This window comes from Argopecten irradians, chromosome 5 (assembly GCF_041381155.1).
Source record: "Argopecten irradians isolate NY chromosome 5, Ai_NY, whole genome shotgun sequence".
NCBI lineage: Eukaryota > Metazoa > Mollusca > Bivalvia > Pectinida > Pectinidae > Argopecten > Argopecten irradians.
The window spans coordinates 8,389,950-8,526,839 of NC_091138.1; the positions used below are offsets into that span (position 1 = coordinate 8,389,950).

The 136,890-nt window shown below is 35.7% G+C and overlaps 5 protein-coding genes across 7 annotated transcripts in view; 2 read left to right on the plus strand and 3 right to left on the minus strand.

The window, feature by feature from the left end:
- The first annotated feature begins 9,583 nt into the window (after window positions 1–9,583).
- On the plus strand, window positions 9,584–17,095 carry LOC138324249 (uncharacterized). The gene is made up of 2 exons (XM_069269327.1): window positions 9,584–9,661; window positions 12,662–17,095. The coding sequence occupies exons 1-2, from the start codon at window positions 9,584–9,586 to the stop codon at window positions 14,603–14,605; spliced, it is 2,022 nt and encodes a 673-aa protein (XP_069125428.1). The 3' UTR covers window positions 14,606–17,095.
- Window positions 17,096–36,779: 19,684 nt separating this feature from the next.
- On the plus strand, window positions 36,780–49,321 carry LOC138322784 (transmembrane 9 superfamily member 3-like). The gene is made up of 15 exons (XM_069266879.1): window positions 36,780–36,985; window positions 39,396–39,591; window positions 40,087–40,209; window positions 40,524–40,684; window positions 43,092–43,169; window positions 43,463–43,594; window positions 43,889–44,055; window positions 44,638–44,732; window positions 44,907–45,037; window positions 45,351–45,490; window positions 45,819–45,887; window positions 46,260–46,406; window positions 46,703–46,786; window positions 47,110–47,186; window positions 47,441–49,321. Exons 1-15 carry the CDS (start codon window positions 36,896–36,898, stop codon window positions 47,506–47,508), a joined length of 1,758 nt encoding a protein of 585 aa, XP_069122980.1. The 5' UTR covers window positions 36,780–36,895; the 3' UTR covers window positions 47,509–49,321.
- A 1,289-nt stretch (window positions 49,322–50,610) lies between these two features.
- Window positions 50,611–92,130, minus strand: LOC138322783 (tolloid-like protein 1). The gene is made up of 18 exons (XM_069266878.1): window positions 91,669–92,130; window positions 76,855–77,152; window positions 73,551–73,762; window positions 71,585–71,705; window positions 68,670–68,848; window positions 68,048–68,275; window positions 63,530–63,739; window positions 58,711–58,824; window positions 58,358–58,503; window positions 57,191–57,386; window positions 56,511–56,633; window positions 56,056–56,216; window positions 55,227–55,410; window positions 54,917–55,042; window positions 54,121–54,462; window positions 53,647–53,824; window positions 52,821–52,893; window positions 50,611–52,529 (listed from the first exon to the last, which is right to left on the minus strand). Exons 1-18 carry the CDS (start codon window positions 91,835–91,837, stop codon window positions 52,374–52,376), a joined length of 3,216 nt encoding a protein of 1,071 aa, XP_069122979.1. The 5' UTR covers window positions 91,838–92,130; the 3' UTR covers window positions 50,611–52,373.
- Window positions 92,131–99,987: 7,857 nt separating this feature from the next.
- LOC138322785 (advillin-like) lies at window positions 99,988–121,470 on the minus strand. 2 transcript variants are annotated; one of them, XM_069266880.1, is made up of 27 exons: window positions 121,233–121,458; window positions 118,279–118,353; window positions 117,552–117,623; window positions 117,264–117,341; window positions 116,372–116,424; window positions 115,888–115,993; window positions 115,623–115,733; window positions 115,251–115,317; window positions 114,732–114,861; window positions 114,180–114,258; window positions 113,995–114,093; window positions 113,605–113,761; window positions 111,388–111,500; window positions 110,958–111,095; window positions 110,529–110,618; window positions 109,825–109,896; window positions 109,414–109,488; window positions 108,936–109,019; window positions 108,456–108,517; window positions 107,185–107,275; window positions 106,978–107,067; window positions 106,416–106,460; window positions 106,045–106,110; window positions 105,751–105,876; window positions 104,732–104,797; window positions 104,373–104,459; window positions 99,988–100,440 (listed from the first exon to the last, which is right to left on the minus strand). In XM_069266880.1, exons 1-27 carry the CDS (start codon window positions 121,305–121,307, stop codon window positions 100,327–100,329), a joined length of 2,421 nt encoding a protein of 806 aa, XP_069122981.1. In that variant the 5' UTR covers window positions 121,308–121,458; the 3' UTR covers window positions 99,988–100,326. The 2 variants fall into 2 exon arrangements, with proteins under 2 accessions (XP_069122981.1, XP_069122982.1); XM_069266881.1 differs by lacking the exon at window positions 104,373–104,459 and having other exon boundaries at window positions 121,233–121,470.
- Window positions 121,471–126,401: 4,931 nt separating this feature from the next.
- Window positions 126,402–136,890, minus strand: part of LOC138322786 (troponin C) — a 12,758-nt gene continuing 2,269 nt past the window's right edge. The window contains exons 3-5 of one of the 2 annotated variants that reach the window (XM_069266884.1): window positions 130,839–130,982; window positions 129,811–130,053; window positions 126,402–126,928 (exon numbers count right to left, since the gene is read on the minus strand). In XM_069266884.1, the coding sequence (XP_069122985.1) occupies window positions 126,900–126,928; window positions 129,811–130,053; window positions 130,839–130,982 (416 nt within the window). In that variant the 3' untranslated portion in view covers window positions 126,402–126,899. Of the gene's footprint in view, window positions 126,929–127,201; window positions 127,373–129,810; window positions 130,054–130,838; window positions 130,983–136,890 lie in introns of those variants that run through there. The other variant, XM_069266882.1, reaches the window with a different exon arrangement.

Sequence of the window (136,890 nt, forward strand, 5' to 3'; positions counted from 1 at the left end):
ACTTAAAATCTTCTCCAAAACTAAGCAGGTGATAACTAGCACTCATAAAGCAATGGTAGCATCATTATAGGATGGGGATTCAAAGTTGTACAAATGATGGTGCTAACCCCCCGGGGGCCTGTGAGTGTGGGCCAAAAGGGGTCAAATTAGCAATTTTCATATAAACGACTTCTCTGAAACTAGGCATTTGATAGCACTCACAATGCAATGGTAGCATCCTTATAGGGTAGGGATTCAAAACTGTACAAATGAGGGGGCCAACCCCTGGTGGCCAAAGGGGCAGGACCAAAAGGGGTTAAATTGTCTATTTTCATATAAACGACTTCTTCTCTAAAACTATGCATTGCATAGCACCCACAATGCAATGGTAGCATCATTATAGGATGGGAATTCAAAATTGTACAAATGATGGTGCTGAACCCCCCGGGGGCCTGAGGGTTGGGTCAAAGGGGGTCAAATTGGCAATTTTCTAATAAACGACTTCTCTGAAACTAAGCATTGGACAGCACTCATAATGCAAATTCAATGGTAGCATTCTTATAGGGCAGTAGGAATTCAAAATTGTACAAATGATGGGGCTGACCCTCGTGCCCTGTTTGGCGGGCCCAAAAGGGGTCAAATTGGCTATTTCATAAAAACGACTTCTTCTCTGAAACTAAGCATTGCCGGACAGCACTCATAATGCAAATTCAATGGTAGCATCCTTATAGGGTAGGGATTCAAAATTATACAAATGATGAGGCTGACCCCCAGGGGCCTGTTGGAGTGGGCCAAAAGGGGTCAAATTGGCAATTTTGATATATAAACAACTTAAAATCTTCTCCAAAACTAAGCAGGTGATAACTAGCACTCATAAAGCAATGGTAGCATCATTATAGGATGGGGATTCAAAGTTGTACAAATGATGGTGCTAACCCCCCAGGGGCCTGTGAGTGTGGGCCAAAAGGGGTCAAATTGGCAATTTTCATATAAACGACTTCTCTGAAACTAGGCATTTGATAGCACTCACAATGCAATGGTAGCATCCTTATAGGGTAGGGATTCAAAACTGTACAAATGAGGGGGCCAACCCCTGGTGGCCAAAGGGGCAGGACCAAAAGGGGTTAAATTGTCTATTTTCATATAAACGACTTCTTCTCTAAAACTATGCATTGCATAGCACCCACAATGCAATGGTAGCATCATTATAGGATGGGAATTCAAAATTGTACAAATGATGGTGCTGAACCCCCCGGGGGCCTGAGGGTTGGGTCAAAGGGGGTCAAATTGGCAATTTTCTAATAAACGACTTCTCTGAAACTAAGCGTTGGACAGCACTCATAATGCAAATTCAATGGTAGCATTCTTATAGGGCAGTAGGAATTCAAAATTGTACAAATGATGGGGCTGACCCTCGTGCCCTGTTTGGCGGGCCCAAAAGGGGTCAAATTGGCTATTTCATAAAAACGACTTCTTCTCTGAAAATGCAAATTCAATGGTAGCATCCTTATAGGGTAGGGATTCAAAACTGTACAAATGATGTGGCTGACCCCCCAGGGGCCTGTGGGGTGGGGCCATTAGGGGTCAAATTGGCTATTTCCTTTAAACGGCTTCTTCTCTGAAACTAAGCATTGGATAGCCCTCACAACGTTGTCATCTATATATGATATGGGACAGCGTGCGCGACCAATCAAACGGCGCGTTTGACCTTGCCCTAAAAGAGGCTATTTTCAGCAACAAGATGGCTGCAGAGTCTGAAGCGATGACCGGCGAATGGTATTTATTTAACACTCTTATTATATTTCCGTTGTCCATACTTTGTTTTAGTCTAAATATATACATATTAAGAACATGCAAACCAGTGTAGAAAACTAGATGCTCTTTAAAGTGATAATTTTTGTAATTAAAATTAAGTTTTGTATGATGGTCATAAATGCATGTATAGCTCATATATATCCTACATGCTATTGTAGGACAGGGGTTATCTCCCCTTGCATAGCTCTCCTCTGTTAGGAGTTAATTAATTGCAGTGATAGGCAAGTTGCAATGCCGGCATGGGTGATTCTTTGCAAAGACCACAACGATGGAAGATCGGCCTAAAAGGTTACAAAAACTAGCTAGAACACTTGGTCCTCCCAAATCTGTTCTTGAGCCAGACATATTAATGGCAGATAACCAGAATAATCTTTCGGATGAAGAGTCCGAGGCGGACTTCTCAGGTGAACCCGAAGCGCACGTGGCCCCACCACAAGGGCAGCGCGATGAACTTGAAATTGAAGAATCAACGAGGTCTACTCCGAATCAAAATAGACTTTTACCACGACCTGTGGGTAAAAAAGCAATTAATTCAAGATCAATAACATCCCACGTGGACCCCTCTCAACATGACCTTGAAATGGCCACGATGGCCTCTGAACTCCGGGCGCTAAAAATGGAGGAAGAAAAACTCAAAATGCGGAAAGAAATAGCAGAAAGAATTGCGGGTTATCAATCACACCAACTTTCCCTAAATGAGACTGGTGATGATCATGGACATAGGCCCGATGGATTCCACGTGGTACAACCTCGAGCTCATTCAGTGAAAGCTAGCCACCAGGTAGAGGGAGACACAATACACAAAAACCAAGGTGAGAATGATTTCGTGAACATTATGCGACAATTATTATTCAGAGACACACAACCTAGTAAAAAGTCATCGCCGTATAAATCACCGACTTCATTTGGGAAGACCCCACTATGAAATCTGAGAATAGTGATACCATAACAATTAGCACCGAAGGCAATGTGAAGGTCAGCAAAAAAGTAAAACCAGACATACAAAATATCTCGGTTGAGCAATGGGGATATGGTTGTATTGCAATATTATTGCACATGCTTGACTCCAAGGAGATAGATAATGCAGGCATGCTTGATTACCTAAAGTACACTCAAAACACCCTGCGTTACTTTCATAGATACCAACGAGTAAGTGTATTAGCATACGACAAAGAATATCGCGAGGCTCAGAAGAAAGAAGGTTTTAAGTGGTCATCGTCTCGAAGGGACATACAAGATTTCCAATTGGTATTGAAAACAACCAAAGGCAGTTCAGAAGTTTTATCTACGCCCACTAATAGTAAACGCAGAAAAGGCCCGTTCCTTCCGAATTGAAAGGAGATTTGTCGTCGTTTCAACGTGGAATCGTGCGACAGATCGCTAACAAATTGTAGAATGGCGCATAATTGTAGTTTGTGTTTTTTGAGGGACCATCCTGCAACAATACACCCTACAGGTACTCATTCCATGGATTCAAAAAAGTAGATTTGGGCCCGGGCCCAGTTACGGACAATACCCCTGGGGATATTAGAGGGCCCCTACGTATTGAAGAGTGGTCTAGGCTTTTAGATGAGGATGATTTCGACCGTGACTACATTTTGGAAGGTGTGAAACATGGATTTAAATTACTAGAATCAAATCTAGAGTCAATTTCCACAGTAGAGGCAGACAATTATTCATCCTGCACAAAATACTTCGATTTAGTTGAAAAGCAGATTAAACATGAACTCTTACATGGCAACTATAAAGTGACTGCGTCAAAACCGACTATTATTAGTGCTTTAGGGGCCATCCCAAAGTCATCTTCTAAAGTACGCCTAATTCATGATGCCAGTAGACCATCTAAATTATCACTAAATGACCACATTTTATCGGATTGTTCATGCGAGTATATGGATTTACGGGAGGCCACGAAGCATATCACCCCGGGGTGTTATATGGCTAAAGTAGACCTTAGTAACGCGTATAGATCTGTTCCAATTCATCCATCCAACTACACAGCTACAGGGTTAAAATGGACTTTCTCTGGTGAAACCCAACCCACTTATATGTATGACTGTAGACTTCCCTTTGGCGTTTCGAAAAGTCCACAGATATTCCAGCGCCTTAGTAGCGCAGTATGCCGTATATTAAAAAGTAAATATGGCTTCAGGGTAATATCTTACCTTGATGACTTTCTGATCATGGAACATTCATTTGACAGATGCCTTCAGGCCTTAAACACCCTCATCAGAGTATTACGTAAACTCGGTTTTTCTATAAACTGGTCAAAAGTAGAAGGACCAACCACGCGGATTCTTTTTCTGGGAATAGTCATCGACAGTGAAACCATGACATTTTCATTACCGCATGATAAGCTAAATCATTTTGCTTGTCTGTTACAATCGTATGTATCGAAAAAGCGTGCTAGTAAAAAACAATTAGAAACTCTATGTGGAAAATTAAGCTGGGCAGCTCAGGTAATATGTGGTGGCCGAACTTTTCTCCGTCGTATTATTAGTATGAAAAACGCAATGGCTGATACTCATCATAAAGCCCTTCTGTCTCCAGGATTTTTTAAGGATTTGGAGTGGTGGTTGTCTTTTCTACACTTTTTCAATGGGACACAGCAAATCCTGAATTCAAAGCCAGTTACCTCCCTTCAATCAGACGCATGTGATAAAGGTGCAGGCGCATACTACAATGGAGACTATTACTATGTTAACTGGGAGCTAGACATGCCCCCTATCTACAGAGAACACATAAATATCAAAGAACTAGTTGCCATATATCTTGCTATCTGTCGCTGGTGTCATTTGCTTAAAAATCAGCATGTTGTTATATATACTGACAATAAAACGGCGGCGTCATGGATTAACAAAGGATCCTCTCGAAATGAACTCTGTATGTTTATATTGCGAATTTTATTTTGGTTTTGCGCATGTTATAACTTTACATTGAAATGTGTGTATTTTCCTGGAGTCCAAAATGTCATTGCAGACACGTGTTCTAGACTTCACGAAAATGGAAAACTTAGCTTACTATACCAGTTGTTACCATCTTTACAACTTGATCAATTTAATGTTCATGAACTGACAACTTACATGTCACAAAACTTTTTCATCAATAGGTGGTATGTCAGAGACTGTGCTCATGGAAACAGCAGAGCTACTAAAAAGCAAGGCGTGGGCTGATTCCACCAGTAGAACTTATTCCACACACTGGAGATGCTACACAGCTTTTTGTGACAGGTACAAGTATAATCCAGTGCCAGCATCATCAGATGTGCTTCAGGTGGCTTACCTAATAACAGTGAAACAGTTGAAATATCATACCATTCGCCAATATATGAACATCATATCGCACATTCATCGTGTTTCAGGATTTTCGAATCCGATTCCAGGAGATTACCATTTGCACCAGGTGTTAATGGGTGCAAAAAGGGTTTTGGGATTAAGTCAGACCTCAGTGGATGCTATTACACCTCAACTTTTGTTTAGAATAAGATCCTCACTCAACTGGAAGGATCTTGGAGACATTTCATTTTGGTGCGCATGTTTGCCAGCTTTTTTTGGGCTTCTGAGACCAGGAAATATTGTGGTACATTCTCGTTTTAATCCGCACCGTGATCTACGTAGACTAGATTTACTAGCATGTTCTTGGGGTTATATGGATTTACGGGAGGCCACGATGCAACTTAGATGGTCCAAAACGATACAATACAGGGAAAGAGTAGCAGAGGTTTTCTTACCAAAACTTTCAGCAGACAGTGATTTGTGTCCAGCCAAAGCTCTTCAAATGCTTCTGGCCAAGTCCATATCTGCAGACCCTTTGGGCCCATTGTTTCAGCAATTGGATGGATCTGCTTTGACTTATAAAAACTTTCGTGATAAGTTGCATACCTGCCTCACCTTAGCAGGAATAGACCCGTCCAATATCAAGGGTCATTCCTTTCGTAGGGGTGGGGCTTCCTGGCTTGCTAAAATGGGGATCCCCCTTGACATGATTAAAAACATTGGTATGTGGTCGAGCGACGCAGTGCATCGGTATATAGAACCTGATTTTAGTGCAAAACTCAAAACAGTACAGCAATTTGTTTTGTTCTGCTGCTTCATGTGCATGATAGGTTATTATAATACCAGTGTTATACAATCTTGTATTTAGTAAGCTTAATATTATTGTTAAATTGGTACTGATTGCAATTACATATTTTTCCCTAGCTATGGCAAGCCGTTTTGATATTTAATACATAATAGCTTAAGTTAAAAAGTTATTTAGCTTAAGTTAAAAAGATTTTAGCTTAAGCTAAAAAGATTTCAGCTTAAGTTAAAAAAAACTTACATAATCAAAGTTTTTTTTTACTTAAGTTGAAATCTTTTTAACTTAAGTGGAAATCTTTTCAGCTTAAGCTGAAATCTTTTCAGCTTAAGCTAAAATCTTTTTAACTTAAGTTAAATAACGTGATAATGCAAAATACTCTTTTCTAACTTAAGTTGAAAAGATAGTTGCACTATGATAATGCAAAAAGAATTTGTCTTAAGTTAGATTTCTCATTTTAGCATAACACTTATTTTAACTTAAGTGTAAAAATATATCGATCGCACTTCCATCGAAATTGTGATCATGCAAAAAATGTGAAGTCAACCGTGAAATCGCCTTTGGACTAGTCCAATATACTCATTCAATGAAAACACTCCATACATAACAGCCAATCACAGTCGCCGTTTCGAAACTGCTTTGCATGCGATGACAACTGCCTAACAAGATGGCGGCTCCCAATATTTATATGCCGAATACCAATTGCACGTTGCATTTTTCTGTTAATTGATAAGTTAAATGTTCATTTAGCACATTCTCCTGTTGCTCATCTAAAAAATTGCATTTGTTAAAAAGTCATATTAGACCAGCTACAATTAATCACTGAAAAGTTTTTTTTTTAACTTAAGTAGAAAAGTTTTTTTTTAACTTAAGCTGAGAAGGTTTTTTTTAACTTAAGTAGAAAAGTTTTTTAACTTAAGTAGAAAAGTTTTTTAACTTAAGCTGAAAAGTTTATTTAACTTAAGCTGAAAAGTTTTTTTTACTTAAGCTGAAAAGATTATTTAATATACACCAGGTTTTTTTAACGAAAAATTATTTATAAGACATTATTCAAATCCAGCACCTTTATTTTCTTACTAGCAAGATGGATATCTTGAAAAATAATGGAAGGCGCCATATTTACAATGTCTTCTAGGCAGAAAACATTTCTTGTTGTGGTTACCTTGAAGTAGTTGATTTGATACCGTTCAAATATTAATCTGAATTGCAGATGGTACGTCGTCGGCCATTTTGTTTTATGCAATATGGCTGTTCAAGCTTGTCGGGAACGTACAAATGGACTAGCCTAACCCATTATATATAGAAGGGGATGGCAGGTGGAATATTGGAAATACGATATACTTATCTACAACCGGATTTGTTTTAGCTGAAGTTGAATAAGGTTTATTTGCATTATCACTTTTTTCAGCTTAAGTCAAAAAGATTTCAACTTAAGTCAAAAAGATTTTTTGACTTAAGTGAAAAAAAAGTGATAATGCAAAAAAAAAAATTTAACTTAAGTTGAAATCTTTTTAGCTTAAGCTAAAATCTTTTTAACTTAAGCTAAATAACTTTTTAACTTAAGCTATTATGTATTAAATATCAAAACGGCTTGCCATAGATATAGACCTAGTGAGTAGTGACCATAATGACAGACCTGTACGTGTGCCTTGAGTTTACAGTATACACAAGTCATTTATGTAGGTACAGTACTAGTGTATATACCGAACATGTACGTATACTACCTGTATCCCCATGTACAGTATATATATATATATATAAATAAAAAAGAACAATGTCCATGTGATGGTTTCCATATACATAAAAAAACACAACTAACTGTTTTATAGTTGTGTTTTTTATATATATATATATATATATGTGGCAGACATTTGTACCAATTACATTGGGTATATCCGACATATCAACTATACTATACATCTATGTACATGTAATAATGATATAATTATAGATCAATATAATAATTGATATGTACACATATGTACTATGTAGTTATAAATCCTTGATATGCACGTGTATATGATAAAAGTATTGTATTTTATACATGTGTATGTGTAAACACCTTACAGATCTATTATAAACATGTCTCTTGACAACATCAATTATACAATGTATATGACACTCTGCATTATTTTAATGTACATCACTTTAAATTTTTAGTTAATGTTCTTCAAATAAATGTAAACAACTTTTGCTTTATTTCAATATAGATTTCACATGTTTATATATAGAGATTGCCCAAACTGACAATGCAGTGAATAAATCAAAATTTAATAAATCGGTCAAAATATATTTCAAATATTATGATGTAATTTCACATGTGTAGAAACATGATTATGTTTCAACAGAAATTAAGGATTTGATTTAAATATCACAAAAATGACAGTACATTCAAATTAGACTCATCAACATGGTCGATTTGACCAATCGTCCCAATGGCACAGGGGGGAACATACTGGGGGGGACATGCAACTACTAAAGTCTATATACACTTTTATTAAACTGTCTAGGGTTCAGCGTTGCTTTATTCATGTTTTTACATTTGAACTGTCATTTAAAGAAACAATTCCAATACATGTAACTGCAAATCCACAGTCAACAACTTTTTGTCCTATAACAGGAGTGACATCGATATCAGAGTCAGATAGAATACAGGTGTAACACTCCGGGAGTGACAATGTGAGCAATCATTTACTAAGTAATTTTTAATGAACTTTATGCTTCAAGGTTAAATAAACAATAAGGCAATATGTTGTGTAATGATAATAGGAATTGTAAGTATGTTTGTTTTTGCGATAAGAGAGATAAATTATCTTGTAACAGAGTGACTTTGACTCAGATATAGATGTAACCGACAGGAGTGACAAATACAAACAATGTTTCAACATAATTTTTGCTGTAGAAATGTTCATGAAATTCAAATGTATGCTTTAAGGTAATGTGTGATGCAATAATAATAGAAATCCTCAATTACTTGTAGTAAGTCTATTTAATTTGCAATAAGAGAGGAATCTATAGTAACAGTAAGTGACTTAGACTTTCTGTTGGTAATTAGTTATATAGCAAAATACAAATGTAAGATTAAAAAATGCATAAGTAAGATATCACAAGTCTGCTGAATTTTAACGCATATGTTTAAAGTTGTATGGTCTATCACTTTCGCTTTTTTTGTCCTAGTGAAAACTGTTTAAGTGTTATACATATTTTTCTCCGTCTGTTTGAGTTTTAAACTTTCTAATTTTACCACTTTTTATAAAGTTGCAGCACTAGAGGTATTCTTTATTATAAAAGTAAAAAATCTTTTTAACGTGTACACGTGAAAAATAGGCTCGAAAGATCCCGAATTATTCCGAACTCTTTCGAACATCCTCACGACAATCTCGAAGTAACACGAGAGTTGTGAAACCAAGAGAAAATTTGTTTATAAACAAAACATGTGGTCTACCTCAGCAGACTGGATCTACAAAGAAAATAATGCTCCGCATTACAATATTTGATACACACAATATTTTACGGCAATGTGTCATGTTGATGTTTCAAATACCCATTCTATGGACATATACCAGCATGATTTGCTCATCTTAGCCAGAAGGAAAACGTAAACAAACACATGTGCGCTTACGCTAGTTACCTGGCTCACCACGTGCAGGTCGTGTCGAACTTCAGTCACGTGATACGCTTCGGAATCCGACAAAATCCGAAGTCACTGAACATGGCGGTGACAATCGGATCACCTCGTCATTTTCTCCGAATGTTCGAAGAAGTGGGCGAGGTGTTCCGATTGATGGCGGTGATTGAAGGCGCTTTATTCAAAACCAGGAATATTTGATCCATTTATGCTTTTGGGGAGCTAAATCATCAAGTTAAATGTCAATGTTCAAATATCAAATGTTTAAGTGACATATCGTTGCAGTGAAATTAGTAGCAATACAACTTTAAGTGAAATTGGTGATTTTTGATAACACAGTGACTAAAACCTGTTAATTATTTAAAATGACACTTTCCATCTGTTATAAAAATGTCCATCTTCTTACAATTTTATATATTGTCACTCCTGTACGTTATACACATCTCTAAAAATACAATTTCAAGAAAAACTAGCTTATAAAATGGAGAAAATTTAATTGATTCATACAGTAATTTAAAGTCTTCTATCTTTGTTATTACGTGAAATTTAATGTAAATGGTATGGACCCGCAATGGTATTCCTCCATAAAAATTTCTTATAACACTCTGTTTTAAGTTATGTAAATGTATCAAATTATTCAAAGGTAGTTTATGACCTTTAAGTACATATAATATGACTTGATCATCTGCAATGTTATTTCATTTTTGGCATAAACCTTGTCAGGGTCACACATTTCCATTTGTATTTATGTCTGACTGTCTGTATAGTGGCCAATCAGTCTGTCCAGATGTCTGTAGCTGTCAGTCTGTCTGTATAGTGTATATGTATGTCCAGATGTTGGTTTCTTGGCAATACCTTTAGAATGGTTTAGAATGGATTGATCAATTTTGTTGAAACTTTGTACAATGGTGGCTTACGTATGTTGTAACACAGCTTTGATGCTGAGGATAAAAAGTCAACTACAAAGGTCATTGTTACTAAAAAATAGTTTGTTTTGGCAAATGTTGGGTTTCCAGACGATACCTGTAAGGTCACTGTTACTAAAACTAGGCTAACAAAGGTCAATATACGGGTCATTCTCATAAATGTTCTAAATCCAACATAAAGAAAACTGAAAAACTTACCTCCATAAATATAGATAACTTTGGTTCAGAAACTTAAAGAATGATCATTGTAGATATCAATAATAATATTGGTAATTACTGATAAGCTCCCAATTAGTTACTATGACAACCAAAAGATCACATGTCAAGGTCAAATGTCATGTCAAATGTCCATGGTGTTACCATACTTAAATACTATGATACCCTTTTTTAAAATATATTAAAGGGGCAATTCAGTCTAACAGTAGTTTGCACATATTTCGGAAGCAAACCAGTTCTTACTGTAGTATGCCAGAAAAGTCCAATGTAGTGAAATGTATGTGAAATGTTCAAACTCGCGTACTATCCGCCATTACACATAGTGGTTGGATGTCTTGTATGCCGAACCCTGGCCCTTACTTGCTAGTGAAGTAAAGAAATTTTTGTCTAGAACTACTCAAATCATTCTTTCAGTAGTATGTTTACCTTATCAGATGCATGTTCTTGTCTAAAAATAATTTTCATCAACTCCTCAGTGGTTATGTATTGCATTTGTTTAACGTGTGTGACTTTAGCTCGGATATGGGTACACCATACATGTTGTAGCTGCCTAAAAATATTGATCAACAATTTGGAATTTCAACAGTATCAATTTAAATACTTAACAATGTCGTGAAATTTGTCAATATTTCTTGTTATATGTTTCATAAGGAATGTAGAACGAATTGATATGCATATTGTTCTGTATTAGGCCAACACATTATATGTTTAATGTATATACACCCGACCAACCCTTAAAACAATTTTATGACACAGACCAAAAACAAAAAGTTGCTCTCATGATCCACCTATAAATTTCACAATCGAGTGAGCCTTAACTTGAAAACTTAAGTGTTGGTGTGCTATAGTTTGGAAAAAACAATAAAAGAATAATAGAAAAAAAATAAATTGGTTCTAATTGAATAATCCGACTTGTTTTGGGATTTTTAGGTCACCTGAAACGAAGTCTCAAGTGACCTATTCTAATCGCCTTTTGTCCCTCATCGTCCGTCGTATGGCGATAAACAATTTACTTTTTCAACTAGTACTTCTTCTCCAAAACTACTGAACTAAATTTGTTGAAATTTTGCAGAAACTTTCCATAGCCAAAGGTAAAATAAAATTGTGAATTATATGGTCCCAGCCCCCCCCCCCCCAGGGGCCTGAGGGGTGGGGCCAAAAGGGGTCAAATAGGCTAAAACTTCAAAAATCTTCTTCTGAAATTCCAGAAATGGTAGAATCAAATACTCATTTTAGATTGAAATATCTTATGGTCCTTTACAAAAATTGTGAATTATATGACCCTGGGGTCTCATGTTCCCCCCTGGGGAGGGGGTCAAGTTTACTATAGTTTATATAAGGAAAACAAATTTATGAACATTATTTACTTTGTTTCCATAGGAAATTAGTCAAACTGGGTTAGAATTATTAGCCTGAGATAGCATTTTAACGTCTTATCAATATTGGTCCTAGCTGACCTTTAGGGGCCAGAGGGCGGGGTGAAAAGGGGTCAAAATGGCTAAAATTTCAAAAATCTTCTGAATTCACAGATTTGATGGAACCAAATAATTTTCATAGATTAAAAAGTCAAATTTATAAAATCTCTGACTGACTTCAAGGGCCTGATGGGCCAATATATAGTGTTTATATATCTTTGTTTCATTCTGTATCCGAACTCAGGTGACCGTTAAGGCCCATGGGCCTCTTGTTATAGTTTGATTTATGCATCATAACTCTGGTGACAATTAAGGCCTATTTTATTACTGTAAACATCCTTATTTTAGCGGTAGTTTTATTTTAGCAGTTTTTGCGCTGTCTTTGAAACGCTAATTCATGTACAGCCCGAAATTGTGTAAAATAATATTTCTGGTATTGAACCATCGAATTGCGTTGTTCATATCTGCGCTAAAAAGTACAGTTTTCCACATTTGGGATAAAATTTGACTGCACTAAAATAATCATGTTTACCGTATTTGTTTTATAATGTAACAAAATGTTATAATTGTGCAATTTATAATTTTTCCTAATTGATATTTTACAGATTGACACAAATGCAGTGAAGTTCATGAGTGAAGAAACATTGACGCAATTTATTCTTGCAGCAGGAGACAGGGCCTACTTAAGAAGTATTTGCCAACAAGGGGAGAAATCAGGAAAGAGAGAGGAATTGCTTAATCGTCTAAAACGCAAAATGTCATTACGGAAAGACGAGGAAACAAATAAGTCTGGTGATGAAGAAAGTGCAAAAAGAAAACTGTCCAAACACTTGTGTGGAAACAAGCATGCCCAGAAAAAACCCAGAAAAATTGAATTAGGATGGATACACAATGGAAAACAAGTAAGAACAGTAAATGGAGGTGGAAAAAGAACAATAGAAATTGACAGGAATGCAAAAAAGGAAGACATCTTGTCTCATGCCAAGTCACTATTTTTTCCGAATGGAAATTCCAAGAAAGGAAGCGTGAGCAATTTTACTTGTGACTTGCTGGATTTTGTACAGGATACGTTACCACATGATATCACTGTTGCGGTTTTGTACGACAAAATGAAAATGGGAATATTAAGGTTTTATCTGTCAACATCCGTTGAATGCACACCTGGAAACATCACAGCAACAACTACCACATGTACACCAACAGTAACAACATCTTCTCTTGAGGCTCAGTCAGATAAAACAGTCTCCAATGATGAAAGCAATCTAGATCTGTTTGATTATTTGGATTCAGTGTGTGCATCGGATTCACTTCACACATTTGATTCTTCAACAATGTCAACAACTTCCAGTGCCACAGATGGAGGGACTCGTACAGAAACCATTGCCTCATCATCTGCACCAGTTCTGGATGATGTCATATTCCCAATTTTTTCAAATCAACCGAGGCAATATGATGTCACCACACACATACCCACCACAAATGTAGTTCCAAATGATGAAATCATGCAATTCAATGATGTCCCAGACACTGAATTGTTGCCAAAGAAAACAATATTGAAAATACATAGAGTGAAAATACTTGAAGACATGTTGGCAGCATTTAAAGACCCTGACATTCTATCAATACCACTGCAGATGACATTTGTAAATGAAGCAGGTGTTGATAATAATGGTGTTTCGAGGGATGCATACACTGCATTTTGGACTGAATTTTTATCAAGATTCGCCGAAGGTGAGGAAGCAAGAGTTCCATCACTGAATCCACAATGGCAGGAAGAAGAATGGAAATCTGTTGGACGCATTCTTACAAAAGGTTACATTGAACATGGAGTGCTACCCCTTATGCTGGCCCCTGTCTTTATGCATGCCATGTTATTTGGTGAGGAAAGCGTTACATCAGAATCCTTGATGGACTCTTTTGCACTTTACCTGAGCAACACTGATAGAGATATTGTACATTCCGCAATGGCGGATCTGGATTCTCTGGATGATGATGATCGAGATGACCTTATTGATTTGCTGGACAGAATGGGAAGCAAGCGTGTTCCTGCGTCTGATGAAATACGTCATGCATTTGTTCAAATGGCGCACAAAGAACTAATTCAAAAGCCAAAATATGCTTTGGATAAGATGTCAGAAGTGGCTCGTCAAGCTCTCACTATTAGAAGTAAAGACACAGATTCATTGACAAAGATATATGACAACAGGAAACCAACAGTGAAGAAACTTCTGAAGATCATTAGTGCACAACCAAATTCTGCAGAGGAAACACAGGCACTAGGATACTTCAAACAATATGTAAAAGCGCAGAATGATAATCATTCTCTCAGTAGACTCTTGCGCTACCTCATAGGAAGTGATATTATGTGTGTTGAAAAATTAGAAATAATTTTCACGCCATTAGAGGGACTTGCAAGACGTCCGATTGCGCACACATGTGGACCTTCTCTAGAGCTACCATTCACATATCAAACCTATCCAGAACTTCGTTCAGAATTTGATAACATTCTTTCAGGTGGAAAGGAATCAATGGAAATGTCCATTGCTTGAACATTTCTAAAATCACTCAGTATGAGCTGGTGGTACTAGTCATCCAAGACCATATTGCCAAAGATTTAAAATGTTGTGTTTCATTTCGTGCAAGGGTTGCATTGTAATTGTTTGTGTTTTAGTTAGGTCTTTAAATAGTTGAGAATAAGGGATTTTCTAATATTAGTAGCTCAACTCCTAATTCTCACTCAAGACTTTACACAAGTGTTCTTTAGAAGTAAACAAAGCTGAATTTTCTCTTAATTATTTATTGGGTGTATATAGGATTGGATATCAAGCTGTAAAAATATATACGTGTATTGTACATTGAGATGAAAACTCCAAGGTCCAAGACTTTTACTGTCTACTAGTGTTAGAAATATTATACTTCTGATCTTGGACAAAGAGATGGTACTGCATGATTTCAATATGATAAAAGGACAGTTAATCTTTAAAATGACTTATTTTTAATTCATGAATGCAAAATAAATGCAGAAATATCCCTTAATGATAACAACTATTAATTTCTTAATTACCACACACTTAAACTGCAAGTCCTTATCCTTTGAAAGGGAAACACATGTAGCTATAGACATCAATGAAATGATGGATAACGGATTTTCTATAGAAATTAATTGTCAAAGAAAATATTAACTTCATTCTTGAACTTACATCCTAATAAGTCTTGGACATACATTTCCTATTTTTGGATGGAGACATGTAATAACTAGGGATGCCAATTTCAACATTTTTACTATTCAAATATGAAGTCAGTTTAATTTTCGAATATTTGCATATTTGTTTTATAGATACAGAAAACTTTATTACAACTTTAAACCCAAGAATTACACTTAAGTAATATTATGTTTTTATTTTCAAATATTGAGGAAATATAACAATGATTAAAGATGGATTTTAGAGTCCAAGAAAAGATGGACCCTTTGTTTTACTGCCAGTGTGCTAGTACATGTACATGCTACTTATAATTTACTTCTATTGGTGATTATATATATTATGTATGTCTGTATCCTTCAAATTAAGGAAAAGGTCATTTCTTTAATGGATATTTCCCCATTATTTTCTTACATTGCTTTCATGCTAAATTTTCCATGTACTTAATTTAGAATTTATTATATTATCATTGTGTTATTAGCTTTTCAATAATGTTACTGATAATTTTATCTTGCCTGTGCAAAGGACTAATGAGCTCAATTTTGTTTGCATCTTAATGATTCAATGACATAAATCTGTCCTCAAAATAAACATTGCATGCATTCAAAATATAAGTGAAAGATAATGCCTTTTCTGTTAACATCATTCTTATTTTCAATGATGAATTATTTGTTGGATGTTCATAGTGAGAGGTTGTGTAATAAACATTTATTGTCCTGGTGAGATGGGAGCCATGAAGATTTGTTTCCCAGAGATACATGAAACATGATCTATCATGGGGAAACTAATCTTCAAGTCTTCCCTCTCACCAGGGCAATAAATTTTATATTAATCCAAATCTCTTAACGGTTTATGTTTTAGTGACATATATATATAGACATATATACATGTAGTTACAACTGTAACCCAAAATATATATGTTGATTGACATACACATAAAAGTACATGGTATATTTTGATACATTATAGACTATTATAAATTGTTTTGTTTTGTTTAACCATGTTTAACTGCCTGTAGACTGGCATCAATTCGTTGTTTTTAGTTCAACATTTTTTAGTCATCCTGAACCTTCATGCTTCGTCCGCTGTTTGCCGTCCACCATTGGAAACTATTCTTATTTTAAACTTCTCCCTCAAATTTTACCATTGGGATTGAGCTGAAACTTACCTGAAATTACCAAGTGTTGTTGTTTTTCGAGTGGATCTGAAAACCAAGATCGTTGCTATGGCTGCCATCTTGAAAACACATTTTGAACTTCTTAAATTGTATGTTCTACCAGTGTGATTTAGCTGTAACTTACCTGAATTTCCAATACAACTGTTGCCAATGTTGACAGATGACCGTCAAGGCTCTTGTGCTTCTTGTTACATGAATATGTACAAATGATATGTATGTACTAATTGCTTTAAAGTTCCAGCATTTTGATAGAAAATGATATAGAAAAATGTGTTTGACGATGTAGGTCCGGTAATCACTGTGATTAGCGGCTCTCCCCTTTTCTGGAGAAGGAGATGAAGTTGTATGAGTGCCCACATGCCATGGATTTAACAATGTTTTACAACATGTGATGCCTCTGACATCAGCATTTTATCCTATATTGCACGAACTTATGAGTCATTTAGATGTAAATCACAACATAATAATGCGTCTCAAATAGATTTATGTGTTATTAGTACAGAAAGAGCTAAAATATGGCTGACATTTTTCGTCCACAACTTACATTTTGGTTCGCTAATAAGTGTATCTTTGTTGCAATTTTTAAGCGCCCTGAGCGCTAATTACGGCGAATACAGTTATTGCAATCTACAACATGTAAAATTATTTTCTTGCAATAAATAATGCACTTTAATTATATGTTTAGTTTTCATATTTTCTTTTACTGTCATGGTACGTAACAGTTGGCATTCATCAATCTATGAACTGCCATTTGCTGATTATGACGTCATTATCATTGTGACATCACAATTGTCATGCCAGCAATCACGGAAGATGGCTGTTCAAATGGTTGTTCCGACTTTTATGATTATTATAGATAATGAATTCTTGGGATTTCATTATAAAATTGTTGTCAAATGTAAATATAGGCATTGAACGTCTTTCAGTTGGCATTCATAGCTAATATGAATGCCAACTGAACAGAGGCAAATTCAACATGACTGCTTTATGGAATTTGCCTCCTCTCAGGTGGCATTCATATTGATTATGAATGTCAACTGAAATGCTATCTGAAAGAAGTTCAATACTTGAATTCATTCTTTGAAAGTAACTTTGTTGTGCAAAATGTAAAAATGACATAATTGAAATTATGTTTTGGTCCAGAAAAAAGGAAACAAATGGATCAAAAGAGTCTTTAAAACGTTAAACATTAAACATTTTGTACCCAAGAAAGTATATATTGATGGCCTAAAATTATATTACAACAAAAATCAAATACAAGAGTTCCTGCGTAATATATGTTAGCAGTGAAGATTATTTTTCACTTTTGCCGTCTGGAAACATAAGATAACCATATTATGAAAATCAAAATTTGATTGATTTTTATTTAAATTGTTCAGAAAGTGATGGTAAATGGGGACAGAGGGGCGGGGCTCAGAAGGGGGAACTTTAGGTGAGGACAATCATATTTTATAAATTACCGAGGTAAGACCCATGGGGATAGAATGGCGGGGTCCAAAATGGGAGCTTTGCTGAAATTTGGCTTTAAAAATCTGACTCCTCCTTAATCCTTGAATGGGTTACAACCATATATGGATGAAGGGCTACCAAGTTTGTTCAACAAATGACCTTTACCTATTACAGAAACTTACATATTCAACTAAGGAGTTCCTTGTATTGTTTATATTAATTGTTAACCACTACTTTATACTGTGACTTTGTTTTTTTTTGTGCCATGAGTCAGATGACCGTTAAGGCCCATGGGCCTCTTGTTTAACGTTAGGTCGGTGTTTTGCTATGGATACTCCGTCTTTCATTCATTGCCTAAACCTCAAATATACTTAAAATACCCTGGCTCTTATTAGGTCGTAAAACAGAAATAAACCAAACTTAACCAACAATATACAACTTCACATTGCTTTTAAAGTGGAAGAAGAGTTAAAACCAGCCGTCTTACAGACATCTTGATCTAATAAAGTTCATTTGATGGTAAGCACCAAGATACAGCTGCGATCTCTGGTCATATTTAAGACTTTGGTTTTCAGGACACCTGACCATAGGTCATGGTGATCTATTGCAATACTTGTTTGTCTGTCATCGTGCGTAAACTTTTCCTTGTGAACACGATAACACAGTGAATGTTATATTGATCCTCTCATCCTCTATACTCCAGAAGTTACTATCACTCGCATTATATTCGCCCCTGGACTATGTCGCAGTAAATATGAAGGCAACAGAAGATGCAGGTTATTTGATCCTTTTGATGTACATCAAAAATAACAGTCCACTGTGGTTGACTGTGTGGCTTTAAGTTGGGCATATGGCTCTCGTAATTTACATTTACGACTTCTTCTCCAGAATCACTAAACCGAATTCGTTGAATTTTTGCAGAAACCTTCATTGGCCTAAGGTAATCAAAATTGTGAATTATATGGTCCCACCCCTAGGGGAGGGAGTCAAGTTTACTATAGTTTATATAGGGAAGACATATTTTTGAGAAATCTTCACTGTTGTCAGAATAATCAGTATGAGATGGCAGTTTAACCCTCATTGATAAAATTTTCCAGACTGACACCCAGGGGTCTGAGGGGAGAGACCAAAAGGGGCCAAATAGGTTCTACATTAACCATTTAAACCTTAAACTTCAAAAATCTTCTAAAATTCCAGAAACGGTATAAACAATTACTCTTCACAGATAAAAAGATCCTTTACAAAAATGTCTATTATATATGACCCCAGGGTTTGTGTTGCCCCCTGGGGAGGGGATCAAGCTTATGGTTATAGTTTATGTATGGGTATTAATGATAATAGTTCCTGATATAAGGGAAAGCTAATTTTGGTTTTGTTTAATGTTTGAAAAGCAAATTGGAATTTTAAGCATTAGGTTATAGGTAACGTCTTTTTTTCTTCTAATTTTTACCATTACATAATAGAGTAACTATCAAAAAGAAAAAGAAAAAATAAGGCCACTTGTTCTCTTCATTATATGAACTGCCTTCAGTTTTTGAATATTGAGTATGTATATCTGTAAGACCTCAGACGAGTTCGAAAACAGGAATTATTAAACAGTAACGTACAGTTATTGTCATCTGTACTAAATATTACAATTGGACCCATATGAACAGGTAACCTGAGTAACGGAATGTTGGGAATCTTTTCGCATTATATCAATAATATGTCGGATAATTTCCAAAACAGGAATAATATTTTCAAGGTTGTTTTTTTTAGCTCACCTGGCCCAAAGGGCCGGTGAGCTTATGTCATGGCACGGCGTCCGGCGTCCGGCGTCCGGCGTCCGTCCGTCCACATTTCCTTTAAATCGCTACTAGTCATAGATTTCTACATGGATATTAACCAAATTTGGCCACAAACATCGTTGGGGGGAAGGGAACAGAACTTGTATAAATTTTGGCTCTGACTCCCTGGGGGCAGGAGGGGCGGGGCCCAATAGGGGAAATAGAGGTAAATCCTATAAAGCGCTACTTGTCCTAGAGTTCTGCATGGATTGTAACCAAATTTGGCCACCAACATCCTTTGGGGAAGGGGAACAGAACTTGCATAAATTTTGGCTCTGACCCCCCGGGGGCAGGAGGGGCGGGGCCCAATAGGGGAAATAGAGGTAAATCGCTACTTGTCCTAAAGTTCTGCATGGGTTGTGACCAAATTTGGCCACAAACATCCTTGGGGGAAGGGGAACAGAACTTGTATAAATTTTGGCTCTGACTCCCTGGGGGCAGGAGGGGCGGGGCCCAATAGGGGAAATAGAGGTAAATCCTATAAAGCGCTACTTGTCCTAGAGTTCTGCATGTATTGTAACCAAATTTGGCCACAAACATCCTTGGGAGAAGGGGAACAGAACTTGTGTCAATTTTGGCTCTGACCACTCCCACCCCCCTCCGGGGGGCGGGAGCGGCGGGGCCAAATAGGGAATTAGAGGTAAATATTCAAATTCCTTCAGAAAAGAAACAATGAACCTGTATTCAGAACATTACTTGGCATTACAAACCAGGTGAGCGATACAGGCCCTCAGCGCCTCTTGTTTTTTTTTTTTTTTTTTTTTTTTTTTGCTAAGAAGGAGAAACTTATGAACAATGCTTCATGCTAAAGGAATTTGTATCACTGATCAGTAATAAAACAAGATGTTTTGATATATGAAAAGAAAAATGTGGCATATATGTATATATGTATAATTACACCATAATAAAACAAAAACGAAAAATCAAACATAAGAAATTTAATCATTTAATGAATAATATTTATTTCAGGAAAAAACACTCACATGAAATACAGACTTATCATAGATGCATTGAAGATGCAACAATGAAATTAGTAATATTCATACAGGCATATCATGAAGTGCATTTTGTCTCATATCTGTCTTTATTACAAACAAATACCTGTCAGTGATTATGCATGTAGAAAATATGTATTGCAATTGCAGCAGGAACGTTCGATCAACTTTACCAACACTCAGAATGGATTTAAAGGTGTGTTGCTTGGGCAATGATCAAAAGAGTCTCATCGTGCTTTACCTCTAACATTGTTGGAGTACATGCTTCAGTGATATACCTGTAGCACTATATAAAGGACAAGAACACATATATATCGGATATATCGCAGTCTCCCAAAACACACACCCGCACTTCATACACGCAACACGCCGCATACATGGGAGGCCGTCCTTACTTGACCCTGGCTGTTAATTTGACGTTAGTTTAATCATACAAACAAACAAGGATTTAAAGGATTTCATGTAGAATTCTGTGACGAAGAAACTGGTACAGCTGCTTAGCTTCGTTTGCGTTTGTAGGTGGAAACTTGTTGTTCTCATCCATGAGCTCACAACACAAGTTGAAAACTGTTTTGTCGCAAGTATACCTCTTTTTCAGAGTACACACTTCCTTGCATAACTGTATCTCTGCAGGCATGACAGGACATATGTGATGATGTGCTCCATGCAGATGTGGTAGGTGATACATTGTGTTAGGTCTACCAGATGGTGATACTTGGTTCCTACTGGGACGAATTCTATGAGTGTTCCATAATTCAACCACTTCATCCAGGCCATCCTGTTATAAATAAGAATATAGTTTGATTTATTTTCCTCATTCACAATGTAATATGCATTACATGTTTTAAGATAAAGTCACGTGCCTTTGGTTTGTTTACTTAATTTCGATAAGAACCTGGAAGTGGAAAATGATAATACTAAATTCAATGACACAATACAGAGATCTAAAAGGTTTATCAACTTATGTTAGAATTTTTTTATCTTGTAAAATTTAATAACTTTACTTGAAACAATTGAATTATAACATTTTCACCGCTGGATGTTATACAACACGGTCAACGAGACGGAATCACGTAAACGTAGCTCTGACGACGACCATCTCTGTACGTACGTTATCATCGCATATCGAAGGTTTTTGTGTTGTATAATATTATTTCTGTGTAAACCTTGGGTGGAATATTTTACCCTTTTGCCCCTTTTACGGGCACGGGAATCTGAGAATTAGGTAGAGTTTATATCAATATCGGCCCACCAGAGTGCCTATTGACCATTTTTAGACGATTTAGGGTTCTAGATAAAAAAAGAAATAGGTAAAAATCGTATTCTACATAGTGCTACAATGTATATACACATAAAGGGTGGAAAAGAATAAGATTTGTAAACAAACATGGCCAGCATTTCAAAGGAATATGTATATCACTTACCTGTATTAGTTTCAGGAAACAGAATTGTACCAAGTTTCGATCGAGAAATCCTCCATCAAAGTCATCTTGGTCCTTCATCCTGTGGAATATGTCCATCCAGTATTGAGCATGATGTCTGCGCAGAAAGCCCCACCAAGATTCTATCCTCTGGTTATGATTGCTAGATCCATATATGAAGGAACGTTTTGCAAACTCGTCCTCATGATTGTACCTTAGATACTTTTGTAGATTTTCTACGTGACCATTTTCTGTTCCACGATCCGCACGGATTCGTTTTGGGCACCCGCGTCTCGACTCTACAGCATTCATGAAATAGCTCCCAATTACTGCCGGGTCACTACTAGTCACATATGCCTCTAACCAAACTATACGACGAGAAAATCCATCAATTGCACCATTTACACAGATACCATAAGGCTTTAATTTGTCGTAGGAGTCTACATGCCACAGAAAATCTGGGCCAGGATTGTTGTAAAGTCTTCTTCGCAAACGCCCTGAGCGCCTAGTCTCTATACCTTCTGGGTCCAGTATATGCAACAAAAGTCTTACAGTTTCCTGTGATACTACCAAACCTTCTTGGATACATCTTAAATGCAAAAATTTATAACCGTGTAACTTGTTGTAATCCGAAATGACGTTTTCTATAAAAATGGCAACATTGATTATGTCTGTAAAATGCTTTCTACGAAAAAGTCCAAGAAGACGAAGTTTTCTTTTCAATGTTCGTAAACTTAACACAACTCCACAAACTGTCGCAAGGTATTCTAATATATCCAATTGGCTCAAACCAAGTGTATGGAATGTACGAATAGCTTCATGGGTGTCCATTTTGACTATAAACCAGGCCACACTGCCTTTAAAGAGTGTTCAATATTACAAGATACTAACTTGTACGTACAAGATACTAACTTGTACGTACAAGATACTATCTTGTACGTACAAGATACTATCTTGTACGTACAAGATACTAAGTTGTACGTACAAGATAGTAACTTGTACGTACAAGATACTAACTTGTACGTACAAGATACTATCTTGTACGTACAAGATACTAAGTTGTACGTACAAGATAGTAACTTGTACGTACAAGATACTAAGTTGTACGTACAAGATACTAAGTTGTACGTACAAGATACTAAGTTGTACGTACAAGATAGTAACTTGTACGTACAAGATACTAAGTTGTACGTACAAGATACTAAGTTGTACGTACAAGATACTAACTTGTACGTACAAGATACTAAGTTGTACGTACAAGATATTAACTTGTACGTACAAGATACTAAGTTGTACGTACAAGATACTAACTTGTACGTACAAGATATCAACTTGTACGTACAAGATACTAATTTGTACGTACAAGATACTAACTTGTACGTACAAGATACTAAGTTGTACGTACAAGATACTAAGTTGTACGTACAAGATACTAAGTTGTACGTACAAGATACTATCTTGTACGTACAAGATACTATCTTGTACGTACAAGATACTAAGTTGTACGTACAAGATACTAACTTGTACGTACAAGATACTAACTTGTACGTACAAGATACTATCTTGTACGTACAAGATACTAACTTGTACGTACAAGACAAATTAAATTATATAGTGGCCCTAATACGCCGCCGTACGATTCCAACAACAATGATAATTTATTAGATCTATTATCAGCAACAGAACAACTAAACTTCAGTCATATACTTATCACTGGTGATTTTAACTATAAAGAAATAGTCTGGAGCACTTTATCAACTACAGTCTCTGCACACCATCCAGCTACATATTTTGTAGAGAAAACGAAAGACTTGTTTTTGCATCAACATGTACTTTCCCCAACAAGATACAGAGACAGACAAACTGCTAATTGCTTGGATTTAGTTTTTACCAATGAGGAAGGTATGATAGACAATATTGCACATATGCCCGGCCTAGGCCGAAGTGACCACTTGTTATTGGTTTTTAATCTGAACTTGTACAGTGATTGTAATTCGCGTATTATTGAAAAAAGAGACTTCTTCAAAGGAAACTACAATAACATACGTGAAGGCCTACATAATACTGATTGGCAAGCGTTGCTATACGGAAAAGGTACCGAGGAATCATGGGAGATTTTCGCTGAAACCATATCAACATTAGTAGTAAATAACATACCAGTGAGCAAAATCACCATGGATCGTCCAAAGAACCGCATTCCTCTAGACGAACAAGCACGCAAAAACATAAAAAAAACCCAAAGGAAATGGTATAAATATCAACATTGCCATACAACAGAAAACTGGGAAAATTATAAAAGAGCAAGAAATCATGCAACAACTTCGATTAGAGCATCTAAATACCATTTCGAACAAAATATCGCCAATCAAATAAAGGAGAACCCGAAACAGTTCTGGAAATATGTGAGGACGAATACCAAAATAAAACAAACTGTAGGAAATTTGGAGATCTCAAACGGCTTAATATGTAGTGACAGCAGAGAAAAGGCTGAACTGCTCAACGAATACTTCTGCAGTGTATTTACTGTTGAATCTGATACAGATCATCTACCCCATTTTAATGATAGAAATGTAGACACTCCACTGCTAGATATTAACATCACAAAAGAAAAAATCAAGTCGGCGATTTCTAAGTTAAAACCAAATTCTTCTGCTGGCCCTGATGTATTCCATCCCAAACTGTTAATTGAGACATCCTATGAAATTCTGGAACCTCTCGAAAACATTTTTAATAAATCCATCATTGAAGAGAAATTACCAAACGGCTGGAAAAATGCTTTGGTAACACCAATTCATAAAAGCGGTTCAAAAACAAAAAAAGAAATCTATCGCCCGATAAGTCTTACTTCCGTTCCTTGCAAGATATTACAGCGAATTATTAAAGACGAAATAAGAACGCATATGGAACGGAATGGCTTTTTTTCAACCTGCCAACATGGATTCACAAAAGGGAAGTCGTGTGTGACTCAACTTATTGAAGTTATTGACTATGTCACGTCAGAAATGGAAAAAGGAAACAACGTTGACGTCATTTACCTCGACTTAAGCAAAGCCTTTGACAAAGTACCACATAGTCGATTACTACTTAAGATGGAAAAATATGGTATAAAAGGAAATATTCTAGGATGGATAAAAGATTTTTTGGAGGGTATGAAGCAAAGAGTTTGTATGAACGGCGAACTGTCTGCTCTGCGTGACGTCACAAGCGGCGTCCCCCAGGGGAGCGTCCTCGGGCCGATTTTGTTCTTGATATTTATCAATGATATGCCTGAAGTTTTAAACTCGGTCGTGAAAATGTTTGCCGACGACGCTAAGCTGATGAAGGGTATTGGATGTGTCAGAGACAGACTAGACCTACAGAACGACGTCGACAATGTTATTAAATGGTCTGAGACATGGAACATGGAATTTAACACCAAAAAGTGCAAACAGATGTCTATTGGAAATTTACATCAAAATGACAACTTCTGCTACAAAATGGGCACAAATGAAGAAATAAGCAAATGTAGTTCGGAAAAAGATCTTGGTGTTACATTCGATTCTCACCTCAAATTTAGTCAGCATGTAAATTACAGGATTGATATTCAAAACATTTAGCTATATCAACAAAGACGTGTTTTTGAACCTTTACAAAACTCTTGTCAGGCCTCATCTGGAATACGGATCATGCGTTTGGAACCAAATTTCCATTAAGGACCAAATTTTGATTGAAAATGTCCAAAGACGAGCTACAAAAAGAGTGAAAGGTTTACACAACCTGACGTATGAACAACGTCTCAGATCACTAGGAATACCAAGTCTTCAATATCGACGGAAACGAGCAGATATTGTCCAGGTCTACAAAATAATCAATGACATCGATATTATGGACAAGGACAAGCTCTTGACGATGTCTCCTGTTACTGTCACCAGAGGGCACTCAAAAAAGATTCTGAAGCGCGGGGCAAGATTGAATGTCACAAAGAACAAATTCAACAGTAGAACTGTGGATACATGGAACAGTCTACCTGAAAATGTGGTATCTGCAATGACTCTGAACTCATTTAAGTCACGCCTGAACAAGCACTGGCACAATGAGCCCTCTAAATTCACTCCTACATGTTTTTAATGTTACTTGATTGGACAACTATTGTATACAAGGATACGCCTCCAGAAGCCATTGAGCTTACAACGGTGTTAATTTACATAATTACATAATTACATAATTACGATATTGATCCTTGGTTGCCGTACGACAGATCAAGAGTGGGATACGTAGCCATATGCATTCGTTAGGGACCTGTTTTCGGTATGTTTTCAATTGTGCTTATGTCTCATGGAGTCCTACTTAAGACCTGAATGGACCTGAACGGGACCTGAAGGAGGACGTGATCGGGGTTTTACAGTATCAAATGCATATACATATATGCAATATCTCTGATGTCACATCTTGATGTCTTCTTTTGTGAATTTTTTTTTAAGACTTAATTATAAAGCTCGACAAAATGGTCGCTTACAGTACCGATAATATGGCGGACCTGAACGGGACCTGAAGGAGGACCTGAACAGGGTTTTAGAGTATTAATTCGTGTATGGAAGCAATATATCTTTGTTTTATGCAATATTATTCACTAATACACTAAGTTGATGCTATTTATGTATAAAAAATATGAACACTTAATTTCAAAGCTTGTAGAAAAGGGTTAGCTTACTGTATAGTTAATGCCGATATGGTGGACCTGAAGACAACCTGAACTGAATGGACATGAGTGCAGCTTTCAGTAATTTCTCATTTTTTATTAGTAAGGATATCAAACTGAATTAATATATATATATACATGCATGTATACAGATATATATCAATGTCAAGGTGATTGACTCTTGTTAGCTAACAGCCTTTAGAAGTAATGCTAACCTATTATTGATTTATAGTCAAAAAATAAAATATGACAGGACACAGAGTGAATTAAATCATTTATTTATTAGAATATATAAACATTATTTACATACACATCAGTCCACATAATACATACATAAATACATATAAAATATATCATTTCTTTATTATTTATCAATACACAATTATTTTACATGGCACATTTCACGTTCACATAGAATCTAATTAGATCAAAACATTTTGCACGCTATATACAGATAATGTTCAAAAAGTATATTACAGAAGTAAAATGTCAATATGTACACATACATCACAAAAACATTGGCCTACGCACTGAAAGGAACTGTGTCTGGAGTCCGGTGTCGTTAAGATGAACAAGGTCGTGGAGGTAGTGGTCAAGGAACTTAACATCTGTGTCAATCGGTTGATCTTGTTCCGTTGTTTGTTGAAAGATGTCTGTGTCAGGTCCGGGGACTTGGTGAGGTTTCCGCGTCGGAGAATCATCTCTGCTAAGTAAATCTTCTGTATGCGGCTCGAAGTAGGTCTGTCTGAAGTGTCTGGAGTCGCTGAAAGATCTCGTTGGGGGATGAAGTAGCAGAAATGTCGTTACCTCCAAGCCGAACTACAACAACGTCGGGTCTGTACTCTATGAGATCTTGTAGAAGTTTGACGGATCGCCAGCTGTCAATCAAACCGCACATGACTTTGTATTTTGTATTGTGTGTGCTACAATGTTTGCTCCGACATTGAATAGAAACACGTGCGTTTGTGAGCGCGAGGCGTGGCTATACAAAATGTATTACACCTGGCGATCGGTAAACAGTACCAGGGACCTACATAAAGAATTTTAAACATTTTAAACAAATATTGAAAAAAAAAACATGTGAAATATTGATAACTGTGGTGTAAGGTTACACTTTCAAGTTAGGATCTGGTGTAAAGTAACACCACTATGGTGTAAGGTAAACTTCAAACGGAGATCAGGTGTAAAGTAACACCGCTGTGGTGTAGGGTTACCCTTTCAAGTAAAAGTTGGTGTAAAGTAACACCACCGGGGTATAACGTTACACTTTCAATTCAAAATTTGGTGTAAAGTTAACCATTTTGGTGTAACGTTGCACACTTACACCAACTTTGGATTGAAGTTACACCTAATTATCTCATGAACTATCGCGTGATTTCATAAAGAGTATCGTCTGCCAAAGCAGATTTGATTAAGGAAGATTTGTCTTGCTTAAAAAGATTGTGTGCAATAACCAAGTGATTTTATAAAAACCATGTAGCAATATACCCCAAAATGAAGGTATTTTCTTAAGCTCATTTTAAATGAAACTTTAAAATCCTACCGTCAGCGTTTGACTGTCTATGATAGGAAGCAGCGAGTTGTAATTAATGGAAATATTTCGGCTTGGAGACCCGTCACATCTGGAGTTCCACAAGGGTCTGTATTCTGTTATATGTCCGATATTGTTTGATGTATACATAAATGACCTCCCGGATACTCTGCACTCTGAGACATACCTGTTCGCGGATGACACGAAAATATTCAGAGTTATCATTGAAGAAAATGATCAAACCATTCTACAAGAAGATCTCCATAATATGGTAGCATGGTGTGATACATGGCTCTTGAAATTGCATCATGGGAAATGTGTACACTTGCATTTAGGAAGGACAAGTGTTAACGATTGCACGTACTACCTTGCTGATACAACTCTAAAGAAATCACAAGTAGAAAAAGACTTAAAAGTAATGATCGATAGCAGCCTCGAATTCGAAAACCATATATTTGAAAAAATCAAAAGAGCAAATATGATGATGGCAATAATAAGAAGAGCATTTATAAATTTGGACAAAGAAACCTTTCTATTATTATATAAATCATTAGTGAGAACTCATCTTGATTTCGCATGTGCTATCTGGTTTCCGTACAAAGCGAAATACATCGAAAAAATCGAAGGAGTACAAAGAAGGGCAACATGTTACTCTGATGCCAATTATGAACTGTTTAATAACCTACTTGACTCTACAGACTGGACAGATTTTTTTTCACGGTCGCGCTCTCCTGACGACATGTGTGACCATTTTACAAAACATTTTTTAGAACTTGCTGACCAATGTATCCCGACAAAAACAATTACTATAAGACCGACTGACAAGCCATGGTTTAATACAGACTTACGACGTGAAATAAGGAAAAGAGACCGCTTTCTTAAGACATTTAAGACTAACCGCACCGACAATAATTATAATAGATTTAGACGCCAACGCAATCACGTAAATAACTTAAAGAAACGGACTAAAGACCTATATTATGCGAATATTAACGGTCTATTAGACACCTTCACTGACTCCAACCCAAAAAAATTCTGGAAAACTGTTCGTAACCTTATAAAGACATCTGACAAGACAAACTCATTACCACCACTTACGAATCCTATGACAAGTGACACAGAAACGTCTGACGATAGGAAATCTAACATATTAAACGATTATTTTGTATCTATTTCAACAACTGACGACACTAACGTAGACGTACCAACTGCTGACCGAAGGACGGACTCCTCGTTAACAGACATTCATTTCACAACTGACGACATAACTGACATTTTAAAATCTCTTAAAGGCCCATTACCCTTCCGGAGCAAAATATAAAGGTTTCTTAAAAAACTTTAATAACATCAGAAAATGCATACCGATGATCTAAAATAAGGTTACGACACCAACATATGCAAGATTTCCTGCGTAATATATGAAAACATTTGAGAGTCAATTCGTTGTTTTGCCGTCTGGCGCAATGATAATAAACTACAGCGCGGTACTTAGGACGACGGCGGGAAACATAATACGACCCGCTTTATGAAACTAAACATTTTATTTATTCTAATCAAATCGTTCAGAAGGTGATGATAAATGTAGTATTAACGGTAAGCTAATAACTTTTGCAACTCTACAAAATTATCGATCTTGTTTTACATTCCCATTTTAAAAATTAAAAGCCGTTTCGGAAAGGTAGTGGGCCTTTAATATTAATAAAGCAATAGGGCCTGATACTATTAGTAACAACATGTTAAAAAACACTGCTCAGTAGGTCTCTATCCCGTATCTCTCATTTTTCGGTCATCGTTAGACAATGGAATTTTCCCACGAGCTTGGAAACATGCCCTTGTAATGCCCTATTATAAAAATGGTGATAAATCTAAACCTTCTAATTACCGCCCTATATCTCTACTCAGCACAGTTGGTAAAGTTTTTGAGAAGTTAATAACCAAATATTTGAATAACTATTTAATTGAAAATTCTCTTATCTATAGATATTAATCAGGTTTTCAGCCAGGCCACTCCACTGTACATCAACTCATAGAAATTTTAACCATATTTGTGAAAATCTAGAAAAAAAACATCCAACATGTCTGATTTTTTGTGATATATCAAAGGCCTTCGATAGAGTATGGCATAAGGGGCTGGAAGTGAAACTAATAAGTTATGGTATTACTGGTATGTTATTAGACTGGTTAGTTGACTATATTACTGACAGACGACAACAGGTTTTCGTAGGAAACAGCAGATCTTCTGTAAAGAAAACTAATGCAGGAGTGCCACAAGGCTCAGTCCTCGGTCCCTTACTATTCATCTTGTATATTAATGATATAACCGATAATCTTGATTGTATTTCAAAACTATTTGCTGATGATACTTCACTACTTTGTTCAGATGAATCTCCTTTAGTCATCGAAAATAAAATTAATAACGATCTTTCTTCTATCCAAACTTGGGCGAATAAATGGTTAGTTAAATTTAATCCATCTAAAACAGACGCTCTGCTGATTTCTAATGTTGAATTAGACCATGTTATTGACATCAACTTAAATAACGTAAGTGTAGACTTTGTTGACCAACATAAACACCTCGGTGTATTTATTGATTCAAACTGTAAATGGAGCTACCACATAAATCATATATCTAAACAAGCTTCAAAACTAGTTGGTATCTTAAGAAAATTAAAGTATATTTTAAACCGTAATACACTGAACAAGATCTATAGAACATATATACTACCAACTTTAGAGTATTGCTTTGAATTATGGGATGGGTGTAGTGTTGCTGATGCTGACAAATTAGAGAAAATTCAACTAGAAGCTGCCAGGATAGTGACAGGACTACCTTCATATACGAGTAAGCAATCTCTTTATTCCGAAACGGGCTGGGAAACCTTATCTGACCGCAGATCTAGACGTAAAATTAACTTATTTTTCAAAGTACATAATAGACTAACACCCTCTTATCTTTCTACTCTACTCCCTCCTTTAAATTCAGAAAACACTAGATTCCGAAAATTACACCTTACCCAATAACCGTCTGGAAACAACTAATTTGTCTTTCTTTCCATCAACTTTAAGGCTCTGGAACAGTTTAGATACTAATATTAGACATACAAACAGATTTAGCACTTTTAGAGATACCCTCCGTAAAAAAACATAATTCATGTCCATCCTATCTATTTCTCCTTGGTGACCGGAAAACTAATATCTTGCATTGCAGACTAAGAAATAAATCAAGTATACTAAAATATGACCTGTTCAAAGTAAATCTTTCTGACGACTAAAGCTGTGCATGTGGATTTGAACGTGAAGACGCATATCATTATTTTTTTAATTGCAACTTATATGCTCGGCAACGTATAGAGCTTTACAGAAATTTAAACAATTATATACCACTCAGCCTACAAACCTTGTTCTTCGGTGATTCTAACTTAACATATAACGAAAATGAATTTATTATTAATGAAACTCAAAAATACATTCTTGATACAAAAAGATTTTAATCTCTCTTTCTCTCTCTCTCTCTCTCTCTCTCTCTCTCTCTCTCTCTTTATCTCTCTCTGTCATTCCCCTCTCTCTCTCTCTCTCTCTCTCTCTCTCTCTCTCTCTCTCTATCCGTCACGGAGTTTGTAAGAAAAAATGGAAATGTACTTTGTATGTTTAAAACTACTACGTTAATTCTATGTTTATATTGATTTTGAGTATGATGAAATTTCGTTTCTGAAAAATGTTTTAAGTCTGCCATCTTCAAATGTTGATTATGTATATATGTAATACTGTTGGAGAGGGCTTGATATAAGTTGAAATAACTTGTGCCCAATCCTTTTGTTCCAATAAAATATGTTTAAACTAAAGGGCAACAAAAATTGAAAACCTTTCATACATAGACAGACTAAAATATCTACAGTTACCAACATTAGCATTCAGTAAACAGCGAGGAGATATGATAGAAATTTACAAAATAACCAACGGAATGTACGATCGTGAAGCCACGGGAGTTTTGAAGATGTGGAAAGAAGTTTCGTCGCTGTCCGGAAATAGACTAGGAAATTCTTTAAAAGTATACCCTCAACAATGTAACACTGTAAAGAGAAAAAAAACAGTTTTTCATTACGTACTACAGCGGTGTGGAACATCTTACCAGAGAGTGTTGCTTGTGCTAAGAACTTAAATTGTTTAAAAATGAACTGGATAGACATTGGAAAAATTTCGATCTATAATATGATTTCAAGGCTAGTTGACAACCTGAGATGATATTACAATCAATAGCTGTATTCATAAAGTATGTACAGAATTTGAGTCTGGTGTAGAGGATATATTATCCTGTACCAGAAATCTGTCATTAAATGTCATTAAATGTGCACTGATAATCACGTGTCTGATCATGTGATTTATAGCCCAGATTTTAGGTTATTACAAATTATTTTGGCGATTCAACTTACCCGAAATTTTTGGTGCGATACTGTTGAAAACATAACGTTATTCTATGTAAACAGAGGTGTTCGCCACTTTCCATGACCAAGAGGTTTAAAGAGCGATGTAACAAAAAGAAATTTCAGCTTAAACACGATCTCACAAGCGCTTGCTGCTCAACATTTATTTGGAATTAACGTCAATTTTCATACTAAGCCAAACAGCCCCCCTGACGAAAATAGGTCCCTATTGTGTTGGCCATCACCGAGCGATCGGCGGGTAGAAATCTTCCGTATCGCGATAGATAAATAACAAATTGATAGACAACTTGTTGTACAAGTAAGACAAAATATTATATATTTGTGTTGATAAAATTGGTACATTTTATTTCTTGCTGGTTTGTTGATATACGGAAGATTTGATTACCCAGACGAATATTAGTCCTTCAAGGGTACACAATTAACGATGGCTTTAGGTTTCGTATTTTGAAAAAAAGAAATACGTTTATTTAATATACTTAACGTAATAATATAGAAATACCTATAAAACATTACAAACGAAGTGTTAATTATAATACACGTATATTACACAGTGGCGTAGGATGATGAAACGTCATGGGGGGGGGGGGGCAAAGGTCCTCAATATTTTGTAACCCCCCCCCGCGCCACACCTACAGGAGGAGATTAATTCAACTCCCAACCATATAATATATGCTTTATGTACATTTTTTATATATCACTAAATTTAATCCTTGTACACATTTATAGACAGTGGGGTCGCTAAAAGGAAATTAACGAATACGCAAATTGGCCGAATTAGCGTGTGAGCGTCGAAGGCGCGAGATTTTGGTGTTTTATTAGGGGTCTGAGGGTGATTGTTTGTTTGTTTGTTTGATTAATTAATGTCCTATTAACAGCTATGGTCATGTAAGGACGGCCTCCCATGTATGCGGTGTGTTGCGTGTATGTTGTGCGAGGTGCGTGTTTTGGGAGACTGCGGTATATTCAAGTTGTGTCTTCTTGTATAGTGGAACTTTTGCCCTTTTTATAGTGCTATATCACTGAAGCATGTCGCCGAAGACACCAAGCAACACACCCCACCCGGTCACATTATACTGACAACGGGCGAACCAGTAGTCCTACTCCCTTTTTGTTGAGCGCTAAGCTGGAGCAGAAACTGTCCCTCGGGATGAGTTTTATGTATTTTGATGGTTTTGCGATCGCCCGACAGCGCGAGATTTTGGTGTTTGGGGGGTTCGGGGGTCTCCCCCGCGAAAAAAATTACGATTTAGAATGGCTTAGATGAGTTTTACGATGCATTTTGATGAATTTGCGAGCGCCCACAGGCGTGAGAATTTGGTGTTAGGGGGGTCCGGGGGTCTCCCCCGGGAAAAAATACGATTTAGAATGGCTGAGACGAGTTTTACGATAAAGTGTAATGATTATAAAGCGTTCTTAACATGGTAATTTTTTCGATTTAAAGCTACCTGCATTTAGAAATGATAATTGTGTCGTCATAACATTATGCAACCCTACTCGATCTGAATATACCGGCTTCACACCATCGGCACATTGTTGTGTAACATAAAAAATGAATTAATTGTCTCGCTAAGACATATAAACAAATTGATCTTTTAAGAGACATTTTTTAAATAGCACATAGAATCCCTTGATGGACATTTTTAGTCTAGTTTGTGTGTATTGAATTTTGACTATTTAAGGTTTGACATTATGTGCTTGAACGTTTTAGGAAATGCGCCGCGCAGCGGAAAATTTTCTAGAATGAAGTACGAAAAATGTGTAGGAGGACCCTTTTTTCTTTCAAATAAGCATTTTTAGAAAATTTCAGTCGGCGAAAATGGGGGGGGGGGGGGGGGGGGGGGGGGGGCAAAAAGACATGTTTACCCTCCCCCCGTCCTGGGGAACGGGAGGGCAGTTGCCCCCCCCCCCCCCCCCCGCTTCCTACGCCCCTGTTACATAAAAGTCAAATCAGCGATTACAAGGTCAAGAGGAGTAACTCGTACGTGACAATTTAATTGACTAAAAACACGGAATTCGGCAGTCCGGAAAACTCGTAATCCGGACGGTTTAGGCTGGGAACGAATGTGTCCGGATTATCGAGGGTCCACTACTTATACATTGAGCCTAAAATCTAGGTATATGTATATGATGAAAGTTACACAAGACATACAAAAGGTATATATCACATACTCTTTATTTCGATGCATATATAATACAATTGTAAACGATTTCAGTCAAGTTTATTAATTTAGATTTAAATGAATTAATTTAGCTTACCGGTAACTGTTTATTAATTTGTCTTTTAAAAAAATCAAATGTATTAATTTCAAAAACAAAAACAGATTTAGATAATTACATTTGGGACAGGCTCAAAATGTAACAATACGGACCTTGTTGGATTATATTAGTATACATCCAGGCATGTTTTACTTAAATCTCACATGTAAAGAACATGAGAACAAGTGAAAAGCTCATAGAAGATGAGATGACCATAAACAAAGTACAATGAGTCAGAAAACTTGATCACATCAAGGGTGAATATGGCTAATTTATTATATATTTGTACTGACTTACATTACTTATATTTGTTCACATGTAAATCATGATTATGTAACAATATTAATTTTTATAAGAAATTTATACCCATTTTAATTGGTTTTTAATTGCTGTCCGAAATTCGAACACCTATGTCCGAATTATGAATACCCCTGTCTCAAATTCGAACAGCTATATATATACATTGCTGATTACTTTGGCCTGGTATAACACAAATTTAGTATCTGTGTTGAGTTTCTAGTGATAATTGCAAGAAAAGTAAATACTCTTTCTGCTCATACCTCATATGTGGGGGTATGTGGATAGGTTTACACTTTCCAGCATACAAAGGTTTTACCATTAAGGTGTCTGAAATTTGACTACTTTCCCCTAATTTATGACATTATAGTCATTTAAAGATGCTCCACCGCTGACAAATGATATTTTTTCGCTATCAAAAACAGGAGCAGACGATTTAGTATTTTTCTTCAGTTACAAAAGTTACTTACTTTACACAATTACCAACTTCGAAAAGTTTGAACTTCTCATTTTACTTCAATACAAAAATATTGAAAATAATTAATCGCATCCCGAAAAAAAAATGTGGCACTATATTCTATATGGAACGAAGTATTGATTGCGCACTCACTAAAAGCAAAATGAATTATTTTTGCACCATTTTTTTGTGTTAATTAGAGATATTTATACACGATTAAACGTCAATTATTGTTAAATTGATGAATATCATTTATACTCTGTCGGCGGTGGAGCATCTTTAAAGATGGACTAGAGTTATTTAGATGTACTTTACAGAAGTTGTATTTTATATAGACATGCGGGTAGTAGTCGTACCGAGAAATTTCATCATGATTGAAATACATTGCAAATTTTATCGTACATTTTAAAGTTAGTTTTGATACTTTACTATAAAATCGTCTTGGTTTACAACTTGTGTCTAGCCCCATTTGTATATAAGGTGCAAATAAAATATATTTAAATAAAATAAAATTTATCAAAATCGTGACTTAGATCAAGGACGTCACTTATAAATCCTTGCTTAATTTCATTTACTTTACATTGGTGTTTCGTTTGACTCGATACAAATTTGTTGAGAAAACGGTTTTATTCCTTGCTTAAAAAGACAGACACATAAATTCTTAGATTCTATATTTATATATCATATAGTCTACTTTAAGCAGTCGGCCAGAAACATACATGTATGTATAACTATATGTTTCTGACTCGGCCAACGTGGGTCTTAATCAGCCGCAGTGCCTTCAGATCGGCATGAACTACATTTGTGTAATTGGTCGTTGTTAATTAATTTAAATAAAACGCTACACTAGCTTTTTTCAAGTAATTTTTCCCATTGAATTCTGCTTACTATTTTCTAGCCTTGTTGTCTTTTCATGTAAAAAAAATCATGCTAGTTTTATATTTTTAGAAAAAAGGAAGAGTAATCTCCCCTTCATTCTTGTTTTCTCCGTCGATCGGTGTTCGTGACGTGGCCAATGGAGTCTGCCATATTGGCAGTAGAGAGTTGGAAATATACGTCTAGTATCGACCTCGAATCCAGCTATAATTGAAGACATCAAAGACAAAAAAGATGGGCAGTCGATGCCTCAGCCTTTTATTAACAACATGCATTGTCATTTGTGTCTTCAACTCGGCATTTGGAGATGAACATAACCATCAGGTAAAGCCGCCCTCCATAAATTTTCAGTTTGACGTCGCTGAACCGGCAAACAAATCAACATTTCCGTATGACACATCACTGACATAAAGTGATTTCATTTTGAGATAACAAACACATAATCATGAACTTTTTGCCAAAGTACATGTAAGTGTTGGTTTTTTTATTGTTTTGTTTCTAGGACAAACGCATTTTTTAAAATTTGTTCTTGACAACCGAAACTCATTGAAGGATATTTTAATAAACAAATTAAATTTTTTGCATAATAGCATATAAACGTCTCAGATTTTAAACGAAAGCTAGCCCCTTACTGCGATTATATGATTGATTGTCTGCCATCGACAGTGGAACATTGTCTTCTTTGTAATGTCATGAATATTATATTACCCCCCCCCCCCCCCAATCCCCCACAACACACACATCATCGGATCTCTCATACTGGACCAGGCAAACAGACAATTGTTTATGTCGACCGCGCCCCACATGCCTTCGTTATCTTTCATTTCTCAAGTTCAACACCAGACTTTTTTCCTATCTAAATTGACAGAACTTTCACCTTATCTTGTACAGTATGTAGGTCCCAGTAGACAACTTCATTTGACATGTGATTAGATCAGAACCAGCTGATGTTACAGACCTGGGAACATCTACAGATTGTCCATATTAATACGTATTTCACCTAAAAAGTACGGACTACGGACTTGCAAAACATTGCTACTGAGAGCAGAGATGAAATATTATACTTCACTTTGTTGTGTTTCTGTTATTGTAGATATAAAATCTACATGAAAAATATATTAACTGAAAATTTGGTGCGTCTCTTCACTCAAATAATTTTGGCATAAAATTTTGCGATTTCATGTCAATCCTCGTTCTGTAAGAGAGTCCATCATTCAAAGTGAAGTCCCATATTTTACGCTTTTGCAAATCGTGAAACATTTTTGAGAACTTGTTGAAATGCCAGCCAAGCGTAGTCAAGATGCACTTCTTGGAATTTGTGAATGCAAAAATATTCGGCCGCATTAAAACTTCCTGACAGTGTGGCAAAGCTACTGACAACTAGATTAAAAAATACTGATATAGACTGAAAAGACAGGTTTCCCAGGTCTGATGTTTATTATTGTTAGTTTGGTAGTGTAGGGAAGATCACAAAACCTGAATCATTCTTTTTTTAATTTAAATTGATAATCGTCAAGTTATTAGTATGATATTGTAGCAGGGCAAGAGTAGTACATGTGCCGTCAGCTAAACTGAAACCCGCTACCACAGACTTACTGGTCCCCCCCCATCCTCGATACTCCAGGGCTTCCGATCACTATCACTTACGATCTCTACACCCCTAGACTATCTCTTAGTGAAATTGAAGGCAGCTCAGCGGAAAACATTTGACCAATCAAAGTATACCAAAGATTTCCTTTGAACTTTGAAGACTACAGAGACTCCGAGAGCGACGCCTAACATCCACAGTCAACCACAGTGTACCGTTATATACGGCTCTTTTGATGTACATCAAATGACTAAATTACCTGTTCTATTCTGTTGCCTACAAAAAAAAATTAAAAGGCTAGATTTCAATCTCTGACTCCCTTTCAGGCCATTACTAATTAAACACCTTCGTCAGTAATAAAAGAGTCAAGTGTGAAAGACACTAATGTTTAATCATTTGATTGATAAATAGGAGCCATATATCTGTTTATAACACAGTTCGCTATTGCATCTGAACTTGACAAAAAAAATCTCTACCTGTATAGCTACCGACAATATTTTGTTCCCAATGTAACCCTAAACAGACCTATTTTTTTTGCTTGATATATATGTGCAATTAAAACCTGCTACACTACTCTCCCCTTTCAAATGTGTTCACCCCTGCACACAAACCAATCTAAGCCTTTCAATCATCTATAACTTGCACTTGGAGTGGTCTATAGACTATAGGGTCGTTTATCAGTGACCATGTATAGCTCATGATCAATCAGTAGAGCATCCTGCTAGTGTGTGGAGGTCCTGGGTCTGAGCCCAGTCTGGACGCAACATTTTCTCCTCATGTTACAGTTGAAATGTAAATCTCCAGAAAAGTGAAGTGTTTTTACAAAGCTGATGGTTTGTTTTTCAAAGATTTATACTTTAAGAAATAGTATGTTAAAAAAAAACAAAAAACAACAACCTTAGCATTGAACTGCATGGTGATGTTATCTTGCACTGATTATATAAAATGCATCCAATTTTACTTGATGAATTTGATTTATATCTCTAGACAATACAATAGCTTTCTGAAAATCCTTTATTTCAAGTCAAAATTGGCTGTTAAGCAAGAGTTTTCTTGCATTCCCAAGAATTAACTTTTAGGAACATAATTATACTAAACTGTCAACTTATTATGTATAATATTTTTATTCATAACTTGATGTTTTAGTATGAAGATGGAGAGGAAATTGTACTATGGATGAATACTGTGGGTCCATACCACAACCGACAGGAGACCTACTCTTTCTTTTCTCTGCCTTTCTGTCCAGGGCCAAAAGAAAATATTGGCCATTACCATGAAACCTTAGGGGAGGCTTTACAGGGCACAGAACTGGAGTTTAGTGGTCTGGATATCGATTTTAAAGGTATTCTAATCTTGATAGGTATATTCAATAATCTACCTTGGATGTTGCTGTGCATTTTGTTAATGGGACTCGTTCACGTACCACGTGAACCCGATAAAGTTTGTGCGGGACTATTGTTTCTATTGGTGATGGAATGACGTAATCGCCGGATAACGTCATTTCAGCGGGAAGATTTCAAAGAGTTTCGTTCCATCACCACTGGAGATACTAGTCCCGCACAAACGTTATCAGGTTTACGTGGTACGTGAATTAGTCCCATTTGTTTGATGTCGATATGGAATGATGCAGTTTGTAAAATAAGTGTTGTATATTTTTTTTTTTTTTTTTTTTTTAGGAGATTCTGGGAACAAAAATAATCATGCATTATTGTGTGGACAAAAGTTAAGATTGTCAAATCGTTTTATCATGACGAAATATTGTTAATTCTGTATTAATTGACATTGTTTTGTGTTGTATGTGTCATATTAACCTCAGGGGTGCATGTCTGTATTCCAGGTGATATGAAGAAGACGGAGTACTGCTCTGTTACACTGACTGAAGAGAAATACCAGGCTTTTGTGTATGCTGTTAAAAACCACTATTGGTATCAGATGTACATCGATGATCTGCCTATATGGGGTAAAGCATTTCTACTTGTGCCTAGCATCTATTATAAGTGGCAGTTTAATTATCATGTTTACGCAATATTGCAGAACACCATGTTGCTCTTATATAATTATGATTCCAATTTTCAGGTTGGTGTATCATAGCATATATTAAATATGTTAATTTATTCACCACACTAAATATTGCAATGTAAATGTACTTTTTTTTGTAATATGGCTTGGTTCTTCATTTTGCAATAAATTATTCTGTCTGCACTGTGTAATTAAACACAGCTGAAATTAATTAATAACTTCTCTTAATGTCAATATTTTGATTTTCTTTTATAGGTATTGTAGGAGAAATTGATGAAGGAGGCGATGGCTATTACATTTGGACTCATAAAAAGTTTGACCTTGGTCAAAACAGTCATCAAATTGTTGATGTTAATTTAACAAGTGAAGCCAAGAAAAAACTTGTTCTAAACGAGAAGATTTCATTTAGCTATGAGGTAAATATCTTGTGGATTTTACTAGAATGATAGAATCACCATCAAGTGATATTTAATAGTAACAATATATCGGACTATCAGTATATTGCGTTTGAATGTCTCTCAATTCGGTCAATCGATAGCAATTACAAAAGGTTGATAACAATCGCCAATAGTACGCCAAACTATCAATAGTTTGAATTGTCAGATATTTTTCTGTAATTTGGTCAAAAAATCATGTACTCACATGTACAGAGGATTGATATACAATCCAACAGTCACAATAATATGTTACTTTTTCCATGCTATTGTAACAATGTTACTCAAATTCAATGCATTTGAGTTGGTACTAAGCTAGCAGGTAAAGGGAAGTAACTCTAAACCAATACTGCACTAGATGTACATCATGGCGTCAAATTCATCGACTGGATTTTAATATGATTCAGAATGCAATACTATCGCAATACTATTGCAATTGTAGTCTGCAATAGTTTAACTATTGCAATAGTGTTTTCCCCGATAGCAATTGTATTGCAATAGTTGAAATTGAAGGTGATAGTCACCCTAAATATTTAAATAATTCATCAATGCAAATGAGTAAAATGACAATTGCTGTGATGATATTTTTGAACCCTGATTTCTGAGAAATAATGAATTTCCAACCTTAATACTGAGCATCTTGTCATTTACTATATTTGTGATGAAGTATGTAGAGTTCATGATAGATTTCACAACAATGTCCAGTCATTGTACAAAAGATATATCCAAGGTTATAAATTATCTATGGGGTGTTTTAGACAAGGGAGCTATAAAATAATGATAAAGTGTTGAAAACATTTTAATGTTCTCCACAGAAGTCTTTCTGATAGTTTGATTAGATGAATGCTGCAAAGTCGATTTATAAATTAGTAGCTGTACAAAAGCAGCATATTTCAAAAATTTTTCAGTACTTAAGTATTTTCTCTTATGCTCAGCAGCTATTCATTGGTACTTTAAAGTTGTATTTCTTGTAATTTTCACAATCGCAAACTGTCATAAAACATACAATGTGTGAATAGGGATGCTTATATGTGATGATTCAGATCCATGAAAGCACCAATATACTATTCATTGACATAGCGGTAAATGTCGCATGAAACATCACACGTTTTGAAAGAATCGCCACAGTCAACGCCATGTTTCAAACTTTCGGGTAATATCGAAAAACTGAGTTGCATTACGTGATTGACATTGGCGATACCCGTATAGATTGAAACATCCCGAGCCGTATTGTGTGGTCAATATCGCCATTACCCGTACAGATCTGAATAGATTGGACCATTTCGGATACTTCCGAGCTATTTTAAGCGTGTACACGCTAAAAATCAATTTTTCATTTTAACTGTTTAATAACTTTGCAAATATAAACTTTACAAAAGTCGATATATATTGAAAGTTTAAAACAGTTAAAAAAGTTTCACAGACCATACAACTTTATATTTGAATTCATGTTTCGTGCAAAATTTGTTAGTGATACAGTCATTTAAAGAGATACTAGTTACAATACTGTTGAGCTTTTATAGAAATATGAAATGGCTTTGACAATGATGATACTTTTGAACCCTGATTTCTGAATGTTTTAATGAATTCAGATTTTTGACTGAGTTCGGCCATTTCAAAGGGGAGGGGGGAAATACCTACAAAATTAGAGATAAAATATGAAGATACGTAAACTACAGATCTGTAAAAAAAAAAAAAAAGTGGGGGGGGCATGGCTATCCTATACAGCTTATATTACCTGTAGTGAAATTAAATGTCCCTCATTGATAATCGGTTCTCGGATCGAAAGACAGTCATGGGAAAAAAAATTACAACAACGTTGATTGTGAGCATGTTAAGATATGATATGAGAAGATACAATATATATAATACTTGTTATGATACTTTTGAGCTTTGATAAAAATATAAAATGGCTTTAACAATGATGATACTTTTGAACCCTGATTTCTGAATGTTTTAATGAATTCAGATTCTTGACTGAGTTAAGCCATTTCAAAAGGGAACTTTAGAAAAGATGTAATCACAGGTTTTGTAGCAAATCAGAAATGAAAATTTAATTATCTTGTAATTAATAACTGTTTGAACAACCGGGCCCAGACCTGTAGAAATGAGTACAAGAGAAATAAAATGCTAATTTATTAATCTGTAAATGTTATCGTTATGATAAACCTAATGATTTAATCAGGGTTTGCATTGGGGTTCCTTCTCGGATCTCTAATGTAAATGGAATGGAGTTCAGGTAAAAAAAAGTAGGGTCCTTTTGATTTTCTATGCTTAAAAGTATATATGGGGACGGCTTAAATGCAAACCCTGTTTAACAGTATGATTTCAGTCATGAAAAGTTAATCTGTTTACCGGTACTTATATATTCTCAACTCTTTGATTATAGGTGAAATGGCATGATTCTGCAATCAAATTTGCTGACAGATTTGACAAATACTTGGATCCAAACTTTTTCCAACATAGGGTAAGTCCTTTTAAATTTAAAATGCAACGTTGGTTTAATTACAAAATAAAAAGAATCAAGCTCAATTATAAAGGAAAAAAACTAAAAACTAAATCAAAAACATAAAAAAAAAAACCCCATCCCTCCTATCTAGGATGTACTTGCAGATTAATATACAAATTTATTATCATGCAAACTATTTAGCTTCATATTAACATTGTTGTTTTGCAAGTCCAACCCATAACACTATTATCAAAAATCTAAATTGTTGTCAATCTCTACAAAACCAAATAATTTGTTTCCATTGTTTACAGATCCACTGGTTCAGTATCTTCAATTCCTTCATGATGGTCATCTTTTTGGTGGGGTTGGTCAGTATGATTTTGATGAGGACCTTGAGAAAGGATTATGCCCGATACAGCAAGGAGGAAGACTTGGATGATATGGTATGTTACGATCAATGAAGTTCTTAAAATTCTAATACATGAATATAAGTGACTAGATATTATTTGTTAATAAATACTATCTATGACATTCTTAGATTATATTTGGCTGGTGTTAATTGCTGTTTATAATATATCATAAATTGTTCATAGCAATTTTACCGTTGAAAAGTTACAGTGAAAAGTATTTGTTAAAGAAAAAGACAGTGAGTTGTTTTATTGTTTGTGCACATGCACAAATTACCTTATGTTTTAAAAATTTTAATTGTATAATAAAAAGATTGAACTTGATTTCAGGAGAAGGATTTAGGGGATGAGTATGGATGGAAACAGGTGCATGGAGACGTGTTTAGGCCAGCCTCCCACTCAATGTTGTTCTCGGCTCTGATTGGATCTGGCTATCACATTTCTTGTGTAGCACTCTGTGTCATCATCTTTGCTATCCTGGGGGACCTTTACACAGAGTAAGACACATTACCACACCAACATTTATTTATATTTAGTTAACCTTGCTTTTGAGTGTTACCGTTGTTATTCCATATTAGATAATGAATTTGGTGTGAATCTAGAAAGATTATTGCTCAGCTAATGGGATATGGTATCAAATTGAAAAACCTTTTGGCTGTAACCTTAAAATCATTATTTGACACATGGTTCGAATTTGATATATATTGGATGCTCTGAGAAGATGTAAGCCTCTCTTCTGTAATAAATTAGATCTTGATACAAGGCTTCCTCCTCTTGCACTGGGCAAATTCACAGCTTTCTATTCAAAAACATGTTTCCATGATATTACTAAATGCCTACTTAATGTCACCATGAAAAACATTGTGGAGATCTTCAATGAAGTTTTTAAAATTATTGATATTCCTGTTCCTTTTATCTTTACAATAAAACTGGTATGGCATTCACGGAGAGGTTACAAATCTCCACTGTATGTACATAATCAACAATATAGTACAATGATAGGGAGGAGGTTCCATCAATGTAGGTACATGTATATCATTATTAAAGTTTACATCACCTTTAACCAAATTGTTCTTCAGACGTGGTTCTTTGCTGAGTACTGCCATATTTGTGTATGCTGCAACGTCTCCAGTTAATGGATACTTTGGTGGAAGCCTGTATGCTAGGATGGGAGGTAATTACAAGTTATCTCCCCTTAAGTTCAAATATTGGTCAATATTTGTCTAACTCTTCTAAAAGAATGAAACACTAAATTAAATAATATGTTTCAAGATTTGATGGAATATTTAGAGACTATTTTAATTACTTCTACTAAAATAGATCCTTAATACTTGCTTTTTTATTTCAGGCAAAATATGGATCAAACAGATGCTGGCAAGTGCATTCATGATGCCAACACTTGTTTGTGGAACAGCTTTCTTTATTAACTTTATTGCAATTTACTACCATGCTTCAAGAGCCATTCCATTTGGTACCATGGTAAGGAAAAATTAAAAATCTAGTTAGTACTAGGCAGTATGGTGAGATAGTGTTAAAGTTGTTTTGCCAAAGATTAAGATTATGAAAAAATATAATTGCATTCTTAAAGATGAGAATCAATTTCAGCTTCAAAACAATAGTTGTGGATTGATGTCATCAATGTTCATGAACAGTTTTGGTGTTAATGATTGAAAATAAAAATGAAAAACTTATTTTTTCACCATTTTGGAGAGCAAACAGACAATTTAATGTTAATACTTAAATGAAATACGAGTTTCACTATCACTTTAAAATTTTCTCGTTTATTTATCAGGTGGCTGTGACTTGCATCTGCATATTTGTGATACTGCCTCTGACCTTGGTAGGCACAGTGTTAGGGAGGAATCTGGCTGGCCAGCCCAACTATCCTTGTCGTATCAATGCTGTCCCTCGCCCTATACCAGAGAAAAAGTGGTATGTACATCATTGGCATCAAGTTACCATTGTCTGAATACACCCAAGTTCCCAATGCAAATTTTAATGAAGAAATGTTAAGTGATAAGAAAATTTATACTTTTTGACAGAATTTTAAATATTCCACATTTTGGTACAATAATATTAATTGATTTTTGTTCTGCATATTACTAGAGAGATAAAGTGAGGAATTTATTTTATTTCAGGAATATATTTTAGGAAGATAATGGAAAGTGTTAAATAGGTTTTGAAGATTTTCTTTTGACAATTCTAACACATGACTAGTAGTCTGTTTCCTATTTTGCTTGATATTGTAATGTTGTTTCAGGTTTATGGAGCCTGCTGTGATAACTGTACTGGGAGGGATCCTGCCCTTTGGTTCTATATTTATTGAGATGTGAGTGTTATTCTACTATCAACACCGAATCTATTGTAATCTATCTTAAACAATAACTTCATTACCATTTGATGAATAGAGTATCTTTTGTAGGGTAAATGACATTTGCTGTGATGATAATTTTGAACCCTGATTTCTGAAAAATAATGAATTCAGATTCTTTGCTGAGCATTTTGTCATTTACCTTATATTTTCATGAAATTTTTAAATCAAGGCTTTTGAAAATCGGTTGTGTAGTCGTGTTTTTGAATGAGTACATGTAAAATAAGAAAATATGTAAAGATATTTTGTTAAGAAAAGAAAAAAAATCAAAGTCATTGTTTCTTTGGATAGTCTTCAGTGTTAATTTGGATACAATACTGTTTATTACAGGTACTTCATCTTCACCTCTTTCTGGGCCTACAAAATCTACTATGTGTATGGGTTCATGTTGTTGGTGTTTCTAATACTGACTGTTGTGACAGTGTGTGTTACCATAGTTTGTACTTACTTTTTACTGAATGCAGAAGACTACCGCTGGTAAGTACTGTTTTGATATTTTAAAATAAGGTAAACAGGTGACGGTATCAAGGTACAGGTATTGATATAAAAACTGAACAGCTATATGTATTTTCTATAAAATGAAATTCTATGAATAATAATGATAATAAAAAAATATCAAAGAAGAAATGTTAATGAATTGAAATTTTTTGACATCATTGACTACATTTACAAATAAAATGAATGTAAATTTATACAGATTCTATATGATAAAGGTTTAACCATCAAAAAGTTTATTTTATTGTCTGTTACAAAAACATTTATTGCTTTTTCAGGCAATGGACAAGTTTCCTTGCTGCTGCATCAACATCAGGATATGTCTATCTGTATTCATTTTATTACTTTTTCTTCAAAACTAAGTAAGTACTAGAACACAAATATATGTTAGATCTGGAAAAATATATATTGATTGATTTTAAATTTGCGCTAACACAAGGTTTTGATATTTTCATGGGGTGTACTTTATATACTAATTGAAATATATGAATTATAGAATGGTGCATATCTATGTAAGTTTGATATTTGGACAACAGGCTCGTTTTCTTTGAAATGTCCACATTAAGAGTATTGATATTAACATGGAGTCGTGTGATGGGCTGTGTTGTGTTAATTTGTTAAAGACTATATTTGTAACGCCTTTATTGATTATTATGCTAATGTTTTCTCTTCGTTTGTGTTACAGAATGTATGGTTTGTTTCAAACATCGTTCTACTTTGGATATATGGCTCTATTTAGTTTAGCTCTTGGAGTTATGTGTGGTAAGATTTTTTTATGTAATAACAACTTATTCACCTCAGCATTTCAAAATTTTCATAGAGTTTGTTTGTCTTGTTTGTACTGGATTCATTTCACATCAAGTTGAATTTGAAATGAAGTTTTACTTGAATTTGACATGTTGTTATATATCTAATAAACATGTTTTGCCATTTGGAATTATTGCTTGGTTTAAGACCTGAAAATCAAATGTTACGATTCTTCATCTCTACAGTGTTATATTTCTAATATATTTCAGGTACATTTGGATACATTGGAACAAGTTTCTTTGTGAGGAAGATCTACTCCACTGTGAAAATAGACTAAACTACACACTTGGAAGGCGTCTAGATGTGATGTCCCGTGACTTTATTAACAGCTGACGTGATAAAGTGTCTGGTATACATGGAGTGTATGGCTGTGAATAGACAAATTGACCAACTGTACGCTTACAGAATGGACAATTGTTCCAATTCTCAAATTCTGACATGATAATGAGAAGTGATATGAAATGAGTGATTTAGGTAAATCCAAGCGTGTTTCGCAATGGTGAAATGGTTAGATAGTATCTGTAAGACTGCTGTTCTTTGTTAAGATTTTTATACATAAGCTTATGTATCTGGCATGTTGTGCAGGTGTTTTTGAATGAATATTTGTATCATTGTTTTTAAAAGGAGTGACATACATTTATTACACTATCTGTCTTTAGATCCTGCTGTTTTGGATTGGAGTTATGCATGAATAACACCACAGGTTTTTCACAAGGAGAAAACTTAATAATGGAGGAAAGATAATTCTGTAGATTCTAACAATATGGGAAAAAAAATGAATCTCTTCGTAAAAAGTCAGCTATTTATAACAGCGAGCATCACTTACTTGATGGCTGGGAATCAAAAAATAACGTAAATGTGTTACCAACATAATAAGTAATTTATTTATAGCCATATAACAATGCACAGGATTGTTAATAAATCTGTGTTGATATAAGTTATCTTGATGGAAGCCTGCTTACTATTGAAGTGCTTATATAATGACCGAGGAATATTTGTATTTAAAGCTGATTACCTGATTAAAGACAAGTTTATGTTAATTACTATTTAACATATTTATGTATTCAATATAGCAAACCTTACAGGACTCTGTACTGTAGGATTTTAGTTGTTGGTTTTAATTATAACCAGCCTTATTTAGCTACTAATACCAGAGGAATTACAATTAATATTATTGACCATACGGTTTATATGTGAGATGTATAATCCAGGATGGGAGTGATTGTTAGATATATTGTTCTGAAATGTTAAATTATTTCTTCAAAGTTTATGTCTGAGGTGTGTGGTGAAGTTTCTGTGAATGTTTGGAGTGAATGCGAATATTCCAAAGATAATGAATGGTGTATGTTGAACGAGTTAACTCAAACATTTCCAGTGTGTTGTGTACATGTAGTACTGTGTGGAAGACATGACTTGAAAAGTTACTGTAGTGTGCTGTACATATTGCAAATTAGTAAATAGAGCAGAAGATGGCATTTTATTACGGTCACACGTTTATTATTGAAGCTGTAAGTTCATTCAGTATTGAGATACTACAGTTTAATGTAATGCATCGTTGCAGCCATATAAAGGCTACAAGACCTTGGGTTTGTACATCATATGGGGGCCATTTCTTCATATTGGATCATGATTTCATTACGTCATTGACGTTTCATGTCGTGTCTGGTTTCAAATTTATTTGGTGGTAAATATATTTGTACATATGTAAAATAAAAACCATGAATGTGAAGTAAAAACCACAAAAGAAAAAGACAATCTTCATTGTATTCTGTTAAATATAGTGATCGTTTTAGTTAACACTTGGCATGTCCTGTTTACACATACAATGTGCATTTATTTATTATTCAGTCAATATTTCTGAATAAAGCCAATTTTCATGCGGACATTTGCAGCTGTAGTAAAAGGCAGTTCCTACTACCCTTATTTCATTCCACACATATGTATTTGCTATTATATTAAAAGAAAAAAGTTAAATGTTTTTAAAAAAAAGAAAAGATATTGTATACTTTGTACGCAAACTTTCAAATACGAGTCGGGAATGTATGGATTTGTTAATAAAGTAATTCCAAATCTCCCTGGAGATATCTTAATGGTGTATGTTTAATTATGAAATTCAGAGAGTACTTGCTTTCCACAGCTCTCGTACCTTTCTTCTACACTACCATTCAAAGAGAGGAAGGAAACACTTCAAGGTGTACCCAGGCTGTTACAGATCCTCGCTTCCATATTTGGTGTTATTAAAATGAAATCCGCGAAAGCCGCACCACTAAAACTTTGATGAAATGATTCTGTTGAATTAATATATCTATTTAGGTATATCTAGCTACAGGAGTTATTCCCCATTATCCGGATTTCGACATCTTCCAGATATTGCATCTTCTAATTATAAGACACAGCTGACTGCAGCGGATTTATACGCATCTTGTTCTTGTAATTAAACTCTGGGATAATACTGTACCTTTTGTCAGTGGATATTTAGACGCCTTTTGCAAGTGTTACATAATGGTGATGGCTTCAACTACAGAATCTCATAAGGAGTTCCAGAAGTCCAGCACTCGCCGGGTCTCATACTATTGCCTCTAGTTCTGGTTGAGGACATGGTTAAAATTTTGTCGTTTTTACTTAAATCATATTGTTCCTAAAAAAACGCCTATATTTGAGAGTTGGAAGTCGTATCTCGAGTGAGTATGGGGAGTTTTCAATAGTTTGAACTTGTTTACGCACAAAGGAATAGTTTTAATATATAAAAACCCTAAACGAAAAGTAATCTATACAGAGTATGTTAATTTAGGTTAGAATCAAACATTTTCAAATTACATGTAAGGAAAAAAACTTGAGATACAAATCATGAGCACTAGCTACTAGTCATCGTCGGAGACCCACGGATGATCGCACTACATTACGCTACACTTTGATATATAATTATCACCCATGGGCAAACTCGTTGTAAAATCCCTGTAGGTAATTCATATGCATGAAGAATTTGATTGGTTCCAGTACATTTTTGCGATGGGATTTCATACAATCAGAGTAAGCGTTATGTTTGGGTAAGCGATACTGTGAGCGCACGATCGCGGGTGGTGTATACACGTTTGTGTATGGGCCAGGTATATGAACAAAAGCGTTGTTAGCTTCGTTTATAGCAGTATAGGACTTTATAAGGTATTTCTGTAATAAAATAGTGCTATTAGGGTAGAAATAGGTATTGTCATATGAGTGTTTTATACTAATAGTCTTAATGTTATTAGGTATAAGGTATTAATTAGGGCATACGTACGCGTATGTGATAAGTGTAGCGTAGTGCAGTGCGATCACCCGTGTGTCTCCGACGATGGCTACTAGTATAACTCGCACTAATCCAAATCAATAAGATATCAAATCTTTTAAAAATGACATTTATTTCTCAAAATAATTTACAATATTTAAAAAATGAACATTAATATGAAATAGTGAAAAGCTACAGTTAAATTGATGATGTTCATATCTTTAAAACATGAAAATATACAACGTTAAATTATACAGTTGACGTAAACAACAGTAAGCGTGCCTGATTTATTCTAAATTTGTGTTGAAAAACGCTGATTTGTACAGAATATCTGTAAATAATATACAATAACTTCTTGAACAACAATGTACATGCATACTGTTGACTACAAGAATGTAACACTATAACGTAAACATGTACCACACCATATAACATAAGTTCACTTGTACAAGAACAATGTTGACTTGTTCAACATTGTACAAAACTGAACACATGTAACGGTGAATTGTAATACAGTGCACAACTTTAATTTGTAAACATGTACTACATCGCACAGCATGGAAAACGAACTGAAACAAAATATACCGATTTGTGCAACAAACGATACCCTGGTATGTACAACATATTGGATTAATGTTATGTATCGCGCAGCGTGTTTATAAATATCAACTGAAATTTATTCATACATGTTCGACGTTTATATGGAACAAGGACATCTGTTATAATCTTTATCTCTTAATTATTATTTTTATCATGAAATTGATATATATCGACCTTGAAATATATCATTTAATTCGCCTTATCGTGTTCCAAATTGACTGTAAGATTGGTTATGTTCAACAAACCAAATCTCCAAACGATAACGGAATAAGCACGTAATAAACAACTTGTAATGTACCAAACAGGACTATTTTAAGATCTTACATAGTATGGTGCCCAAGATATTGTTTTCGTGGTTCAAGGTCGCCCCTTAAATAACATGACCAATAAAAAATTGAACTGATTAATACAAACGAGAGCGTTTTATCGTTCATCAAAGATGGAATTAAAATTGTATCATATACCGTTAGCGACAAAACTATTTTCTAAATCTGTTATACATTATATCAGTTATACATTAACTAATGAGTTAAAAAAATCATCAATTGTTATAAGTTGTGGTACCCTAAACAAAAGCTACAATATGTCTTTGTAAAATAGCATCGACATTCAAACGAACATGTGAAATACGTCATCACAACGGCTGTACTCTGCTAGAAGGAAATATTAAGCTTGATTGCAAAAGGTAAAAACATCAATACTGACATTTAATAATGTTATTATACATAAAATATGTTTACGAAAATGAGATGATCCGATGGTACTAGTTTAATGTGCTATCCTTACACCCTATATTTGTATAACACAACCATGTTTTAGATACTAATGTAGAATATTTACAACTTCAAACAAGGACACATACAACACTTTTTGATTATTGCATTTTCTTTTCCATTTCTCCCTACGGCACACAAATGTACAAAAATGTGTCTTCTTTAGCTCGAACTATCACGAGGTAGAGAAGTGAACAGAGTCTTGATGATAACACAGAACCCCCAATCTCTCCCTTCAATCTCAACATTTTCACCCACAAAATATTCCATATATTTATTGCTTTGGACCCTGCTCATAGAATGACCAGCTTAAAACTACCAAAAGTTGATCTCGGATAACCCTCGGATAGAATAGTCAGCGGAGAAGGAGCGAACCTGGCCAAACATCAGCAGTGACTGGAGAAAGGTAGAGGCTGTGGGTGATGTCCCTTTTCTAAAACCGGCTGTGGACTGGCTCGGATCAGTGGGGACGAATCCCTGGATAGAAAGGCAGGCTGGTCCAGATTAGCGGAGGTTCGGGAGCTGCTTCAGTCCTCCAAATCCCTCCTGTTCTGGGGTAGTCTGGAGGTATATTCCAGAGAAGCCCTTCCAATTGATGGTGTCATCTGATTTGAAGCGAATCAGAAGGTATTCCCCTGACGATATTATCTCAGATGGAACCTACAAAAAAGAAAGAAACATCAGGATGCAAACTTTGTTAAACTAGGTCACATTTGAGTTAAGAATTTATAAAGAACCAAAAACGCTTGCAGTCAGCTTCTGTTTAGCTAGGACACACAGAAGGTAAAACTGGACATAGATTAAACAAATATATACACACAAAGACTGTTCTGTTTTATTAGGGTACATTGTACGTATGGACTACAATAATAGCAAGCAGAAAACTCCAGAAAACATTTTTCGGTTTTTATTAGGACATTATGAACCAAAAGAAAACTGAATTAATCGTACCTTGCTCCCACAGTATCTATCCACCAATGGGTCTGTGTCGTGCATCCCATCGTATATCTCCACGTTATCATACCTGTTGTGACCAAATTATTGTCATTATTATTTGAGCTTTATAATGTTTAGGGAAATAAGTCTTTACTACAGTTATCAGAGGCAGCAACCAACTCTAAGTTAAGAATGGAACCTTCAACACCATACGCTTATCACTAAGTTCGCGTCCTAAGGATATCTCGGATTCTATAAAAAAAAAGTGTACATTAAAACACACTAGAACTCTAAGCCAATATCTAACAAATACCACCATTACCCCTCATTTGGGGGACTTGTTAACCAAGTTACACATTAGTTTTGAAAATATGACCCAAGTGTGCTCACCAATGATCTAGACACAAATGTCTTTTATGTTCGTTTTGACGTCTCATTTTGAAACCAATTTTCAGCTTAATCGAACAGTATCTAAATTTTAACCAATCAGAAACCTCTGTTTTGTTGCAAAGTTAACTGTTATCAAACAATGTCGTATGATGAGTGTTAAACATTCGGTAAGACATTCGTATGTTACATCACTTACCCATAATTAATGATACAAAAATACTAATGAATTATTCGTTATTTAAAAAATCAAAACCCGTATACAATAGCAGCCAGTTTCGGAAATAAAGCCTACTTGCACATTTACCCAGGGTACCCAACATAACTGTAAAGATTCATTGAAATTAATCTAGTAGTGAAGGTGAATATCGGACGACAGACAGATATCCAGGCAGTGTGATTCTAGAATATTCACCTTTGTTGCCGGGGTATAATGAAACCATAAAGCACTCACCCGCATTCGCTTTCATCTTCTATTTCAAATGTGACAAAGTAGAACTTAATGCGCTTGTTGCTTTTTGCCTCAATCACCCACTCGCACTCCATCTTATTGTCGTAGTTCTGATCGCCATATTTGGAGTGAGAGTACAACCTTTGCTGGCCGTCCTTAGCCGTTAGGTGACCACCACATTCTGTAGGGGAAATGAATTTTGTAGACATGTTAATCTTACGGCAAATATTATCACTTAGCAGTAAACTTTACTTCTAATTATAATTCTAAGTTCAAAAGATTAAGTGAAACAGCTGTTTAATGTATTACCAGCTTTTAAGATTAATCCTAATATTTGTAGTAATGCATTAAAATGAGTACTGTGCTACTTTTAAAGACGCGGTGAGCTGTTTCAGTTGCAAAAATGTAATTGCGATGTCCATAGAGAAATATGTACAACTGTTAAATGATGCCATCGTTATTTTAGATATAGCGTACCTGTCTTGTGAAGGGCGTTAAAACCTTTACGTTGTACGGATGCGTCCGAGTAGAAGACCATATACATGACGTTACTATTCGAGCTGATGGGACGAGGGACGCTACTTCCACAGAAACGCCCCAGACTCCTGGCATTGGAATCCTTGCCGTCAAAGATCTCGATATGATCGTACGTACACTCCTGATGGGGCTCCAACTCGAAGTGCTGGAAAACCAGTTTGATCCGATGTCCCTCCGTGGTCGTAAATTGCCATACGCAGTCCTTTCGGCTTGGGTAGTAGTCGGGCCAATTAGGACTGCTTATCTCCCCTTGAGGATCGCTGATGGTGTGCTGACACCCACCTAGTGCAATAGATGTAGAGATGTAAGGTACGTACAACACCGATCTCAACCACTTAGGATTAGGTCACATGTCACATCAAGTGACGGTAAGAGATTCTGTTTAAAACCCATCTCACGATTTTTGAATCAAGGACAAAGCTCGCCCAGTCCTTAGTACATTAATGTGTGGAAAAAATGCTACTGCTCACTATCTCATAGTCTTAACTTTGGCATACATTGTGTCATTAGAATTTATCACATCCACTTACCAAATGTCGAACTTTGATATTGTATATAACCAGGAACAGGAAAAGTAGTAAAAGTGTGGCTTGCAAACGGATATAAGAACAATATTATCCAGCTCAGTATTACAAACAAATACAAAATGAAAGTCATTGAAGGATCCGTTAGTGACAAAATGCGTAATCTTTTCATTAAATCTGGAGTGGAGATTGATTTGAGTTGTTAATTTTACCTTCTTTACAGTCATGGTTGTTTTCATGAAGAGTGAATCCGTTGTGACATGCGCACTCATAGCTTCCGACTGTGTTCTTACAGATGTGTTGACATCCTCCGTTGTTTACAGCACATTCATCCATGTCTGAAAATGGGGAAAACAGATCCGTTATATCTCCAGGCAATCGGTATTGACTGCACGTTTGTAAATTCTCAGCAGTATCTTACAATTTCTACGTGTTGAAAAAGCCTCAAATGTATGAATGGAAACCTATCACATTTGGGTTATTGCGTGTTACGATATGAACATTTACATCAGCTGACCATACCTGTGAAGAAGACAGCCTGGAATCCCGTTTTCTGTACAGAGTTATCGGAATTAAACTCTATCCGGAGTGTGTTGCTCTCTGAAGTGATCGGCATGGGGAGGTTAGAACCACAGAAGATTCCATGTACGACAGCCTCTGTTCCGACGCCGCTGCTCACCCTCACAGAGTCGTACTCACAATCTTGCTGTTTTACAAAAAAACACAAGAATACGTTTTAATACAGAAAATGAAAATCTAACTAAAATAGTCGGAGTGAAGAGAGGAAAGAGCAGAGAAGCCATTGTGCACAAACAGAACATAGCAAGAACATTGTGTTCCTGAAGTGTCATTTATGTCGTCTGCTACTCAAAGTAAAATATCATACAAATCCATTATTTTCTTAACCCCACTAGTACTATCGTTATGATCATACTACACAATGTCTACTGGTAACTTTAGATACTTTTCAGTTTTGAAAACTCTTATCAAGCTTTGTTGTCAAATCAAATTTTTAAAAACCCTTTAATTGATTCTGATGTAATGACCAATATGGCGAGATAACGTGAAAGTGGTTATTTCGTTTGTAGGGTTATAAAAAGGATAACATTCCGTTACATATGCAATATAGTAACTGATCTAATAGCTGTACTCCCCTCCATATCAAAAAGTATGAATTGGAGTAGGATGTGAAGATATACATTGTAGATTAATATTGCTTTATATACAAACAAATTAGAACATTTACTTACATTGCTTCTCTCCATATCAAAGTGTATGGATTGGAGTATGATTTGAAGTTTTTAACATTTCTTTATATACGAATTAAAACGTATTTAGAACATATACTTACATTGTTCCCCTCCATATCAAAGTGTGTGAAGTTGAGGGTGATCCTGTACTGGTCAGGTGCCACGATCTCCCACACACACATCTTGTTGGGTGGGTACAGGTCAGGGAAGGAAGGACTCTGGATGGTACCATTGGCAAGGTCGATGTAGCCTCCACATGCATCTGGAAACAATAAAGTAAACATTTTCTCCATTATGTCTCTCATATATATTTTGGTACAAAATACAACGCTGTGAGCGGGCGGTCGGTGGTCAGTCTGAATAATCTGACGCTAACGTAAAGAGATATGTTTTAGTAGTTTAACAGAAGAACTTATTGTCATGTGCACTTGTATGTTGCCTTACATGTGTCTATTTCTTGTTACATTTAATATCCACATGTTTTCGTATGTTAATACCAATAAACATCTCAAAGTCTTGTGAACTGTACTGACAGATTTCTATAACCAAATATTACCTTCACACTTTTTGCCGTCGGAGTGCAGCTCGAAGCCTATTTTACATTCACATTTGAAGTTTCCGAGCGTATTGACACATATATGGTCACAACCGTGATACTCTGTGGCGCATTCGTCGTATTCTGTAATATCAAGAAGTCATGTCATATTTGTGTTTATACCATTGTACTTAAAGAAATGCTTTTTGGTTATCCTCAAATCAGTGATAGCAATATTTTATCACGCTTATTTGTTACTTGATTCCATTGCAACAACGAAACTAACAAGCATTCCCTTATACAGTGACAAAATAGAGTTAAAGTAGGTCAATTATTTCATATTCTGGACCACTCTTCATAAGTGATCTACTGAATATACTGTTAGCCAGTATTAAGTCATAAGGCATGCTGGTCATTTGATCTTATTATATCAAAACTTCGCACTGAAATATGATTATCCAAGCAACATTTCTGTGTTGTTGATAAAGCAATTATTGAATTGCGCGGATGCCTATCTGCTCTAACTTATAAAACTAATACCGTGCTACAGTTATGTACATTTACAGTTTAAAACCTATTAAGACTTCATGTTAAAATCTGTCTTCTCAAATAAAAAACTAAAAGCCATGACTTGCGTGACCTTTCATGTTGACGCTTGAACTAATATTTTTATTATAGCGCAGTAACACGTTACGCCCTACCTTTTACAAAGGAAGCTGCGAAGCCCGCCTTTTGTACCGAGCCGTCAGACACAAACTTAACATATAACTTATTTCCTGTAGATTTTATATCTTCCGGAATCTTGTAGCCACAGAAACGACCTATCAGCGGGGAATTGTCCTCGTGACCGTCTCGTATCTCCAGGTAGTCATATACGCAATTGTCGTGATTTTCAATCTGTAAAATTATCAAACATATACATTATAGGATAAGTATATAATATTATCATTATATGATTATTATACAGTTTTAAATCTAAACTCTAAGTCTAGATGAAAATAACATTTGATTACGCTTAAAAAACCTATAAACTCGCACTAAGACCATGTGGTTCTTCTTAGGTTTGGACATTTAACCTTCAAAGTAATTCAGGTAACCTACGGAAATTTCTTATTTTTTCCATTTTGATTGTTTTAGACAGCGTATTTTTGAAGTCTAATAGACTGACGTATCGGCATTGTAAACAAATCAGATGGATCTTTGATATAGACAGGCACTTAATAAACTGCTGTTGTTGGCACCGATATCTAAATTTCCAGTTTGTTTATGCTGTCAAACGGGCTGCCATAATGGTTGTTGGTACGCATTACCGGACCCATTGAGTATAGTAACACAATTATACCTGTGATATTCAGGTGTGGTCTGATCACACAAGTTACACACCTGGTTTCTACAAACAGGATTCCCTCCTTAATAGTGAAATAATTGCATAACAGCTAACATATGGAAAACAGCCAGAAGGTACGCTGATATATATAGTGAAACTGGGCTGAGCTAATACATTTTTAACGTACCGATAAACTTCATGCATATACTTCAATGGGGATAGGCACATTTGGGTAATACGTATTTCGGCTAGCGACACACACAAACAAGACGATTGAATGTTGCTGTCCTCTGAGTGGCCAGCAAGGTAATCATATTACATAAAGAAAATTTCTACCCATAAGCGTGATCGAGGTCAAAATATAAGTTTCGCAAAAAAAAGCATACCGAGGTCTCTAAATCAAAATCAGTCCGTTTTTGTGAACATGAACTAAACATCTACACATGACGTCTGATTATAACAGCTGTATAGAGAATCTATCTGATTTTATAATCTATAAAACGTGAGTATTAATTCCGCGATGACAGGCTTTGTTTCCTACCTCAAAAGACTGGAATTTGAGAGCAACAGAGTAATCCTCCTCCACCGTGATTTTCCAGACGCACTCCTTGTTCGGTTTGTAGTCGTCAGGATAGTTAGGACTGGTTAACTGGCCGTTTTCTTTGTAAATCTCGCCACCACAGATAGCTGACCAAATTAAAATGAATCTGAATTATGTTTACAAATTAATTATGTTTGTAAAATGTAGATTCCATTAAGTCAACTTTATTACTGAATTTTCCTTATTCCTTAAATTCTTAATGAGATAAAACGTTTATATTCGACAAACAACGAATGGCGGTAGCAAAAATGATTTTAACCTTTCATATCTAAAACTCGTGAATTGGATCTCACCTTCATACTGTGCACTGAACCCTGTCCCTTGACCCCTGCTTGACCTATATTCCAACCACATGCGGCTGTCTGAAGAGATGAGGGTCGGTGGAATTCGATCACCACAGTAACGACCTGTAAAAGATCATAACGTTATAAGTCACGCTGTATGTGTCATATTTATTACGTGCGACTAAAACAGTCCTACATGTAGAATACATGTTATGATCCATCGTTTCATGTTTAATGTCATTCCTGTAGCCGTGTTACCTATAACTGCTCATTGATGTCACCAAACACGTGGGATCTTTATCTTAACACCGGGATTGCTGGTAAGGTACACTGAGTTCGATATTAATGTAAACGATTCCCCATTAAATGCCACTGCCCACAAGATTGGCACTCATGTAAGTATAATGTTGATGATGCACAAACGCGGAGAGACAATATATGGCTGATAAGTCTGAAAACATATTACCCAGTATATAAAAAAAAACATGCAATATTCAAAAGATGCAAATATGTTTATTTGCTGAAAATGAAGTTTATTTCATTCTTCATATATTGAAGCTATGCGAATGGGATATTAAGGGTATTGATAGTTTTTGAGGATTTTTGACTGGACCATCATTAGAAGGCTAAAGCCAATGTTTTGTTATACCATCATCCCATTTACTACGAGGTTGATGACCTCCACCTTCTAATAATTGTACTAATATACCCACAATGTTTATAGTATCTGTGGCCATGACCGTCTGTCCTCGCTCCACGATAAAACGCCAATGATATGGGATTATCCTATGTCACAGAAATTGGTCGTTAAGATAACAATGGATCCGTGCCAAAGTTAATGGAGGAATTGAACCAGGTGTGCGGATGTTGTATTTATAAGGTACATCCTTGGTGCATCACCCACCACAACTTATCAACCAAAATGCATCATAAGTGCATCCTCAGATTGTATGATGTTATATATAGTGCATCACAACGTACAGATCTGAACCAGGCGGTCCGCACAGGGGGTGCTGTATTTACAGAGACAAAGCATTCAGATACAAGTTGCCACGTCTAGACGGACGTGTTGTAGATATACCTGTCTTCAGGATTTCTGCTTCTTACATAAGTTGTAATTTGGTGAGATCATTTTTCCATGCATTATTCATCTTACATATTTTGAATAACTCTTCTATGATTAAAATGCAGCACATAAACCAGATTCCCTAGATTTCACGTAAGTACGATTCACTTGACGGTAAAATTAGTCCAATGAATTAAGCATTTTTCTGCAACCTTTAATTTTATTGTAAATATAAATCCTACAACATTTTATGGTAGTAGGTTAGTCAAGACATTGACTTATGTCATAAATACGCACGTGATAACTTAAACATACAGTATTTCAGAAAATATATCAAACCCCAAATTTTTCATGTTTTATAATGATTTGGAAACTTATGGTAGTAGAAAAAATAGCATATGCAAGTAATATCATGTATATCGCCCAATTAAAAACTAAGAATGTAATTTAATGTAAATGTAACAACTTTTAATGTCAATTTACTGTCTTAAAGTCATAACATACTCTTTTTATATCTATAAACCCATGGAGGCCCACATATCAATTTGTATTTGAAACAAATGGTTGAGAAGTAACCAAGCATCTCTACGATGTATCATCAGCTGATGGGGTAGTTCCTACATAAACTTGACAAAGCCAGTTTTATTACCGATCCAGCGAGTGTATGTTGTTTGTCTTATCAGCGGGAAAGAATGCTTTTGATTACCCATCTTACACTTTCTAACCTGTTTAAATGTATTTTTATTGACACTTCAGCCCTACAAAAGAGTACACTACCCATAACATTGCAATATTTTGTTAGGTTTTATAGCGTACATAATACATGACGACTTTGTGAGTCAACTATATACTCCAAATCGATACTGGCCTGTCAATGTTACGATGGATATACCCAAACACTGCCAATTATACGTCTATATAGGCTACACATGCGGTTCCTCTTCCTTCTCTCATATTTTTCAATGTTACATTCACCTACTGGACGTTATATATTGTCTATGTATTCAGCTCACTCTATCGGCCGTTGTGTTTCCCATCTAATTACACAAATCTACAGCATGTTATTTCACTAACCACAATACTAATTGTCTACATGAAGTTATACTACCATAGTATTACAATGTATCAACTTTTAGTGATCATGTAACAAGGTGCAGGATTTATAATAAATATAATCACTGATTCTGTCAAGGATGTATCTCGGGACCTCTCGATGATGCTCAACCGATCGCGCTAAAGTTCTCTCTAACTGAGTGGTATATCGCAACTAGTATTGACCAAAGTAACAAATTATAAGAATCATATAGTATATACATTATACAGGGTATCATGTCCAACACGTTTATAAGATAATTCGAAAATACATATAAGAAGGAAGTATGCTTTCCTGCCACAACAGATTTACTTCCTACATCCTTAAGTTAGTTAGTGGGGTACGCATTGATAGGCATTGTCTACCATTAGTTTTTCCTCAGGCCTAACTTGAAAGGTTTCTTATCAGATATAACTAAATTAGGGATAATCTATCTTAACAAGACATTAAAGTGTCTGTCATAGCCAAGAAACTCTTTCCTTATACATGTATCATGATATATTGTGCCAGCTAGAGTCAGTGATTAAGGAACATATTTCCGTCGTCGTGATCCAGGAACTACAGTCAAATGGTAACAATGTGACCTTCTTGCTCAATATGATAGCATGATCGTCTTTCATTAGTAGGAACGCGCAGTAATGGATTTATGTTATAAATTAATTCTGTAATAGACAGAAGCAAGCCCTATGGTCATGACCGATTAGAATGGAATAATGGTTTAATCATAATGACGGTCCATAACGTAATTGTGGTTATTGGGAGGGAGTATGGACTTTTTCCAAAGTCTGCCTTGGTGGGATCCGCCTTGGTGCGATCAGGTCTTTAACCAAACCTTCAAAGTGATAGTGTCTCTTCATGCTCAATATAATGTGGGATTATTGCCTGTAACATTCTTCATCCACGCCCAATTTGTAAACGATTATTTGTTTATTTGTGGCTTTCGTTGTTCTCGATCCCCCTTCCTCCTCCACGCCCAATATGTAAACGAATATTTTGTTTGTTTGTGACTTTCGTTGTTCTCGATTCCCCTTCCTCCTATATGCCCAATATATAAAGGGTTAATTTATTTGTGGCTTTCGTTGTTCTCGAGCCAACGCTATCGATATTTGTTCACATTAAGGGAGAGAGTGTGAAAGAATTAGCACCACACCCGAACATTTCTAGGCTCCCACGCTCTTTATACTGAATCTACTTCATTGGGTTTAGTAATGGAGTTCCTTAATCATATTGGACATTAAAATATATAATTTGCACATTTATTTTAAAATTTATTTCATTAATGAAAATACGATATCATACTGATGTAGAATGTCATTTGCGTGAAAAAACAAGAGACCTATGGGCCTTAACGGTCACCTGAGTTTTAATATATAATGAAACAAATAATGAAACAAATAAAAGACATATAAACACTATCTACTGGACTTTGAAGTTGGACAGTGATTTATAAATCTGACTTTTTAGTCTATGAAGAGTATTTGCTTCCGTCAAACCTGTGAACTTAGAAGATTTTTTTTTTAATTTTAGTAATTTTGACCCTGTTTGGTCCCACCCTTCTGGTCCCTCACGGGGTCATCGAGAACCGATATGGATGTTAAAATGTTAAAATCTCAGGATAATAATTCTAATCAAGTTTGACTCATTTCCTATGAAAATTGAGCAAATAATGTTCATAAATGTGTTTTTTCTATATAAACAATTGTAAATTTGACCCCCTCCCCAGGGGGTAACGTGAGACCCCAGGGTCATATAATTCACATTTTGTATAAAACACCTTAAGACCTTTCCATCTATAATTATTTGATTCTACCATTTCAAGAATTTCAGAAGAATATTTTTTAAAGTTTGAGCCTATTTGACCCCTTTTGACCCCGCCCCTAAGGCCCCTGGGGGTCAGTCATAGAACATTTGTTAATAGGATTGATTGGCCATCTCATACTTATAATTCTGACAACATTTGAATCAGTTCCTATTACAAATGACCAAATAATGCTCAAAAATGTGTTTTCCCTATATAAGCTAAAGTAAACTTAACCCTCTCCCCAGGGGAAATATAATTCACAATTTTTGTTAAGGACCTTAAGACCTTTCTATCTATGAAGAGTATTTGATTCTACTACATCTGTGAGTAGAGAAGACGATTTTTGAAATTTTGGTAAATTTTACCCCTTTTGGCTCCTCCCACAACCCCCTTGGGGTTGGGGATCATATAATTCACAATTTTGATTAGCCTTATAACTTTTGTACAAAATTTCATTGAAATTGCTTTAGCAGTTTTGGAGAAGAAGTCGAAAATGTAAATTGTTTACGGACATACGACGCATGACTCACGACGGACGACGACGGACAAAAGGCGATTAGAATAGGTCACTTGAGACTACGTCTACTAGGTGATCTAAAACCACATTTCTATAATGAAAAGTATTTGATTCATTCAGAAATTTGACAGAACGATATCAAAGGAAAAAGAAATGAATGGGGAGTTCAGCTAAACTTTAAGGTCTATGAAATGAACATTAATAAAATCACGTTTGTATATATTTTAGTACATTTTGAATTAGTCAGTAAAAACGATAAATAAATCGTCCGTAAAGGTTTCCAAAAAGGACATTTGTAGTAGGTTTACACAAATACGGTAGAATACAATATTAGATATTTTATGAACCCACCAAGTAGAGGTGATCTGATGTAATGGCCGTCACGGATCTCCAGGTAGTCCGTCTCACAGCCCACAGAATCGGGGATATCTAGGGACGTGAAGTTTAGCACGATCTTCTCTCCGTGGGTAGCCGATATCCTCCAATGGCACATCTCGGCCTCGTTAGGCTTGGGGGTGTGGGAGAAGTCGGCTATGGACTCTTGTAGAGTTCTACCGCATTCTGAAATAAAATGACAATATCATCACAACATTTGTACGTGATGGTTGGGTACTTAAACTGTAGATGTTACGAAACCAGACATTTTCAAGTACTTGTGTCATATAAAATCTATAACGTAGCCCTTGTCAAGTACCATAGCATTGTTGATATTTCGTTATTTGATTTGATTGGATAGCGCACCATAGTAGGTACCAGAAATCATTTAATCTGGCTTTAAGAACGTTAATAGCAATACTAATCTAACATATTGCTTTGTTAGAGCATATTACACAATCAGATGTTTGAATCAATATCTATAAAATAAAGCACATTTGACAGACAAAAGTCAAAAACATGACCATAAAAATGATGATGATTATTTCAGGAGTTTATTGGAAGGAAACTAGTTCCGTCTACTGAAAAAGGATTTTTACATGACAGTTTCGTAGTAATGGTCCAGGCTTTTCACGACTTGTGTTTGGAGTAACGATTTACCAATATACATGTATACATGCATCGTTTAGATAGGATTATTTGATTGTTTGTCCACACTTTGAATTTGATATCGGCATCGAATCGCAGAAACAGTTAGTTTAAACAAAGAAATAGAAAACACATTTCTAGAATACACTTAAGTTTATATAGGTCCATAGAAATAAAGTTCCACCAGCACATGTATTTGTTTAATGCGTGTGATTATACACCTGTAAGCCACGTAATACATGTCTTCACATTACTAGACCATACCGGTAATATCTCGTACCTGACAATACAAATAGTCTGCCTTTCATCAGTATGTTAGTAATCCGTCAAATCTGCTCTGTTCTCTACGCATGATCTACAAACACATGCGCGTCCTGATAATGAAGACGAGCATGCAATGCTGGATTTACAAACAGAAAACAGGTGAGCTGTAAAGTAGGCATTTGATGTCTGGTCTGCTACTGAGTTTACCGCTGGCCAGACAACAGGTGCTAATGACGGTAAATCGCTAATGTCGGACTCCTATTTACCTTCCTGTTACTCTAATTTTCCTCATCATATACCCCTCCCGGTTATATACCCTTTCCAATAATCTATTTCCCCATCATATTTAGTCCCCACGTGTTCCCCCCTTCTCTATTGTACCCCCTTTCCATCATTCACCAACAATTGTTATGTCATGTCTATCGCCCAATTTTTCTCCTTACTATCCATATTCTGCAACTCCTGTTTTTTTTCTATTTTAAAGTATGATTTTCCGTTTACTTTGCACGCTGCTCGACTTTCCATTTTGTCTGTTACAAAAGTCAGTCATCCCCGCAAGAAGCAGTAACTCATTACCGAATGCTATCGAAACCGGTAAATATCTCTCATTTATGAAGAAGTTTAGTTGTAGCAAATCCATTTTTCGAAACATGTCATGCAACGAAAAACATAAATGACCAAAGTGGGATGAAGGGTCGTATTTTTAGCTGAGATGTGTTTTTACCACCTACTCTCATAAGCACTTTTAAAAAAACATCCATCAAATTTGGGGGATATCTACACCCATCTGACAGAGCACCTGGTATCATTGCGTCACTACCACTACCGTTATCTTACACATATCATCGTTTTTATTTGTTGTTTAATGATCATATAAAAATAGATAATATCCTCTATCAATAAACAGGTAGGCGGGTAAGAGATGTTTCCTGACTCATACGGAACCTCTTCCATCTGTCACTACGTATTAATAAGACACATCAAGATTCGTGACTGTATCAGGCGTCAGCATACACGAGGTGTGGGATATTGGCCCGTAGTTTGATCGAGCCGCCCTGACATGTTTGTGTTGTACCCTAGACTGGCCACCAGACCCTAAGTTGCTGATAAGACTTTCTCAGCAGAGTTCTTTACTAGATTATCTCCTCCTAGTTTAAACTTAGAATCAGGTATGTAGTACAGACAAAAATAATAAAGCCAAATTTTAGTGATTTGTTTAATATTCTAGAGACTGGTGGCCAGTTTAGTTGTACCCAAACCTACACCAGATCTACGGAAGAACGGTTGCCAGGCTGCAGCGTTTACTGGCCTTCTCTCCAACAATAGCATGACTACATTGAAATTACTGTAGACAAAATTTATACGTTTGTTGACTATGGAACGACTGGTGTGTTCTGTATGGAGGCCAGTACTAATCAGGTGTGACACAGTTTGTTTAGTATGGCTGTTAGAACAGATGCACATGCCTGCTGTGTAGGTAGATGAAATAGAGGATAGGTACTGTTAGGGCGGTGGAGTGATGAATGACTGCTAGCTAGAGCACATCATGGGCATTCATGGCTGATGATGGAACGCTGTTGGGGGCTCTGGACACGGACTCAAACTCACTACCATACCTTGCAGGATTTTAATCTAATTAGTCTGTGAACATCCTATTAAATACCACGAGTGATTTCAGAGCTAACCACAAGTTAACTACTGTGTATACCCAGTAGCATCCAACAGCAGATACTTTTAACTTTCATAAAAATAACCAATTTAAGCTTTTCTTTAATGCTTATTAAAAAAATGAACCTGCTAAATTCCCTATAACCTTGACATACTACTAATGATTAAAAAGATGATGATATAAAAAGCAATGTTTTATAGTTTGATATCTGATAATTCTCAGAACTCTGACTAAACACGTGATACACACCTCCTCCCGTCACGTTCTCTAAGATTGTGTTATCAATTTACATCTTACTTGGTCCGATATCTTGATATTAGAATCTGTGTTGCACAAGTACCTTGCACTACCACCAGCTAATAAAATCTCCCTAATAACACCTTACGTTATAATAAACCAGTTTTCCAGGTAAAGTCAATATCAATTTGCCCTATTAACGTGTTTCATTTCCATGTAACACTTCAGGTTTTTACTGAATATCAAGCACGTAATTGACTCTAGCTGATAAGAAATGATATAGCTCTTCAATGAAAACAGATTGTAACCTTGAAACATCACAGAGAATTAGAACACATATAGACAAGTTTTTTGACAATATGAAGATAAAGTTTTGAATATTCATATGACCTTTGACACCATCAGAGAACAGAACAAATCATTCATAAAACACAACGCGGAAACGGTACACAAGTCTGAAATCTTGAATTGAATTATTCAAGTTGTGTTATATTTCACCAGCTGACAGATGAAGTATTTCGCCACACTAACGAAGCACAGATTGGTAGATAACAGGTTATAATGTTGGCGAACAATGAGCAGACAGCGGGATAATTATATGTTAGTGGGATTTGGGGACTAGCCTTGTACACAACATTAAATAAGGTGACTTGATAAAATTTAAAAAAATGAACAAATATGCAGAAAGTGACGCGCGTTCGAATTAAGAGAAAAGAAGTGGATAGACTACAATCCTTATAATACGCCCAGTCCGAATTAGGACGGAGATAATGATCAGAACCTCACCGACACAAGGTTAAACAATTAACACATATTTTCACGCTGTCATGTTCCTTATCATAATTAAGTTAAAACTGTACCAGTCTCCTGGATAATTATAAAGTCTGCTACACCAAACATCTGTCAGTACGCGGTATATACAAAATAGCGGTACAGAGTTACACGTCTAAGTATCACGCTGTTATAAATGTACAGTGTCTTAACAAGATATTCAACCTCAACAATCAATTTCACGAGTGATATTCTACTTCAAAGAGGACAACCACTACCTGGGTGGTTATTTCGTATGAGAGCTGACAAAATCGTTTTTCTATAATCTCCTTATGAAACATTTAATGATCATTTCATCGGAAACAAACACATGTTGTAGTTTATAGAATTTACAGGCTCTAAATAATATTCGTTACGTTCAGCATTAGATCATATGATCACCATTTTATTTGGAGATTATTCGTTGTTCGACTAACACGCAGGCTTACAGTTTGTCACCTTGACCATTTGAATAGACAAGTCTTATTTTGGACGAGAGCAGGATATTGTCTTTCTTTGGGTAATTCATGTAACTATTATCTCTATATCTACTAGTGGACCCCAACTTAACCATTTCGCGCATTATTATTTTTTTTGTCAAACGATTTTTCTTAAATATACTTATAAAGTAGATACTGGACCTTTACAACTCAAATGAAACAGACATAATATTCCGATATTTTTCATACCCGATGCCATGTCATTGTCCATTTCAGTTAGGAGTATGTGTCATGCGTGAAATTCGCTCCAATGTCGATGTAATATAAAGACATAGTAATCTTATATAATCTACTTAATCCTTAAGTGAAATCAACCTGTTCTTAATTTGGGATTTCTCCACAAAAGACACAAATTTTTCGACTTACTTTGACAGGTATAGAGTTTATTAGCCTGTCTGATATCGCCTGCACTAAGACGAACTCTCTGTCCTATCTCGGGGTATACGTCTGTCTTCTTCCTTGGTAGGATGGTATCCACGTAAGTAGCTCTAGCGAAGGTATTGGTGGCATAGTGCATAATACTGCCATAGTCATACTCCTCTCCGAGGGAATTCACCTCACTCTCTGTCAACTTGTTGAAGTTGTATTCCTGTCCTATAGTACCAACATGTGAAACAGTATGAATACTAACTTCATACAATCAGCACTACTATCAATGCTGAACGAAATACAATATTTTCAACAAAAGAGTATGGAATCGTCAATTCACTGGAACACTGGCGACATTAGAAACAATAAAAATACAATGCGAGTTGTTACAGAAAAAGTACATGTATTTTCTTATATTTCCATTATACCATGTAAACAAAACTCTCACTATCTAATTGTTCCAAGCATTGGAATACAATTATTATGGAAAAGCTGTGGTTCTTAGTTATCTTAATGATGTAAACATGACATTTAAAAAAAAATTGTCATTGAATTGACTATTAATCTTATTATATCGACAACTGAATGACAACATTTGTAAGCGGTAAATAATTGTTACCTGGCATAATATTTTTGTAAATGATCTGCACATGGTCGTCCCTGTCCGGTCGCGTGTGTTCGTGCCAAAACCCTATCACGTGACCAAGTTCGTGCACAACTATTCCAAATTTGTCACAATTCTTTCCAATAGATATCGCCTGTGCGCCACTTCCTCTTTTACCAACAAAGGAGCAACATCTGAAAAAATAAATATAACATGAATATTGTGTGGAAAAATATTGATACCAATGCCTTTCACTGAACTGTTTAAAGAGTGACCACTTAAGTGAAAAGAATTGAAAAAAAATGATTTTATCACATTTTTCAGAGTGAAATATAAGATTTTATGCCGAGTGAAAATATCAAAAAACCTTTTAAAAATTAATGTAATATCATGTGCATCTTTCGATTTAAGTTCATTTTTAATTGTTTAAATGTCTTGTTTTAGATTATCTTATAATTAGAGACGTAAAAACGTTATAAATAGACTAATTTGTTAATGATTAACAGTTGTATTTAATCTCACGAGGTGGTTATTTTGATGTTTTTCCATCGTGCTTCGCACTCGTGAAAAATATCAGTCTCCATCCCACTCGATGAAAAATTGTTTTTCATCAAGAAACAAGGAATATCCTCTATGTACAAAAGTTTACTTTAGTTAATTTGATCGGATATCACGACAGCAATTAAGTAAATTATTGTTTTTAATCTCACACATCCATGCCCTCCAAATTAATAGCTGGATTATACATTTCTAAACGTACATTTAATATCTTAGAAATTTCCATTTAGTTTGTTTTAATGGTTGATTATACGTGTCGCATTTCTATTTTCACTGCTACAACTCGTGTAGCATTATGCGGTTTGGCCCAGATTTGAGCTAACTTATGCAAGATACAAGCTATGGAGAAAGACGCATACGCTTTCGAAACATCTGGTCACAATTCCTTCAATTTTGCAATAATTTTCCATCAAAAAATGACGTATTCACATTTTGCTTGAAACTGTGGTTTTCATATCATGGTTATGTTTCCTTTGAAATTTGTAATGGTGTCAGAAAACTTGAACATGATATATTACATGATATATTACTGATCTATCCAGTGAGTTATGGTCTAATAACATGCTGGTTATATAATTTTAACAGCTTTATTGTCTATAAACGTAATCAGTGAGGTTGTATTAAAGCACGTTACTGAACAGGTGTAAGCACTTGTTTATCAAGTCGAATTGATATGTCATTAACAACTTTAAATGGTCATCACTTTTGCCATGCTGATATTTATCTGGTTTTGTTGTGTTTCCCGATCTGAAGTGCATATGTGTAACATGTAAAACGGAATCGGTCTCTCCCATCTCCGGACAGATTTATGCAGCAGATCATCAAAGTATAATTGAGTAATGGCCAACAGGTAGACGTAAATACATCCACCTGACAAACAGTTTAATGTGTTTACGATCCACATCCAACTGGCGGTCCGCCAATCAGCACAGCGTATTACACTCTCAAAAGGGATGTAAGTAAGATTTTACAGTGATAAAACATTGTACTTAACTAGCCCCCACGTGTAGACAGCAGGATGTTTAGTACATATCGATGACTTACTGAAATCTGTTCAGCATGTGTTGATTATGGTATTTTACATTATACTCATTTGAGAACATCTATAAATTACATCATTGGTTACAAAGGAAATTTATTGCATGATGACATCCTTAGATTTACCAATCCTGACAGTTCAATGGATTTTAGTGCAATTTTTTTTCTGAAAACAGTATCGTTTAACTGCACTAATTCACATGCACGTTTCATACTTGCCTCAAGTCAATAAAGCTATTGTACTTATGTATACAATAAACAATATGGTAAACAGACTATTTTGGCCATACTTAGTCCAATACTTGATTATCAATAGCCATATCCTCGGGCACCTCTCGCGGAAGACCAGAACCTTCCAGAGCTGAAACCAGAGCTGGATCATTCGATTGCCGTAGATAAATTGAATGATAAAATAAGGACCAATATTTCCCAGTAAGTCTTATCTTCGCCTCACATCACCTGTAACATGGCCCTGTGTACCAGAGAAATAAACCAAAAATGTCATTTCTCTGATTGGTCGTGAAATATACACCAATCTAGCCAATAACTAAGCTCATCTCAAGTTCAGTGGCCAATAACTAGTCGTATCTCAAGGTCAGAGTGCCGATGGTCAGAGATACACGTTAATTTGTTACAGTTGTGTAGTTTGTTTGGCTCCGGTGATCAGGTGACACTATTTATAAATCATGTGACCGTCCTACTGAGACAGGCCATTATTGGAACTGGTCATTGGATGTAACTGACCAACTGGTTATTGGAAATAACTGACCTCCAAATAGATCTTTCCTTTGACCCAAAATCCTACTGAACCTGAATCAATACATGGTTATCATCTATAGCCACCGAAAGCACCGGACATTAGACTTGAAACAGTTGTGGGAATTATGTACTCATTTTGGGTGACATGACAAAATGAATCAGTACTGTTCACTGGTCTATGTTCGTAACGTAGCTTCTTACATATTGGTAGTGTTTTACAAGTTATACAAAGGTATGAAAGTGTAAACCTTCTTGAAAGTTGGTTGTATAACAACAGCTTGTCCTGACCAGTTCATTCATCGTACCTTCTTGCCAAAGAAGCTTAAATGGTTAGATTTGCTATGACTGCTTAAGGCAGAAAACGTAAATCTCTTGTATGCTAAACACAAGTATAACTGCTAATGACGATATAGACCTTGAATATTTCATAGAGTTTATAATTCGACTTTAATCGTGATTTTGTGACTGAGTGCATAAAGGTGCCTAAAGGTCCAGAAGACCTTTCGGCAGCAGCTCAGAAACCTCTTGTCTTCAGGATCATTGGATAAACACAAAGTTTTTGGACCAACACTTACCCACATGGCCTCTCGGTAAACACTATGTAGTTGTTGTGTTCTGGTTGTTTCTCCACAAAAGATACACATGTGTAATTCTCCCAGTGTCTCATAGCAAGCTTAAACAGTGCCTTGTGTTGGCCTAGACATAATAAGAAACAATAACAGAACAAGTTTAATATAAGTGTTGCTTGCTTATTTTATAATAGAATCAATTAGAAAATATACACATTATTCTCATTTAAACCATATTATTATAGAACATATTGAAGTAACTAAATGAGGTAAAGCTAAACGGAATTACCTTTCTAAGCAACATGGTTATATAATCAAACTAAATCAACTAACAAAAATAACGTTACACGAGTTTGGGCCTAAAAAGAAAAAAATATCATTGAACTAATTTATAATAAATCATTTAGACCTATTTATATGATAATAGGCCAACACTACCTTTAATTAGATACGACATAAAAAGGCAATTTCTGATAAGTGCCAATAATTTCTAACCAAAATAATTAATTGGTAATAACAGTAACGAGACGATATCTCTACATGTTATTCAGACGGATCTGAGAGCGCAGGATTGATTAAAAAACAAGCTGGGCGAGATAGAGATGCTAATATCAACAATGCTGTAGGCACAGGCCTATCGATCATCTGGCCAAGGCAAGCATTATCAAACTATATATACTGATTATATTTACAGAAGATCCTTCTACATTGTTGCTTATAATCTTTATGTCTGGAAAAGCCTAAACCACATTTTGAAAACTGCCCCAAGTTAATTCAGGGTGTGTTGGGAATCTGGAATATTTACTTAGCAGAGCCTTGTGGGATGGTAGCACTAGCAGAACCGTCTGACCCATATTGTCAGGCTACGGATTTAAAAGTAACAATTTTACGTTTTTCTGACAAATCATAAATGTTTATGTTGAAAATTACAGTACGAAACCGTGATTGCCAATACTGTCACGTAAGGAGGGCGGCACAGATATTCATAAAAGCTCGAGCATTTTGTGTATAGTAACGATGTAGATCAATATTTCGGTACTTTATTAGCATAATATCACTTTATATCCTCAGAAAAGACATCTATTCAGCGGATTAATTATTCATCGGTCGTCTTTAATTTAAATCTTCAGGATAATATAGTGTTCCCGATACCGACTACAGGCATACGAAGAAACACAGCTTAAGTCTCGAATCCAGAACAGGAACATAAGCATCAAAGATAGGAAGACTATTCCTCGTAAGCCAGTTATACCGTTTATATATTAATTATGTGTTCTTACCTAATTATCATACGTCTTCCGGTCAGTATAAGACAAAACTCATTGACATCAAAGTATAAATAATGCGTTTTGTCGTTTCTAGTGACCAGTAATGTAAATTTGTTTTGTGTAAGATGAAGAAAGAGAAACCGTGATGTTAGATCGTTTGTTTGTTTCCGTCTGTATCAAAGGAAAGTTTTTTTCTTTTAAAACGTTTGATTTTTCAAAACATATTAAAATACGTCTACCATTTATTTAAATATGATGATGATTATTTGAATAAATGTAACTGCATTCCCCCTTGATCATGATATACCTAGTATGTACTCTCGTCACATACCATGAGAAAAGTAATTGATTCTGGACCAGTTATCAAAAGGCTGTATCCTGTTCTTTTATTTTAGTTGTGTGTATAGTGCAGTAGTACAGAATGTATGTGCATTAACACAAATATGCTTTAAGGAAATGCCAAAACTTTTTATCACAATGTTTCACAAACGGTCTAATTTTACACTCTCCTTTGTGTAGTGTCTTTATTGTGGGAAAAACTGCTGATAGCTAAACTCTCTGTTTTACTAGTGTTTGTAGATAAGCAAAGCGACAGTTAGAGTGGTTAGTGCTAATTAGGATTTTATCTTGGATGTGATAACGATATATGGGCAGATAATAAACATTACTTTTACTAAAGAAAGACGTAATTGTTGGCTACTCACCGCTAAAGTTAGCCTCGATCTCATAGGGAATAACACCATAATCCCAGAGGCGTTCCGGACGGGCGGTAGCTGCCCGGCGTTCTCGCCTCTGAACCTGGTTCTCTGAAGACCTGACTAATGTTCGCTTTATTTTCCTTTTGATTTTTCGTCTGAATCTTTGTTCCTTCCTCTTTTTCTTTTCTGCTTTCCTTAGTGATTTGCATTTTTTATCGCTGCAAATAAGAAAGTAACTACAAATATGTAAGTAAAGTTTAGACCTACATCACCCAAAACGCATAAACAAAACACCACAATCGATATGCTGTTATCATCTGACCATATGCCATTCAACATTATGAATAAATATGACATTCATATGTGGCCTCACTGCTTATCATTGTAAATGTGGGTGTAATGCCACCAAATGGGCATAGGCCTTTGGCATTCAAAGATAAATCAACAACTATTGCCCTTTCCCCACCATGAGGCATATGCTATTCGTCCGCAAAAGGACGCATTTTATCTTATTTGTCTCATTCTATATCTGCACTGCCTTTTTAGCATTCCTAGTTAATCACATTGTCAATTAAATTTCCTTTACTTGGTTTCGTCCTAAAAGAGAGAAAGATATCGTACTAGGTTCAAACCCTAGTTACACATTAATCCAAACAACAAAAGCAGATTTTGGTTCGATGGGATACCCAAATAAAGTTTTACAAACTTCATAAAACAAAGGCCCGGACCAAATCAAGCCTCTTAAACAATTTCTATTATACACATTCATTATGGAAATGATAACAATAATTCCCATCTAAATTTAACATTTAGATGATAGTGATATTTTTTGCCGCTGGTATACATTGCTTTTCAAGATCTAGGGCATTTTATTACAAAGGTTGATATCTGTACCAAAATATCAACCTCTAAATCTGTTATTATTTTATGACGAAGTTACTATTACTGATACTTGGTTTTCAACAATATATTGATAAGTCAATTCTTAGCGATCATAAAAAGAGCGTCTGCTATGTCAGGCAACTTATCGAAGCAGGCAAATTATTTTAAATCCTGCAATGTCTTTTGATACGAAATTCGAACTATTGTTCGTGAACATTTGATCGCGTGAACGATCTTAGAATTGTTGATGTTACTACATATAAATGTACTGCAGTAGATAATGTTGTGTTTAAGTGTTTGCACACTTGTTCACCTGTTGAGTTATCTAATTTACTGTGATGTGTTTAACACGATAGCACTGCAGTGATAATATGGTGCTTCACCTTGTAAAAAGGAAATGTCTGAAATGAGGTAGAACACGTGTGTGTATCGAGTGGGCCTTGGTGTATCACTGTGGAGCATTAAGGATTTCTCAAACTCATGATACATGTAACTAGCCGGCGTTCCTCATTTAAACGCTGTTCATTCATTCATTCAAAATCATTTTTCTAGATAAATATATAGTGGTTTTGTTTTTAACGAACAAACATTTGATCGATTTTTGAGGTGTTTGAGAGATGGAGATTTTTATAAGCTTTGGGGAATTTCTAAGAAAAATGCTGATTGCCTTTGCTAATACATGTTGCGTCCTAAGCTATTCCCTTGAATCACGTCAGCTTCCTTGTTTATTGTCCTATATCCTTTTATGGTAAGAGTCTGCTATATTTTGGTATATAATTTTTTCTCTTTTTTCCTTCATCTTTATTCTCTCTATAACAATAACTAATCTCAGCTGAGAATCCAGCTTAATACTTGGATTTTTTTATATTCATATGCCAAACATACTAGATTCACTAAAAAAGTCCATCTGTTGTCACACTGTTTATATGCTGATCCTGGTGTCCTTTAAGTATGAAAGGACTCGATAGTTGGCATCAGTTCCTTCTACCGGATGGGTAGAAAAGCTGACATACTGCAGCACTCCAAACTCTCAAGACACGCAAAACACTCGTCCTAACATTAGCATGACTTCATGATGAAACAATTTAACGTATCTCTTAAATCACTGGCAATCCTTTCCCTTCATCATAAACAGACATCCAAACCTGACAGAAACCTCCTAAAATAAATCATCGTTGTATAGGAGGTGTTAACAAGCTGTATATCTGTGTGAAATCTTTATTAGTTTAAACCATCGCATTAAACGTTAAAAGAGTTACTAAAGCAGGGCCCGCTTGGTCGTTTTGAGACAAAGTCCAGAATTAGAGAATTATTATGATCTTACAAGTTCAGTTAAGGTTCGGTGTCTGTGCTGTATCACTGCGCAGGAAGTAGAAATAAAAATCAAATTATCACTAATAAACAGCTGTAATGCATGTATGACAAGAGTGTTCCTTGCTAAGCACTGTCTGTGATGCCACATGGTACAAACCTGCTGGATTTTATCATGTTTCTATTTCTAAATGCTTCAGAACAGATACGGTACATAAGTTGAAACAGAAGTGCATTTCAATATTAGTATATGAATCAGAACGACCTATATATAACGTAACGGTGATACGCACCTGTAGTAATTACCTACCAGTATAGATATAAAATACATCTGGTTAAATAGAAGGTAACAAAGTCCGATTTACTCACACAACATTTGACTAACCTTGTGTGAGTAAATCGGACTTTAAGACCAATTAACTTAATATTAATTTTAAAATCTTAATGAATCACCTGCTTATAAATTTGACAATCATTTATCTGATGTTATACCCATTTTAGTCCACCGGGTATATTTTACAAAGTGTTGCTGGTTGATTGATTTTGAGTGTCCTTTAAACGTCATCTGTATGCTATGTGTTGCGTGTGTGAAGTCTGTACGATTTGGAAGTCTGCAGCTTATGTTCATGTAGCTCTACTTAAAACTGGAGCTTTTGCTCGTTTGATAGTGGTATCTTGCTGAAACATGCTAACAAACGAATACATTATACTGACAACCAACCGTTCCTTTCACTGTAAACTGAGCTTAGCAGGAACAGAAACTACCGCTTTCACAGAAATTATGCATGGTGTGTCTCGATCAGGGAACGAAACCAAGAGATTTCCTCATGGGGACATATGGTCAACTCAAGACTTAAGTCAACGGATATCGAAATATTTCAGGTTTAGTCGCATTTTGCAAAGCATGCAATGGAGCGGCAACAGAATTTTAACACTATTTGCATTGCAGGGCAGGTAAAGTAAGTGTCGTGGTCACTCAAGGCAAAACGTTGATCATAAACGTTTTATATACAAACAACAGCAACAATACAAACACTTGTCTGCTATCTACTGAATCCTGGTTTATGGTTCAAGTTAAAACCCTCACTCTAAATAACATATAAAATATAAAACTCACCCCTTCGCACACTTTCTACGCTGTACCTTTCTCTTCCTATTTTTCTTCTGTTTCCTATGTTTCCTTTGCTTTTTATGCTTTTTAGATTTTCTACCTGTGGTTTTTTCATGTCTTTCAATATTTTTTTCTAAAGTAGTGTGTGGGCCTTTTCTGTGAATGGTTGACGCTCTAGGATCGTCTATCTGAAGTTCATATATATCTCGTGGCTCCTCTTCAGAGTCTGAGGAGTCTTTTTTAGATAATGACTTGGCATACGCTATATCTTCGTCCGCTAAGGCTATATCGCCTATAAATGCAGCTGAAATGGACAAAAAAGCAACATTATAGTAAAAATAAATGTCACAAAGAAGCAAGAAATGGTATGATCTTCTAATACATGTCTGTAATGTCCCAATTGTATTTTAAAATTAAGACGACCTTGCCTTTGTGACTCTACCATTGGATATCCGAGACACTCCTAGATATTCCATGTCATCAATAAGTCATGGCAATGACACCACATCCAAGGCATTATCGGATACATTTCAATAACACTATAATTGGGACATTCGGAAGGTTTTGTTTTCAGAAATTGACAATAAACGACCTAACAATCATGACATCCACGAGGACTTTAAACTATATTGACATACCGCCGGGGACACTCGAAGAGGTTTTGCTGACATTGACATTAAATATTGGTTTCCATCGTCATCCATTTTAGACAGATTATTTATAATATTGACACGAAGGATAGGATATTTGATCAGACGATAACATATTCTGTAACAAAGTATACAAAAGAAAGTTTCCATCAGTAAGATTGGGAAACTGTAGTCTGTCTTGTACAACTGATTAGGGACTGGGCGGTTCGGAACCAGATCGTTATGTGAAGTAATGATGGGTTAGGACGCGAGTTATGATGCGAGTCGCCGACATAAGCAGTGAACGGTGACGCCAATAACGGAATTGGTAAAACGCCAATCAACTAGTCCGGTCCGTCGCCCGTCTCGAAATGTACCTGTTACTGTGGCTAATGACGGAGGCCACGTAACGCCCTCCGCTAATTACAAGAAAGCGAGAACACTTCAGTCTCCGATCCTAACAGACAATCCGGAATTTCCAGGGGAAATGTGGACAGGAAACTTTCGTCTGGTGTTAGGTCTCGGACTGAACACAAAGACATTACGTCATAACAAGAAAAGCAACGCTGCTAAAAAAATAAACTTAATATCTTAAAATCCAAAATTAAACTCTTAAATTACAAAAATGATTACAGGATGATCTAAGACCTAGTACCAAAGTTAGGGTACTCTTTAGTATGTCAACATAATGACTCAACGGTATCCTTGTTAACATGGATTTTGGGTGGTTGGTTAGATCAACGTCCTATTAACAGCCAGGGTCATTTAAGGACACCTCCCCATGGATGCGGTGTGTTGCATGTGTCAAATGTTTTTGTTTTTAGGGACTGTCGCATATTCATGTGCTATTTCACCTGAAGGCAGCATGTTACCACCCAACTCTCGGTTACATTATACTAACAACGGGCAAACCAATCGTCACATTCCTTTAATGCTAATCACAACGCACGAGCAGAAACTACGACTTTTAAATACTATAATTACTTCGGCCAGGGTACAGAACCCAGAACCTTCTCCGCAAGAGCGAGCGCTCCACTTAAGACCAACATTGAGACGGTGTCAAGGGGGGAGGAAAGATAATTTCCTAAATTTAGTCGCCTTTTACGATAATGTAATGTGACCAGCGGTTACGTCCTACCTGGTAACCAGGGAATTTCTTACAAAATTAGATAAAAACAAGATACCAGATTACATGAAACAATAATAAACGTTATTACTTTTCTTCTTTAGATCCCTCATCGACCAAACATTTATTTCACAGATACACGATCATTTCCCTTGTTGCAGCCTTATCCCGCGGTAAATACATGGTGAAGTAGGTTTGTCAATGCTACAATAAGATTCCATTTTGCAATGTTAAACATGTGTTTGAATATGTATTCCTATCGGAATAAATCATCAATAGGAAGCAATCAATAGGAAGCCAAACAAACAACCAATCCTTATGGGGAAACGATTGGTCTGTAGCTTATATTGTGTTATTAAGCTTCTCGTGATAAACTTATGGTAATTAATATTGACAATATGCAAAATGCATGTCAACATGATGAATTCCTCTGCAAGGTTTTCCATTCCATTACCCAAATCTAAGCCATTGTGTTTTAGCAATTGTTCCTGACGTATATAGGGACTATCCTACCCGGGAGGGATTACATTGTAGTACTTGGTTGTGGGGGACATACGTACGTTGTGTAACAAACCTTTCATTCATCGGTCTGTATTGAATGAAGCCGACTTTCTCACGCTGTAATACCGTACTACTCTATCATTATACCCCGCGGTGGAGTGGGGTAGGCAGAGGATATTTACACCACTAGGGGGCGCTCAGATTAATAACTATCCAAGAGAAGAAAGCATACCAATTGACATACATATAATTAGCTTGAATTATTGTTGATTATAAACTTCAAACCCATCGAGGGTGAGAATAGTGCGGACAAAACCAAAGTAGGATCTGAGTAAATTACGTTCCACACATATAGACTGAGTAACACCGACACACTTCCTGACCTTGTATAAGAGTAACGTACAAAAGAAATGTTCACAAAGGATGATGGAAATAAGCTATACACGACACTGTTTGTTTCGTTTTCCTTGCGAGACATTGATTACTTAAATTATTAATGAATTCTGTCTTTACGGTATATAATCATATTTCATCATCTCGTCCGTGTAGCTTGTTTGGCAAAGATGTACAAGGCCTTGTAATAATTGTTTCTAGGGGTAGTATGCTACAACCCAGTTCTATGGTAATTAACCTTCCACCATTTTGAAGTACAAATACCCGAGTATAGATGACTGCGTAAGGATCCAAAATTGTGGGCGATTCGCGGGATGCACAGATAGTGCACCACCCTATCCCTCGATATAAAGCATAGGAAATATTTAACGAGATCAATATAGCGTAAATAACAAATCCCATTATTAATGCTATAAATATGACTGTGCCAAAGTGAACCCCACAACATTTCTCCAGTGTCGTAAAGTCAGTCAACCAAAACATTGGTTCTGTCATCTTTAGTAGGGAAACAACTGCACATTGAATGGGTGATTGTGTGACTATTTTACTACCTACAACATCAGAACGAGAGTCCATGGGGGGCTACTAACTGTATTTTACACCATTGTCCCCCGTACACAATGCCCGAGTGTGAAGGTCAATTGGTCATTGAAGGGGAATGGAATGTATCGCCATTTTCCAGCATTGTATTGTTCATTGATTTCTTCCATTGTAGTTGAGAGACATTATCTCGCAAGAAGACGGAATTATCACTCGTTTTATTTTCAGACGGCAGAAAGTAACGTGTAGTTATAAAATTTAGGCAAACATGTTACAACTTTCTAATCTTTAGCTGTATATCATACAGATGTATTAAACGGACGACGTATCATACGATAACATCAAATATTACACAGGTAATTAGTGAGATAAATACATAGGTAATTAGTGAGATAAATATATTTTATTACACTAACTACTAATTATTATTTGAAACCATACTCTACATCTTCCTCATTATTCAACACCTTCGCTTTCACCGGAAGTTACCATCCCGATAGAGAGTAGCCATGTGCAGTGAGTCTGGTCAGAAACAAAGTAGAGCTGGTTGAAATATGTTGTTCTATAACGAGATCGTTAATTATGTTGGAATAGGGGGTTAATGCATCAAAGATTTACACAAACGAATCTAAAAATAGCATGTTCATTTCATAAGATATGACTTCCGGTGTCTGTACGATATTCTTGTAATATATAAGTTGCTTGGCAAATATCCGGAACATCCAATGCTGTTTTGTTTTTATTTCCATTAATAAGTTCCTGTCTTTAAGTCTTCTAGAATTGTAGTTCATGCCAATAACCATACCATCCTATGGAAATGCTATCATTATTAGAAACTAGTATTAAATAGTACACAAACCTTTATTCGATTGTACAAACTAAACAATATCTAACTTTCCGAATAATCTTTATTACTAATCTAATCTACTGGTTTTTGGTTTTCATGTTTTGTCGTATGCCTTATACTTAAGTCGAGAGTTCTGTATAAGTATACTGCATAGAACAGATAAAGCTCGTCTGTAAAATGTCTGAATTGGTCAAAACTACACCGATTATTGAGCGGATATTTCGATGTTTCCAATCAAAACACGATTGTGCGAATCCAAGGTCTGACTGACCAGCGAATTGATGGCCCGTGCGGAGCTGGTAATGATACAACTTCCGTCAGCAAGACGAAATTAATACAAATTTAGAGACAGTCTGCCGAGCTTGGACTGCCGTGCCGGTGTCCATATTAATCCCTGATAATTCATTTAGGATGTTATTCGATTTAGATCTAAGACAATGTACGTCCGAATACATTTAGACTTTTCAGATGAATCGCTTTCATTTGTTGCTATAGCGTTGCTTATTTCTATTGTTATATTTCAATGATCCGAGTCATTCACTAGCGACGGTCATCTCTACAGACGTGTCGTGGACAGCAATCTCGTTACTGGTCTTGCGAACATCGGCCGTACACGCTGATTGTAGGTTTTTGTAGAGGTATTACCACTTCAATACCTGTCCAGAGTTGAGCACAGATCCGTCTGGACGACTGTCTGGAAGGCCAATGTTCGCCAGGAAATTACAGGACAAAGACCTAATTTATACATCTTATGTCATAGACACGTGTACATCAGAACCCGATCGGACTGCCGTGTTTAAAAGGACAGCTCCACAGACCGGCGTGACAGAGCCCCTACTGACAAAAAGGAACCTCCATGGTGTTAAATACTTTAAAATGTATGCTCAAACGAAGCTGATATCACGTGGTGAAAGTAAGAATCCAAACTCCAAGTTGATAGGCTTGCATTTGTGCTGCTTTGTTTCAGTTAAAAGCATTCCTTTCTTCTTATCCATCCTAAACAGTAGCAATATGTCTTAATTAGCTCATGGCTCCAACTTCATTGGTGTAATTTGAATTGGTGACTTTTAATTTAACGCGATTTAGTTTTTCTTAATATGTCAAGTGATTTCTAGTAAAAATATATAAATCTGTGTCATTGTCTCTTACAGAAATTCAAGATCGATATACGCTGAGGACCCGTGTAGGACAAGCGCCTCAGTGACCCTCGCTATATCTATAAATAGCTGCATAAACGTTACGTTTGAAATGTCATCAGACTCGGAAACAGGAAATAGTGTTAAGAGTCCAAATGCAGCCTTAATCGTCTCAGCCTATTAACATCAAACATAAGGTTGCATTTGTTAGTAAAAAAGTGTCAGTTTCGTCTGAAGTCCTCTGATGAAGGACGAAAGGTGAAGATGTCCCGACATTTTACCACAAGTCCTTCACCTCTGGGTCGCAAGTTTTAAAACATGTGCGGCAGTTTACTAGGTACAGACCATAGGTCAGTTGTTTTTCTACGGATACTCTGGCTTTCCTCCGCGTTCTTAGATGTCCCTGACTGTTAATCTGACGTTAGCCTAATCGTACCAAACCAAACAATCCTCTAATGTGTCTATGATGTGGCAATCCACAAGTGGTATATTCTCTAAATAAACATACTCTTTAAATAAATATAATCTCAAAATAAATATAATCTCTAAATAAATGAGCGGTATAATCTCTAAATAAACATACTCTCTAAATAAACGTATTCTCAAAACAAGAAATCCCAGAGGGGTCTTGGCGCCCACCAAAGAATGATCTATGTCTGACAAAGGAAAGAGGGATCTTTTCTCTGCTTTTGAATCTTTTACTTGATATTACTTCATATGAAATTTGAGAAGGATCCTTTGAGTACTTTCTGAGATACGTAACAGTAACAAACTTTAAATATCAAAAAACAAGATGGCTATCTGTCGGCATTTTTTTTATCGATCAGTCCAAATATGCAATATGCACAATTAAGGTTCTAGGGGAACTCACATATAAAATTTGAGACAGAAATCTTCAGTTCTTTCTGAGAAAAAGTGGTAACAAGCTTCAACTATCAAATCAAAGATAGCATCCTGTCGGCCATCTTGTTCACTGATCGGTACCAAAATGCAATATGCATAACCAAGGACCTAGTGGAACCTGTACATGAAATTTAAGATAGATTCCTGCAGTACTTTCTGAGAAATAGTGGTAACAAGCTTCAACTATCAAAATCCAAGATTGCGGCTTTTCGGCCATCTTGTTCACCGGTCGTGCCCAAAATGCGATATGCACAACTAGACCCCTAGGGGAACCTTCACATGCAATTTTAGAAGAATCCCTTCAGTACTATCTGATATATAGCAGTAACAAAATTCAATTGTCAAAATCCAAGATGGCGTCCTGTCGGCCATCTTGTTCACCGATCAGTACCAAAATGCAATGTGCATAACCAGGTACCTAGGGGACCATGCACATAAAATCTGAGACAGCTCCCTTCAGTACTTTTTGAGAAATAGGGGTAACAAACTTCAATTGTCAAAATCCAAGATGGCAGCCTGTCGGCCATCTTGTTGATCGATCGGTCGTCCCAAAATGCAATATGCACAACTAGGGCCCTAGGGAAACCTACATGTGAAATTTGAGAAGAATCCCTTCAGTACTTTCTGAGAAATTAACGGTAACAAACTTTAACTATCAAAATCCAAGATGGCGGCCTGTCGGCAATCTTGTTGCCTGATTGGTCCCAAAATGCAATATGCACAACTAGACCCCTAGGGAAACCTACATGTGGAATTTGAGTGAGATCTCTTCCATGCTTTCTGAGAAATAGTGGTAACAAACTGTAACTATCAAAATCCAAGATGGCTGTCTGGCGGTCATCTTGTTGACTGATTGGTCCCAAAATGCCATATGCACAACAAGGGCCCTAGGGGAACCTACATATGAAATTTGAGAAAGATCCATTCAGTACTTTCTGAGAAATAGCGGTAACAAGAACTGTTAACGGACGGACGGACGGACGGACCACGGACCACGGACGAATAGTGATTTGAATATATAGCCTACCATCTAATGATGGTTGGCTAAAAAATGAGCGGTATAACATCTTAATAAACATACTCTCTAAATAAACATATTCTCTAAATATACATACTCTCTTAATAAACATATTCTTTAAATAAACATACTCTTTAAATAAACATATTCTCATAATGAGGTAACAACGGTATAAAGCTAGTATGTTAATAATCCGAAATAAAAGGCCAAAATAAATTCAAAGTAAAATCAAAATCATTTCTATGGAATATATATTCAGCCACTATAGGCCTTCTCCAGTCCGAAAAACACACTAACCAAATAAATTCTAAAATAAATATTCTCTGAATAATATTCACCCATAGCCTCTTCTCCATGATCTCTGAATAAAAATAACACTCTCTAAATAAATGAATTACCCTCTAAATAAATATAATATATATGATCTCTGAATAAATGAATGGTACACTCTCTAAATAAATGAATGGCGTACCCTCTAAATAAATATAAATATATATGATCTCTGAATAAATGAATGGTACACTCTCTAAATAAATGAATGGTATACCCTCTAAATAAATATAAATATATATAATCTCTGAATAAATGAATGGTACACTCTCTAAATAAATGAATGGTATACCCTCTAAATAAATATAAATATATATAATCTCTGAATAAATGAATGGTACACTCTCTAAATAAATGAATGGTATACCCTCTAAATAAATATAAATATATATAATCTCTGAATAAATGAATGGTACACTCTCTAAATAAATGAATGGTATACCCTCTAAATAAATATAAATATATATGATCTCTGAATAAATGAATGGTACACTCTCTAAATAAATGAATGGTATACCCTCTAAATAAATATAAATATATATAATCTCTGAATAAATGAATAGTACACTCTCTAAATAAATGAATGGTATACCCTCTAAATAAATATAAATATATATAATCTCTGAATAAATGAATGGTACACTCTCTAAATAAATGAATGGTATACCCTCTAAATAAATATAAATATATATAATCTCTGAATAAATGAATGGTACACTCTCTAAATAAATGAATGGTATACCCTCTAAATAAATATAAATATATATAATCTCTGAATAAATGAATGGTACACTCTCTAAATAAATGAATGGTATACCCTCTAAATAAATATAAATATATATGATCTCTGAATAAATGAATAGTACACTCTAAATAAACGAATGGTATACCCTCTAAATAAATATAAATATATATGATCTCTGAATAAATGAATAGTACACTCTAAATAAATGAATGGTATACGCTCGAAATAAATATAAATATATATGATCTCTGAATAAATGAATAGTACACTCTAAATAAATGAATGGTATACGCTCGAAACAAATATAAATATATATGATCTCTGAATAAATGAATAGTAAACTCTCTAAATAAATGATTGGTATATATATACATGTACATATATATATACCCTCTAAATAAATATAATCTATAAATAAATGAGCGATATATATACTCTCAAGATAAAAATGAGTGGTACACTCTCTAAATCTACTAGCAGTTTATACGGGCTGTGTACTTTCTTCGTGTAATGTGAGAATCGGTTTAGACACCATGTAATGCTGTGTGGTCCGGAAAAAAACCTAAAAAATTCTCTTATTAAGTAACCCTCAATCTAAATTTCTATGGGGTCAAGACAACCTTCATTCCGTAAGAAAGGGGTTTCCGCACCGACAAATTCGTTTATAAAGTATGGACGTTAAACGAGCATGGGATACCTATGTCTACATTTCTAACGTTCTTTCAACCTTGATGAACAAGAGTCGGGTAAGTTTCTGCTTATGAAAAATATCTCATAAAACATCGACTATGCATTATATCATATTTTGATAGAAATATGCTGATAAAAGTTATTCGGTATCTAGCCATAAGTAATGTATTATAATACAGAATAGTGCACAGTAACACAAAGACAGTTATTGTCGGGCACTCTAGTCTCAAGTATCCCTGTCCTGGGCTGTACCACAGACATGCAAGGAATGGGAGCACATTCTACACATAGACCGTCATGGAATCACAAACATTCGTAATGTCACTGCTAACACTAGTAGTACACGTCAGTCCTTCCTGATAACATGTGTCTTCTGCTATAGTGTAATTAACGCTGTAGAGTCTCGTGTCTCCTTGTTATAGGGGATTTCATAAACTGACACCAATGGTGAGATACAGTTGACGAGTTTCACTTGAGATGGAGTTCGACCAAGTGTTTCAATGTGCACTCTCCTGAATAACTAATTTCTCTTAGCACTAAAATGACAGACATGTATTGCCCAAGTTAGAAATAGTCTCTTTTGCCCACCACTATCCAATAGAAATTCTTTACGGATCTACAAAACATCTATAGGCCATATTGTATTAACTATTGATGCGCATTTAACAATGGCAGGAAGTGACTATACTGAAACAATGACCAGTTTACTGAAACGCAAAATCGATAGCTGGTTAATTATGACGAACATTATTTATCTTAAAAACGCCGTTTTTGGACTCAGGACATTTTCCAATTATCGCATGTTAAAACGTAAACATTAACAACAGTTTTGCGATCATTGTGAGCACATCCATTTTACTTCATTATTGATTTGTGTTGTTTCATTTTACAACCATCGTTTCTAGCTAAACAGGTGCCCTCGAACCAAGGGGTAAGAGATAGTATATAGAGTGTTTGCTTAATCAAGGAAATACTACCATAAATCAAACTAACAATACTACGACATCACATTATCACAAAACTATGTTATACACACTCACAGCACAACGATACTCATACACTCACAACACTACGATACATATAAACTCACAACACTACGTTACATACACACTCACAACACTTCGTTACATACACATTAACAACACTACGATACATATACACTCACAGCACTACGATACATATACACTCACAACACTACGATACATATACACTCACAACACTACGATACATACACACTCACAACACTACGATACATATACACTCACAACACTACGATACATATACACTCACAACACTACGATACATATACACTCACAACACTACGATACATATACACTCACAACACTACGATACATATACACTCAAACACTACGATACATATACACTCACAACACTACGATACATATACACTACACTACTACAACACTACGATACATATACACTCAAAACACTACGATACATATACACCACAACACTACGATACATATACACACTCAAACACTACGATACATATACACTCACAACACTACGATACATATACACTCACAACACTACGATACATATACACTCACAACACTACGATACATATACACTCACAACACTACGATACATATACACTCACAACACTATGATACATATACACTCACAACACTACGATACATACACACTCACAACACTACGATACATATACACTCAAAACACTACGATACATATACACTCACAACACTACGATACATATACACCTACAACACTACGATACATATACACTCACAACACTACGATACATATACACCTACAACACTACGATACATATACACCTACAACACTACGATACATATACACTCACAACACTACGATACATATACACTCACAACACTACACAATACATAACAACATACATACTATACACACAACACTACGATACATATATACACTCACAACACTACGATACATATACACTCACAACACTACGATACATATACACTCACAACACTACGATACATATACACTCACAACACTACGATACATATACATCACAACACTACTACATATAACACTCACACACTACGATACAATACACACTCACAACACTACGATACATATACACTCACAACACTACGTTACATACACACTCACAACACTACGATACATACACACTCACAACACTACGATACATACACACTCACAACACTACGATACATATACACTCACAACACTACGATACATATACACTCACAACACTCACAACTACATACGATACATATACACTCACACACACAACGATACATACACTCACACTCACAACACTACATACATATACACTCACAACACTACGATACATATACACTCACAACACTACGATACAATACACTCACAACACTACGATACATATACACTCACAACACTACGATACATATACACACTCACAACACTACGATACATATACACTCACAACACTACGATACATATATACACTACACACTACGATACAAACACAACAACACAGATACATAACACTCACAACACTACGATACATATACACTCACAACACTACGATACATAACACTCACAACACTACGATACAAATACACTCACAACACTACGATACATATACACCTACAACACTACGATACATATACACTCACAACACTACGATACATATACACTCACAACACTACGATACATATACACTCACAACACTACGATACATATACACTCACAACACTACGATACATATACACTCACAACACTACGATACATATACACCTACAACACTACGATACATATACACTCACAACACTACGATACATATACACTCACAACACTACGATACATATACACTCACAACACTACGATACATATACACTCACAACACTACGATACATATACACACTCACAACACTACGATACATACACACTCACAACACTACGATACATATACACTCACAACACTACGATACATATACACTCACAACACTACGATACATATACACTCACAACACTACGATACATATACACTCACAACACTACGATACATATACACTCACTCACAACACTACGATACATATACACTCACAACACTACGATACATATACACTCACAACACTACGATACATATACACTCACAACACTACGATACATATACACTCACAACACTACGATACATATACACTCACAACACTACGATACATATACACTCACAACACTACAGATACATATACACTCACAACACTACGATACATATACACTCACAACACTACGATACATATACACTCACAACACTACGATACATATACACTCACAACACTACGATACATATACACTCACAACACTATGATACAAACAAACTCACAACACTTTGATACATACACACTCACAACACTACGATACATACACACTCACAACACTACGATACAAATACACTCACAACACTACGATACATACACACTCACAACACTACGATACATACACGCTCACAACATTCGATACATACACGCTCACAACATTCGATACATACACACTCAAACACTACGATACATACACACTCACAACCACTACGATACATACATACTCACAACACTACGATACATACACACTCACAACACTACGATACATATACACTCACAACACTACGATACATATACACTCACAACACTACAAACATACACACTCTACACACACCACTATATGATACATACACACTCACAACACTACGATACATACACACTCACAACACTTTGATACATACACACTCACAACACTACGTTACATACACACTCACAATAAAATGATACAAATACACTCACAACACTACGATACAAACACACTCACAACATTCCGATACATACACACTCACAACATTACGATACATACACACTCACAACACTACGATACATACACACTCACAACACTACGATACATACACACTCACAACATTACGATACATACACACTCACAACACTACGATACATACACACTCACAACATTACGATACATACACACTCAAACCACTACGATACATACACGCTCACAACATTACGATACATACACGCTCACAACATTACGATACATACACACTCACAACATTACGATACATACACACTCACAACACTACGATACATACACACTCACAACACTACGATACATACACACTCACAACACTACGATACATACACGCTCACAACATTACGATACATACACACTCACAACATTACGATACATACACACTCAATCCACTACGATACATACACGCTCACAACATTACGATACATACGCACTCACACCACTACGATACATACATACTCACAACACTACGATACATTCACGCTCACAACATTACGATACATATATACACTCACAACATTACGATACATACACACTCAATCCACTACAATACATACACGCTCACAACATTACGTACATACACACTCAAACCACTACGATATATACATACTCACACCACTACGATACATACATACTCACAACACTACGATACATACACACTCACAACATTACGATACATACTAACTCACAACACTACGATACATACATACAACTCACATACGATACATACATACTCACAACACTACGATACATACACACTCACAACACTACGATACATACACACTACAACACTACGATACATACACACTCACAACATTACGATACATACATCACAACACTACGATACATACACACTCACAACACTACGATACATACACACTCACAACACTACATACATATACACCTCACAACACTACGATACATATACACACTCACATCACTACGATATACACACTCACAACACTACGATACATATACACTCACATCACTACGATACATACACGCTCACAACACTACGATACATATACACACTCACATACGATACACACCTCGATACATATACACTCACAACACTACGATATACACACTCACAACACTTCGATACATATACACTCACAACACTACGATATACACACTCACAACACTACGATACATATACACTCACATCACTACGATATACACGCTCACAACAATACGATACATATACACTCACAACACTACGATATACACACTCACAACACTTCGATACATATACACTCACAACACTACGATATACACACTCACAACACTACGATATACACGCTCACAACAATACGATACATACACACTCACATCACTACGATATACACGCTCACAACACTACGAAACATACACATTAACAACACTTCGATACATACACAGATACATACTAAAACATTAAGAGACATGAACATGATTATTACGAAATATAAGCATTACATTAACGATACGCGTACTTACACACTAACACAACCATGTATCTGACCTGCTTCAAATACATACAAACTCATCTTACTTATATGCACTTATATATTCACTCAAAATGATATAGTACGTACAATTGTACACCTCAATAACAATACATTGATACCTCTATTACAATGTACACTATTTTTAAGATACAAGTATACGCATGGACTCATAATAAGGTAATATATACATGTACATTACGAAACATACACATTTTAATACTGATATCTAAATCAAATATCAATGTGCATAAGAAGTAATTATACACAATGATACTAGTCCAGACTAACTTATATATGGTATTACGAAGTATATAAGACGGATATATAACGCTGTTTATATACACTCCACGCGACGATTACTATAACGCAAAGAGATGATGCGATTCTTGGTCACCTTGACTCTGTCATTCTGTATGATTGACTTAGATACGGGAGACATTACATCGCTCGTTAATTGGAAATATCGATATTTACAAGTAGATGCCTTGACAATATCGTTAATCAATTAAGTTAGTGTGGCTTTAGTCGATATTGGCCGTGCGACTTGGGTTGTCAGATCAGCTGGTGTGATGGAGAAGGCCAGCATCTGTACATACAGGTAGGACCAAGGTAAATAAAGGTGTACGTACCTGCTTTACACGGATCCATATAAAGATCAGAGGAAGTTTTGTGAGGTATATTCCGCTTCAAGCGTTTGTTGTATAAATGTGGGTAGGAATACATCGACACACCAACTATTCTATCCAAGTAAAGGGTTAACACCGTGAAAGTTACACAGAGCACGTGTCTTAAATTCATTTTGATCCTTGGTGTCTTTCTGATAAGTATGGAACAAGATATATCACATAAAATAAAGAGATAATAAAATAATCACAAAAGAGATGTAAATATTAGAAAATTTCCCCGGCACGTCTCATGATCGCGTGCGGTACAGGACGGAATGTCTCACACGGTTGTATATATTTCTCATGAGAGTTTCATACTTGCACCGTAGCTGTCCATAGGCCGACTGTACACCTCCTTTACCATGGGAGAGCTACAGCACTGCCTCCGAGCCTGTACCTCTCTCCTTGTCTGTGCCGCTCTGCCTATACATACCGGACAACGAACCGAACGCACCCGCGCCTGTTCAATCAACTGTGTCCCTCTGTCAATATTCATAAAAACGGGCCAATGACAGGCCAAAGTCACTAAGAATCATCGGGGTGCCGTAACTCTCTTTGAATTAAGATAATTGAAAGAAATTGCTACTTACAAAGAAAATGTTAAGTCCGAAGTGGGAATGGACACGCGCACCATTTAACGCTAATTCCTAATTTCCTCGCTGGTTTTCGGACAATACGTCATTTCGGCACGCATACCAAAACGGCGTCCCGCAATTCTTCTTGATTTCATTGATTCTATTTTCTTTATTTTCCTTTACCTAAACTCTATATTTTTTTTTATCAAGTAAAAAGGAATATTTCGTTCAAATCGGATATCTCTACGGAAAAAATGTACAGAATTGATTTAGATATCAGACAGCGGTATGTTTATACCATCTGGGAAAGTTGGTTACAGTTCTGTATATGTTTCCCATTAAATACGTAGTGGCATTATAATAGTGAACGTTAGAGTAGGGAGCGAGGCAGCCCTAGGAACAGGTGCCCGGGCCGGTGTTACACTTGTATTGATAAATCACTACATAACTCTCCCACATTGGCAATACTAGGCCAGTGGGCGTGTCCTATGACCGGGGGTTGGGTATCCCGCCGGGATCTGGTATTGTGTCCGGACACTTGGGGACGATTAGTGGTCTCACAAATACAAACAACAAACCAAAAGGAACAGAACCCCTGCAGAAATATAGCGGCTTTCTCGTATTTTATGTTTAACTTTGCTAACTAGACTAGCTTTAGTCGTCACAGAACAAATATATTATGAAAGCTGGACTTAATCTAAAGAAAGTTAATCCGCCAATGAGCGTGATTTTAACTATGTTCTCTAATTGTATGGTTCATACGGTCAAACCCCAGTTTATAGTTAAGACGGATTCGTTGGTGACGGCTCCGGGCCCCAGCTTACTCCGCGTAAGATGTCGGGACTTGTCTGTACACTACATAACAGTCGTTATATATTTATGAGACTTTATTAATGACGGCAGATCATTGATACTGTATTGGTCCTTCGACTTCTCTTCTGTAACTGTTTATCAGAAAATATATTATTCCCGAGGGACAGGGCTAACTCATTATTAATTAGTAAGAGCCTAACGATTGATTAATCAGCCGGTGTAGTAATGCGTACGAAAAGACAAACAAAAGGATGACGAGGAGATAGATCTGTATGGCAGACGACATTCAACGCACGTGCGGTCTTATTCCCATTGGATTAAGTCTAGACGATCCAGGGGATGCACGCGCATGTTTGCTGTGTTCCAACGTGATAAAGATACTAAACAGCGGGCATTCCAATTAGTGGAATCTAGTTAATAAACCATAAAAATAGCTTTAAAATCGTGTAAACACCGTCAGGATTAAAAATTAAACACAAATCAATAAAAACACTAACAAAAGAGCTAAGAGTCATTTCCGCATCATAACGTAACATGTTAAACTCAACACAATCAATTCGTATTGCCTCCTATCCAGCTAGCTCGTCACAATATCGCTTTATGATACCATTTTGTCCCAATGTGGCTTTCCGATACTAACATATTCCTATAATGTCTTGCAGTCTTTTTACCAACTCGTCCGCTAATTTGCAGTCTGTTTTTATTATTTTCATTCCGTATATCTTATAATCATTGTGTGTCTGGTCACCTATTCCTACCTACCCAACCTTTTGTAACACATAACATCGAGCCCCATATCTGACAGTTTTCTCTTCCCGCGACACATGTTGTTTCGTCCCAATAACATTCTATGACATGTATCGTAACCATAAGACGTCAGTATGAAGCAACATAGTCCACTAAACACTATACGTTATAATAGTCCCAATGTCCCCATACGATTTCATTATTCCATTTCATACAATACTCTTGTAATCCTATTGGTAATAACAACGTCATGTGATGCCCGAGATATAATCGTATTAGGTTAGTAGCATCTCGTATTTGGTTTGTTCAGGTTATCATTCTTTGCCATTAATGTCATTAACACCAAGATGGCGATCAGGTAATTATATATAAGTGAAAGTGACGCTTCCCGCAGACGGTGTCGTCTCGCCCGATCAAATAGCTTTCAGACCTGTTATTTTTCCGTATTATGTCACTAACTATTTAACTAATACTAGTAGTGTAGTGTACGTCTGTTTGTATTTGTGGAAATCTTGCCAATTATTTGTTATCTCACTGAAACATACCGTCAGAGACACCAGACACCACACAACAACCGTTCAGATAATACTTAAACGGACTAACCAGTCGTCCCACTTCCCTTTTTTACTGGAAAATGGCGTGTTTCGGCCAGATGACAACCAGGAGACGAACGCTTATCTTAAGGCCAAACGTGAGGCGGTATCAAAGGAGACGTTAGGAAGGACAGCGTCCGTTAGGAACAGGACAAAACATAGAATAATTATTTCTATAACCGCAATGGACCGAGTAATTCGATAAGGTAAAACTTGCTGCTAAAAAGTTCAAGGCCATTTGGCTTTTATATTTTGCAGTTGTATTTATTAATTTCAAATGGTATTCGACGGGATACATTCGTTACACAGTTTGTAAATAACCTAATACGGAAAATATTAGGTATAAAAGAAGCTTTATCAAGGTTCGCCTTCGCCTTCTCCGATACATTTTGTACAAGTTCTTTTAGTCCAAATACCTTTCCTTGTTAGAACAAACTGCGAAAAAAACATTAAACCGTGTTCTCGTATCGCTTTATGATGTTAATACCTAAAGAAGACCGAGTAACAGAGTTGGGTGGATACAATATGTTATACTGTAGGTCTCTCGTGTTCGGCCGATGTGCATCAGCCTTAATTTGATGCTTCACGAGGTAGAATTAATTGTAGACAGATCTGTTTAAGGGTAAGATACAATGTAGCGACATTCTTTGTCGCTGTGCATAGAAGGCAGGAGACGACATCTCGTGCCATGTAACCGTATAACCTTGATCACTTTTTAGTATAATCAGTTATCTAAACAAATCATTTCATACTGCGTCCAGTTTTTGATCAAGTTATCTACCTGACTGTCTGTGTCTGCACTATTCCATATCCAATAGCCACAGAAACGTGTACATACAATATAATTTCAATAATAACAGGCCATATTTGATCCTGGAACCCCGTGTCCTAAGATATCGGTGTAGTTTGTACTTGGATTTTTGACTGTAACTGGCACGGCGCACTGATCACGGCGATAGCCTTAATGATATGTACTCTACGCTAAGTTCAAGGACATCAAAATAAGAAATGAGTCCGAAAAAGTTTAACACCATTGCTAGTTTTAATGGATATATAAGAAAGTAAATGCCTGCACCCGTAGGAATGTAAGCACGCGAACTCAAACAGATCTATGACGTCAGGGCGGGGCTTGCCCGCCCATTTCTCTTTTTGAACTGCGCAACAACATTCAGAGCATAAGGGAATGGGTTGTAGTGTGTATGGTTGTCTTACGGCATGAACATAGCGTGATCATACACATGGAATACAGATTCATTTATGTATCATATGGAACTGAAAAAAAAGGAGATTGATTGAATATCGGTGAGAGAAAAAAACAATCTCGCCCTTATCCACGATTTCCGAAAAAGTCGATTACCAACCCACAATAAGTCAGAATTACATAATTATGTTACTCTTTAAATCATAGTTTTCGCTATCAAATACTTATCCTTGTGTTTTCATTTACTTACTTGATACTAAATACTCTCTTCATGGCGGAGGCATGCACAATATCACCTTGATACATCCATTCAATCAGTTTTCAGGAACAGTACGCTATTTTAACACGGGCCTTACAGGATACTAGAAACGCACATTCAAACATTGAAATAAAACCGTATGTATCACATACAACTCTCATATGAACAGGTTTGAACAAACGCACTTACGAAGCATAGTTGTAAATTTTACTGCAATTGTGTATGTTTTCTTGTGTTGAAGTGTACAATGTACCTCATTATTTGCGTATGAGTTATTTTATATGTGTTCGTTAGCTTTAAACTTAACTTAATGTTGAAAGGTAAATAGGACTTATATAGTTATACTTGGTGTAATATTCACCTCATCACCATAAAAGGCGACTAAATATTGAAAATTCTTAACTTTTCTTCCAAACGTCTCTCATGACACCATCACATTTTTGGCAATGCGTTGCTTCAGCAAGAAGCAATATACAATGGACACTACTATTGCAAAGAGAGACAAAACGAGCATACCACAGCCTCCCCAAACAGTCAAAAAAACATCACGTAACACATTAACTGTTAATAGGACGTTCTAAAATGATCAAACGTCCTACAAATATCACAACATATTTTATCTTATTGCTATGATCACAATGACTATTTTGGTACATATGTACATATTCACGAAAACATCGAAGTTTTTTTTTGTCGTAGTTGTAAAATTGTTTCTAAATGGTTTTGTTTGCCTTTACAGACATTGTATTAATAAAGTGATATAGACAACCGAAAATGGTCAAAAAACTGGTTATAAATAGAAATAAAATGAAATCTTATATAAAAACAAATGCGGCTCTTTTTTACATATGCAAATAAAGTGTTTGATTTTATGCCTAACGCAATCATGCTCCTATACTAAAAATCATAACGTTTTCTCTATGACATATTTTCATGATATCACAAGATTTACATATTCACTATTATTTAGTTGATAGCACAGTGCAACAAAAAATACAATAAACAATAAACCACCGGTTTTTCTAGATTCTGTAAGACTTAAGTGTAGTTTAGTGTTAAGCCAACCCACAGCCTGATGTCTCGTCAATTATTGTCGAGCGTATAATTAAATGTGTACGTTTAATCCCTAGCTTGTGTCTGCTTCGTTCTTTTACAATGTGACCGACACCTCCATTCGAGTCATATTCAGCATCGCGTCACAAAACAAGCCACCGTCGAGGGAGGACACCGTCTCGACCAGATTCCAAAGGTGTGACGAGATTTGTGGGAATCTCTATATCCGTGATCTGTCGCGAAACTCTCGTGCGAATCACAACAACATGTTACACGCAGCCTTGACCGTGATGTACCTCTCAGCCTCAATGGGCATCTTGTTTACTACTCAAAATGAAAGATTAGAGAATGCATAACAAAAGACAAAACAATTTCCAAAGAAATGTGAATATTTGAAAAAAAGAAGGTATTTCTTAAACATAAAATTGTATGGTCATTGAAGTACGGTTTCCTAGCATGAGGGATGCACGTGGTCATGGCATGGTCCTTGCATGTGGTGCTTTGTGAAGCTATCATCCGATAATTCACACCCATAATTTATCTCATTTATCATTAAAAAAACAAAAATAAAACAAAAAAAACTTCATAAAAATACTGACAAAATATGAACTGAATTCAAAAATATTAAGCAGCAATCAGGAGTAAAAGTTACCATAAGTAGAGAATCTTGGCACTGAGTTCTAACTGCGAAGAGCGTTTGAATCAGGCTTAACATACGGAAAAATTATTTCAGGGAAAAAGAAATTGAAATATTCCAACTAGCATTTTGCAACAATATGCTGTAGATACTGCCAACGACAGGAGAAATATCGAATCAATGAGAGTAGATGCAATTTGTAAAGGTTGTCAAAATAGTTACCTACATCGAGAGGAATACGTTATGTAACTGTGTTGTTAAGTAGATTTAAATTTGGAGGATACGATACATAAGCCCGTTATAGTTGCAGCCGACCGTACACAGATTGACATGGCAATATGTTACGATCAGATGGCTGAACTTTACCCAGGCGTCTTGTGTGGCAGGCAAACTCATTTATAATATTCTAACTCAAGTTAATACTATCATGTCGAACCACTTTAAACCCCTTAGCAGTTATGTATTTTTAAAAGAGTACAGTAGAGATTCGGTATGTAAAGGCTGACGAAAGCAAACAATTCCTGATGGAGTGAACAGTTTTACTGTCAAAGAAATCTTTATTTGATAGTGATTTATTTTTCTGAGTGTATTCGATGAATATTAAAGCAGCCATGATATCAAAAAGAAAGACATTACTCTAAAGTGAAATTCTGAGGCTTCACAAGGAGCTATATATCCCCGTTTCACTCAAAACAGAATCGTAATCTGTCAGTTACCTTGATTTATTCCCGGGGAAATGTTGCTTAGTCAAGCTAATAATAACAGGATACAATAAGTTAAATGCTAGTAGGTTCCATAAATGTTGAATATTAGACTAAACTGTTGTACATACATGGCTCGTTTTATCTCATTTTGATGCGATTTCAAGTAAAAAAACATAAAAAAAATTAGAACAAACTGGGCGTAACGTGAAGCATGGCAATGAAGAAACAAGACCAATTAAGGTTGGCGGTGGATTTGATTAAATCATGAAACGTCAATGGGAGTCCGTGTCCATATGGCATTGGTGTCAAGGGGCTGTAGCACGACAACAGTATTAAATATGGCTTATAATGAGATTATCGTGGAAATGTAAGGTACGAGTGCAACACGTGAAGGTAAGAGGCGGTAATAAAAACACACGCTAACATAACATACATACAAAACATGGAAATTTGACATTGATGAGAACTTACAGAGATTACAAAAAGAACATATCCAGATGCCCATTTATTCTAGATCAAGATACCCCAACCTGGAGTTCTGTTGGAGTCAGGGGAAAGGCATGAAAGCTTTTCTTTAAAGTATACATTTAAATGATTGGATATTTAAGTGTCATATTTATTGGAATCTAGTAAATCTGAAATATACTATACAATCCGTAGGGCTGGAAATTATCCATTCTTGATATCCTAACAATACTTTAGTAAGTTAAAACAATTTGATTATTTTAGTCGTCCTTAACAACATAAAGGCCAGTAGAGGTCAGAAGGATGACCATTGAATGTCATGACTTATAGGTATTCAAACATCGTTTCATCATTACGGTTAGGTGACACAGACGTCAAAGGGAAGGGAAAAAGTTCATCCGTTCACCTATTTAATATGGTCACACAGTTGGTGCAGATAGCGCGTTATAATTGTATCTGCTGCCCCTATTGCATGATCGTAAGAGGCGACCTAATTTCTGCTTAAATAGAGTGAGACGACTGGAAGGCCGTCCTTAAATGACTCCAGCTGTTAATATGACGTTAATATGACTAACTAACCATACCAACCAATTCTGGGCAAAAGAAACCCTGCATGCACATCTACATATGGTCCCCCAATGTTATTGTGAAGTTTCATTGAAATTGATCCAATAGTTAAGGAGGAGGGGCCCGACTGTTAATAGGAAGTTTAACCTAATAAATCAACTAACCACACCAAACCCTAACTCCATTGTGGGGAATGGTATAATTAGGTCACGATACGAGCACGTGCGAAACTTCGTTTGACGCGTGTCCGAATGACTCATTGGCTCTGATGTAGAGTCGACATTTAAAGATTCTGAAGATGTAAACGAATGAACCGTACCAATTCACACATGACTGATTTTATATTCCTGTAATAAAAGACATCTATGAAGTTTTAGAATGATGAGCAGATAATACTGGAGACAGTCTCAACCATTCTCTTTATAGTACTGACTAGAGAACAAAAACACGCCTTTTCAGTCAGAAAGTTTGGTACAGACATTACACAGCCTCCTCTACATGTTTTGTTAACATTGGGCCGCTGCTTTTACGGTGAGGTGTAGTTTTAAGACATGTGCCGATGATTAATCTAGTTATTTAAACCTTCAAAAATGTTTTGAATTATCAGTCATGGTATGATCATCTAACACGTGGTGTTTCGTTACACGTAGACTCAAACGGAGAGGAATGTAATATGTATGTTATATTTATTTTCATAGGATATGTTTCAAGTATAAGAATACATAGTAATAAGCTGATATGTTTTATATTAAATGAGACGAGTTCTTATAATCTTATGAAAAAGCAATTGTAATGTTTGCTGTTTCGATATGGAGATCAATACTAGGACACACCAGATTTGCGATATTATTATAAAAGATATAATGATATCTTTGTTAATTGAGATGTTCATGTATAAAAAGTAAAAACGGTCCAGTAGCCAATCACTATTACATAACAGGTATAAAGGGAGTTAATGCTGGTAATGCTGGACAATGTTAAAATTCCCATTCCATAATATAAGATATTTCAGAAAAGTCCAACAGACTTCTTCAGCTCAATCTGTTTCCATCTTGGCATCTTTTTGTAGAGTGGTCTATTAAGTCCAAACACAGCCAAAAAGTCAGAATCTGACAGGTAGTCCTGTAGTAAGAAATAAACAAAAAGTCAGAATCTGACAGGTAGTCCTGTAGTAAGAAATAAACAAAAAGTCAGAATCTGACAGGTAGTCCTGTAGTAAGAAATAAACAAAAAGTCAGAATCTGACAGGTAGTCCTGTAGTAAGAAATGAACAAAAAGTCAGAATCTGACAGGTAGTCCTGTAGTAAGAAATAAACAAAAAGTCTCAAAATCTGACAGGTAGTCCTGTAGTAAGAAATAAACAAAAAGTCAGAATCTGACAGGTAGTCCTGTAGTAAGAAATAAACAAAAAGTCAAATCTAACAGGAAGTCCTATAGTAAGAAATAAACAAAAAGTCAGAATCTGACAGGTAGTCCTGTAGTAAGAAATAAACAAAAAGTCAGAATCTGACAGGTAGTCCTGTAGTAAGAAATAAACAAAAAGTCAGAATCTGACAGGTAGTCCTGTAGTAAGAAATAAACAAAAAGTCAGAATCTGACAGGTAGTCCTGTAGTAAGAAATAAACAAAAAGTCAGAATCTGACAGGTAGTCCTGTAGTAAGAAATAAACAAAAAGTCAGAATCTGACAGGTAGTCCTGTAGTAAGAAATGAACAAAAAGTCAGAATCTGACAGGTAGTCCTGTAGTAAGAAATAAACAAAAAGTCAGAATCTGACAGGTAGTCCTGTAGTAAGAAATAAACAAAAAGTCAGAATCTGACAGGTAGTCCTGTAGTAAGAAATAAACAAAAAGTCAGAACTGACAGGTAGTCCTGTAGAAGAAATAACAAAAAGTCAGAATCTGACAGGTAGTCCTGTAGTAAGAAATAACAAAAAGTCAGAATCTGACAGGTAGTCCTGTAGTAAGAAATAAACAAAAAGTCAGAATCTGACAGGTAGTCCTGTAGTAAAAATAAACAAAAAGTCAGAATCTGACAGGTAGTCCTGTAGTAAGAAATAAACAAAAAGTCAGAATCTGACAGGTAGTCTGTAGTAAGAAATAAACAAAAAGTCAGAATCTGACAGGTAGTCCTGTAGTAAGAAATAAACAAAAAGTCAGAATCTGACAGGTAGTCCTGTAGTAAGAAATAAACAAAAAGTCAGAATCTGACAGGTAGTCCTGTAGTAAGAAATAAACAAAAAGTCAGAATCTGACAGGTAGTCCTGTAGTAAGAAATAAACAAAAAGTCAGAATCTGACAGGTAGTCCTGTAGTAAGAAATAAACAAAAAGTCATAATCTGACAGGTAGTCCTGTAGTAAAAAATAAACAAAAAGTCAGAATCTGACAGGTAGTCCTGTAGTAAGAAATAAACAAAAAATCAGAATCTGACAGGTAGTCCTATAGTAAGAAATAAACAAAAAGTCAGAATCTGACAGGTAGTCCTGTAGTAAGAAATAAACAAAAACTCAGAATCTGACAGGTAGTCCTGTAGTAAGAAATGAACAAAAAGTCAGAATCTGACAGGTAGTCCTGTAGTAAGAAATAAACAAAAAAGTCAGAATCTGACAGGTAGTCCTGTAGTAAGAAATAAACAAAAAGTCAGAATCTGACAGGTAGTCCTGTAGTAAGAAATGAACAAAAAGTCAGAATCTGACAGGTAGTCCTGTAGTAAGAAAAAACAAAAAGTCAGTAGACTACAAAAGTAGTCCTGTAGTAAGAAATAAACAAAAAGTCAGAATCTGACAGGTAGTCCTGTAGTAAGAAATAAACAAAAAGTCAGAATCTGACAGGTAGTCCTGTAGTAAGAAATAAACAAAATCAGAATCTGAATCCTGTAGTCGGTAAATAAACAAAAAGTCAGAATCTGACAGGTAGTCCTGTAGTAAGAAATAAACAAAAAGTCAGAATCTGACAGGTAGTCCTGTAGTAAGAAATAAACAAAAAGTCAGAATCTGACAGGTAGTCCTGTAGTAAGAAAAACAAAAAGTCAGAATCTGACAGGTAGTCCTGTAGTAAGAAATAAACAAAAAGTCAGAATCTGACAGGTAGTCCTGTAGTAAGAAATAAACAAAAAGTCAGAATCTGACAGGTAGTCCTGTAGTAAGAAATAAACAAAAAGTCAGAATCTGACAGGTAGTCCTGTAGTAAGAAATAAACAAAAAGTCAGAATCTGACAGGTAGTCCTGTAGTAAGAAATAAACAAAAAGTCAGAATCTGACAGGTAGTCCTGTAGTAAGAAATAAACAAAAAGTCAGAATCTGACAGGTAGTCCTGTAGTAAGAAATAAACAAAAAGTCAGAATCTGACAGGTAGTCCTGTAGTAAGAAATAAACAAAAAGTCAGAATCTGACAGGTAGTCCTGTAGTAAGAAATAAACAAAAAGTCAGAATCTGACAGGTAGTCCTGTAGTAAGAAATAAACAAAAAGTCAGAATCTGACAGGTAGTCCTGTAGTAAGAAATAAACAAAAAGTCAGAATCTGACAGGTAGTCCTGTAGTAAAAATAAACAAAAATCAGAATCTGACAGGTAGTCCTGTAGTAAGAAATAAACAAAAAGTCAGAATCTGACAGGTAGTCCTGTAGTAAGAAATAAACAAAAAATCAGAATCTGACAGGTAGTCCTGTAGTAAGAAATAAACAAAAAGTCAGAATCTGACAGGTAGTCCTGTAGTAAGAAATAAACAAAAAGTCAGAATCTGACAGGTAGTCCTGTAGTAAGAAATAAACAAAAAGTCAGAATCTGACAGGTAGTCCTGTAGTAAGAAATGAACAAAAAGTCAGAATCTGACAGGTAGTCCTGTAGTAAGAAATAAACAAAAAGTCAGAATCTGACAGGTAGTCCTGTAGTAAGAAATAAACAAAAAGTCAGAATCTGACAGGTAGTCCTGTAGTAAGAAATAAACAAAAAGTCAGAATCTGACAGGTAGTCCTGTAGTAAGAAATAAACAAAAAGTCAGAATCTGACAGGTAGTCCTGTAGTAAGAAATAAACAAAAAGTCAGAATCTGACAGGTAGTCCTGTAGTAAGAAATAAACAAAAACTCAGAATCTGACAGGTAGTCCTGTAGTAAGAAATAAACAAAAAGTCAGAATCTGACAGGTAGTCCTGTAGTAAGAAATAAACAAAAAGTCAGAATCTGACAGGTAGTCCTGTAGTAAGAAATAAACAAAAAGTCAGAATCTGACAGGTAGTCCTGTAGTAAGAAATAAACAAAAAGTCAGAATCTGACAGGTAGTCCTGTAGTAAGAAATAAACAAAAAGTCAGAATCTGACAGGTAGTCCTGTAGTAAGAAATGAACAAAAAGTCGAATCTGACAGGTAGTCCTGTAGTAAGAAATGAACAAATTATCGGCGTAGTTATTGTTCTTTAACAACAATGCATGGATTGCATGTAGGAAAAGGCCAAGACAAGCATGGAACCTTTTATATCAAATATAAGAATGTAAAGTTATTTTTGTGGAGGTAAAATGACATTTTTGCAATGCTTCTTTGCTTCAGTTCTGAAATACCATATATTTCCCTATTTACAAGTGACCATATCACAAGTTAAGCATATTGTTACCGGTCAGAACACAAATACATGCAATTCACACAAGTTGTTGTAAAGTTGATCCAAATATAAACCAGATGGTGTCCGAACATTAGAGTAGTTTGAATCAATGCATATCCCCACATATAAATATACTACAAAATAATGACGCATTTATTTTGAGGGCTAATGATTTATATATGCAGTACTCTTAGGTTTTACATATATGTGAACATTATTGTAGTAATCTATTGATATTTTTCAGTGTGCACAGGATTTGAATACGTTAATTTCATTTAACTGTCGGTTGTTTTGGAAACAAATGTTAAGTCTATACATGAAGTGTAATCTAAGATTGCTCTCTAGCTTGTTCTTGCTTTCAATATTATCCATATGTGGTCGATACAATAATAGAATCCGTTTTATCATCTATGATATAGAATGACAAGGATCTAATGACACATGCTACCACCCATAGAATCTTACCTCTTTACATGCTGGGTCGACTCCCACAGGTGGTAGTCTTCCCACTAGTGCGTCGTACCGATAGGTGGCATTGTATTTCGCAAATTCCTGTATAATAAAGACGCGACAATGGAAAATGCTTTTTCAGAAAACGGCTTCATGAGATAAATAAAGGCTGTGTCTGCAGATGTTGGCTAAACAACTAGTAATTATGAAAAAAAAAAGTTTCTCCTAATTCATAACAGTTCTCTTAATACACTGAGAAATAACATTATTTTCAAGGATCACTGGAAATGGCAAGCTTATCTGATTTTGTATCGGAGGATGCCGACGCGCATCTCGACATCAGTATGACGTCATCGGTAATACTTCATACCTACCTCCTGTACCGTGTGACATTGAGATTCATCTTCTTCAGACTCGGAGGAGTGGCGAGTTGTTTTCTTCTGTAAATACACAGATATTTAGTCACATGTATAATTACTAATACAAGCTCTGAGATTCATTAGCAATATGTTTAGCATTGGTATTTTCTAATCTATGACGGTTGCCTATTTGAATGATAACTGATTATCCAAAAGAAATTCATTTATGAAAAAGTGGCATATATACATCAATTATGGACCTTTGTTGATGTCAATATGATGTTATATTTCCCAATTAAAATAATTGTTGTTATTAAAAATTCTACAAGGGCAATATAAAACCATATGGCCCGAAACAAAGGTCCCCAATTTATTTTATTTGATATAATATTATTTTAAATGTTTGCTTCGGGCTAAGTAATACAGAAATGCATGGAGAATGGCTCGACTACATCTTCCAAAAGAATTCGACGTCGAGGTATTGTGACGTCATAATCGCAATATCGACATAGGAGTGACGTCACAATAGGAATATCGACTCGGGTATGACGTCACAATAGGGAATATTGACTCGGTGTTTCTAAAAAAAGAAACATCGAGTCGGTATGCTTTCTAAAAATGGAAAAATCGAGTCAATATGCTAAATATCACCCTCCACGTGGCAGTGTATCAGCCAATGAGAGTGTGGGGAAATCGGAGCATATCTAATATAGGCAAGTAATAAAAGTAGATTTCAACATAATTTTCTGACCTCTTTTTAAGAAAGCTCATCTACGGACACATTCCAACATATATTTCAAAATATGTCCAAAAAATATCCGTTTAAAAGTATATGAAATCAAAGTATGCAAGTGGACACCATATAATGCATAGAACGCGCTTTAAAAGGGAAAAACACAGCTATCAGTATTTTCTTTTGATGGTGATCAAGCAGTGTGCTATGATACTTTCGTACAATGGTAACCTTGAACTAAAACCAGGGAGACGTTCACTATCCTAATGATTATTTATCTGATTAGTATCATTGGACCTACATTAAGTCTGCGTCTGTCCCAGCCTTGGAAATGTGAGGTGAATGTCGACGGCTCATATCCTTGCTTGACCTGTAAAAGTAGGGTGTTGCTCTGGTCCCGCCCTGTCTCTTCCGCCGCCAAGTAGTCCTACACAAGACAGATCGAATGGACACCAGATCAGTAGGCTATTGTTAGACTTGACATTGATACCTCATGGGTACAGTAAGGCCATTATGTCTGCTACAGGGACAATTCAGTTTAAGTTTAGACTATCATTTAATATTATTATCAATGTAAAATGTCAGTAATACCTACCAACGCCGACTTTAAGCCATACTTCCTTTCTTGGAGGTTCGCTCCTCTTCCTATCCACACAAATATCTAGATAACATAAAACAGCATTTGATGTATTACATAGTACAGTAAAAATAAACAAATTTGAACATTGTAAAAGTGAGGCAGGTTTCAAGCAGTAAGCGATGCAAAAAAAAATTTTTGCGCTGTGCATCTATTATGAACTTATCCGCGTCAAAATCTGTTACGTGTTTATACATTCTCGGAGATATAATGAAAGCGAAACAAAACATCCACAACAAAGACAAAGTGCTCAAAATATGAAATATGTATTATAGAATAGTATAGTGCCAGAAAAAGGCATGTGTTCGACAGTTAATAAATTAACGTACCTCTCGATGAGTGTCTAGTAACATGACGTCATCTTCATAGAGATCCTTAACCACAAAAATACGTTACATGTAATATGGACATATAATCAACGCAAATATACCCGCTAGTATTACTAGTTGAAGACGCGGGGTTCATATTAGAGTGATGTTTTTCAAAAAGGTTTTGAAATGAGATGATCGACACCTAACATACCTGATTGCAAATATTTGAAAAGCAATTGTATGAGAAAATTCAGTAAATGAATTGCGCAAACGCACAACTGATATATGTACCAGTATATTACACTATTAATACCATTCGTTATAAAGTTATTTTTCAGTGTAAGGACAATTCCTGTTTATTTTATTCTGATAGTTTTCATGAAGTGTTTTTCTAATAAGATTTAATAGTGCCTGAACTATTTCAACTTGTCTAGCATAATTAAAGCACCTCACAAAATATAACGCATAAGGGAATTTAATTGTTTCTTTCGCACTTAGTGTAGATGAAGTTAATTTAAATATAGATATATTGACAAAATAGATTAATGTTTATACATGTATTAAGTACACGTAGACCTACCTCCTGGGTAAAATCATGGACCTCCTCCACCCTAAATTGCCCTGTAGTATTCGAGCAGTGCATCAGTCGAGGCGGGAACCATTCTGTTCCCTAAATAAAATTATTTTCGTTAAAATAACACACCACGAACAAATAACGTTTTAATTATCAATCGACCTGTACATATTTGTGGTTATATTACTGGTTAAGTTCCATCTTCTTACTCACCGAAGGAGAACACTCGGCGTATTTACATATCCCTCCGAGGGCCTCCCAAAAACCACTCGTCTCCTCTCCTTCCGTAACACACTCGATCGTACTAAAACAGATTAACATATCATGTAACTGTAAATTATGTTAGGAAAGCTATTGTTTTAAATGAACAGGTGGATATGATACTTAACTTGTAAAAAGTTTTGGTAAATGGTGCATCGTGAGATGTCTATTATTATTTGAAAGAACAAGTGGCAAATATGTATATTCTCACGAAATTAAATTTTGTTTTCTTTCTTTATCTAATGTTATTGGCAATATAATTGTATGTTGGGCCGTATTACGTAATTTGGTTGAAGTCGAAATGTTTAAGCAAACTAAAAGGTTGTTTTCTTCTATCCTTTCTCTTCATTTAAAACAAATTTATATTTTCTGCTCATATGATTGTGTTTACTTCAGTGACATCAAATCATGTTAATATTTGATATAATTTGAATGTATTAATACACAATGGTTTAGAGTATTCAAATGTCTCCGTGTCTAACAAATGTAACTTATTCTGAATTAACGTAAAAATATTGTTTTTAAATGTTAGACCCTGTTTTGCTATTGACCTGAGAGATGAAGTTGTCTAACATTGTGGCAATTGTGGAAAATACATTTGAATGTGGAAAATACATTTGATTTCATATTTAGTTTTCCAGACGCACTAGCATGTAATCATGACACCGGTTGGGAATTACTTTGACCGCATTTTATACACGGATACATTTTGAACTTGGATAGTGACGTCAGAAATATCGGTTTACGGTCGTAGTGTAACCAGAGTCCGTCTGTATATACATAAATGTGAACAGGATGCAGAAATCGCGCTGTTTTACCAATCGGTGATCTCATGACCCCCATGAAGTTAAATCTCTCGATAGTTTTCAGGGAACTTTAAATTATTAATGGAACCCAGTCTATCCTTCCTAGTTGTTATCTCGGACAAAATATGTAATTTAAGATCCAATGATGTTTTTTTTAGTGTTTGTGCGTTTTACATGGAATAACCAGGCAGTATTTCATGGGAATGTAGATTAAGGTATGTTGCTCGTTAATGCAAATGAAGTTATTGTTATGTATAAAAATTCATTAAATACAACTATTCTGTTTAAACAGTTCCATATGGCGAAGATTATATTAAAATACCAATTGTATAATTTTCTTTAATCTTGATTGTTTGACAAAACTTAATATAACATCATCAGATAGTGTTTACTGTATGTCGTATTTTATCCACTCACTTCTCGGGACATAGGTATTCTGCCATCTCGTGGGACGTATTCTCTTCATTGTTATTAGAAAGCTGCAACACAGTCCAATATATACAGGAATATCAATTAGTAAAATCATCTAATAAGTTATTAGATTTTAGTTGTTATCATTAGATATGAATTATTGAAATACAACAACATCAAATATGTTAATTGTACTGGTTATCATAAATAAGAGAAATATGTACAACACCATTAAATCTATTTTTAGAAATAAACACATTTTTAATATCTTTCATTAAGGTAATAAATGTAATTATTTGTATCTTATTTTCATCTCGTTGTAATGTAGCTATTGAACAGTTATTTAACATTGCATTCTAATGATTATCAGCATAAGATCTATTTTATGTTTATGTTGCAACAAAAATATTCATTAGGAAATGAAATTGTTGTTTGTGAGGCGAGAACTTCTGTGGTCTTTTGGTTGTTATACACGATACGATTTACCTTTCCTTTCCAAATCACCGTCACTTTACCGTTGATCACTAGGAATGTGTCTTGGGAATTCAACAAAGATGACGACGGCTCAACCTGAAAATAAAAACAAAATATAAGTATTAAAAGTATGGGTATCCAATCTGACGTCATCATTAACATGTATATTATTGACACAGCATCAGGAAACAATAGCGTGGAGTCAGGATTTGCGGATATCGTGGCATATCTTTAATTAAATAATATTTTTATTTTTAACTCCTTCCAAAATAAAACAAATATCTTTGCCGCGATCTTTCATATCAATGAATTAGGAATACATTTATAGTATTTGAAGGATTTATAAGTGTCCTAGGTAATATTGGATTATATACCTACTTAAATGTTTTGCTAACATCGAACTTGTCACATATATGGGACCGATATCTTTGCTTCGTTTATAAATGTGTATTCAATAATGATTACGGAATAGCTACACTTTGGTACACACCTCAATTGTCCGTGAGTTTGTTTTACAGCTACTCCGTGTGTGGAATAGTCGGACTCCTTCTGGGTTTAATTCATTCTGTCAACATTAGTGACTAGATAAATATTCATGTCCAGTGGTATTTCTCGTGGTTTGAAAGTTTAGCATTTAATAATCGTTAAAATAATCCATAATACTCAGCATCTTTAGGCAATATATCTACCATACTGAACTACAATATAGATAATATATTTTTACAAATGCAAATATTTAAAAAGAATGAAATTCAAAGATTCATGTAACATCGAAATTTATCAAACACATAGGTGTTAGTTTAATGATACTATAATCGACATTATGGTTTATAATATATCATGTTTTACTATGAAATTCAAATAATAGAATACATTTAGATATTGTCCATAAACGCATTACCATGAAGACAACCATCCGGCCCTTAAATAAGTAGAGGAACATGTCAGGTTCCTTACCCTGTAGTACTCGCACCTGTTGTAATAATAAATAGACAGTAACAAACAATAGAACAAGTTCTCAAAGGTTATTACTCTACAGGTATTATTAAGAACCCGAATTGCATGATGGTAAAAGGCGACTAAAACGGGATTATATCTTTTTATTCTCCCTAAAAGACTTGCTTCGTTATTGCGTCTTCTTTGACACTGAATCAATTTTGAGATTTATTTGAGCGTTCGCTCCTGTGAGGAGGATCTTTGTTCTGTCCACAGGCGGAGACACACCAAAATGGATACTTAATTGGCGTTTAGAATGACGGTAGTATAACGACAGGTTTACCGATATAAGATGACTGAGTAGGATATATATTGTTCTCGTGTCTTTGTCAGTATTAAATGGGAAGCAGTTCCACAATTACAAGAAGAAAAAACACGAAAGTACTACAGTCTCCGAAATACACTCACTCATAATACATGGCATACCAGGTGACATGTGACCTTAGCTATTAATATGACTTTTCGCAAAATTTAACCAACCAAATAAATGAATTGACGAGGTAAATTGTACTAAAAGTCCACTAACCAGGTATTGAATACATTTCCATCTGAAATATCAATAGTATTCGATATTGTGAATAATATATTCGAGTTATTTTATCACGTGACCTGTACAGCGTTTCCGGCTGCCTCGCTTTCGTCTGTTTTCTGAGCCACGAAAGCTGAAGCACCCCTCAACTCCGGACTGCTCCTCATACCCTGTATAGGAAAAGGAAACTAACGTTCAAATTTTGACGAAACGAACAGGCGAGGAAAAGAACAAAATATTTCTAGAAATAAGTGTCATGATAAAAAGTAAGCTCATGACATCGCTTGTTCTGGCCATAGGCATAGGATGACATCATCATCTGTTCATGTATGTGTACTTGTTATCTTTTGTTTTCTCGTATGTTACTTTCATATAAAAACACATCTATGCCTAGAAGACACCTTTTGAATTTATAAATTATCAATGAATAGCAGTTTAAATCAGAATTTTAGCGTAGCAAAATCGCAGTTTTGAAAACAGGATAAAGTAAGGATGAATGTAATTTATACCTGCCAGAAGTATATAAAATGATGCTTGCTGATGTTGTCACGGTACGCGTGGCTGATGACGTAACAGCAGGATGAGGAAAATACACAAAGATCGTCCTCCCTAATTCTGGTTGTCTTCGTGGTCTCAACCCGCCATTTCTATTGGTATAATGAATAAAATCTGTATTAAATCTGAATAATCTCTAACATTCGGTTAAACTTTAATTGAAAGTAATTGGTTAAGTGAGTTATGTGGTCGATAAGAGCATACCCCATATCAGATTTGTTCAAAATCACTCCCCCATTGGGACGCTGACGTCAAGTGGTGTCATTCTCATTTCCCTCTCTCTACATCCTATATTCCTAAGGCCGACTTTACTCTGATTAAGACAATTATGATCCATAGCTTAGTCAATACGAACGCCACACCCTCCGTGTGGATCATAAGTACCTTTATCAGTTCATCTGTATACGTAGGGGGCTCTACCAGATCGGCCTCATCCGTACCTGACCGCCGTCGATGTAAAGCCTTGAAATCTATTTTGTCTGAACTTGTGTTTATTTCTGTAGAAAACGAAGGCAATTAATGATACATGAATACTATATTAGTTTCGATCGCCGTTTGATTAATCCCTGATGTCAGCCATTATATGATTTTTTGACTCCAGAGAATGCCACTACATATAGTTGACTGATATTTACAATGATATTTATGTTTCTTTGCCAATAATTCACAAGATTGAGCGGATTCAATTGGCAGTAAGCGCGCGATGTACTCTGATCGTACCAAATTCCAAGGTCACGCAAGGCCACTTCAACTGTGTAGCTGCACGTGAAACGATAAAAATTCTCAAGGTTTTCTAAAAACTCCATGGCAATAAAAATCGAAATGATGAGCATAAACAAGGTATTTATTTCAATCTGGAATCCATTAAAACGTTTATTGCGTGACTTTGATCCTTTCCACTGCGCTCGGATTTATTCCTTTACAATTAGAAGGTATCTACAGAAGCTGTACATTTATCATCACCGTTAATACCTGCACACCTGCTGGGAAGTGTGTCTTTCCTCCTATCCAAGTCGTGCGTGTACCGCCCATAGCTTAACATGTCCAGATCACATTATAGTGATCTTTTATATTAGAAATAATGTGACAATAGTTGTGTAGTAATTTTGGGAGGGAAAATAAAGGAAAATAATGCCTTTGATATGCTACAAAAAGTGATAGGTAAGTTATATAGATACATCATAAAATCATATGTGAATTTCAGAACAGTGACCCTCAAAGTGTTACGTTCTTATCCTGCTTGGTTTGTTTGTTTGTTTGCTTAATTAACGTCCTATTAACAGCTAGGGTCATGTAAGGACGGCCTCCCATGTATGCGGTGTGCTGCGTGCATGTTGTGCGAGGTGCGTGTCTTGAGAGACTGCGGTATGCATAGTGGAACTGTTGCCCTTTTTATAGTGCTATATCACTGAAGCATGCCGCCGAAGACACCAAGCAACACACCCCACCCGGTCACATTATACTGACAACGGGCGAACCAGTCGTCCCATTCCCTGTTTGCTGAGCGCTAAGCAAGAGCAGAAACTACCACTTTTATAGACTTTGGTATGTCCCGGCCAGGGGACAGAACCCAGAACCTTCCTCACAGGGGCGAACGCTCAACTAAAGGCCAAAGTGAGGCGGTGCCAAGGGAGGCATTAGGAAGGATAAAGTCAGTTAGGAAGAAGAGAAAAGATAAGATCCTAAATTTAGTCGCCTTTTCCGATCATGCTATTGGGGCAGCAAGTACAATTCTAACGCCCTACCTGCAGGGCAGATCCTGCTTGGTGCACAGCATAAAGGGAGCAGGATGACAGGGCCACCTGTTGTCAATATAATGTGACCGGGTTGGGTGTGTTTGTTCTGTGTATTCGACTGCATGACTCAGTTAGATAGCATCATAAAAGGACATGAGTTCCTGATTACAAGGCACTAATATACCACAGCCTTTTAAAACATATTCCTATAGAGTTTTAGAAATTTACCAGCTATCATCATAGCATGATATCATGAAAGTCGACTAATTTTTTTTATCTTCTTCCCAACGTCCCCCTAGATACCGCTTCACGTTTAGTCTTGAACCGACAGGAGGAAGACTAGGGGTTCTGTTCCCTGACCGAGACACCCCAATGTCTATAAAAGTAGTAGTTTATAGTGCTGCCTAGCACTCAGTAATAGAATGGGATGACTTACCTTTGTTTATGTGGTTGCTCTTATTCTTGGTGCGGTTTATAATTTGCCGATTTCATTGTCATAATCATTCTGGTTTTAACCAGAATATGAGCATATACGATTAAAAAGGGTACTTACTCGTCCGTATCGTCACATCTAGTATTTCAGTGAAATTACTATTTTGTTTACTCTTATAGTAGGACATAAACAGACAGATATACAAATTCGTTCAGGTTAACGGTCCATCGACTATATACAGGACTTGTAGTTTATACCATACGGTCTTTTATACTATATACCGGTATTGGTTTGTTTCGGGTCAACGGTCCATCTACTATATATTGGACTCGTAGTTTACATCATATGGTCTATTATACTATAAACTGGTACCGGTTTGTTTCAGGTCAATGATCCATCGACTATATATTGGACTAGTTTATACATACGTACTGGCGATGGTTTCTTTAGTGTAGACGTTCCCTAACCCTTTTTGGTCATCGCGATCGCTCCATGAACGGAAGTACTCTTTAAACATAGGGGTTTCCCCGCCGTCTGCCAGTCTGGTAACTTTAGTCCAATCGGGGTAACCTTTCAATGTCAGAAAATCCTACACACACAAAAATCCAAAATAAAGGTAGATGTTTAACTCTCGCAAAAAAGACATTTTGTTCAAATGTTTCATTTGGTTGTGACAAACGGTTTACAAACAAATGTGCAATATCTAATCTTGGTTAGACCTCAATCTATGTCAATTATATGATTATGTTAATTTTATTTTATTTTGTTTGTGCATTTTTATGAGTTTTATGGAATAATGTTGGTTTCATAACACTTTCATACCGTGGCGTGTTTCCAAGCGGACCGTTTTTCATTATGAGTACAGTGTCTTCCTATCCATACGTATATTCCACTGGATCCCCCGTCCAGGATAAAGCAGTCCTGGGGAGACAGAAAGAGAAATTAAACAGGTTTGGTATCACTATTGTGTAACGTGATTATATATTTGGCACGTACTAATTACTTACGGACGAGTCAAGATCAGTCTGTGAAAAAGGTTGTATGACCATCTCTTTGACTTCCAGTTCACCAGAGGAATCTGAAACTCTAAACAACAATACCGGGCATTAACTTTACATATTAGACATGTGATATTAACATCGAGTGACTGCTGTATCAATAACACAACCTATATAAGATATGGAATCTATACGTTACTGTCATTTGCTATTCCAGAACACTTGATTTATGACAACGTACGAAAGACACGTAAATATCTCGCTAGGTCAAAAGCCTGAATTGACACGCTCTTCTAATGCCTTATTTTGGAGTTGTACATTATAACAATCATGATTGAAGAAGACCACCCTGTAAATTACTGACAAAATGTTTATATTGTCATTGCTTTTCTCGAGTGTATATGATATATAATGCTTTGGTTGTACAATTAATTTAGTGTGGTTCGAAATTGTTAGACATGTAATGATCACTTCTCTTGTTTCAATAAAGATTGATCGTTTACATAGCTAACCTAGATAATACTAAGCGAGATAACTCCGACCGTTCTAGCTGTCCATTACCTATACAGAGTCGCCTTCTCTTTTGTGGACCGCTCGTATTCGGCGTCGTCACCACCTACAGATTGCTCTGCTATTTTGCCATTGGAACCCAAATCATCGAAAAACTTGGTGTCTAAGTCCCAGAGGTGGTCTGTAAAATATTATCAATTGGGTTGTACAAAATGTTTATCGACATGGCTTCACCACCATAACCACTACCTGTGTATGTTCAATGAGAAATTACAATGTATGCAAAAAAAGGCCTTTCGGCATGAGGGATAATACTTCTGTAGTACAACCACCTCAATAGAATGAAAGCATACCACTTTAACCTTACGTCATCCTTTGGCACCTTTTTAAATTGAAAAAAAGGTTTATATTAGCTTGATCACTTAAAAAATCCACTTTCCAATAGGCAGAGAGGAAATATAGATGTAATCAATGTAATAAGATATTTCATTTCTATTAAATAAACGGTAATTAAAAGATGATCTCTTATAGAACGACTACAGACTTATATAGGACATTTTATGATGATACCAATAATTCTGATCTGAGCTTTCCCTGATCGTTCTTCATCACGAATTCTCTTGGCAACTTCAGATCCCTGTAACATATATGTAAACAGGATTTTAAACAAGACACACAGCTTTAAGCACCAGACTGCTCCATACAGATTTATTCATGACTCGGTATTGAATCTATGAGCCAAAGTACATAAGTCGACTAGATGCGAAAGTGTGAAAATAGATGTAACAGCTGAAGACCGAACATTTAAAGGATTCCATAACATTTCTAATTTTGTACCAAATGTTATTAAAAACGTGAATCAAATTACCATAAAATGTGTTTAAATGATCAAAATATTTTATACATATGTCGACATTTATTGACATTAGTAATGGGTTACACCTTCAAACGCTCAAAATGGCTGCTTTGTGGTCCGTTCCATAAATGAAGTGTCATCCCACAATCTAAGAGGAAAACATCTCCCTGGTTCAGAGAACTGACATGGCATCGCACCTAGGAGTGAAAGCGTGCTGTTTGTTATTGATAAGTAAGCTACATTCATGTTAAACTTTATTTGTTTTACATAAATACTTTCGAGCGAAGTCCATATCTTTCAACAAAAGTTTGATCAACCCTATTTATGATCGCATTTATGATTGGTCGTTACCTGCTTAGCTCTAACATTCCTTTTGCCTTTGATGTGGAATAACCTCTTCTCATACACTCCTCTCTCTACCTTTTTAAACCCAGACTCAACGCCGCCCGATAAATATCTAGAAACAATTACATTCGATGAAACTTATAATTAAAGGTACAATAATACAATAATTTCTTGCTTTATGTTTTTTTTCTTTATGTGTGATTCCGTAAAATTTACCGTATAGAAAAGAAAAGTATTTACGCTGGATATCAACACCTTAGATAATGAACGATGTTTTAATTGTTTTGGACATTTCTTGCAATAAAATTGATAATGTATATTGGAAATCTTTTAAGGATGATTAAATATTAGAACATTTTGTCTATTATTTATGATCAGAACAACGAATGACACTTAGAATGTAGGAGAAATCATTGAAAGATTTTTTTTCATCCAACAATTCTGTTGCTTCACAAACTGTCTGGAAATGAGTTTAAGTTAAAGTTCTTACTTGATTCCGTGCTTGAAGTAAGATAAAAACAATTTTGATTCATGATCCTGAACCTAAAAATGAATACATAAATGTAAACAGCTGTTTTGATTAAAAAAACGTTTACAATGAACATATATTGTATTGTATTGTCAAAATATATCAATATGCATGCATCAGTACTACACACTCACTTAATCTTCTTATAAAGTCAGTAATTTTGCTTTTTTGTCATGATATCATTATTAATGAATCAATATACGCAGGACAGCTATAAAAAAACGCCATTGATTGGTATATAGCCCAAAGGCTTAATGGAGACAAACAAATCACGGAGTTATAATCGATTAAACAAAAGTAATGAAATTTAGAAAGAAATGAAAAATCAAGTTAATTGTTTTGTTTATTGTTTTGTAAAAAAAATCATATCATATGTATATTAGTGTATTCGATATCCTACGATATACTTCAGACGTTAAAAGTATCTTCATATAAGCTGTATTTCTTGTTATCTCAGAGTATACATAATCAAGATATTAAAATTATAAAGCATGATTTTGCAATGAACAGGCCGATTTTAAAGCCGAAATTAGTTTATACAATGTATATGTATCAAAGACACATCTTCATCAAATGTTATTTGGGAAAAAAACTAAAATAAAGGAATATAACCGAGTACACCTGCATGTCATGTATCAAAGACACCTGATATTCCAACCAAAACATGATAAACCGTTTAACATGGCTGTAGGGGGCGAACATCGTCGGGGGACGAACGAATCCGCTAGAACTTTTTACTCACCTATCACCACACAAGAAAAACCAAGATTATGGCCTACTGTAAGGAAGATCCAAACCCTTATTTGATGGTACATTATATAGACAGTTACTATTTACGATAGATCGTACCTACCTCTCTGTGCTGTACAGGTGCTCCCCCGAGGTAGTCGTCTAACTCTACTGTCTTATAGGCAGCCACACCCTGCTCATCCTTGGTACCAAATATACAGTTACCAGTATATATAGAACTTGACTCAAATTGATGTGAGTTGTTTTACTTGAGTTGTATTTTGAATTTATTGCATTTTTTTTTGCGATACACATTTTCATTTCATTAATCTAATGTGTGTATATAAATTGTATATTTACAGTATCAATTGCTATGTACTGTATACTACCAGACTTATATAGACCTGCTTACCTGCGATGTATCTGTCCCTAACCAGAAATGTACATCCCATTCCAGTTTGTCAGATTTTACACTCTTGTTTGTCTGTGGGAATATTATATTAAACATGTATGTATTGATTTTCACAAGCAGATGCAAAAATGATTTCATAAAGTAGCATGACATTTTATTGGTTTGAAATATAAACACGTGACATATACAGTCTATTATAACCAGGTATATATTTTCACTTTAGTTTTTTTTAAATCTGTTAATATAATTAGTTTATCTGACACAAATGACAATAAATCATCTTCAAAGTAATTCTTCTGTATATTAGTCATGAGCAATATTTCCATACTACAATATAATACAGTAACAACCGATATATACTTGTTTACTATAATCTGTTTTCCGTGTTACGTTTACATACAGAGGACATTTTTGGCGTAACATCTGCATAGGTGAACGTTCTCAAAGCCGATATAACCACAACCATGTATACAAAACTATTATTTAACAGAATGTATTTATTTTAATATGCATTATAATGATCATCTCAATAAATTATTTCCAAATGTTGATTAGTACGATGCTATAGTGTGGACATATAATGGGTTCAATTCGTCTACAGGAAGGTTTCATTACTAAGTTTTATTACATATGGTCTATAAAATTTAAACTATCTTTCCCTTGTCTGATCCAGATGAACTTGTTTACTTACTGCACTGAAGTAAAGAACAGAACATTTACTGCTTACCTTGAGAAGTATATAAGAATCGCCACTGTAGAATTCTCCATAGGTGGATTTCTCCTGTGGAACAACTTTAAGTTTCTGTTGATAATTGAAAGCAAGTTTTACTGTTGTAACAATTTTGAACAAATCAAGTACATATTTATACCTTATATCGGAAGAAGGCATGAAAATTGTAACGATCTCGGCCAGTACATATTTGTTTAAATACTTTCTGCATTAGAGGGTGACCCTAAGCAATGTTACCCTCTGATGCAGGTAGTAATTTATTTTATTTTACCATAAGTTTGAAAAAAACCCACTAGTTATCAAATATCTTATTTTATTTCAACTCTAGATTTATCAAAAAGTCTAAAACTCACAGTCGACAGTAAAATTGAAAAAAAAAATTAATCAGCTTTCATAATGTTTATTAACAAGTGCAATGTAAACAGCAACAATTACAATGTGTAATTCAGTAATAATATTTTTGGTGCCTTGTCTCATGCACCTAAACTCTTAACATTTTCGTAAATCTCAATGACTTATGACTTCGTCTTGTAGTCTGTTCTGGAGCTTCTGGACCTATCCTGTCCTTGACCTTTTCCTTGAAGATGTTTTGTAATCTGCTACCGTCCCATAGTCATGACATTACTTTGCTGGTCCTATTGTATTGCAAAGGCGACTAATTTCGGATACTATTTTTATTCTCTTCCTAACCGACTTTCTTTCTATCATCTACCTTGGAGTGTCTTATTTTGAGCATTCGTCTCTGGAATGGAGGCTTTTAGTTCTGTTACAATGTACCTGGCGGAGACAGACATACCACAGTGGTCGTTTCTGCTCCTTCTTAAAGTTCATTATAAAATGTAGCTCGGTAGTTATCAATAAAACATGGACTTATGCGGGCTAGGATGGTTGATTTCAATCTTCAGCCCCTTTGTTTAATCATAATCATTATTTATTTGCTTAAACCTATATGCTATGCCTGTTGGATGAAATTGTGGACCATTTTTCCATTTTATATATATTTTTTTCATTTGTATGAAATCAGTTCTGTTAATTCCAGCTCTAAATTGTGACCTTCTATAGTGACATGATTCATGCACTGTGGTTCGATACTATAGTCACGTTTTCAGATGCCGATGTTCTTAGGCGCAGTGAACGACACAAAAGTTGTAGCTGATGATAACGGGCAAATTTTAAAATCTGATCGACCTTGTCATATTTCATATTTTCATACAAATACACATTTTATATGATAATAGTCTGTTTACTATTTCTTGCGGACCCATAATATACTAGCCTCCTTTCTATTTAACTTCACCTAGATCCGAACTAGATATGAGACAAAGCTAAATATCTGTAGCGAGTCATCAGATGCTAATATGTTAAGAACATCCGGCTCTCAGTTTTCTTTTTCCGAAACATCAGTCGAAATTAAATAATTTGATAATGTCCTTTATCCTATTATACTTTTAGTATACATGGCGTGCTTAAAGAAAAAATGATCTTTTGATAAAATATAATGATTGGGAACTAAAATCAATTCCCCCGTAAAATTCATTTAATTTCAAAATAAAGTTATCACCAATCCGAAGAGAAGAAAACTATATTTGTATATGTAAATAGAGTGATAGAGGGCATTAAGTCACATCATTTAGAAAATATATAAGTAACCCCGTCGTATATCCTATAATGTCATCCTAGATATCTTGAATGGTCCTACTAACATCCTTATGATATTACAAAATGCATGAAACATCGCGTAAACATTTGTGTCTCAGAGGAGGAAGTGTAGTAATGAAACATGCAGCTTTTATTCCATTTCATACTTATACGTTTGGCATTTGACGATTTATCTAAAGCTTTTAGGTTTTTATGTTCATTGAAATATAATGAAACCTGTCTGTAACGACCATCCAAAAAACCAAGAACTAAATGACCTTTATAGTCAAGTGGCCTTAATGCACATGTCAAATTGTGTTGAAATTGATTATTTGAGAAGCCGGTCTTATTATACAGGCGATCTTTATTCAGTGTTCATTATGGTAGGTTTGACTATCAATAATTTCCCATAAAAGAGTTTTCTTTTAACTCAACTCAGTTATTATGAAATTAAAATCGCCAGGGTTACGTTGTTATCTGTGCTAGTGTGAACGATAGATTACCCGGGTACATTTGTAACCGTTTGCTTTTCTATTTTAGTGTGGTACATGTTGATAAGAAGACGTATAAATCATGTGCCTATTGTCTGTAGCACTATAATTACCACACCAGGGATTGATTCTCTGCTTCTTTGCTTAATTCTATCTGACAACTTCGTTTAAGTACCAGGTTTGGAACACGTTAGTCTATTCTTTACTATATATTGGTTTTTGAATTATCAGTTCTGTTCGTTCATTCTTTACAGATTTTTTGTGGACAGAGAGTTGTGTTTGCTATCAATAATATGATGACTCCAAGATTATGTCGAACTGTAGATCGTTTTATTTGGATACATTTCTAAAAGGACTGCAGGGTTATTGCTCATGGGTTTTTTCGCTGAATCCACTGTGAGTTGTGAATCTGATATATATTTTATACTTGTTGTGTTGAATACTATGATGAATCGTAGATCCATTATTTGATAACTATGTTAAGACGACTAATATGTTTGTGTTGATTTGTATTAGACACAATGGTTCAAGAGGTACCCAATTTGACCTTAAATACCATATCCTACAGTTTTGCAAACATATTTTTTCAGAGAAAATGTATCTTACGAACAAATCATAGTTGGGAATAAGAAAACAACTCCGCGGGCATTTAGATTACTAGTGAGTATATAAAATGTAACTTAACTATGAAAATGATAATTACACTCTCAATCTGTTGCGAAATAGCCTCCGGACAAAGTAAACGTGTATACGTGAATGCGTTGTGCAATATAAAGAATGCATATGGCATCTCTGTTACAGAATCACTGTAATGATTCCTACCTCTATCCTCCAGATCTCAAGACCAGGGATTTGTCCTGCTGATGTAAAGGCTTCATCAACAAATACCTTCTCCATCTCTCCGCACACCTGATCAGCTGACACATCTAGCTGTGGTCCCGATGTTTTGGTCCCGATCACATCTACAGGGCGATCTGACGGATCGATGAGGCAAGCTGTCACCACTGAATGACAAGTTTCAGGTGACACAGTCCGCTCTTTTGTAGCTATTTAGTTACTCCTAACGACATTCAGCTTTGTCTCCAATTCATGGCAAATCTCTTTGCTAAAGGTTTTGTTGTTTGTATGATATTTTAGGTCTACCTTTGGTAGTATGAATGTTTTCACAAATATGCAATTCTATTAGTTCACTGGACTAGTTGAATATCCTAATGATTGCGATATGGTATGAACATTTTTTTAACATTGATTTGAACGTGAAGTTGACTTAAAACATGACTTAACTACTGATTAACTGCTGTGGATCGTCTGTCAGAATACATTATTCAATTTACATTGAAATCTAAAACAATATTGTAACTTGACGTAAAAATCGAATTGAACAGCTCTTGTATCTTCTAAGTTACAAAGTATGTTGTGCTGATTAGTTGGCCTTATCTATTTTAATAATGTACGCTATCGAAGTAAGGGTCAGACAATGCCCAACTATGATGAATTAGTCAATTACTACAATTATTGTAAAATATCTATTCAGTGGTAAATTGATAGTATAAACCCCGCTAGTTTCAACCAAAGGCTACTCAACTTTATTTCCCGATAGATTGAGTATGTCACGCGCAATTTGGATGGTCCGCACCAGAGACCGTTAGTGTTTTCAGTACCGATCGTACGATCGAGGAATATGTATCAAAATAAATTTGAACACATATACATGTACGTGTGTCAATACAAACGTAGAAAAGTTACATTGTTTATGTTACTACCGTATTTCTTTTAGCAATGCTTCCGTGCGTATGATAAATATTCAATGTTGTACAATGTATAGTTTTACACATACTGATGACGTCGCAATGTTTACATGTTGTGTCAGCCACACTGTACAATATTCGCTGTACAAGATCCGTAGCCTATTAGTATTTGTAACATGTTTGATTGCATGCAAATGGATAAGATACCAGTCTTTCACGATCAGAACGGAAACTGTTTCTGAAGGTGAATACATCGCGTCTTTATAGATGTTTAAATTTCACGAGTAAAATTTTGGCCTTTTACATACCTACCCACCAAATCGCCAAAATAAGCCCCACTAAAATATCTAAATATAGCTGACAGCATTTGAGTAAGTTTAACCAAAACGATATGTAACTGACAAGACAGCTCAGGGGACTGACAGGTCATGGTTTTTATCTACGATAATCGCTGGAGAGTAGTTCCTACATAAGTTTGGGTGCTTCGAAATATTAATGAAACTGAATCCTACAGTTGAAGCTTTTACGATACTTCTAATTTATATACGTAGATCGTATTTAAGACATCGATGCATCTCTATGCTAACATTCTTAGAGTGGTTATCTGTAACATCTACAGTGTGTTCCTCGATCGACGTCCAATTCTTTTCAAAACCTCCCAAATCTGGAAATTAAACCATTGTAACATCCGTGTATTCAAGTTACTTAAACTTGTCAAAGAAGAACTCAAGTGACCACAAAGTTAAAGAAACTCTCTGTTCGTCAAACCTCTTTGACGTAGGCGGTTTGAATCTGATGCCGCGTAACAACTACGTTATATATCCTGCCACGTACTAAAATGTGTAAGTGTGGGTAATCACACTATGCAAACCTCTAAGTTCCAATCGATTTGTACTGTGGAATTTTGAACAATAGATAAATAGAAGGATTTATAGTTTCATATCCGGAAACCCAAGATATATGCTTAGAACATATGACGGAAGTCATTTTATTGGTATGTTCATTGATAAATTGGCGAGAATGCCCACCAATTCGAGAGGTTGTTCCAAATGCCTGTCGGAGAAATCTCATAAACGCTAAATATGGTAAATATTAAGCTATAAAATTGTCAAGACTGTAAATATAAAGATGTAATTATATTTCTGATAGTTCTATCGAAAGATAAAATTGGGAAGGGTATCGATATTTGTTTCATGGACCCGTTTCGCGGTCCATTCCAAATATCGATACCCTACTCAACTTCATCCTTCGATAGAACCACCAGAAAGATACTTTTATTCTTAAATTAACCTACCCGAAAGACCGTAACGTTTAGCCTTATTGATAAGTTCGTGGTATTATTAGACTATTCATAGATATTTATTTATTTGGGGAAAATAGCCACAACTTTTGCAAAGAATTGAAATGTTTTTATGATATGATACATATAAGATTGAAAAAATGTCGAGATAAATGTAGCAATGGAAATTGGACAAGGCGAATTCAGATAATATAAAACCTGGTTAAAGATTGTAGGGTGTCTGTTGATAAACCATATACCCCTTACTCTTCGGGACCTCTTGTAATTGTTATTGCCCCTTGGTTTAGGGAAATCCTTTTCAGCATAGCCCAACTGTTATGCTAATCCCTGATCCAACCAAGGATGTGAACAATTCAATTTGCTCTTAAACATTATGCGAACTACTTGCTCACATTACGTTCAAACCTCATTTACTCGAAGGTGGTGGGTGGACACAATGTAAAATTTCAAGTGAATTAATAATGAGGTGTTCTTGAATATTGTTCGAAACCAGCACATTTACATCAATTTAAACTAAAATGTAATTCGAATTCGAATAAATGAGGCTCGTCTGTAAAAGGACTGCTTATCGGTGTGGCGCAGCTGTGTCGTCTTAGTGAAGAGATTAGTGATCTTACCCAAACAGTAAGCACAAAGCCAACGTAAATAAATTTTGATTCAGCTTCACAGACACGAAAAAGCGTTTCCGGTCAAATTGACGAGGTTTGTCAAAAAAAGTTGTTTTTAATTATGGTGCAGCTGCGTCATATTACAGTGATTGATTGGTGCATCAATTCAAACAATGCCGTAAATTGGGATATTTTGGCGGAGTTTAATAGGATTGTTAAACTTTAGTGTGTTTCCGTGTGTTTATTGTACCTATATACAAGTTTCCATGCATTTTATTGAAATGAAAAAGAAGAACACGTGTTATTGTTTCTCACTGACTGACCATACAATTATACGTAAAAGTTATTGTAATGCTTTCGAGCTATAAATTAAATGTATTTATTAACCCCGAGTGGAGTGAGGGGGTAATAATTTCCGTCTGATTATTGAAAAATACATGCCTTTCCATCCCTATACCCCATTCATTGTTCTCCTGTATCGATTCATCCTCGATACTCCAGGGCTTCCGATCACTTACGATCTCTACACCCCTGGACTATCTCATGGCGAAATTGAAGGCAGCTCAGCGGAAAACATTTGACCAATCACAGGCTAGCAAATATTTCATTTGAAAACTACAGAGAGAGCGACGCCTAACATCAAAGCCACAGAGTCAACCACGGTGTACCGTTATACGGCTCTTTTGATGTTCATCAAATGACTAAGTTACCTGTTCTATTCTGTTGCCTCCAGTTTTACTATGAGATAGTCCAGGGGTGTAGAGATCGTAAGTGATCGGAAGCCCTGGAGTATCGAGGATGGTATCGATTATGCTGGTGAGTACTTTTCTCTACTATAGGTATGTGCTTAATGATAATTCGTCAGTTTGTCATTGTGAATCGTAAGAAGCAGAAGGAATTTTGTCATGTGAAGAGATGACAACTCTGACTCTACGAAATGCTGCACCAAAATATTGTAGAGGATATGTACAATATGGAACAATTGGTTTATTATCAAGATCTCTTCAACGGCTGGAAGAAAAATAAGTAAATGAAAAAAGAAATTATTGGAAACATTCAGTGTAAGTAATTTTTCTCTAAAATCAATTTCATCTGTATTTTCAATTGATAGAATGCACATCGTAATTCCAAAATGAAGAGTTAATGATAGAATGCACATTAATTCCAAAATGAAGAGTTAAATCTTTTCCTTACAATTGAGGTTGCTTTTCAGCTTTCATATAATAATTAATTGAAACATTAATCAATTAAGTTTCTCGATTTTCATTTAATTAAATGTGATTATCTTATCGCATTTTTTTAATTTGTCGGCATTGGTTAGTTGGTCTATTGATTTATTAGAACAAGATAGGTAATGATTATCTCCCCCCTCTTACAGCATTTGTTACCATTGTCGACTGCACACATGTCCAAACCCTTTCATGGTCATGTAATAATCATGATTGGCCGTGAAAGGGGACTAGTACTGTGAGTGGACTCGGCTGTGGTAGCAAGACATTTAGTGGCCACTTTTCCTTTGTGAAAGGTTGGAAGTATGTAGTAACGTCGATTCTGTCGTTGAACAGATGAGAGCTTGATAATAATCCAATTGCTGCATACTGCATATATCTCCCAGTGTCAAAGTTATTATTTCTTCATATGGTAAAAATGCTTTTGCTTCGTACTTCTTTTGGTGTATTTAAGTTTGACACGTTCATGCCCAACGCTAAATAAGTCAATACATTACTTCATCCAAAATATCCCATTTTACGGCATGCACATGTCTTATGTCGTTTGATCCAGCTACACATAAATGAAAAGCGTTATTCGCTGATGAGAGTGGTACATTGCACGCTACAATGACCGCTCGCCGAGTCGAAAGCTGGTAATAAATAAAACAATGGACATTAAAATCAGTTGTTTTCTTTAATATGTATATAACATACACAAACCATATTATTGCCACATTCGTCGCGGGCAACAAATGGTAACATTTTCAGTCACTCATGTATTCTCAATATTTTTACAACACGCCAGTCTTTTTTGTCTTCCTCTCCCACGCGGCAGGGATGCGAGAGATCCGAGTAATATATTAGAACCTGGTCCTGTGGGCAGGGGGCTGACTACGGAACGAAACTACTTGGCGTGAAAAAATATCATTAGTAAAACTTCTTAGTGCTCATGAGCTTAACATATCATGCACATCCGTCAGTGTTGGGAGGTTAGAACAATAAATATATATTTTTAACTATGCAGCTTATGTTCATTATTATTTTAAATACAATATCCGAATCCATTTTGACTGGAGCATCATGGGAAAGCACAGACTTGGAAAGTCATATAAAATAAATGTAAAATGAAAAATTATATCTGGATAAAATGACTATGTATACATATATAAATATTTCGTGCTTTTCCAATGGTACTCTTTAAATGGAACAGACAGAGATTTAGACACAAACTAGGACTATAAGTAGGCATTCGCTACCGATGCTTTGTGCAAGCTCCAGCAACAACAGTAAGTACAAGAAGAAAGGCTGGAATGCTCTTGGTTCAAGGATGACGTCACGCAGTGACGTCAGGTTAACTCCAGTGGCGATATACAAAATCAGAGTTTGACTTTGTGTATCTGACCAGCGATTCAGTTATTCAAGTGCTTTGAGTGACAGCAGGCAAGGGCAAGTGATGCACAGGAAGTCGTGTAGATGTTAATGATTATTGATGAGAATTCCTGAATGAGTTAAGATCGTGTTATGATAAACGGTCCGTGGGTGAGAATAGCCGAACCCAGCGGTGTCACGTCCAAGGGTTTGCTAATAAATCTGATCGGACACGCTTTCTTGTTGTTCTCTAATCAAGCTCCAATCATCAAAGCTTTGAATTCTGTAATTGATAGAAGAAACATTATCAGGGATGCAGAAACAGACAAGCTGCATGGCGCCTTTTAATAAAAACAAAAGAAAAGTAATTATTTCACACCGCAAGCAAACGAAAATGACTAGTAGCAGATTATTGGGCAAGCAGGTTAGTGCGCATGTGTTATATTTAGAACGGAATTACGGGTAAACACAATAAAAGTGATGGCATGATTCAGTGTATGGGAGATCCCTATATGTTTATACAATAGATTTGGTGCACGCTGCATGTCTGTGCCGCGTTCGCTGGTCGAACACAATGATAGGTAGGGTATTGCTCTATGTATATCTTCTGTCGGTTGACATTTTAAAGTCAACATGTTGGAATTTCACGCATGCGTGCGATTACAAACAGAACCGGCTCGGTACCCGTCCGATCACGCATCACTGGACATCATCAGACATTTGAATTCTGTAATAAAAAATAAAAACATTCATAGAATCAGATCATGTGACTAACAGACTAAATCTAATACATTTACAAACATGTCGAGTACACAAATAAACATAATGGCACCTCAACCTCGCTAACGTTAATTGCGAAAATACGAACTTACCCTAACCATCAGGACAACGGTATCTGATAAAAGTTTGATACATTCCTATATGTAATTTTTGAGCTCGAAAATTATATCAATATCCCAAATAAGTTTCGTGTATGAAGATTTATCAAAAGGGTAATCTTTTAAATGATGTCAGACATCCATACACCATTATAGAAAGGAATTGTACGTAGACCAAATACCTAACAGTTGATCTTATGTAAATCAGACCAATGAAACCTGTGATAATCTTAATTATTTGTGAACCTGCGCATATCATAATATCTTCGAATATTTTGTAGAATTAGAACAAAAAAGATTATAACCTGGATAGACTAACTTCCACTTGGAAATGCATCCGTATGCACGACAAACCTACCACTTCACTTATATATATAAGTGTATACAAAATCTATTGGTCGTCTTCCATTAACAAACGAACTGTCGGCACCAGCTTTGTACTTAGTTTTTTTTAAATATCGCGCAATTCATGGAAAGCATCAGAAAAGCTGTTGAATTTGTGGCAATGAATCTGAGTATAGCAAGTTTTCCTTTAACCGCTTCATGTATGCAATGCAAATCTGCGCGCTGTTTGTTTTCATATTTTCAACTGAAGTTAGGTATGTCTCGTAGCATGAAAGATAGGGACAAGCATGGGAAACTTGGAGAAAAAAAGCCTAACTAGTACACACAAAAACACAACTTGAGAGAATAAAAAAGTTGAGATTACCTGAAAAAAAATAAAAAAGAAAGAAAAACAGGGACGAAAGCCTGAACAACACGTAACCTTTGTTATATCGTCATTAACAAGGGGGATTATATTGACTTATTACAATATCATTTTTAATTCACGAATTCAAATCAATTGTCATTTATTTGTTTATTTCATTTTTAGCATACCTATTGTTCATTTCATAAAAATCTGAAAAAAAAATCAGTATCCAATTATGCTAAAAACCTTTTTTCCTGAACAGTTCTACGAAGAATCGTAAAATGAAAATTATTTCATACAAGAAATAGTTTTTAGGACGTGCAAACAGCACGGAACAATGTCTAGAATTTCTTGTTTTGAGTGACAACAAGAAGCAATGTCTTAACAGGAAAAAATATCCATGATTTTAAGACGGCGGTTTTAACAATGCAATCTGTGATTGAGTGGACACAACAACAACTATAGAAGAAATCGTAACATCGAGTATATTCTTAAGTCAGAAATCCATATAGCGGTAGAACAGCTCAGAATGGTGGTTTGACAATGGAATCTATTTTATTCTATATAATACATATATGCACAAAAGGGTATGACAGTCAAACGAACATCAGTGATTTATAGCACAATCGAGTGCAAACTTTGTTTCAACTTTTGTTAACATATAAAGTACGAATCGAATTCTTCTTCCAAGTGTATGCACATTGTATGAGGAAATATTTCTTGCAATTAAAGGAGAAATGATGACTGAATCTGAAAGACACGTAGGTTCAGTATAACGTTACACACGACAACAGGCCATTTTCATTTATTTGTTTGTTTGGTTTTATTATTTATCGTCTAATAATTTATGGTACTAGTAAAATAATAATTGACATTACAATGCAATGTAATGCATATGTGCATGTTTTATAATCTACTTCAGAATAAAATTACTAGTTCATGAGAATCGACCTATAAAATAGTCTTCAAAATTGTATTTGTCCTGGTATAAATAAAACGTTTTAATTTACCATATAATGTTCCCAGGAAATCATTCTAGTCGACACTGTTGGTATTGATCAACAACAATTTTAAACGAACTAGCATTACCAAATATACAATAAACAATACTGGTGCAGGTTTAAAGAAATTTCTTGGTTTCTATAAAAAAAATATTAATAAATTTCATCGATATTCTAATGATTATTTTTGCTTGGTATTTTACAGTTTTACAAATTATGGGAAGTTTATGTTCATAATATCTTGCTATTTTGTTTATTACTACACATAAAGCTATATTATACCACAGCAAATTCAACAAATATAGCAAACCCAACGCAAAAAAAAGTTTATCAGATATTTCCAACCGTTGGTTCGTAAAGAAAATGTATTTATTAAAATATATACATATTATAAAACAGTGTATACAATAAATAAGAATTAGATGTAGCTATATGAACGTTTACATTATGATAAATTTGTAAACACAGAAATATCCTTTATAAATTAAAGATGTTAGAATGGTAGAATGCACAAATAACTTTGAAAACAAATTTAAACAAGCAGAACGAATTCTTCTCATCCAACTTAAAAAGATACTAGCACATGCACACTTACCTTCATAATCTACAGTTCCGCTTCCGTCTGTGTCTGTCTCAGCGATCATGTTCTCAATTTCGTCTTCTGATAGTTCGTCTCCTAAACTGCTAAGAATCCATCTTAATACGTCAACCTTGATCACGCCCTTCTTTTCTTTATCCAGTACCCTGAAGGCTTCCTTCAGTTCTCTCTCGTCCATATCCTCCTTGAGTTTCCTCACGAAAAGTTCTAACCATTGATCACAGTTCAATTTGCCAGTGGCTGGAATATAAAACAGTTCGTATTAAGAAACAGATGTAATGAAGAACTGTTTAGTGGTCACTGAATGACTAAGAGCTAATTGAAACCACAGTGCTTTTCATTTCCCTTCAAAATTTTTATATTATGCATATATATTTGTAATACATTAAGGCTACCTAAGCGACATTCTCTTATAAAGACTGTCTGCTAACAAGAGCAAGTTATCTAAGGTCCCAAATTATATTTGTATTTCACGGCTAAGTATTGTTTCTACATGAGTACACTCATTTTAATAAAAAAAATGTCAATTTATTAAATGGAACTTATTTCACCAATATACTGATGTGCTCTGAAATTACAGGAACGGGGGGAATTTACCATAATCAGCAACAAGAACAACAAAAGATTACTATAGTGTTGTGGAGCTGACCAAAAAGCAAATTTTATTTCTTATCCGAAGGAAAAGGTACATTGTGCATTCAGTTGTCCTGAAAAAGGAGGGGATCTTTTCGGCAACTTTCATACTTTGATTTAAAAAATCACATTGTTTTACGTTGCAGGATTGCAACAGAAAACGTATGCCATCATCTGGCTTTTATAATACTTAAGACTGATTTTTTTTTAATGGGACTCAGCTGGATTTTCGCAATACTTTTTGACGTGAGATTGTATTGTTTGGAATGTAGATTGTTCTAGTTATGTGTATCTTGAAGTGTTCATTTCATTTGAGATTTTATGAAACTCATCTATAAATATAAAAAAAATATCAAAAAAATATAAACTTTATACATGTCATTGCCAATTACCTTCCTCGTCCACCTCATCGGACCAGTCCTTGATTTTATCGTCCTTCATCACCAGACCGAGGGACTTGAAGATGGCGCCGAGGTCTTTACATGACACGGTGCCCTCTTTCTTCTTGTCGAAGTTGCAGAATGCCTGTTTGGCATCTGAAACAAATGATTGACATTCACAATCAACAGAAAATCATGTTTTAAAATTTTGGACATGTAGAGACATGTAGACAATTTAACGTCATCGGGCAGAATACCCATTATGAGTATCCCTGAAAGTTCATTATGGACTTGCCACTTGTCCTATGCAGTGATCTTACCATTGGACAGAGTCTAACATGTGTCAACAAGGGTGAATAGAACAAAATTACCATGCTTGTTGTGCCATATGACGTGGTGTAAGTACAGACAAATCGTGTTGGTACAAGGCATAATAATACCCATTATAGATATGCGTTGTATACGTGTAGGCACAATGCCGTGTGCCATAATGCCCGAGTGAAGATACAGATTTCGTGTGGTGCAAGGGATGGTTGTCATTCTCATTGCCTTGTAAGGTTATATGCCTAGAACTGTATATCCAGACAGAGATTCGTGTGTACAAAGGCACTAATAGAAACAGAAATCCACCTTAATCCCCATTTTGTGTATTGTGTCATATGCCGTGTGTGTAATACAGAGATTCGTGTGGTACAAGGTACTAATAGAACAGAATTATCATTGTTGTATTGTGCCATATGCCGTGTGTAATACAGAGAATCGTGTGGTACAAGGTACTAATAGAACATAATTATCATTGCTGTATTGTGCCATATGCCGTGTGTAATACAGAGATTCGTGTGGTACAAGGTACTAATAGAACAGAATTATCATTGTTGTATTGTGCCATATGCCGTGTGTAATACAGAGATTCGTGTGGTACAAGGCACTAATAGAACATAATTATCATTGTTGTATTGTGCCATATGCCGTGTGTAATACAGAGATTCGTGTGGTACAAGGCACTAATAGAACAGAATTATCATTGTTGTATTGTCCATATGCCGTGTGTAATACAGACAATCGTGTGGTACAAGGCACTAATAGAACAGAATTATCATTGTTGTATTGTGCCATATGCCGTGTGTAATACAGACAATCGTGTGGTACAAGGCACTAATAGAACAGAATTATCATTGCTGTATTGTGCCATATGCCGTGTGTAATACAGACAATCGTGTGGTACAAGGCACTAATAGAACAGAATTATCATTGCTGTATTGTGCCATATGCCGTGTGTAATACAGACAATCGTGTGGTACAAGGCACTAATAGAACAGAATTATCATTGTTGTATTGTGCCATATGCCGTGTGTAATACAGACAATCGTGTGGTACAAGGCACTAATAGAACAGAATTATCATTGCTGTATTGTGCCATATGCCGTGTGTAATACAGACAATCGTGTGGTACAAGGCACTAATAGAACAGAATTATCATTGCTGTATTGTGCCATATGCCGTGTGTAATACAGACATTCGTGTGGTACAAGGCACTAATAGAACAGAATTATCATTGCTGTATTGTGCCATATGCCGTGTGTAATACAGACAATCGTGTGGTACAAGGCACTAATAGAACAGAATTATCATTGCTGTATTGTGCCATATGCCGTGTGTAATACAGACAATCGTGTGGTACAAGGCACTAATAGAACAGAATTATCATTGCTGTATTGTGCCATATGCCGTGTGTAATACAGACAATCGTGTGGTACAAGGCACTAATAGAACATAATTATCATTGCTGTATTGTGCCATATGCCGTGTGTAATACAGACAATCGTGTGGTACAAGGCACTAATAGAACAGAATTATCATTGCTGTATTGTGCCATATGCCGTGTGTAATACAGACAATCGTGTGGTACAAGGCACTAATAGAACAGAATTATCATTGCTGTATTTGTGCCATATGCCGTGTGTAATACAGACAATCGTGTGGTACAAGGCACTAATAGAACAGAATTATCATTGCTGTATTGTGCCATATGCCGTGTGTAATACAGACAATCGTGTGGTACAAGGCACTAATAGAACATAATTACCATTGCTGTATTGTGCCATATGCCGTGTGTAATACAGACAATCGTGTGGTACAATGCACTAATAGAACAGAATTATCATTGCTGTATTGTGCCATATGCCGTGTGTAATACAGACAATCGTGTGGTACAAGGCACTAATAGAACAGAATTATCATTGCTGTATTGTGTGCCATATGCCGTGTGTAATACAGACAATCGTGTGGTACAAGGCACTAATAGAACAGAATTATCATTGCTGTATTGTGCCATATGCCGTGTGTAATACAGACAATCGTGTGGTACAAGGCACTAATAGAACAGAATTATCATTGTTGTATTGTGCCATATGCCGTGTGTAATACAGAGATTCGTGTGGTACAAGGCACTAATAGAACAGAATTATCATTGCTGTATTGTGCCATATGCCGTGTGTAATACAGACAATCGTGTGGTACAAGGCACTAATAGAACAGAATTATCATTGTTGTATTGTGCCATATGCCGTGTGTAATACAGACAATCGTGTGGTACAAGCTAATACAGAGACATCATTGTGTGGTGCCAATGCCGTGGTAATACAATCGTGTGTACAAGCACTAATAGAATTATCATTGCTGTTTTGTGCCATATGCCGTGTGTAATACAGACAATCGTGTGGTACAAGGCACTAATAGAACATAATTATCATTGTTGTATTGTGCCATATGCCGTGTGTAATACAGACAATCGTGTGGTACAAGGCACTAATAGAACAGAATTATCATTGCTGTATTGTGCCATATGCCGTGTGTAATACAGACAATCGTGTGGTACAAGGCACTAATAGAACAGAATTATCATTGCTGTATTGTGCCATATGCCGTGTGTAATACAGAGATTCGTGTGGTACAAGGCACTAATAGAACAGAATTATCATTGCTGTATTGTGCCATATGCCGTGTGTAATACAGACAATCGTGTGGTACAAGGCACTAATAGAACAGAATTATCATTGCTGTATTGTGCCATATGCCGTGTGTAATACAGAGATTCGTGTGGTACAAGGCACTAATAGAACAGAATTATCATTGCTGTATTGTGCCATATGCCGTGTGTAATACAGACAATCGTGTGGTACAAGGCACTAATAGAACAGAATTATCATTGCTGTATTGTGCCATATGCCGTGTGTAATACAGACAATCGTGTGGTACAAGGCACTAATAGAACAGAATTATCATTGCTGTATTGTGCCATATGCCGTGTGTAATACAGACAATCGTGTGGTACAAGGCACTAATAGAACAGAATTATCATTGCTGTATTGTGCCATATGCCGTGTGTAATACAGACAATCGTGTGGTACAAGGCACTAATAGAACAGAATTATCATTGCTGTATTGTGCCATATGCCGTGTGTAATACAGAGATTCGTGTGGTACAAGGCACTAATAGAACAGAATTATCATTGCTGTATTGTGCCATATGCCGTGTGTAATACAGACAATCGTGTGGTACAAGGCACTAATAGAACAGAATTATCATTGCTGTATTGTGCCATATGCCGTGTGTAATACAGACAATCGTGTGGTACAAGGCACTAATAGAACAGAATTATCATTGCTGTATTGTGCCATATGCCGTGTGTAATACAGACAATCGTGTGGTACAAGGCACTAATAGAACAGAATTATCATTGCTGTATTGTGCCATATGCCGTGTGTAATACAGACAATCGTGTGGTACAAGGCACTAATAGAACATAATTACCATTGCTGTATTGTGCCATATGCCGTGTGTAATACAGACAATCGTGTGGTACAAGGCACTAATAGAACAGAATTATCATTGCTGTATTGTGCCATATGCCGTGTGTAATACAGACAATCGTGTGGTACAAGGCACTAATAGAACAGAATTATCATTGCTGTATTGTGCCATATGCCGTGTGTAATACAGACAATCGTGTGGTACAAGGCACTAATAGAACAGAATTATCATTGCTGTATTGTGCCATATGCCGTGTGTAATACAGACAATCGTGTGGTACAAGGCACTAATAGAACAGAATTATCATTGCTGTATTGTGCCATATGCCGTGTGTAATACAGACAATCGTGTGGTACAAGGCACTAATAGAACAGAATTATCATTGCTGTATTGTGCCATATGCCGTGTGTAATACAGAGATTCGTGTGGTACAAGGCACTAATAGAACAGAATTATCATTGCTGTATTGTGCCATATGCCGTGTGTAATACAGACAATCGTGTGGTACAAGGCACTAATAGAACAGAATTATCATTGTTGTATTGTGCCATATGCCGTGTGTAATACAGAGATTCGTGTGGTACAAGGCACTAATAGAACAGAATTATCATTGTTGTATTGTGCCATATGCCGTGTGTAATACAGACAATCGTGTGGTACAAGGCACTAATAGAACAGAATTATCATTGTTGTATTGTGCCATATGCCGTGTGTAATACAGAGATTCGTGTGGTACAAGGCACTAATAGAACATAATTATCATTGCTGTATTGTGCCATATGCCGTGTGTAATACAGACAATCGTGTGGTACAAGGCACTAATAGAACAGAATTATCATTGCTGTATTGTGCCATATGCCGTGTGTAATACAGACAATCGTGTGGTACAAGGCACTAATAGAACAGAATTATCATTGTTGTATTGTGCCATATGCCGTGTGTAATACAGACAATCGTGTGGTACAAGGCACTAATAGAACAGAATTATCATTGTTGTATTGTGCCATATGCCGTGTGTAATACAGACAATCGTGTGGTACAAGGCACTAATAGAACAGAATTATCATTGCTGTATTGTGCCATATGCCGTGTGTAATACAGACAATCGTGTGGTACAAGGCACTAATAGAACAGAATTATCATTGCTGTATTGTGCCATATGCCGTGTGTAATACAGACAATCGTGTGGTACAAGGCACTAATAGAACAGAATTATCATTGCTGTATTGTGCCATATGCCGTGTGTAATACAGACATTCGTGTGGTACAAGGCACTAATAGAACAGAATTATCATTGCTGTATTGTGCCATATGCCGTGTGTAATACAGACAATCGTGTGGTACAAGGCACTAATAGAACAGAATTATCATTGCTGTATTGTGCCATATGCCGTGTGTAATACAGACAATCGTGTGGTACAAGGCACTAATAGAACAGAATTATCATTGTTGTATTGTGCCATATGCCGTGTGTAATACAGACAATCGTGTGGTACAAGGCACTAATAGAACAGAATTATCATTGCTGTATTGTGCCATATGCCGTGTGTAATACAGAGATTCGTGTGGTACAAGGCACTAATAGAACAGAATTATCATTGCTGTATTGTGCCATATGCCGTGTGTAATACAGACAATCGTGTGGTACAAGGCACTAATAGAACAGAATTATCATTGTTGTATTGTGCCATATGCCGTGTGTAATACAGACAATCGTGTGGTACAAGGCACTAATAGAACAGAATTATCATTGCTGTATTGTGCCATATGCCGTGTGTAATACAGAGATTCGTGTGGTACAAGGCACTAATAGAACAGAATTATCATTGTTGTATTGTGCCATATGCCGTGTGTAATACAGACAATCGTGTGGTACAAGGCACTAATAGAACAGAATTATCATTGTTGTATTGTGCCATATGCCGTGTGTAATACAGACAATCGTGTGGTACAAGGCACTAATAGAACAGAATTATCATTGCTGTATTGTGCCATATGCCGTGTGTAATACAGACAATCGTGTGGTACAAGGCACTAATAGAACATAATTACCATTGCTGTATTGTGCCATATGCCGTGTGTAATACAGACAATCGTATGGTACAATGCACTAATAGAACATAATTACCATTGCTGTATTGTGCCATATGCCGTGTGTAATACAGACAATCGTATGGTACAATGCACTAATAGAACATAATTACCATTGCTGTATTGTGCCATATGCCGTGTGTAATACAGACAATCGTA

Excerpts from the sequence above, each read along its gene's own strand:
- LOC138322784 (XM_069266879.1), top strand. The coding sequence starts at position 36,896 with ATGGGCAGTCGATGCCTCAGCCTTTTATTAACAACATGCATTGTCATT. Across the intron at positions 39,592-40,086 it reads TCTGGATATCGATTTTAAAG|GTGATATGAAGAAGACGGAG; the intron begins GTATTCTAATCT and ends TCTGTATTCCAG. Across the intron at positions 45,888-46,259 it reads GGTTCTATATTTATTGAGAT|GTACTTCATCTTCACCTCTT; the intron begins GTGAGTGTTATT and ends TGTTTATTACAG.
- LOC138322783 (XM_069266878.1), bottom strand. The coding sequence starts at position 91,837 with ATGAATTTAAGACACGTGCTCTGTGTAACTTTCACGGTGTTAACCCTT. Across the intron at positions 55,043-55,226 it reads CCAGGCTGTCTTCTTCACAG|ACATGGATGAATGTGCTGTA; the intron begins GTATGGTCAGCT and ends CCCCATTTTCAG. Across the intron at positions 52,530-52,820 it reads ATAGATACTGTGGGAGCAAG|GTTCCATCTGAGATAATATC; the intron begins GTACGATTAATT and ends TCTTTTTTGTAG.
- LOC138324249 (XM_069269327.1), top strand. The coding sequence starts at position 9,584 with ATGGCGGTGACAATCGGATCACCTCGTCATTTTCTCCGAATGTTCGAA. Across the intron at positions 9,662-12,661 it reads AGGTGTTCCGATTGATGGCG|ATTGACACAAATGCAGTGAA; the intron begins GTGATTGAAGGC and ends GATATTTTACAG.
- LOC138322785 (XM_069266880.1), bottom strand. The coding sequence starts at position 121,307 with ATGGAGAAGGTATTTGTTGATGAAGCCTTTACATCAGCAGGACAAATC. Across the intron at positions 116,425-117,263 it reads CACCTGTACAGCACAGAGAG|GTTCAGGATCATGAATCAAA; the intron begins GTAGGTACGATC and ends ATTCATTTTTAG. Across the intron at positions 110,619-110,957 it reads ATTTTATATACTTCTGGCAG|GGTATGAGGAGCAGTCCGGA; the intron begins GTATAAATTACA and ends TTTCCTATACAG.